The sequence below is a fragment of the Marmota flaviventris genome, chromosome 9, assembly GCF_047511675.1.
Source record: "Marmota flaviventris isolate mMarFla1 chromosome 9, mMarFla1.hap1, whole genome shotgun sequence".
In the NCBI taxonomy this organism is placed as follows: Eukaryota; Metazoa; Chordata; class Mammalia; order Rodentia; family Sciuridae; genus Marmota; species Marmota flaviventris.
This window is the reverse complement of record NC_092506.1, coordinates 64,598,799-64,739,719: the sequence shown is the minus strand read 5'-3', so window position 1 is coordinate 64,739,719 and position 140,921 is coordinate 64,598,799. Positions and strand designations below refer to the sequence as shown.

The following is a 140,921-nucleotide window of genomic DNA, read 5'->3' as shown; positions in this document are numbered from 1 at the left end:
GCTTTGGCTGGACAGCTGATGGGTGGAGTGGGCAGTAGGAGGGAAGATGAAGGTGGGTGGGGTACAGGCTCCAGTGAAAGATCTAGTCCATCTGAGCGACTCTGTCTCTCATATCACCTCACTTCTCAAACTCTGGGAGATTACTGGGCCTTTCAGGGAAAATAAGCCCTCCAGGGCAGAGCCTAACTTGATTCATCCTTGTGGCCCCAGAGCCCAGCCCAGGGATTGTCAGTGGACATTGGCTGCATGATGAAAAGAACTCTTTAGTGTTTATTAAATCATGGACCAGTCAGGTGCTGGGTTGGGCTGGTGGGGGAAGCCAGAGTTCTTGCTGCCCTTGGGCATCTCTGAGACCAGCCCCAAGATGCTCACAGGGCCACTGATGGCTGACTTCCCCACAACCCTGCCAACAGGTGCCCAGGATAAAGTATTACAAAAGTGAACAAACATTCTTCTTCTTTTACAAATGACGTTTCCATCCCCTGCCAGCAGTGGTGTGTATGTGTGGGTGTGGGTGTCTGTGAAAGTGACAGTCCATCAAAAAAGGCAACACTTTTATCAAATGAACACAAAGGGAAGAACCCAGGGCTGGGACACTGAGATGCTGCCCTAGGGGTGGAGTTTAAATGGCATAGGGAGACCCTGCCTCTTCCTGCTCTACTCCTGGGAGGGTGAGAGGAGCTTTTGGGTTCAGGCCCACGGGGACTGAATCCAGGAGCCCTGTTGGAGCTCATGGCCAGATGGGATTCCAGAATTGCATTGACAACTTGGGGAAGCATCTAGAGGCAGGGTCTCAGGAGAATATGGACTTATTTCCAGTCTTTATACTGGGGCCCCCACCCCAGAGTGAGAAACTTGCAGGCCTGGGACTGGCATGCCCCAAGCTTCCAGAGGCTCTGAAGGGGGAACTGACTTTGCTCATGCCACATGAATGATCACTGGACCCAGAGTCCCACTTCTGAGGCCCTTACCTGTCTTGCTACTGCTGCTGCTGGGGATGAAGGGGAAATGGGACAGGCAACAGCAAGGGGAGCCCAGGAAGGAAAGATGAAGGGAAGACCTCACAAAGACAGGTAGGTGCAGAGGGCCTGGACTGGGCTTCAGTCCTGCCTCTGCCTGGACAGGGCTTCTCTAGGCCTCATTTTCTCATGGGTAGACTTGATTTTTCTCTCCAGTCCCTCCTATAATTAGGGTTCTACCCAAGATTCTATGAAAAGAAAAATGATAAGATGGGCCTTGTGAACCCAGACCAAAGAAGGGGTATAATATAACAGAAACTCCTGCCCCTGAGTGACCAGACTGTAGGCCCAAGGGGACACAGCCCAGTGGACCTGAGTCTCCTGCAGCAGTAGCTCCCACACATCCTCCTCCCATCATGGGTCAGGTCAGCCCAGGCAAGAGGGAAGGCACTTGGGGGACGAGTGTGGAGGACAGCAGAAAGGGACCAGAGTCTGGTTTGACATCCAAGTCCCTCTGCTCATGGTTTTGGGGAGAGGGTAAGAGAGTAATAGGGGCATTTTGTTCCCAGGTGCTATTCCCAGGAGCAAAGCCCCTCCTAGGCCACAGCTCTGCAGGGCATGGGCCTGCAGACTCCCCGCTGACACTGGCACATTAAAATATAAGTTACCTAGGACCTGAGCAAGCCCAGGGCAGCAGTCTGTCACATGGCCCCAGGCCATGCCATTTGTCACAAGATGTCTGGGCCCCTGGCAACATATTCCCGGGTGTCTCCACAGTGCAGTGCCACCTTGGGGCTGGAGCCAGGCTGCCGTGGGTAGGCGCCCTCCCGTACCAGGCGCCGACACTTCCTATCCTGGCCCACGCTTACGCTCTGCAGAGCTGGGAGGTGGTGGAGCAGCACTTCTGGCAGAGGCACCAGGCCGGTGCCTGACAGGTCCAGTTCCTGCAGTGAGCCCAGGCCTGAGAACACCTCCGCTCCTGTCCACGTGAGCTTGGGGTTGCCTGACAGGTCCAGGACCTGCAGGCCCGGCAGCTCATGGAAGCTGTGGGGCGCCAGCTGGGGGAGACCCTGCAGGCTGGCTAGTGACAAGTGTGTAAGGCCTCCCAGCCCTGTGAAGGCATCTGGGCCAATGCTGGCTAGAGGGTTCCCATCTAGGCTCAGGTAGCGCAGGGGCAGGTCTCTGAGGCTGGGCACTGTGCGGAGCCGGTTCCAGGCCAGGTTCAGGCTCTGGATCGTGGGCACGGGCAGGCTGGCCCGAGCAGGGTGGGGGTGCAGGCGGTGGATGAGGTTGTGGGAGAGGTCCACGTGCAGTGCACGGCCCTGGCTGTGTGTGGTGAAGGCAGATATGGAGACCTCCCGGAGCCGGTTGTGGCTAAGGTTCACGTCACTCAGGGGGGAGCTGGTGAAGCTCTCAGCTGGCAGGGCTACCAGGCCATTGTGGCTGAGGTCAAGCGATTCCAGGTAGCGGAGGCGGGAGAAGGCAGTGGGTGAGATACTGGTGAGCAGGTTGTGGCTGAGGTCCAGACCGGCCAGTGTAGTGTAGCCTGGCCCGGCCAGCACCGACTCGTTCACCATCTCCAGCCGGTTGGAGGACAGGTCCAGGTGAGCTGTGTCCAGAGGGATGGGCACGGGCATGATGTGGGGGCCCAGGCCACTGCAGTCCACTCGAGTCAGGCTGAAGCTGTCAAACAAGCCGAAGGTCTCCACCTCACACTGGCACCCAGGGAAGCATGGCCGTGTCGTCTGGGCTCCACTCACAGCCAGCAACAGCAGCAGAGGCACCAGCAGCGGCCACGGCATGGTGGGGGCTGGAGAGAGAGCCACAAGTGAGGGCTGGATGCGCCGACAGCTTTTACCCCACCTCAAAAGATATAAGCCAGTGTGTCTGGACACAGCTACACATTGTCACTGGTCCCCATCCTCCTAGAGTACTGTCCCACAATACTCCTCATAATTCCTAGTCCTTGTTCCTCTCTGGCTTCAGTCTCCCATGTGAAGTGTAAGCGGTTAGGCCAGGTTGGTGGACTTTAAACTACAGGTGGCAGAACCCTTTCTTAAATAAGATTAGCAGAAGCAAGTGTGCCTGCTCTTGCTGGAGTTGGAGACCTGGAGCCTTCTAGGTCTGCTTGCCATGCCTGCCACAGAATTTAAGTAACACAGTTTGGAACTCACTGGACTTGATGGTCTCCTAGCTGGCCTCTCCAGCTCTGAGGGGTGAGGGCCCATGGACTGCCTGGACTCCCTAGGGAGTGCTCATAGTGTTTGTACCATGTGATGGGTACTTTACAGCATTACCTCATTGAACCCTCACAATCACCCTGCAAGTGTTGTGGCACTAAATAAAGACACACAAAGCAGGGCCCCTGTGGCTGTTTGGCAGTGGCTGAGCCCTTACTGTGGCCTTCCAGACTAAGGATTTCCCTATAACAACTGCCCCCACCTCACCTACATCTTTGGCCTATTTTCCAGAGGCAATATCCTCCAGTCTAATGGGTGACACTGTTCCTAGACTCCTGCTTTAGGGATACCTGTCCCAAGATTTTTCCTCCTTCCCCTGATCCCTATTCCCAGCTGACATAGCTATTTTACCTCTCTTGCCCTTCTTTTAACCTTGGGCAGGCAGATGAGCTGGTTCCCCCATTATTACAGATGAAGAAACAGAGGTTCAATAAGCATTAAAAAAAACAGGTTCAGAGAGGACAGAGGCCTTACCCCAAACTAGTACAAAGCAGGGCAGGATTAGAACCCAGACCTGCTCAATTCCAATTCTTGCATTCATATCTGCCTGGCAGGGGGATTGGTGGAGAGGCAGGGTGCAGGCGGGGCTTTTCTCATGGACATGCTACAAGTCAATTCCCCTCCCCAGACCTCAGTTTCCCTTGCTGTATAGTTGCAATAGCAGCTGCCACCTATGCCAGGCACTATGTATATCTCATCACATCTAAATGTCACACACACCCATATAGGTCAAACTCAAGGCCTGTATTCCTGCTCACAGGAGACCAGAGGGTGGAGGAGCAAGAGCTTCTAATACATAGTTGGTGCAGTCTGAGTCTACTCCTCCCCTGCACAAGGGCCACTCAGCTGGGGGACAGAAGGCTCTTCGTGTGTGGCCCTGCTGTACCCCTGCTTTCATGCCCTGTCTCCTTCTCACTGGTCACAGGGGAAGAGGGTGGGAGAGGGGCCAGGAGCGGGTGGACCAGAGACCTGCCCACCTTCTTGACTGGGGGCAGTGGAGGGAGCTGCTGGATAACATTACCAGCCCTGCATGAAACTTTAAAGCGGTAGCCACTTGATCTGCACTCTGGCTCTGCGCAGGGCTGGTGAGAAGTGGGGCCCTTCTCCTCTGCCCCCACCCCAAGGGCCCTGCCTCTCCCACCCCTTTCTTTTGTAGAGGCCAATTTGAGAATTAAACCCTGCCCAGGTGCATCCTGGGCTTGGTCCCAGCTGAGGCAGGACAGAGTGTTCCAATGTCTGAACCAAAAGGAAAATATTAAGTTGCTTCAGGCCCCCTTTGTTCCCCAGTGAGCTCCTCACCACAGAGTTCATTACCACCACAGGCCCTACCTCCCCTGCTAAGCCGATCTGCTCATACTCACCCTTCCTGGGGTTTAAACAAACATCACAAAGGGCCCCAAGATTACCCTTTGGTTCCCAGGGGTGATTATATGCTGTGTCCATGAAATGCCAAGTGGCTTCTCATGAGCGCCTGTTTATGTAATGGCAGCTCAAATGCAGCCCGGAAGCTGGCCCTTCAGGCCTCGGCCTTGTCCCTTGCACAATAGGACAGTAATTTCTTCTATGCCCTCCTCATATAAGTTAATTAACCCTCAATGAAGCACACTGCAAACTGTGAAGAGCTCTGCACATGCTCAGAGAGGCTTCCCCCAACCCCTGAACATCTGGACCTGAGCAAAGGTCATAATAGCTGGTGTAAGGGAATGGGAGTATAGATGGAGACCCCTGGATAATGACTGGTAAATGCTCCCAAGGCACTGGGACAGACCTTTGCTTAGCTCTGCCCAGTGAACCTCTCCCAGGGTCCCTGTTTAATGTTAAGGGTAGGCCCAGGACTGAGCATTCCCAGTGGAAGTGCCCACAGTGACAGAGCCAGTCCTCATTGAATGCTAGTACTTGACACACCTCCTCTGGTCGGATCATTATAGACACACAGCAAAGCCAGGAGTGTCATCTCCATTTACAGCAAAGGAAACTGAGGATTCACAGATTCACCTGCTAGCCTGTGTGACTCTGGGAAGTTGTGGGGGAGAAGAAATGGAGAGAACAGTCCCTGCCTCAAGGAGGTTCTATAAGGATTAAAGGTCCCAGGGGTGACAGGCCCAGCACACCAGGACAAAGACAGGTACAGTTATGGGGTGGTCTGTCTCTCACAGGCTACACACAATGGTGTCCCCTAGACAGGTAACCCAAAGACTATCCCAAGCTCCTTTACCATGTTCCAGGATGCTGACAGGGAGGAAACTGGGCAACTGTGCATGGTGGCAAGTCCCGGGGAGTAGTCAGGAGCCGTAGGTCTTCATCCCCCCTCTGCCCTGGACAGCCCCCATCATTGGTCAGGTCCTGCCCCTCTTTGAGCCTCAGTTTCTCCATCTGCACAATAAGGATTTAGTCTAGATGAACCAACTCCAGAGTTTTAGGAGTTTAAAATTTAACAAAAGTGCTTACTAAAGCTTTACTAAGCACAAAGCACTGGGCAGGGTCAGGTTGGGGTAGGGGGTGGAGAGGAAACCAGGGACCTGTTCTCTTGGGGCTTATAGACCAGCAGTGGGGACAGAGACCCACCAATAGCAAGCCTGAGACTCAGAAGACTTGGATCTGTGTGACCTTTGTAGCTCTATTTCTCTGAGCAATTTCTCGTCTGTATAGTAGTATTAACCTGGTCTCCTCCTAGGACCCGTGTTCCACCCTTGCAAGAAAGGAAAAGGCAGACCAGTGGCCACCAAATAAGGACAGGGAGAAGAGGGATCTCTGGGTCAAGATCATCTCCCCCACCAAAACCTGACCTGCCGAGGTAGGCCTGGTAGGGAGTGTGCACCAACACAGAGCTGGATGAACCAAGGACCCATCTACTGATCAACCAGGTTACATAACACACGGGTAGAAAGACAAGTGCTTAGAGATTACACTTGCCCCTGGCTTAGAAGATACCATGAAGTCATCCCTGACTGGGGCCATGAGTTTTTCACTGTTGGGCCATGGTGCCAAATCCACAGTCACTCTAAAGAAGGTTTGCTGAAGTCCTAGGACAATAAGAGTAAATGGTATGGCCTTAAGAGCCCCAGGGAATTCTCCCTGCATGGCACTCCAGGCCTTTTATAAGATGCTTCTCTAAAACAGCTTTAGCCCATCATGGCCCCCTTGGGGTGTTTTTAGCTATAGAGCTTGAATCCTCCCAGGCATGGAGGCCATCTGCAAATTGCGCCACCTTCTTCCTCCCTTGCCCAAGGTAGATTTGGACCTTCCTTGATAGCCAGAGTGGCAACAGCTGTCACCTTTATGGATTCTGAACAACTCTCAGTCTTTGTTCACTTTCCCAAGAATTCCATGGTCCCTTGGAGATCATGGGTGACTGAGGCCCAGTGAGGGGCAGCAACACCGAAGGAATGGCATGGCAGGACCCAGGAGCTGGGACGTGACAGATCATACTGCTGCAGGCATGGCACACATCCACACACCTGGCCCCACCAGCAGAACAAAGCCCACTCTGTCCACGCAGGCTGCAGGCCCCTCCCTCCTGGCCGCACACCACAGGCTACCAGTAGGCCTCCTTCAGAGGCTGCTGAGTGAGTTCTCTGCCATTCAGACTTGAAGTGTAAGCAGTAGGGGCAGATGCCAGCCTTCTTCATCTATGCATCCCTTCCCTCACCTTGGCAGCTCTGGTGGGGTATATGTACCGGCAGAGAGCTGGACGAGCCAAGAGCCCAGCAAGCAACAAGACCCAGACTCAGGTGGGAATCCAGCCTCGGCAAGTTTCAACCCTGCTGTGTCTCCGTGTCCTCGATGGAGATAAGAACAGAGGACTGTCAGAGGATTAAATGACAGCATGTGAAGCTGTTGCTCATTATCTGCCACATGGTGAGTGCTCTATGCGAGTTAGATGGTGATGGAGATGATTTATGAAGCTTCCCACCCAGGATCCAGTGCAGTGCCAGGCACCCAGCAGGCCCATGGCTGCTTGTGCTGACTTCTCCAGTCACCTTGCTGATGTCTGTTGGCAACACCGCAATCTTCCTTCTCCTTGAGGGCATCTCTTGGGTTCGGGGTTTGAGCCAGGCCTTCCTAGCCCTACTTGCCTGCCCTTGGTGCCCCACTAAATCATCTCTGGCTGAAAAAATTTTCCAACTGCCCCCTAACATCTTCCAGGAAGCCCCTGGCACAAGGGGGCAAGAGGCCAAACTGCAGCCTGGCCCAGGTCCTAGCACCCACCAGAGATAGGCCTTGCCTTGACCAGCTGCTCCTCCCCTGGGTGGCCTCCCCACAACTCCCCTTGGTCATGAGCGATCTGACACTAACCAACCAATTCCATAGGTAGAAATTTCATGAGTGTCCCATTCTCTGACCACCGAGTCCGTTCTGGAAATGCAAGCCCAAACCTGGAGCCCTGAGGGCCAGCTCTCCCTGCAGAATTGCTAATGGTGTACGTCTGCACAGGCACGCCTGCTTGCCACACTCCTTGCCTTGCTCTAGTTTCTGCCTCCCCACAATCCTGGAGATTGCTGCCACTATTCTTCAGGCAAGGAATGGGACCTCATTAAGCTGGATATGGAGGAACCAGGACTCAAACCCAGACATCTTATCTCCAAATCCAGGTCTCCTTATGCCACTCTTCTCCACTTGAGTGAACAACAGCTTACAACTTATGGTGCAGGATGGTAATTACATGTTTACCGGTCTGTCCTCCTGTGGGCAGAGAGATTCACTTTTATGTCTCTGGAGCTGAGCACAGAGCAGGTACTATATAAAGACACAGCAGGCATCTAGAATATAATTCGGGCACCAAAGGTCACTGCTCAACCTTTCCTATGCTTCCTTATCTGTTCTGTCATTTTGCAAGGTCAGCAGGTTAGATGGCATTGCACTTATGGCTGTTTAAAGAGGCACAGAAAGGTTCAGTGAGTCATACAGCCAGTGCGGGGGGGATAAGAGCTGGACTCAGGACCCAGGTATTCTGATACCCAGCACCTGGCCTCCTCCATGACATCATCCCTGGTGTAGATGGGGTCTGAAAGCCTGGCATCCTTGCCCAAGGAGGACTGTGTACAGGGAGATGGGCAAGGCTCACAGTGCTGCTTTCTCTTTCCACTGTGTTCTTCCTCAAAGACTTTCATATTCCCATTAATCAGAGAGCATGTGTGGACACTGTGGGAGAGAGTATGGCACAGAGGAAAGGGGCTCTGAAGCCAGGCAGCTGGACTCCAACACTCTAGGGCTTACCTGCAGCAAGGCTTGTGGGTGCCCTCACCCAAATCTGAGTGTTCTCTGTACTGTGTGAGAAGCCTAGTACTGCTCCAGCGAGTCACTGTGATGATCAGTTCTGGGCTGGCACGGACGGGTTCTCACTGCATGTTGATTCCTGCCCCCTAATGGGTGACTGCAGGGACCAGGAAAGAGAAAGGAACTGTAACACCAATAGATGCTGAGGCAGAGGATAGAGAAGAATCTAAAATTCATCCTCTGAGACCTTGGAGTCTCTCTCACTTCATCACCCAGAGCCTAACCAGGCTCTGCCGGAGAACTGATAAGGACTGATGGAAAGGTCTCAGAGGCCAAAGCAGGCTGAAGCAGTTGTGTTGTCTGTGACAGAATGAGGACTTGGTGTCAAACCAGAAGCCACCCCTAAGCAGGTGGGTCTGCTTCTCTTTCCTTCTTCCCCACCTTTCCCTGCCCAGGTAGGGCTCAGGGGCCTGCTGCAACAGGCTGGTGCCTGACCCCTGTTTCTAACTGCCAGTCATGCTGGGAGCCAGAGTGCACCTCCCAACAGAGGACCAGGACACTATCATTACTCCCTGTTTAAACACCGGCTGGTTATGTGCTGAGCATGTGAGAAGCCCTAAATCCAATCCCCAGCACTGCAAAAAATAAAATAAAAATAAAACCCATTGTGTAAAGACAGCTTTCCAGGCTGGAGGTGAATCAGTCCCCAGGAACCCTGCCTCTGCACAGGCTGTTCCTTTTGACAAAGATGACAAAGGGATCCTTCTTTTGTCTACTGCAGATTCTCACTTGTTTGAGTCAAAATCTACTTCCTCTGTGGGGCCTTCCCAGTCTAATCTTCCCCTCATCACCAAAGGGTCACTCTCCCCCTGGGCTTCTGAGTTATCCCTAGTCTGTCTACAAATCTCTGTCCAGCTCCTCCCCTGCACAGGGCTTGGCTATGGGAAGTGGGTAAGCCAAATGAATGAATTGTCAGGGACAGAGAGTTTCTTTCTGCTTGGAGATACTTGCAGGATGCTTAGAGCTTTGTGAATGGTGAAATCAGGTTTAGGACCAGGGAAGATATGGTTTCTGTCTTCTATTGTCAGTGCAACCCAGCAAATGTCTGCACAATGTAATACATACTGCAAACCACTTCTCATCTTATTAGCATGTGTAATACATTGTCCTATTAACATTCACAACTGATCAGTAGAGCAGAAATGAGTATCCTCATCTGAAGGATGAGGAGACTGAGAATTGGATGGATAGGTGAGATTACTTGTCTCAAGTTACAGAGCCAGGAAGCAGGGGAGTAGGATAAAATCCAGGACCTTCTGACTCTAGGAGGCTGGAATACTTTGCCTCCAGATTGATCTTCCAGCCTCTAGTGCCACCCATAAGCCAGAGGAAAGTTTCTTAAAATTACCCATCCCACCCTATTGCACCTATTGAGACCTTCCAGCAGCTCTCCACTATCTACAGGTTCAATTCCCAGCTCATAATGATCCTCTGTGATTTGGCCCCTGCCTTCCCTCTTCCAGTCTCCAGTTCAACTCCAATTCCCCACCCCCTAGATCTTGTGTCAGTCTAAAACGCTGACCACCTTTGTGCTGTTTCTAGAACACATAGAGTTCTGCATATGCTGTTCCTTTTGTGGGAGACCCTTCTTGCCTCCCCTGTCTATTGATGACTTCAAAAACCTGAGCAGAGTCACCAGTTCTATCAGGCCCCTCCCCAAAGTACTCCCATGAAAATGTCTTAGAACTTGCTTTGGCAGGAGACTTCTATGATGGGCTCAGCCCTCTTTAGGAGCACCCTCAGTGTACAGCCCAGCTGTGCCCTGTGAAAGGATGAGTGAACTCGTAAGTGTATCTCCCCTGTTTTGAACCAGAAGTTATGATTAAAAAAATATTGATCATTACTCTGTTCATCCCTAATCTGTCATTTAAAAGCTATGAGAATCCAGGCTCCCTGGCACATGCCTATAATCCCAGTAACTCAGGCGGCTTAGGCAAGGCCCTAAGCTACTTAGAAACCCTGTCTCAAAACAAAAACTCAAAAGGGCCGGGATGTAGCTCAGTGGTGAAGTGTCCCTGGGTTCAATCCTTAGTACTACTACTACTACTACTACTACTAATAATAATAATAATGAATAAATAAAATACAATGGGGAGAGCCGTGTCAATGCCTTCCTTTCCCTCCATTTTTGACTGATCAGCTTTTGCCTTTCAACAGGTGGAGACAGTAAGTGGAAGCCCTACTTTGCATTCCAGTCTGGGAGCAAATCAGTGCCTGGGAATTGAGCAAGCCAGAATGGAGGTGTATTACACATCAAAATGTTTCCAGGTTCTGGGATCTCAAGCAGTCAGCCAGAACAGCAAGGAGGGAAGAGGCTGTCCACACCTCTCCTCTCAGAAAGGAAACTAAAAGCCAGAGACAGAAAATAAAGTGACCACATTGCCTCCTTCTCAGTTTAGTATCTGTGCCCCTCCCTCTTGTTTGCAGCACTTAGGCAAAGTTCTTGGGTTAAAGACTGGGGTGGGGGATGGGGAGGAGGACGTTGGTGTTATCTTTGCCACCAGGGACCAAAAGATCGGCAGGGCTGAGCCTTTCCTCTCCGGTCAGTCACTGGGTTCAGCAAGTCTAGACTTATCCGAAGGGCACAGCGCGCGGCGAGGAAGGATGGAAGTTTGAGTCACCTCCTCGCCGGGCCAAGTGTGGGCGGGCTCTGCTCTCAGCCGGGTTTCTAGCAAGCACTGGTTAGCCCGACCGCACGCTTCGGTGGTGAGGGAGTTCTCACTCCATCCATAACAGGGTGATGGCGACAGCAAGGCTTAGCAACACGTCCGGTGTCCTAAAGTGGGCCACTGACTGTTGCGTTCGAAATCAGTGTGTGCAAGGTTCCCCCTGCCCGCAACCCAACAAGGGGTCCTGGAGCCGGCGCTGCGAGCAGGCCTGTATCCCCACAAGCCGTGGCCTTCTCACCTACCGAATCGGAAGGCTGGTCCCCTCACCCCGGGGGCCGGCTGCAAACTCAGAGCGGATCTCAAAGCGGAACCGGGCTGGAGCCGATCTCTCTGCCAAGCAGACAGGTCTCTATCGGTCACACACTCTCTCCAAGAAGCACGGGGCAGGCAACGCCAGGAGCCTTCTCTCCTCTCTCCAGACTCAGGCCAGAGACCAGGACCAGCCGCTCCCCTCCCTCCTCCCAGCAGGGTCCGGTGCGGGTGTCCGGCACGCTCCGCCCAGTCCTGGCCCCGGCCGGTCCCCAGGCGCTGTCGATCCCCTACCACTCACCAATCCTATCCCATCCTCTCGCGCGGCCCTAAGGACCTCAGGAGGTGAAAGAAGGGCGGGCTGCCAGAGATCTCCCACCCCCGGCTCAGGCCGGGCTGCGGCTGCGGGGTCCGGGGCGGTTTCCCTAGGAACCCGGAGAAAAGTTTGAAGCCAAGTCGGGGTGGGGGTGGGGGGCGGGTGGACAGCTGGGGAACGAGGAGTCAGGGCGGCGTCCGGCTCTCAGCACGCACACACTCCACCGACACCCAACCCAGACACGTCGACAGCACAGACCACGTACGCGGACACACAACGGTGAGCCCACCGGCAGCCACCATCAACGCGAGTCCACAAAACGTGAGCACCCGCGCAAAATAGCTGTGCAGAGTCAGCGACACACAAAGGCACAGGCGGATGCACGTCCCTGAAGCCAAATCCACAAAGTCCCACAACAGTGAGATGCACGTGTCCGCACAAAGACCCCACAGGGGACGGCCCACGCCCACGGCACCCGGGCAGCGCCTTTGTCTCCTGGAAGCCCTCTCCCCCTGGTCCGGGTTCCCCACTGCCGCCGAGTCCCGGGCGCCCGGCAGCGGCTGCTGTCGCCCTGGCTCCAGGTAAAGTTGAGGGGCCTTGGCGGGACCCGGGCGCCGTCCGCCCCGGGATGGCTAGGAGCGGTCGGGGGCTCCGGACCTTCGCCCGCCGCGCCGACTCCGGCTCCACCTGACGACCCGCACCCACCTGGAAAGCTACGCAGCTGCCTCCTCAGCACGCTCACCTAGGCGGCCCTGCGCTGGCCCTCGGGCCGGCGCTTTTCTCCGCGCCGCGCGGCCCGCCCCCAGTCCCCGCCCGCCGCGGGACTCCGGCTGCCCAGCGCCCAGTGGCGACTCCGGCCGGCGGCCCGGCGGCTCAGGGAGTGTCGCCAAATTGCCGGCCTTGCCCGGCGTGCTCCAGCCCCGCCTCTGCCGGAGCCCGGGTTCCATCCTAGGGAGCGTCTCAAAAGTGCGCAGCTCCCACCTACTCCAATCGGCGTTGCTCCCTGCTTCCTGCATCCCGGATCCCTTCCCCCTCCTCCCGCGCGCCAGAGCAATCTCAGCAGATGGCTTCACGGTCGGGAACATCTGGAGGTCGCTGGATTGTGTGTGTGTGTGTGTGTGTGTGTGTGTGCGCGCGCGCGCGGAGAGAAGGAGAGAAAATTATTTGTTGGTAAGAAAGAGATTGGAAGAATGAGAGTTACCTCTCCTGGAATTCTCTGCCCGCTCCCCATTTCATTAAAAGAGTGAAAGGGATCCAGTGATGTTACTGAGAGACCAAGAATCTGAAGCAGAGAAAGACTTGCTGAAAGAAGAACCCACAGAGGGGACAGCCCGGGTTAGGCAGAAAAAGCTGGCAGACAAGGAGTGAGAAAGCCAACAGACTTATTTTTCTCTTCTGGAGGGAACTATAGACTTCTGGCTGGATTTCTAGGAAGGGAAGCTGCTATGTGACTAGGCAGCAGCTTAAGTCTGTCCCTCTGTAGCTCATCTTCTCCACCCCTCTGTATGCTAAAAAAGGGCAGGAAAGTAGCCAAATAACTTTTTAAAATAGGGCTTGCAGAAATTACCTGATGAATGCATTCCCTGGAAGGCTGAGCTGGGGGCAGGAATGAGGCTCCCAAGACTACACACCCAGATAATGCCAGCCCCCTTCCAGGGAAGGGAGGGCAGTTCCCAGGCACTTGACAGATCCAATGAGGGGGTGGAGGCAGGCTTTGGTTTTAGCCCAGGACCTCCCAGGAACTTTTTCCCCTCTTGGAGAGAGCCCCTGGGTGAAGATATTGGGCAATGTTCCCCCTACAGAGGCCCAGACTTGTTACACTCGCCTTTTTGCTCCTTCTTTCCTTATTATGTAAAAATCAAAACTAAAATAAACAACAAAAAAGAAATGTTGCTCGAGCTTGTGAGTTGTGTGTGTGTGTGTGTGTGTGTGTGTGTGTCTGCCTGCCTGGGGAAGAAAGGGAGGTCAAAGTCAAACTTGCTACTCAGAGAAGGAAGTGATCTTGTAGGTCCTCCCCCAGCACGTATAGTCTGAGGGGGTCTAGGGTACTCACCTGAATTGAGTGGGGTGACCCTGCCAATTAGGGAGGAGTAAGGAGAAGGTTGGGATCCTGGTCTCCTCTGTGTGGAGCTGGGAGAGACCCTTTCTCTTATCTGCCCATTGTCTTTCCTGGTTAGAATCTAGCCTCCAGAACTGGGACGCCCTCTTCAGAGTCCTCATCAAACCTTCTGAAATGGTGCCAGAGGCTCCTTTATGGCCAGGGTCCTCCTTAGCAGTCTGGCTTAGTAGATAGTCTGGCTCAATACAAGGGTCTGCTGGAATTTAACTTTGCACCACCTGGGGCCCTTGAGGAGGAGTTGAACTGTCTTTCCCCCACCCCCCACCCAAAGACTCTGCCTGGATGGGAGAGAGACCTGAAATGAAAGTCCAGAAAGGTCCTGGCTTGGACAGACTTCAGGTTCCAGTCCTGCACTTAGCAGCTCTGGGTCACCTTAGGTAAGTCACATAACCACTGAAACAGTTTCTGCAATTGTAAAAGAGGTTGTGGTGAGGAGTAAACAAGTAACATAGGTAAAGCTTTAACCTGGCTCACAGGAAGCTTCATTGTGTGGTTGTAATTACTAAAATGTCTCCCAGAAGGGATTGGGGTGGAGGCTGAAAGTCTTGCAGGCTTGGGAGGGGAGGGACTGGGGGAATGATCCCTTGACTCTGACTTGTCCAGTGTCTGTGACTGCTGCCTCCTCTATCCTCATGGGGAGGTTCTTTTGGGAACCCGCTTGCCCTGGCCTGACTTTCACCCTCCCTTCCCTGGATGTGGAGTTGTGGAGTGAGTAGTACTCAACTTCCAGAAAACTTAGGGACACTAACTACCACTACACTTTCTTGGTAAGGGCTTCTCATTTAACATCAATGTGGTAAACAACTCTTCACTCCTTGCTGGTAGCTTGTCTTCCCTACCTGGAAGGTGGCCTCCAGGGAGAGTCTCCATCAGTTTACTTATCCCTCCCATCCCCGGGCCTCAGGTTAACCATCTCTCTGCCTTGAGGCTCTGCCCTCCTATCTGCTGTCCACACTGCTATAAGAGTGACCTTTCTAAACAGCAAATCTGCAAAATGGACCATGACACTTGTCTTTTAAAACCTTACAATGGCAAAAGCCAAACAATTGTAGGCCTGTGGTCACCCCTATTCTATATCCCAAGCTCTAGTCATGTAGAAATAAAGGGAGGTGAAGGGACAGTAGTATCATGTATTCTTTAAGTCTCTGTCCAATGCTTCCTTCCTCCAGAAAACCCTCTGGCAAAGTTGGTCCCTTCTTCTATTAAGTTTCCAGTCACTTTGTACCTAAGGACTGTCATTGTCACCATTCTTCCGCCTTCCCCTTTTGTGCTCATCTTGGCCACTGAGACATTCCAGTGACTGTGCTGGGTACTTTGGGGTTGAGGATACAACTCAGTGATGGTGATTGCCTGGCATATGTGAGGCCCTGGGTTTGCCCAGCACCTGAAAAAAAGTCATTATGTCATTTTTATGTCAACAATAACCATCCTAGAATAACAGTGGAGAGGCCCTGAAAGGGCAAGTAACCTGACTGAGGTTACTCAGCACATTCTCTGTAAAGTTAGAAGAGAGGACTCCATTGATCTTTCTACTACCTGCAATTTCCAGGAGGAGCAGAGTATGGTGTAGTAGAAAGCAGGTATAAATTGTCACTGTGTTTCTGGCTAACTGTGAACCTTGGGCAAGTCACTTTTCCCCCCCAGAACCTCAGTCTCCTTGGCTATAAAATGGAGATAAACCCTAATTTGAATAAGTTATACTCCATGTATATATAATATGTCAAAATATACTCTACAGTCATGTATATCTAAAAAGAAAAAAAAAATGTTTTTTAATGGAGATATACAAGAAGCCCTGCTTCCTGAGTATATTGGAAAGATCAAATGAGTTCATATAGATGCAAATGTGTTGGAAGCTGTAGGGTGTTGTGAGCTTTGAATAGAGGTACCTGCTCACTGTTGTGAGGCTGGGAAGGATTGTTTGAGGATCTTTTTTCTCTGTGACCAATGGAGGTTAAAAGCACCACTAATCCTTTGGCTGCTTTGCTCATTGTTTAACACTTTGAGAAAGATCCTTTTTCTCTCGCTTGTCAGAGCTATCAAGCCCTGACCAGAACACCCTCCAAACCCAATGCATCTCCCCAAACTTCCAGAATCTCTGTTTTTCTTGCTACGTTTCCTTCTGCTGTCAGAAGCTGGCAGGTCTAAAGTCAACAGAGCATCCGGACTACATGAGGAAAGAACAGAAAGGAGAGCATGGAGAAAAAGAACGTGTCTCCCACCGATCTGGGTTGGCATGTGGCATGTTATGTTTTTTAAAAGCCCCTCTGGTGATCTGACGTCATTATGAGGACTGGGGGACGTAGCAGAATGCCTTAGTGTTGGCAAAGTTCTTCCACAACACATTCTCATTTTTAAAACTCCGCATGAACTTCTTAGGTAGCTGAATATCACCTTCATTTTACAGACGTGGAAACAAATTCTGCAGTGACTCATCCTCGGTCACACAGCTGGGACTTCAAACTGGACCAGTGAGATAACTGCAGCCATTCAGCTGCGGGGCAGGATTCTGTGCGCAGGCCTTTGCTTGTGTCTCAGCAGTCACTAGATGAACGTTCCTCCCCTCCTGCCAAATCTAATGTGTCCCTAAATATTTCTCTCCCACTCTCCCACCCCCGTGCTTTTTCCCCTGCTGGGAATGCTTTTCTCAGCCCAGGCTACCAGCTGCAGTCCTCCTCACTGGCATCCCAACCCTGCCACCTCCTTTCCAAAGGCTTCTCTTCCTTGAGCCTAGGAGCACTTGGTTTGTGCCTCAGGACAGCCCACTTTCCTGCCCTGCGCTGCCTCCACGGGGTGCTCCAGCACACCCAGCTGTTAGGGCTTCCTGTAAAGTGTGGCATTTCCAGGTCTTTGCTCCTCTTTTGCCACCTACAGAAGTGCCCCTTGACCCACCCATCTCTTACTTATTCACACTTCAACGCAGGCATTGCCTCTTCCAGAAAGCCTCCCTTCCCCAGCCCCACTCTACCATGGAGAGCCTTTCCTTGTGCTGCTGTGTGATACACTGAGGGAGGTTCTGTTTGAACAAGTTTGTTGGATCATTCATTTATTTATTACAGAAAGGTGTAGACTTTGGAGCCAGACTCCTCAGGTTTGAATCCCAGCTACTGAGTGGGCAAGTTCTTACACCAATCTCACTCTGTGTTTTACTTTCCTTATCTATAAAATGAAGAAAGATAGAAGTACATTGGATTAGACAAAAGGGAATGAAGGGAAGGGAGGGGGGATGGAAATAGACAGTAGAATGAATTGGACATAACTTTCCTATGTTCGTATATGAATACACCCCCGGTGAAACTCCACATCATGTACAACCACAGACTAGAATCCTAATTAGAATAAGTTATACTCCATGTATGTATAAATACGTCCAAACACACTCTACTGTCATGTATAGCTAAAAAGAACAAATTTTTAGAAAGTAGTAAAAAAATTTTAAATGGAGAAAGTAACTCCAACCTCAAAGGTTATTGTAAGGATTAAATGAAAATTCATGTAGAATGTGTAGAACAGTGCCTGGAATATTGGTAACTGCTCTTATGATTTATTAGTTCATTGTACAACACAGGAAAGATATTTGTAAAATTGGACAGAGAAGAGGATCCTGGAAAGATGGCAGAATAGGAAGCATGAGGAATCTGTCTCCCTGCTTAAGACAATTACACTAGCAGAAGTCTGTCTGCTATGGCAATTTTTGATAACCAGAGTGTACTGAAGGCTTGAAACTCCCAGGGGAAGTCTCAGACTACAAATTATTGTTAATTTCAGCTGGTGACACAGAAGTAGCAGCCCCCACTCCAGCCCTGTGCATGTGTTCCTGGAGCAGCCTGTGCACAGCTTGTAAGAGCCGAGGTACCCAAAAAGGACCTTGTCCTAAATAATGAGGATCTGAGCTCTGATTCTGATTGTTGCTTCTGATCAAAGAGGTGCAGACAGAGAATCAGGTGGCCTTTGTTGTTGCACCTCTCCCTGTGTTTCAAGACCCTTGTCCTCCAGCTCAAGCAACTTCCAGGGATTTAAAGAGCTGGTACCCTTCCTTTTTCTTTTCCTCTTTTTCCCTTTGGGGAGCAGACATCAAAGTGTAGGCCATTCAGAAACAACTGTTTATACAGAGAAAATTACAAAGTCTCTGCATGCCCAGGGAAAGGCACAGGCTCAGAAAAGACCCAAGAAGACCTCAAGTTTATACCTCAGGCTGGTCCTGGCACATGACAGCTTTCAACAAGAACAACAATGAAAGTAGCAAAAAGCAGCAAATCCTGGAGAAAAAGGTGAGTCTTATTTCCAGAGCAACAAAATATTAGCTTAGTTTTTAACAAAATATCACAAGGCACACAAAGAAATGGCAAAGTGTGGCCCATTCAAAGGAAAAGAGAAATGAACTGGAGAAGACCAGGGGACAGATATATTCTAAAAAGACTTTAAAGATGCTGCAACAACAAAGGGAAGATATGGGAAAAGCCAAGAAAATGGTGGATGAAGAAAATGGAAATATCCATGAAGGGAGAGAAAACCTCAAAAGAAACTGAAAAGAAATTGTGGAGCTGAAAAGTACAATAACTGAAATGAAAAGTTCACTCCATGAGTTTAAAGGCAGATTTCAGGAAGCAAAAGAAAGAATCAGCAAATTTGAAGACAAGACAATGGAAACTGTTGAGACTGGGGAATGAAAGAAGATTAAAGAAGTGTGAACAGAGCCTGTGGGTCCTGCGTGACACCATAAAGCTGATGAGCTATGGGAGTCTGAAAGAAGAAAAGAGAAAAATGGACAAAGAGGATATTTAAAGAAATACCAGCTGTACACTTTTCAAATTTGATGAAAAACATAAATATAAAAACCACCCAAGGGGCTGGGGATGTGGCCCAAGTGGTAGCGTGCTGGCCTAGCATGCACAAGGCACTGGGTTCGATCCTCAGCACCACATAAAAAATAAATAAATAAAGATATTGTGTCCACCTAAAACAAAAAAATGAATATTAAAAAAAATTTTAAAAATAAAAATAAATAAATAAAAACCACCCAAGAAGGGGCTGGGGCTGTGGCTCAGCAGTAAAGTAATTGCCTGGCACATGCAAGGTACTGGGTTCAATCCTCAGTAGGACACTGGCAGACATAAATATAAATAAATAAAATAAAGATATTATGTCCAACTACAACTATATGTGTATGTGTGTGTGTGTGTGTGTGTGTGTGTGTACCACCCAAGTAGCTCAAAAAACTCCAATAAGATAAATTTGGGGACTGGGGATTTGGCTCAGAGGTAAAGTCTTTGCCTATCATGTGTGAGGCCCTGAGTTCAATCCCCAGCACTGCAAATATAAAATAAAAAATAAAAAAACCTTAAACTCAAAGATGCCCACACTGAGATGCATTATCAAATTGTTTAAAGCCAGACATTGAATCTAGAAATTTTTGAAAGCAAGAAGAGAGTAGCAACTTGTCACATATAAGGGATTCTCAAGATTATCAGCAGATTACTCATCAGAAGGCAGGGACTGGCTAATATGTTCCAATTGCTAAAACAAAACAAAACAAAAAACCCTGTTAACAAGAGTCCTATAGCTGGCCAAACTGTCCTTCAAATGTGAGGAAGAATTAAGGCATTTCCAGATAAACAAAGGCTGAGGAAGTTTGTTCCCAGTGGGTCTGCCCTGCAAGAAATGCTCAGGGGAATTCTGCTGGGTGAAACCAAAGAAGATAGAGAGTAACTTGAAGCTGCAGGAAGAGAAAAGATTTTAATAAAGATAAATACATAAGCAATTATAAATGCTAGTACTATTTTTGTAACAATGATTTTGTAACTCCACTTTTTGTTTCCTATATAATTTAGGAGACTAATCATTTACTAGGATTATTAGTTTATGCTTTGGGGCACATGTGAATAAAGATGTAATTTTGTGACATCAATGACTGAAAGGAGTGCAGACAGAACTGTTAAAGGAACAGAGTTTGTGTATGTTCTTGAAGTTAAGCTGGTATAAATTCAAATTAGAGTGTTACAACTTTAGAATGTTAAGTGTAATCCCCATGGTTACCACAAAGAAAATAGCTATAGAATATGTACAAAAGTAAGTGAGAGAGAAATTTAAATGTTTCACTACAAAAAAAAAATCAGCTGAACAGAAAAGAAGACAATAATTCAGGAAATGAGGGACAAAAACACTATAAAGCATTCATAAAATGAATAGCAAAATGATAGAAGTGAATCCCTTCTTATTAGTACAATTGTCCCCTCTCAACTGTGGCAGGTATGTTTCAAGACCTCTAAAGAATGCCTAAAACTCCAGACAGTACTGAAACTGCAGATAGTACTATATATATATATATATATGTTTTTTTCATATGTATACTTAGTTATGGTAAAGCTTAGTTTGTAAATTAGGCATTGGAAAAGATTAATAGCAAAATTGATATAAAAAACCAGAACAATTATAACAATATACTACAATAAAAGTAAGGTAAATATGATCTATCTCTCTCAACTGTCACAGGGCAGGTATCATAGAAATCACAGATAAAGGCTGGGGGTGTGGGTCACTGGTAGAGCACTTGCCAAGCATATGTGAAGCCTGGGGTTTGATCCTCAGCACTGGGGGAAAAAAAAGGCACCGATAAACTACACAAAGAGTGATTCATGTGCTGGGTGAGATGGGTTAGGACAGTGTGAGATTGCATCATGCTAGTCAGACCAACAGTTTAAAACTTAAGAATTGTTTATTTCTTAGATTTTCCTTTAATATTCTTAGATTTTGGTTGATGGTAGGTAACTGACACTACGGAAAGCAAAAGGGAAGGGAAAACTATTGTAATTACTTTAAATGTAAATGGTTTAAACTCTGTAATCAAGGCAGAGATTGGCCTAATGGATTTAAAAATACATGATCTAACCACAGATGCTCCTTGAGTTTATAACCCAATAAACCCATTGTAAGTTGGAAATATCATAAATAAAAGATGTATTTAATACACCTAATCTATTAAACATCATAGCTTAGCAGCACAGTACAATATAGGGTGTTGGCTGTTTGCCCTTGTGATCACATGGCTGACTAGGAGCTGTGACTTGCTGCTGCACCCAGCTTTGAAAAGTAGTATCAGACTGCATATTACTCTTTAGTTTGGCAATAGATTAAAACTCAAAATTCAAAGTACATTTTCCTCTGAATGTATATTGCCTTTGCTCCATTGTAAAGCTGAAAAATTAAGCCACACTATTTAAAGTCAGGAACCATTTCACTTTAGAACCAAAGACACGAATAGATTCAATATGAAAGGATGACAAAAGATGCAAATAGGAACCAAAAGAGAGCAGGAGTGGCTATATCTGATGAACAGCCTTTAAATATAAAAAGAGTACAAGAGACCAAAAAAGAACATGAACAAAAGTTTCAATATAGGAAGAACCTAATGAGACCATCAAAACACACGAAGCAAACACTGACAACTGAAAGGAGAAATAGATAGTTCTACAATAACAGTGGGGAATTTCAATACCCCATTCTAAATAATTGGGTAGACCAATCAGGTGGGGAAATAAGTAAGGAAACAAAGTACTTGAACAATGCAGCAGACTGAACAGATCTCAGAGACATGCACTTAGTAGCATGGTATCAGTTTGATCAGACAAAAAGGGTTGTGGAGATGGACAGAGTGATGGCTGTATAACATTATGAATATTTAATACTACTGGACTACACTTAAAATAGTTAAGATGACAAATTTTATTTTATTTTTTTCATATCAGTTAAACAACTTTTAGTAATAGGCAAGTGCTCTCCCACTGAGCCACAACCCCAGCCCTCCTCTCCAATCTTTTTTTTTTAAATTTTAATATTTATTTATTTTTTTTAGTTTTCGGCGGACACAACATCTTTGTTTGTATGTGGTGCTGAGGATCGAACCTGGGCCGCACACATGCCAGGCGAGTGCGCTACCGCTTGAGCCACATCCCCAGCCCCAGTCCTCCTCTACAATCTTTATGTTGACTTTTCTACTCCTTTTCATTTGTTAATTCTCACCCTTAAAAAAAAAAGCAAATCTAGATGCCCTTCAATAGATGAATGGATAAAAAAATGTGTCATATATACACAATGTAATATTACTCAGCAATAAAAGACAATAAAATCATGGCATTTGCAGGTAAATGGATGGAGCTAGAGAAAATAATGCTAAGTGAAGTCAGCCAATCCCCAAAAAAACAAATGCCGAATGTTTTCTCTGATGTAAGGAGGCTGATTCATAGTGAGGTAGGGAGGAATAGACAAACTCTAGATAGGGAAGAGGGGTGGGGGGGAAGGGAGGGGGCATGGGTTATAAATGATGGTGGAATGTGATGATCATTGTTATCTAAAGCACAGGTATGAAGACACAAATTGGTGTGAATATACTTTGTATACAACCAGAGATATAAAAAAATTGTGCTCTATATATGTAATAAGAATTATAATGCATTCTGCTGTCATATTATTTAAAAAATAAAACAAAGAACAGAAAAAGAAATGCTGCAATAAACTCTTGATCATATACAGAAATTATTGCTGCTATAGTTCACTACGAACAAATTTTACATTATTATATTTTACCACAATAAAAAAACTGAATAACAGCAAATGAAAAGGGAAACCAACGCAGGAGCCTGATTGTAGGGCCCAGGAGAACACAGTGTGGAGTGTGGAAGATTTGGAAAACATCAGGAAAAAAAATGTAAGGAGTTTTAGGCCTTACGGGAGGGGAAAAGATAACACTAGAGAGGGAGGTTCCCTCAGCTGCTCCTGGAGCAGGTGACTGTGGCTCAATAAAGGTCCAAGTCAAATCTACTAAGGCCTCAGCTTCTACCCGCACCACCACCCCCCGCCGCCCCATGTGGTGGGGTAGTAGGAGGCAGGAGCTAACTGTCTCCTGAGTAGCTGCCAAAGCTGCAGTAAACTCTTGATCATAGCAGAAATTAGAATCACATCCAATGAATCACAAATCTGTGTCCTGTAAGTTCTTCTAAAATCCCTCCAAGAGGCCAGATTCACACCTGAAGCTCTGTCCTCCATTGTGCCTTCCAGGCTTCCCCTGGCCTTCGAGCCTCCCTCTGTTCCCATCCCTACATCCAGGAGCTAAGCTCACCTGCCTGTTCACAAGGATGCGAAGCTCCTGTCCCTACGGAGTCAGCATGGGAGCTGGAGGGCCTGGGGATCAGGTGTCAGACATTTTATCCCACAGCCTCCCCACTTTGCAGGTGGGAGATGGAGGGCTAGAGATAGGGAGTGACTTGTTCAAGGTCACAGAGCCAAGGAGCAGGAAAGCTTCTAGACTTCCAGCGGAGGGCTCTTTTTACTTCTCCATTGCCACTGTAACTAGGTATTCCCCTAGTCCATTCTGTTCACCTGTCTTACTGCCTTTTTTCTCTATCTAACCAACCAACAGACATTAACCTGATGAGTCTGACACCAAGTCAGATTTTGTGCTGGACTGTGAGAGCTCACAGGTAGGGTGGACACACTGACGCAGAAAGGTCTTAGTTCTTGAAGCATTTTGGACGCTGCTAGAAATCTTTGAGGAGCACATGGAGCAGAGGCAGGCCAGGCTGTAGCCAGAGCACTCAGGAAAGACGTTGTCCCGGTGGGCGTCCTGTTGAGATTAGCCAAGAAGCGAAGGGCATTCCAGACAGGAGGGGGGGGGTGGGGCAGCAAGGGATTCAGGGTGACTGGGGCACAGTGAGGGACGAGTCTGAAAGAAGGGGAGCGAGTTGCAGGATAAGGAGCCCTGTGAGCAGGCTGAGGTGACAGGACTTTGGGCCACATGCATAGGAGGCCACAAATGGTCCCTACATCACCAGGTTCCCACAGGAGAGAGTCCCAGCAAAGGCTCCCAAGGGAGAGAGGGGAGGCTCTGGGGACCTTGTTCCCCCACATTAGCCTGTTGGTCTCCTCAGGGAAGCCTGAGAGCTCTCTGTTGCCATCCCTGCCCTCCCCACCAATACACATCCTCTCATTCCCCTCCTCAGTCTGTCTGTCCTCTGTCCATTTGTCTCTCACCTTTAAGCCTAGCAATTCTTACCAATTAGCCAGACACTCCCCTGTTTTTCCCTTGTTCTGTCTTCCTGACAAGGACCTGAATGGATCCTACCACACACTCTGCAGGCACAGAGCCCTGGACATGGGGTTCCTGGCTTTGCCACTGACCCTGCATGGGCAGCTTATCAGTGACCACATATCTGCAGGGTGACTTCCAGCCCACCAAGTCCTTCTTCCCGTGACTGCATTGGCCCCTCATGAAAGCACCCTCGGTAGTGGAAGATGTCTTGTCTGCACCATGGCCCAGAAGCTTCCCGACAAGATCAAGTGTTCCAGACGGCCAATGAACCCAGGGAACTGCATTATTACAGCCTTGCGTGCAAAGGGCTGTGTTCATTCATTACCTTCAATACCAGGACAAACAGAACTCTGGAACGTTAACCCCACAGAAGTTTACTCTCAGAGCACATTCGAATCATGCCAGCCATAAGCAAACAAGCTAGAAAGAGGTTTTCTGATTTTTTAAAAAAGGAATAGCTCATGGTAAGAAATGCATGTTATCACAACGATAGATAGATAGATAGATAGATAGATAGATAGATAGATAGAAAAAGATAGATGCACACTGTGCACGAACATATCTGAAACAAAAGTTTGACAGACAATGCTTCCTCTTACCACATAAAATACACTCTTTCTATCCTATCTGTTCCATTGGGAGTAGTAATGGTGGTCACAAACTGTAAATTGATTTCACATTCCACCAACAGGTTATAGTGAGAAGTTTGAAAACCTCTGTTTTAGTCTATGTTCGTGTTAAAACAAAAGAATTCCTCCGGCAGCCCACTTGCTCTGCAGTCACTGACTGCTCGCTGCCTCCCTCTCCAAACCTTTCTCTGCTACATTTACTTAGAATTCTTCACCAAGCATTTTCTGGGGCTCATACCTCGCATCAGCTAGACCAGTGAAATGGTTGTCCAGGTTCATTGTTTCTACTTTCTCACCCCCATTCATCCCTCCAAAATGCCACTCACTGGCCTCTGTCACTCTTAATCTGCTGCTGCTGGCTCACCAACCTCACTTGTGACTTCTGTCCCAACAGATCCTCTTTCTCCATGACTTTCCTCCCACCATGATGAGCTGCTCCTCTTGGTCTCCTTGGGCCTCGCCAAGGACTGTTGCTAGGCTCTGCTCTGCAAGCCATACTCCCCTCACTCTGAAGTCACTTGCGGGGATCATTCCATCCTGTCCTCCCCACCCCACCTCACTTCCAGTTGCTCCCTGGGGCTGAAGGACTGGGGATCTGTATCTCCAGCAGTGACCTCTCGCTTGAGGCTGCGCCCAACCTCTCTGCCACCTGCCACCTCATCTCAGGCCTCATGCTCTCTTGAACCCTAGATTTAGCTCTTAACCAAATTGTCCCTCACATCATCTTGGTGGGGAGTGCCCACCACCCACCCAGCTGAATAAACCAGGGACCTGGGACTTACCCAAGATGCTTCCCTCTTCCTCATCTCCAGTGTATGTCCAGCCTTCCTGAATCTACTTCTCTCTGCCCACATTACCTGATGCTGGTCCAGGTGAACAGCATCTCCCACAGGGACCATGACAACCCCTGAATGAGGTCTCCTGTTTGTCTCTCATCCCTTCCACACCCAGCTCTTGGAATGGTAAGAGGGTTTCTTCTAAAATACAATTCTAATCTTGTCACTAGGTGGTTTTAAATCTCTCATGACTCCCTGTCACTTTTAGGCTAAGGTTATAATCCCCCATAGAGAACCCCAGCCCACGTCTCCTGCCTTACCTCCTCCCCCTGGCACTTCTGTTCCACACAAAACCACCTCCAGGTCCTTGGTCCAGGTGCCCTCTTCCCTCCCAGCCTTTGCCCCTCTAACTGGAACACTATCTAAAGTCCTCTCTCCCTCCAGTCACAGCTTGGCTGACAGCACCGGGGAGGCCTCCTCTGGCCCGAGTGTGGGTTCTGTCAGGCTCCTGCAGTACCCTTCCTGTCTTCCACGGGGGTCCTTGCCACACTTTGAAATACTGGCTCATGCTTGTCTTCTCTGCCTCTAGACTCTAGGCTCAGTGAGTCCAGAAACTCCACGGTTCTCACTGCTGTGTCCCCAGCCTGGAGCTCAGGACCTGGCACAGGGTAGGCACTCAATGAGCATTTGTTAAAGAATGGACTTTTAAACTTCAGGAAGTCAAAACCTTAGGCAGAATCATGGTGTCAGGAGGGGACAATACTGGATGTTTGGAACATAGACTGCTATAACCAGAATCATAGGATATTAGAATCATGGAAATATATGGGTTGGATTTGCAGAATTTAGACACATGGGACCAGAGAATATGTTGGTTCCAACACTTCCCAGTTTTGACTTTCAGTTTTATTTTTCTCATTTAATTATTTTTGGTACCGGAGCTTAAACTCAGGGGCACTGGACCACTGAGCCACATCCCAGCCCTATTTTGTATTTTATTTAGAGACAGAGTCTCACTGAGTTGCTTAGCACCTTCACCATTGCTGAGGCTGGCTTTGAACTCACAATCCTGCCTCAGCCTCCCAAGCTGCTGGGATTACAGGTGTGTGCCACCGTGCCTGGGTTCAGTTTTATTTTTTATAAAATATTTCTAATGATAAGAGGCCCTTCCTTGCCCAGTCTGGGGGTCATCATGAGCTGTCAAGGCTCATGGACTCAACTGTGAGTGTACACATCCTGCTCCCTGTGTGCTGGGATGGGGGTTGGGTGATGTTTGAACTGTGTCTCTTTGAAACCAACAACTGTCTGGGGCTCTGAATGAAAGACCTTGGTTAGGCTATTTAACCTGACCTAATTGAGCTGTGGGGCCTATTTTCCTGAGTCCTATTTTCCTCTGCTTTGGCCTGGCATGCATCAGTGATTAGGGTGAGAGCCTGGGACCAGAGAAAGGAATCTTCAGGAGAGCCTCTCCACAATCAAGACAGACTGAACTGCCTTTGAGAGCTGGATTTTACAGATGGGGAAACAGGATCAGAGAGGGTAGGGCTTGTCCAGGGTCACATAGGGTGTTGGGAAGAGAGGCAATCTAGAATCTTACTCCTTGGGCTCCTGGTCAGGCTCCTTCTTAAATCTTCAAAGTCAGTCATCTCACAAATGGAAGGACAGGGACTTGAATCCCAAACTCTGATTTCTGAGATGCCATATTGCCCCCCTTAATCCTTCATCCTCATCACGTGCTGGGAAGTGCATGGAGCAGAGAAGTTGATGGGAAAACAGGTGGACCAAAAACTATGGTGGGGAAGAGGAGGTGGGGCTATGCTTAGCTACCCAGGCCAGGGTGGCAGGCTTGGCTCTACCACTTCCTAAAAAGCTCTTAAAAGTCTCTATTTCCTTTTCTATAAAATGAAGAAAATGCTTACCTTACAACTTATGGAAAGTGATATGCACAATTCTGGACACATGGTAGTTGCTCAGTGTTTATATTATGAATAATAATAATCCTTTTCAATAAAAATTACAGAGGCTGGTGTTCAGTATACCTTGTTGAATAGCAGCGCTGACTTGGTGCATACAGCTGCCCTCCAAGCTGGGACTTGGGGGGAATGAGTGGGGGATGAAGAAAGAGACCTATAATTACTGAGTTCCTACTGTGAGCCAGGAACCATGCAAAATGTCACAACCGACAACATCAAAGCCAATGCAATCAGTAGTCTGATTTTGTAAGTGGGGAAACTGAGGCTCAGAGTGGGGGAAGTGCTTTGACTAAGGTTGTATATAAGTGGCAAATGAAGGATTTCACCTTGGATGACTGGACCTGAGGGCCCCTACCCATTCACACCTGCATGTCCTCTGCCTCTGCTGAGAGATCTTCTGTGCCACTCCCCATATGGGGCCATGCTGGACCCTCTGTGTGGGTCCTGGTCCCAGAGAAAGCTCTGATCATCAGGGCTTTGCCTGGCACTACTACCAGCCTCAACCCCTCCACGTTGTTGAGGGCCAGCACGTGAGGACCTGTCTGCCCATCCAACCTCACTTCCCTTTACATTGCCCATTCCCAGACCCAGCCAGCCGTTCCCTACTGGAGGACAGGACCCCAAACCCTCAGTGCTCTCCATCCTCTTGGCCTTGTTTGGGCTGTTTCCACTGCTTGCAATGGCCTGTCCCTTTAGCCCCAGTGGTTGGTATCCTAGGGTCTCCAGATAAAGACCTGGGTGCTGGGAGGTCAAGTTCTATCCCTAAATCCAGGCCTGAGGGGGGGAAGCAGACTGGCCTAAGTTTGAGGAGGTAGGACGCTGAGAGCTGGGAATGGCATGTGAAGGAGAAGTAGCTGAGGGAGGAGGGAGAGGAGAGGGTGAAAGGGAAGGGCAGGTGCACAGTTGCATAAGGCTGTGTGCCCTAGGCCATTGCGTGACTGAACTCAGGAACTCTGCCAGGTGGGTGAAGAAAGTTCATCAGCCAGGGCTTTGTACTGTCAGCACAGACATTACAGGGATGATTTTGCAAAGGAGGGGGGCTTCAGCCCACAGTGAGTGGCCAGGTCAATAAACTGCCCAGGGCCATGCCAAGGCTCCTTCTCTCACCCCAGCCATTCTATGTCCTGCTCTTGGAGCTGCAGGACAGGTCCTGTCACTCCGAAAAGGAGAAAGGACACTTGTCTACACATGTGCTTTCATCTTCATTTCTAGTGGTTGTCACAGGAATGGAACATCCTTGGAGTCCTTCCCAGTGTGCATCCTATGGCCACCTGGAAGGTGGTGCTCCTGCCCCCATTTTGCAGACTGGAGCTCAGAGAGGGGTAGTGGTTGTCCAAGGCCACATGGTAAGAGAGGCAGAGCTGAGACGCAAAGTTAGTTTCTGGGCTATTGACACCTGTGACAGTGGCCCCAGTAAATAAGACATAATTAATAATTTAACTGAAGATCATAATATACAAGACATAGCTCTGGTCTCAACTCACTCAGACATTGCAATTCCATGTGGAATTTTCTGCTGTTATCACTCCCATTTTACAGAGAGGGAAACTGAGGCATAGAGACATTAAATAACTTTTTCAATTCACAGAGCTAGTATGTGGTGGCAAAAGGACTTGAATCGAGGCATTCTGGCTTCAGAGCTATGCTCTTAACTGCTTCACTTACATGGGGCTCAGGATGGAGGGAGGTCCAATTATGTTGGGTGGTCCCTGCTCTCTCACTCATGGGAAGGGGCCCAGCCAGGCCCTGTGGTTGAGAGCATGGTGAGCTGACCTGGCCTTGGACAACACGTAGACCAAGGGATGGCTTCCAGTTTCACCCAGGTCAGAGCACTCTGGGGGAACTATGGTGACCCGTGCTGAACTGCTTATCTCCAGAGGACATCAGCAGACTAAGAGGAGGTTGAAGTCACATGTAATGCTCATGGGATGAGGCAACAAGTAGGCAATGGTGGTGTGCCTGGGGTACTTGAGCCGAGGAGGGTAGGGAGGCTGGAGCCAGGGAGTCCAGTCCTGGCTCTGGTCTCACTGCACAGACCTGGGAAAATCTCTGGCCCCAGGATGAGTTTCCCTAATGTCCAGTGAAGAGCTTGGACAGTGTGTTTCGCAGGCCCCTTCCAACTTGCCTCCTTTGCTCAGAAAAGAGAACAAGGGTTCACTTTTTAAGGAAGGACACCCCTTCTTGCCAAGTTCCTCCTAGGTCAGAAGTTTCTATCAGTCTTTGTCTTTCCATCTACAAATTCTGGCTTTTGACAAAAGCCTTAAACCCTGAAGGAGTGACTGGTGATAGAGAAGAGGGCGCTGTTCAGACAGTGCACATCACAACTGCCTTACTGGGGAAAAGCCACATCCTTCTGCCTCCCCCAGAGCTCCCCATTTGGTCTGGCCGTTCCAGAAATTAAATGGCTAATGCCTGGCAGCTCTTTGATCCAGCCCAAGGTGCCAACGTCCATTTGGCCATGTCATCATGCTGCTGTGTCTCTGTAGCCTGGTCAGGCAATATGACTGTCACCGCAGGAGGAGACACGAGGCGGTGGAGGGAAAAGGCCAGACACACTCAAGTTCATGTCCTTCCATGGCCGCTGACTCACTGTGTGCACTTGGGCTACTCCCTTCACTGAGATTTAGTTTCTTCTTCAAGGTTCTTCACCTCACTGAGTTGTATTAAGTGAAATAAGGGGTAAAATACCTGGCATGGAGTAGAGGTTCAGACTGTGGTGGCTTCCCCTGTGGCAGGTGAATGACAAATGTTTGGGTTCAGGGGAAGGGGAGAAATGTAATGTGTTATGTCAGAAAAGGGGCAGATTTTTAAGTCAGAAAGATTCAAGTTCAACATCAGACTCTGCCACTTACTCATTGTTATGGCTAATTTGTGGCCCCCCTCCCTCCATTTTATCTGTTGAAATCCTAACCTCCAGGGTCATAGAATGTGACTGAATTTGGTAGAGTCTTTAGAGAGGCATGTAAGTTAAAATGAGGTCATTAGGGTGGACCCTAATCCAAAATGACTGGTGTCCTTATATGAAAAGAAAGTTTGGACACAGACACGTGGAGAGTGCCATGTGAATATGAAGACAGCCGTCTCCAAACCAGCAAGAGAGGCCTCAAGAAACCAACTCTGCTGCCACCTTGACCTTGGATTTCCAGCTTCCAGAACTTCGAGGTAACGAATTTGTGTTAAGTCATCCATGGGTGGAACTTTGTTGTGGTAGCCCTGACAAACAGATGTGCTCACACGACACCAATCTAGTTATTTACACTCCCTGCACTTCCCAGAGCAGATAAATTGAGACAATGCCTGAGAAGGCACAGAGCACACAGTAGGCCCTCAGCAAGTGCTGGCTTTGCCTCCCCTCGGAGCAGGGGAAGAGCAGCTGGCTCTGGGGGAAGGGAATGGGAATGTTACTGAGTCATTCCACATCAGCAGGAATCCAGGGTGCCCTACCTCTCCCTTCCCACATTGGCAACTTTGCCCTCAGCACCACCCCAGACCTCGAGCAAGGTTCATGACTCTCACCTCTGCCCAAGCTCAGTAGCCAAACTGCCATACTTGACTGGCAGCTTGGCATAGGCTTAGGCACCAGGTTGGGGGAAAAACCTGGAGAGCAGTGGCAGAGGTGGTCTTGGGGTGGTCTCAGGGGCTGGCTGTTGGGCTGTGGTATATTCCAGAATATTTGCCCTCTGCATTTCATCTGATGCTCAAAGCAACCATCTCAGCTGGGCTGGGCTCAGGGCTCCTCCTGGTGCTTAGAGAAACTGAGGCCCAGAGGAGCTGAGGGACTCCCCCTCGCAGACCTGTGCTGGGGTCAGGAGACTTCACTCTCCAGACTGCTCTTTCAGCCTGTTCTCCATCCCTGGCTCTTTCTACCACCAGACGACTGACTTCCTCTGACACTGGGAGGCTGTGGGTGTGAGAGGAAGCACAGGACCCAAGAGTCACCAGACCCACGTTCAAATCCCAGCTGGCCCAGGAAATGGCTGTGTGACCCTGGGCCCCCCTTCCATAGGGGCTAATCATGCCCGCCTCCATGGGCCAGGCACTTGAAGGCTCAGTGCTACAGAAGGCCATCCCCCTCACCCCCCTCAAGGCCCTTGATAAATGGCATCTATTGTGACTGTTTGAAAACTAACTGCTTCAGAACTGTCACTGAATCAGATTCCTGGAGAGCCAGGAAGTGTGCCTGTGGGTGGAGAGACGTCTGGCACTTCCAGAGGGCCCAAGACTTCCCTCCCACATGTCTCCCTTCCCAATGCCTGGCAGCCCCTGAGACAGAAGGTAAGAGACTCCCCCAGCCCACTGCGCCCCTTTGAAACTCGCCTCCCCGTCTGCAGTTTCCAGCTCAACAAACGTTCTTTTAGTTTCTTTCTAGTATCTGTCACCATCCAAACTTATTTGGTCTATTTTATTTTTCACCAGCCCCCGCCCCCCTCCATGCACATGCACAGAGAATGACAATCATGTTTCAGGGTTTTGTGTTGTTCATTGCTCCATCTCCTTCACCTGGAATAGTGCCTGACACATGGTAGGTGTTCAGGAGGGAAGGAAAGAGGACAGAAGAATGAGGAGGGAGGGCCAGGCATGGTGGTGCATGCCTGTAATCCCAGTGGTTCTGGAGGCTGAAGTAGGAGGATCACAAGTGCAAAGCCAGCCTCAGCAAAAGCGAGGTGCTAAGCAACTCAGTGAGACCCTGTCTCCAAATAAAATACAAAATAGGGATGGGGGTGTGGCTCAGTGGTCAGGTGCTCCTGAGTTCAATCCCTGTTACCAAAAAAAAAAAAAAAAAAGGAGGCAGGGAGGAGGAAGTTATGGATTCTTTATAGTCAGCCCTCTGCTGCAGTTGGGGATGTTGCCTCTACCTTCTAGAGGCTTCCATCTGGTGCAGGAGGCCAATGTGGACTCAGGCGGTGGCTGCTGGTGGGATCTGCACTGTGACAGAGGGAAGGAGGCAGCCGGCTGGGAGAGTCATTGGCTTCAGGCTGTAGGAGGGCTACATGGGAGGCCTGGGGAGCCTCTCAAAGGAGCCATTGCTGAATTAGAGGTAAGAGTTAGGGGGACAGCAGTCCAGGGAGAGAAGCACTTATAGGAAGGCTCACTCACGAAGGAGTGAGAGATCATGCTGGGGCTTCCTGGGGCCATTGGGCAGTGTCTCCTGGAATTTGATGCTGGAGGGCGTGGCCAATGAGTACAGGGACTGGGAAGGTGGGTGCTGGCTGGGGGTGATGGAACACAGCTCGAGACGTGCAAATCCAGGCTGTGTTGCTCCTAGTCCTCAGACGTTTCCCCTCAGGTGAGGGCTGGGGCTGCCAGGTGCTGCCAGCTATTTACCAAGTAGATGCAGATGTTTTTCCGTGATTGCTCCCACTCTGCCAGGTAAGCACATGCCCTCTGAGTTAGTGTCTCTGTTTCTGCCTTCCTGTCTGTCACTCACCTAGCGTGGGGGCCGGGCTGGGCCCAGCTAGGCTGGCTGTGGGATATTGGAGCAGCCACTGCCCCCTTTCTGAGCCCATTGCCTCCTCAGACTGGTGGTCATCCGGGCCTCACAGACCTCTCCTTCCAGAGCTGGTATTTTGGCAGATGAAGCAGAGGCAGGACAGTAGGTGGTGACATTTTTAGCCAGAAGACACTGCCCAGTTGGCCCAGGAAGGATTCATCCCACCTTGCTAGGGCTGGGTTAGGCTCTGGTCCTATTCCGCTAGCCAGATACACTTCAGCTCAGGAGGCCCTGAGGGAATCCTGAAGTCATGAGTTTCTGGCTCATCATAGACCCACCTGGTGGCCTCACCAAGTTTTTGCCTCTCCTAGGCCTCGATTTTTCTGTTTTTGAAAAATGGTTATAAGTGCACCAGTCCCTTCTCTGCAGAAGCAGGAGGCCTGCTCCTCACCCTAGATTTGGCACTGTCCACCTTGGGCGGTCCGTTCCCTTTTCAGGTCTCAGTCTCCCCTTCTATGTGTGGAGAATGTTGCACTTGAGGGCCTCTAAGTCGCTTCCAATTTAGACATTCTTCTGAGCCTCATTGATTTGACAGATCCAAATAATTCTTGGCAATCACATCACTGCTCAAATTATCCTGGAATGTCTCCAAGGAATTGCCCATTTCCTACAGCTTCCTTCTGCCTCCCGAGAATTCTAGTATAAAGGGCTCCCTCACACTATGCCTTTCTTCTTGCATGATCCAGCCACGGGGCCAGTTCTGCCTGCACAGCCTCCATGCATTTCAATAGACCCTAGGCATGGGCAGCCTGGCCTGGCCTTATGCTGAGCTCCAGGGATGAGGAGGACTCAGCCTTGTCCTGTGAGGACTGGAGAGCCATGGACAAATCCACTAGCTCTATCTGACCCCAGACTCAATAATAATCCCATCTGCCATATGGCCCCTTTTGGGCACCAGACCCTCTTTCCTCATCAGATACCCTCAGTGTCTGTCTCATTGGGTCCTCATGACAATCCTGCCGAAAATAATTAGAATCCCATTTTGTAGATGAGAAGACTAAGGCCCAGAGCAATCATAGATCTCCCCAAACTTCACATGGTTAGTACATTTGAGGCTTGATTAAAACCAGTCTAAGCCAGGTGTGGTGGCATGTGCCTGTAATCACAGTTACTCAGGCCTGGATCCCAGAGTCCAGGCTACCCCTAGCTGCTCCCCTCCCACCCCAACACACAGAGTGACTGTGGCTGGGCCTCTTCCACTTTGGGACTCTGTGTTCTCTATTTGCAGATAAGAGGAGGGAACAAAATCCCCAAGCAATGCACAGCAACCACAGTAGCCATAGATAAATCAAACACCATGTTGTTGAGATCTAGAAGGGTACACAGGGACCTGAATGTCCTCTTTCCCCCCTCCCAAGTGCCCTCCCAGGTCTCATGGTTGCTCCAGCTGGGCCCACCCAACATCTCAGTGGAAAGTCTGTTCACTTAGGAAAGGAGTTCCGCAGACAGTGATGGGGTGGGAGGGACTCAGAAGGGATGAGATCAGTGTGGCCAGCTGCCCACTAATATGGTGAATGAGAGCATCCCTGGATTAGCTAGCCCCATCACTAACCAGATGAGTGACCTTGGGCAGAGCTCTTAGCCTTCCTGAACCTCAATTTCCATATCTATAAAATAGTGATACTTACAGTACCAACTTGGGGGAGTTACTAATATTGAAGATAAAATAAAGATTATAGGGAGGCCTGCCGTCAAACTCATGGCCTTGAGCCTTGCATGTGGTCAGCATCCTGAAAGCAAGACCCTGATGACTGGGTGATGATGATGATGGTAGTGATGAGGGGGAGAAGGGTGACAACCACCGTCAGGATGAGCAATACGAGACGCCGTGCAGCCTCCCCCAGACAGGCTGGGTACTCTCGTGCTTCCAAATCTCACTTGAAGTTTCTTCTCCTTGGCAGCTGCTGCCCAAGACATCCCACTCCAGCACAAAATGAATCCAAGTCACCGAGTAGCCAGGCCCTGTGCATCTGAGCCAAGATGAAGCTGGGGGTCTGTCCCTAAGGGCAGATCAGCACCCAGCAGCTATGCCCAGGGCTCAGGAAGCATCAGCTTTGGAGGAATGAATAGAAGGTTTCCCAGGGGAGGCAGAGCTTAGCAGGAGTAGGAATTGGCTGGGAGAATAGGATTTCTCTTTTCCATTTCGAGGCATTCCAGGCAGATGAAATAACATGTGCAAAAGCAAAGAGGTGTGAAATAGCATGTTGAGCCTGGGAAACTGCAAGAAGCACAATATGGTTAGAACATTGGGAGCAAGTGGAGGGAAGGGAGAAATGAAAGTGGAACGAAGAGGACATTTGGGGCAGATCACAAAGACCCTCTGTACTCACCAGACATTCACGATTTATCTTGGAGGCAATGGGGAAGTTGTTCTTCACATCATGCAATGAACATTCCAGAAGGTCTACTTCCCTGCATCAACCATCATTGATGGATGCCAATGATGGGTGATGGTGATGTTTCATTGGGGGTTCAATGAGAAAGCCCTTGCTTTTGGAAAGTGGTTCTGCCCACAGTATGAGAATAAAATGGAAGGATACATTGGTGCCCAAGGGTCAGCGTGGAGGTGGTTGTTACAACTTAGCAGAGAAATGATGAGGGAATGAGGCAGGTAGGGCCAGGAAGGAGGGATGGGTCTGTGAACTTAGAGGAAAAACAGAACTGCTGAACAGGGGAGAGACTGGGTATGAAAGAGTCTTGGGAGACTGAAGGCTCCTTCCTGGAGCAACTGGGCAGAGGCGGAGCCAATTCCTTTGATGAGTTTAACAGGACAAACAGCTCAATTTGATAGTGGTGAGCAAGACATCCATGTGGAAGGTCCTGGAAACAGGGCGAATATCCATATTCAGGAAGTAGATCTGAGCTGGAGGTGCGAATGTGGAGGTCAGGGCACTTTGCAGTTTACAGAGCATTTTGTTCTTACCCATTTAGTTCAATTTGGGCCCCACCAATCAAAAGGGTCCCCAGGATGCTGGAGTCCCCTACTGGACTAGATGTTAACCTTTTGTGAATCATGCTGGGCTAGGGGCCCTCAGGGGATAGCAGCTACTCACCAAGAAGTAAGTGAAAATCTTTGCATGCCCGCTGACTATTGCCCCAGCTGCTTCCTCTGTAATCCCCACAAGAACCTGCTAGGCAGATATTGTAATCCCTTTTCAAAAGAGGAAATGAGGGCTCAGTGAAGTATCTGACTTACCAGCAGATCTGGAGTTGAACCCAGGACCCAATCCATGCCCATGTTTTCTAGAGTGGGAATCGAAACCCAGAATTCTTGACTCTTTAATCAGAAACCTTTCCTCTTATTCATATAGCCACTTCCTGTAGTGAATTCCAGAACTTCTGATTTTGAGCCAATTTTTCCTTCCAAGAAATTGTGTTGAGAATGACCAGGCCCGTGGTGCCGTAGGGTGGAGTGGGATGAACCTACTGGGAATTTCCAGGCTTGGGGATCCCCCACTCCTGGAAGAATTATGGGAAGCTTCTGAGTAGCAGCGGCCTCTTAGGGGATGACACCTCCAGCATTAGGAGGCCTGGGGACCAGCTGTGCCTGCCTGGGCTTGGGCCCACCACCTCCGGCCTGTTCCCTTCAGGGGAACAGACTCCCTTCAAAGCAGCCAGCATCTTCTCACCAAAAATGTTCCCCCAGAGCCCAGCTATTCATTCACTTAACATTAAACAACTGTAGCAGTCTCCCTTCTCCGTGGTTTTGTGTTCCATGGTCTCAGTTACCTGTGTAGGTTCACAAATATTAAGTAGAAAGTTTCAGAAAGAGACAATTTATACGTTTTTAAATTTTGTGCTGAGAGCATGGTGAAATCTTGCACTATTCTCTGTCCCACCCAGATTGTGAATCATGCTTTGGCTCAGCATAGCCACCCTGTGTAAGCTGCCTGCTTGTCACTTACTAGCCATCTTGGTTATTAGATCAACCGTGGAGGTTTCACAATGCTTGTGTCTAGGTTTGGTACTATCGGCAGTTTCAGACATCCCCTGGGGGTCTCGGCGTGTATCCTCTGTTAGATAAGGGACAGGGGAGCTACTATATTTGGAGTGCTTCCCATGTGCCCTGTGCCGCCTGTGTCCAGACTCACCTGGGTTCAGTTTCTCCTGGGTCCAGGCTGGTGGAAGAGTTAGATGCTAAATAGATAACGAGAGTCCAGTGAGGAAGAAGCGGGCAGGGGCAGGGGCATTGTGTTCTTCCCTGTATGACTCCTGAGTGGGCCCCCTGTGAGAGCAGGAAGATGCTGCGGGGCCATGAGATGGACGGATAAAGGAAGGAAAGGCAGAGGAGGACAAAAGGAAGGGAACCCTACAGGGGGAATTAGGGGTGGGATAACATTTCTATCCTTGGAGAGCTAGGTGTGACAGCTGCCCATCTAGGCAGGAGGCTGGACTCAGAGACGTCAGGGCCTTCCCAGATCTGGAATATTCTGCTCCACTGTGGCTCCAGGTAGCATCCAGCTGCCAAAAGAACATTCTGGCATTTGCTCAGCTGTGACCCAGAACACACAGAATTGATTTTCCTGTTGACTCCTGCTCAGGTTCTGGGACAGTGCTGGCAGGGGAGAGTGGAGAAGGAGCGGCCTATCAGCAGGGCCCTGGCCTCCTGCCCCAGGGCCCAGGGGAAGCCTTGGGCATGACCGACAGTGTTGCTCTGTGCCAGGTTTTTAAAAACATGTGGTTTTGTTTTTTAACTTTTAAAACTTCTCTGAGAAGATGATTTTAAAACCAGCTCCTTATTCTCTCTTCTCTTGGTCACTGTTTTTGTGCCTCCTGGGCTGTGACCATCAGAAAAAGAGAGCCCCACCCCCCACCCCGCCGCAACCCGCAACCCGTGGCAGCCAATAAAGAAATGACTATATGAGGAGGGGATGGAGAGGGGACCTAGGATTATTGAGCATCTGCTTGTGCCAGGTCTTACTCGGGCTGCCTGGCCCATCATTTCTCTTGCTTTGGATGAGGAGACTTAGAGACAAAGTAGTATGTCCAAGAGCACTTAGTTAATGATGGTCATGGTAATGAAAAAGATAATGAGGTGAGACCGTGACTTGAAAACTGGCGATTCCTTATGGGTTAACCTACTGCACGTTCAGGCCTACCATATGCCGGGCACAATGAAGATGTTCTCTCTTCATTCTCACAAGAACCTTGCAAGGAGGGAGTTATTTTAATTTCCAAGTTATTTTAATTGAGGCTAAGAGAGATTGGTGACTTGCCAAAGACTCCCAGCAAGTCAGGAGGGGGCCGCACCTTGAACTCAAGTCAGTTTCCAAAGTGCCCCAGTTCCCTGGCCTCAAGCCACGGTTTGTGCTGACTCAGGAGGTGGAAAGACACTGGCCTGGTGGTTGGGAAAGCCAGGCTGGAACAAGCTGTGCTCTCAAGCTCTGGGTGGCTTTGGGCATGTCACTGTCTTCTCTGGACCCCACTGTCTGTGCTGTGAAGTGAGAACTTGAACTCAACCACCTTCCTGCTGTGACCACCTCTGGATATGTGGTATGAACAAGCAAGACTGGGTCTACTTCTGCCCCGTCCATGCTTCCAGAGCCTGGGATGGCCCTTGGCTCAGAGGCTGCAGTGAACCGCCACTGACCATCGGGGGAGTGGGTATGTGCGGCTGCACGGGGGAATTCGGCAGCATGAGGGCACCCAGCGAGTGGGTAGGACGACCAGGCTGCCCTTGGTGACACCATGAGTCCTCCCTTCCTGGGCTCAGGCCTCTAAAGGGAGGTCTCACTGGGAGCTCCTGACCTGGAATGCCTCCACAGAAAGGCCTGTGACCTCTTGGCCTTTATTTCCTGGCCTTCTGAAAGGTCAGACTTGGAAGCTTACTAGGGGGCTGAGCAGTGTAGTCTGTTAGGGTCACTTTTGTCAGAGAGTGATCAGCCATGTTCCCCACATTTCCACTCTAGGATGAGAAGACCAAATCATGGGGACCCCCAGCAGGAGACAGCTAGAACTCTCTATCTGCCCACCCTGGGTAACCACCCACCGCAGCAATGCTTGTGGGGGGACAAGGCAGAGATATTTTACACCATGACTTGGATTGATCTCCTTGTTCACGCACTTCAGGTGGCTCATGGGGGATACACCATGGGCCTTCCTCTTACCATCTGGTCAGCCAGCCACAGAAGCAACAGCAACCATTTATTGAGCACTTACCGTGTGCCAAGCAAGATGCTCAGCTCTGCATTTATTATCACAACAGCCCTGGAAGTTACTATTTTAATTCCCATTTTAGAGTTGAGAAAACGAAATCTTGGAGACATTACTAAACTTGTCCAAGTTCATACATCTAATTGTGGTGGAGCTAGGATGCAAATCCAGGCTACAAAACTTGGGTTCTTAACCACTACACTAGACCTGCTTCTTCCAACCATTCACCCAGTTATCCGGTTACCCATCTGCAGAAGATAGGATCCACACTTAAATTAGGATAGTTAAAAATGAGCTTTATATGGGATCATTTAAAACAAGATGAGGAGGCAGGTGGTGTGCAAGGAAACCACACAGGATCCTTCCAGTGCCCTAGAATCAGAAACAGCAGAACCAGTGTCTCCCAGAACCTGAAGGGCTGAAGTGGAGGAAGGAGGCAGAGAGGGCTGCCCAGCAGGAGCCGAGCCTATCATCAAGGGAAGTGGCCAGGCTGAGGCACCACAGAGAGAGCACGCCCAGGAATAAGTGCCATGGCTTTCCTCTTCCCTCCTCCCTCCCTGGCTGCCTCTCTCCCAACTCCTGCTTGGCTCCCCTATGGGTTCACCCAACCAGAAGCCAAAGGGCACTGGAGCCTGTCAGTGCTGCCCCTTCTGGTCAACTTCTGGACACAGGGTAGGGTTGAGGGGAAGGAGAGCAGGTCTGAAGGGCACAGAGGAGGTGTCCTATGCACCATCCGTCTACCCGTTGGCATAGTTGCTGTGTCAAGCTCTGCTATGGGTATGGGGATATTATTTCAGGCAAGACACACGTGGTTTGTTCATTCATTCGCCAAATACTCTTGAAGCCCCCTCTATGAGAAGCTCTGCACTGGGTGATGGGGACTGGGAGGAATACAACTTACCATACTTTTGAATTTTACATGAATTATTGGCTATTCTGAGATGTGCCCTGGAGAGCTGCTTTCTTGCTTAGAAAGTGTGTGTATGGTGGGGGGTGGGGGTGTCAGATGAGACAGAAATCTTCCAACCAGCAGAAAATCTATTTGCTGAATTTCCTGATCTGACCAATTAGTCTTAAGATTATATTTGGCTTTTAGGGGATGGAAGCTGTAGTCCTGGGGATGCACGACTACAGTGACTTGGTCTCATTAACATCCTGATGAAGAAACAAGGCCCCATGGAGCAAGTCACAGTCCTGCACTCCAAGAGCTGCTAAGATACAAGAGGGGGTGGCTGGTGAGAGCCCATTTATCAAAGGTCTGGCCCTTGCAGGAGCTATGCCTCCCTCTGGGCCCTGCCTCCCCAACTGCATGGAGGTGCCGGAACCGCCCCCTGCTCTGAGGTTCAGTGAGTCTTGGAGGAGACCTCAGCTGGGTCTCCTGTCCTTTACCCTGTGCCATCCCCAGAGCCAGAGCCATGCCCTGCATGAACGCCTCTGTGCTTCTGATTTCCTTGAGACCTTCAGGCCGCTTCCTCGCTTCCCTGCACTCAATTACAACCCACTCCCCTTGGCCCTGATTTAATTACTGCAGCGGGTGCCCATCTGAGCTCATTACCACCTGGCTGCTCAGACTGCTGTGAGGTTAATGGTGCTGCCAGCGCTGATCTGAGGGGTCCATGCAGGGTGGGGGCAGCTAAGAGCCTACCTGGATATGTGAGGGGTCTGCCTCTACAATCCCCCCATCCCCAGGACACCAGGAGCCCTTGATGCTCACACAGTGATGTGCTCTCAGCCCTCGGGCCTGGCAGGGATGGGTTCGATCTGCCTCCTCCGTCTCCAGCCATTTTTGTTGGCTTAGTTGGTCGGTAGACTTTCAAAGTAATTTCTTGCAAGGCTTTTTCTATCTGTATATTTGTATTTCAGTTTTTGTGATCTGCGTGGGCTTCTAAAGTTCAAAGCCCAGGCCCCTCCTGCCTAGATCTAAGAGTGGGTCTGAGCAGATGGAAATATGTGCCTTCAACAGATGCCATCAAGGAGATGCTGGTGACTGAGCTGCCAGTGGGAATGAGGGCAGCAGGGGCTGCCGTTATGGGTCATGTGCCCTGCACCTCTGTACCTCTGTCTGCTTCCAGAACTTAGACGCCCTCCAGGTAAAAGGGCTGGGAAAGCCCCTAAATTGTCTGCAAAAGCCCTGAGCTGACCAGAGTCTATCCAGCAGCAGCAGAAGGAAGCTAAGCATTAAGGTCACAATTCTGTGCCCAGAGCGTGGCTTTGTGATATCATCCAGCCCTCTCTCCTCCCAGGCTGGGTGGCCATCTCGGTGGTTAGCTCCTGCCATTCTGCTGCAATGGAAGCAAAGCCCCCTCCTGCTGGAAGTGTCACTTCATTTTGGGAGTGGGGCTGAGAACAGAGGATAGAGTGGGTGGCCAACATGAGGACTCCAAAACTCTAAGCAATGGTTAGACGATCACAGGCTTTGGAGCTGGTCTCTGCAGCCTCCAGGCTGAGGTTATCTCAGACTTCTTTGAGTCTCAGTTTTCCTATCTGTAAAATGGGGATCACGACACACCCTACTTTCGTTATCAAGTTGCCATGAGAATGAAGTGAGCTGTGGCATGGGAAGCATTGGCTCAGGGCCTGGCTCTCTACTCATCGCAACTACCTTCTTCTTGGGGTGAGGGCTCCTTGGTATAAGGTTACCATGCCCCAGGAGAGTGAAGGTCAGACTGTCCCTGAAGAGGAGAGGACTTAGATGCTGGGTTTCTGTTCTCGCGAGGTAAACTGGGCTAACTGGGCTGCGCAAAATAACCACACAACAGACACAAGTACTTTTTTCTTTGGGGTCGCTGTGACGGCTCCTCTGACCTTAAGGGTCCGCAGGAAGAGAGAGCAGAGCACATGCTGACCCCTTTTATTGAGGAGAAGCTATTCAAATGAGGCAAGGGGTCAGGTTTCAGGGGGTTGAGTCTATCTTCATGATGTCCACTGTCAGCTGGTTGACTGACACCGGGATAGGCCACACCCAAGGGCACAGTAAGAGAAGGGGACACACACAAGGCGCTTCCATGGAAGATTCTATCCTAAACAGGGCAAGGGGTTATATTACAAAGGAACGGGTGAGTGTAGCCCCACCCATGGGGCTGTAGCAAGACACACCCATGCACGAAACACCAACCCTCGAACCCAAGAAGGGTGGGGAAAGCTCTGCCACATTTCTGCGACTGAGCGCCTCAGCACCCAGCCGGGGAGTGTGACTCAGTCACGTGCAAGGTTGGTCTCCCACACTTGGACACTGACCAAAGCTGTTTTGCATTAGAAACTATGCATGGGGAGTTCTTTGTTCTCATTCTTGTCCACGAAGCAATTCCCATTTCCATGCCCTCTGATACCTTTTAAATCCAGATCGACCATGGACGAGGTGAGAGAGTGGCTGGCCCTTTAACCTTGAATCCACCTTTGGTTGAATCTGCAGATGCAGAATCCGTGGCTATGAGGGGAGTGTGACAGTGTACATATGGCAGCATTTCAGGCGTAGTGGCTCCTTAGAGAGCACTTTTCTTATGAGGGTCGCTACTCAGATGTCTACATGTGCCCTGTCGGTCACCTAGAATTCAGATGGGCAGTGGGCACCCAATCAGGAAGAGTGCCCTGTAAGGAATTAAATTATATTTTCTTTAATGAGAGAAAAAATGGGCAGAAAATGATCTTGGAGTCCCTGAGTGTGACCTTCCTTACAATGTTGCTTAAGAAAGGTCCCCACTGCATAGGAGAGCAATGGTCCCTGAGGAAGGGGACAGTGGGCCAGGGTTCTCTAGAAGGCAGGCAAGCCCTGGAAGCTAGCTGCCTCCTGGGTTGCCTGGGAACGAAGCTAAGAAAGGGGACAGCTAACTGCTCCTGCACCGGGGCTCTGGCTGCTGGGGTGCGAGGGGCTGAAAGGGCGAAGCCCGATGTGGAGGCTTCCTGTTCTTCTCAACTCCTGAGAAACACAACCACCCTTTGAAAGGCCTGGGAGAAAGCATGGCGAAAAGCCATCCCCGGGTGGGGACAGCCGTGTGGTCAGAGAAAAGGGGTATTAATTAGAGTGTAATTAGAGTGTTTTGAGGGTTGAAAAGAAGAGCTGCCTGATCCCTGAGCTAATCGAGAGGAGAAAAAGGGACAGGAATCTTATCGGCGAGATGATGACAGTGCCAATCTTGCCCCATAGGATGACCCAACCCATGGCTACAGGCCAAGCAGGCCGAGCTGCATCCTTATCTGAGTTCAGCTTGCAGTTGGTGGGACAACTCCTAGAGGACCATGGTGGCCTGGCAGAGGGCCCTGCCCTGTGTCAGTTTGTGGGATCAAGTTTCCATTCAGGGCTATCGTGCAACATGGAGGGGTGGTGGTGGCAGGGGCTGCTGGGACATGGGCTGGCTTACGGCTGGGGAAGGTAGACTAAACCCCGCCTCTACTTTGTGAGGGACAATTCAGGGGGTCTCTTTCAAACATTGCAGAAAAAATCTGAGCAAATTTTAACTTAGAAGAAACATCTCCTAAAGGAGATCTCCTAAAGGAGATGTTTGCTGTATTTGACCACATGCCAATTAGGAACTTTTTTTGAATAAGAGACAGAGGAAGGTTAAGACTCAAATGACAAATAAAGAGAAATATTTGCTACATATATAAGAGGGGATCAATGTCTAGAAAATAGAAAGAACTTTAAAAATTAAAAAAAGATAAACCAATAAAAACTGGGCTAAGGGTTTGATTAGGAAATTCACAATAGAAATAAAAAGGATTTAAGGTTGCAAAGATGCCCTCCTTGCTGGTCCTCAGGGAAATAAAAGTCTAAAAAATGAATTGAGGCTGGGTACTCGATAAAAGTTTGTTCAACTCATAGTTCTGGAGGTTTAAGGGTATGGTGCCAGCATGAGCTCCGCTACCTCATGGTCAACTGCACAACAAGGGAGTTTGTGCAGGAGGAAGTAATCACAGTGCCAGACAGGAAGTCAAAGAAAGGGGAGGGGCCCGGGCTTGCTCCTTTTTTAATCAACTCTCTCACAACCCTCTCATGAGAACTAACTCAGGAATCCCAGAAGAACTATTATAATTCCTTCCAAATGCAGAACTCAAAGATCTAAAGAACTCCCACCAGGCCCCACCTCTTAAAGGTCCACACCATCTCCTAATATCATCACACTAGGGACCAAGCCCCCTGGGGGATAAACCACATCCAAACCATTGTAATATTCAAGTTGATAAGAGTTGATGGCCTGGTGAGTTGCTGTAGCCCCCTGACAGATCCTATCAGAATTTAAAATACACTTTGTATATAACCCAGCAATTGACCTCATGGTATCCACCCCAAAGAAACACCTTCAAATGAGCATGAAGAGGAAAGCACAAAGATGTTTATGGCAGCATTGTTTATAATACTGAAACATGGGGGGAGATCTATAAGGATGGGGATGGTTAAAAACCCTGGTATGTCATTCATGTTATGGAATCCTTTGCAGCACAGAGCCACGCAGCCCTATAAACTTGCACTTATACTGTGGCCTGAGAGAGGGAGGCAAGAGCATTTGCTTAGCTGGGATGTCTTGTGTTCCAAGTGACCTACAGGCTGAATTGAGAGGCTGTGGGGAGGCCCCTGGGCAGTGGTTAGATGAAGAAGAGGGTAGAGACTGTGGTTCTGCAGGTTCCCAGAGCCCAGGTGTAATCTGGTCAGGTGGAATCACCACTGGAGGCAAGGCCTGGGATAAAAGAAGACCCCAGTTTGCTAGCTGGAGACCCCATCTGAGGAGCCCAACAATCAGGCAGGTAGAGGATTAACCTAGAGAGTCAGGTGGCCTCCTGATTTTGCCTCTTCAGGGCAATCATCTTCCTGCCTGGTTGCTCACATTAAGCCCCCCACCCCCCGCCAATACCCCCATTCACACTCCTGACATTTTCCAACACCTCCACATGGTGTGTGAAAGATACCTGAGGGATGAAGCATTTTCATACAAGGCAGACTGAATATCACCTGGATTGTTTAAATGATCAGATCAGACTGAACTTCAAGCCAAATAGGATGACATTATGTACTTTTTTTCCTGTTGACCAAGGGAGGGAGGAGTTTAGGAGGAAAGTCAGATTTATAACAAACAAAGTTTATTATAGCCTCCTTGTGCACTGGAGAGCACAGGGAGCTGAGTTTTGTGGCCCCAATGCGAAGCACTTGGTTTTTCAGTTTCCTCTGCCTGGAATGATATCTCCTCCCCTCTCTTCCTGGTTGGTTCCAGCTCATCTTTCAATTTGGCCCTGGTATCCCCTTCAGGCCCTGTCGGTGAGTCCCCTGAGCTTTCCTTTACCACTGTGGCATCTCTTGTGATGCCTCCGCATCAGACTGTGTGTGGAGACCACCTCATGTCTCTCTATGTCCCCCCAGTCTCTAGTACAGTACTAGGTACATGGAGGTGCTGTTAATGATTGAACAGGTGACTGTGTAGGTGAATGAATGAGGGAGGTGTTTTGATGGGATCTTGGGCACACCTTTCCCCTCCCTAGGCCTTTGTTTTTTATCTTTAAAGAGGCGGAGCTGGGGGAGCTGTCCTTCTCTGGGAACTCCACCCAGCCTGGTCCTTGTCCTACTGAGGCTGGCTGCCGCACTTTCCCCCTGTGGAGAAGCTCCCGACCGGAGAAACCAGTCTGCTGCAGCCTCCCTGCTCTGCGCACTCAGCCTCTGTCAAATCCTGCTGCTTCCTCTGGTAGACGTGGCTCCTGTCTGGCTTCCTCCCCACACCCTCATTCTCGAGGGACCCTGACAGCTTCCACATGGGTGCGGTCACTACTCTTTCCCGAGTCCAGCAGGCAGGCAGCCCAGCGCCAGCAGAGAAGCTGCCCAGGGCCTCTCCCTGCCCCTGGTGGAGATCCCTTTCCCCCTCTCAGATCCCCCTGTCGTCCTCCTGCCCTCTACTTTCCTTTCTCTTCTCTCTCGGTCTCTGTGCCTCTGGCTTGGTCCTCTTTTTTCTCTCTCTTCTACTGGCTGTCTGTTTCCTTCTCTGTCCCACTCTCCTCCTCTTTACTTTTCTGTGTCCTTCTCTCCTCTTTCTTCTCTCCAGACTAGTAGTAGCAGCCCCTCCCACTCCACAGGCCTTCCCTCCCCAGCCTGGCTGAGGGCCGCTCTGTTTCTCTGAAGCCCTTTCCTGGCCCTAACTCGAGCCTGAATCCCCTCTCCTGCCCACCCCACCCCACCCCATCCCTGTTGGCGGGTGCTCCAGCCTGGTGGGTGTGCTGGGACCGAAACATCAAGCATTGCCATGCTGAGGGGGAGGAAAAAAATGGCAGTGACCCCTGGTCGAGGCCATCTGGGCCTTTTCTGGCATGGAGACGCCCCACCCCCACCCTGCATGAGTAGCCTGGCCCCTTCCTGTCGCTGATTGCTACAGTTCCTTGGCCAGGGAGCAGCCCCCAGAACAACGTTGCACTCCTGGCTCTCCGAGGGGCCTATCTCCCTCAGCTTCCTTCCTCCTGCGTAGCCTGCTGGGGGCTGAGCTACTAGATCTCCAGGTTGCTCAGCTGGGGAATGAGACCCCAGATGGGCAGGGTGTAATGTCAAGGCAGAGAAAGTGAGAGTGGAAAGTGATACCCAAGGCAGGAATCAAACAAGTGAGATTGAGCCCTAGTGGATCCTGCTTTGCCTTGGGTGGGGGGGAGGGGAATGGCCTTAGGCAAACTACTCAAAGTACTTCCTTCTCTGAGTCTCAGCTTTCTTTCCTATAGATCAGGACCTGGGATTCCCTTTCAGTGCACAATTATGAGAATTAAATGTTAAGACATGGATACCTCCCCCTCCTCCTCCCCTCTCCCCCCTGCACTGAAGCCTCAGGGTAAGTGTTACTTGAGATGAAATTTGAATGCCTGACAAGAAATAAGCCAGGAGCGTTCAAATCTCATCTGTGTCTTCTGTGGATGGCAGGGGAGGATGCTCAGAGATACTGGGCACACAGCAGACTGAGCAAAGGGACCTGGAGATTACTTTTGCAGTAATGGACCTTTATTTTATTTACATGTGATGCTAAGAATCGAACACAGTGCCTCACACATGCTAGGCAATCGCTCTGCCCCTGAGCCACAACCCCAGTGCCGCTTTTGCAGGTTCTTGAGCAAGTGGCCAGGGTGGCTGCTGAGGAGCCAGAGATTTGAGCTCAGGTGTACAATGCACTTGGGCACCTTCTCTCCCTTGGCTGAGCATGGGTTAAAGTGACATGTCAGACAGACCAGCCCTTCCCTGATTCTGACTGCCCTGGAACACATTCCACATGCTACTGCATCTGTGCCTGGGCTCCTGCTGTCCTTGGCACAGATACAGGTGCAGTCACCCTTCTCTGCCTGTTCATATCCTGCCTATGCCCAGCTTGACTGGAATCCTGAGGTCTTGCTGGGTCAAAGACTCATTTATCGACTTGACTTTGGTTAATGAGCCTCAGTTTACTTGCTTGCAAATGATGCTGTTTATATCTACCTCTGGGTCTTAATGAACACTTGGTGGGAAACTCCTATGAAAGCATGATTCTGTACATAAATTCTCTCCTTTTCTTGACACCTTTTCTCTCCAATTTAAAAAAAAAAAAATGTGTCTTGCTTTCCTCGTTATGTTAGTTGGCATTATTCCCCATAGAATGGGCAGTCCTTGAGGACTGGTTATTTCCATCGCTGGTAACTAGCACAAGACCTAGCCCATCACACTCGCAGAGGGAAGTGGGCCTAGCCATGAGCTTCACAAGATAAATAGTCACATTCTCTGGGCCTCACCATGTGCCTGGCAGTGTGGGGAGAATTCTCTGCATCTGTCAATCACTCAACAAATACTTAGTGTGCATCTCTCATGTGTCAGGTTCTGCCTACTGTGCTTAGGTGACATCAGTGAACAAAAGACATAAATCCTGTCCTTGTGGAGCATGACTTCTAATAGAATGAGCAGATGACAAATAGCAAGCAGCGTGAATGTTGGAAAGTGACAAGTGCTATGGATAAAAATAGAGTAGTTCAGGGGGCAGCACTGGGGAGGGGGTGGGTGACAAGTTAAATCGGGTAGCCAGTGTCGACTCTTTAGAAGAGGACATTCGAGCCAGGGCTCAAAGGGTGTAAGGGAATTCTCCAGAGAGAGTTCTTTGGGGAAAATGTTCTCGGCCAAGGAGCAGCCAGGGCAAAGGCCCTGCCATGGAGCCTTGTTGGGTGGAGCAGGGAACAAGAGAGTCAGGGGAAGAGGTCAGGGTGGTTGTTACTGGGCAGATTCACCAGGGCCTCATAGGCCATCAGAACTTTGGCTTTTTCCCTGAATGACTTTGGAGCCACTGGAGATTTTGAGTAAAGAAGCCACATGGTCTGTTTTTAAAGGACACTCCCCATGGCTGTTTTAGGGGCTCCCACCCCAGCTCTACCTCTTCATAGCTGTATCACTGGGCAAGTTATTTCACTACTCAGCTTCACTTCTCTCTTGAAAGAGTAGATTAATAATGTGTCTAACAGATCCTTGGCAGAAATTCCTGTCTGCTCCTGGGCCTAAGAATAGCAGTCCTTCTGAGCAGTTGGTCTGTTTCACTCATGAAAACTGGCTGTGTTTTGCTGCTTCCTGGCTGCTGGGAGCCCGGAGCCGAGCGAGTGCTGCCCACAGGGAACACAGCCGTCCCTGGGCTGCTTCAACTTGGTTCCCGTGCTCGGTTATTTCGCGCCTATTTTAAAAATTTACCTTAAATGTTATCTCCTTAAATAGCAAATTTTCCCTCAGTTACAAAAGTAATACTTATGAATATAAGATATTTTAGGGGATGTATATGAAAAGGATCATAAATAAAAATATATGTGATTCAAATAAAACCACTTTTAATCTTTTTTTTTTTTTTTTTAGTGTTTCTTTTCAATCATGGGTGTGTGCCATATGTGGCTAGAAGATAACTGGGCTATAAACATTTGTTTCGTGTCATGGTGGGACACAGGCAGAAAAGAAGGCACTTATTTGGCTCGAGGCATGAGAGGAAGCAACCCATTTGGAAGATTTAAGAACTGACAAGATTTTAGCCCAGAAGAAGAATATCCTGATGAAGAGAAGAGACAGAATTAGAGGGAAGGTGAGGAACTGTGGGTGCTAATAAGGGGCCCCATCACTCACCTCCCCCAGCTCTGTCCAGGAAGAAGGTGTATGGGGACCAGCCACAAGAGGGCAGAGGGATACTGTGGGGCTCCAAGATCAGGACAGACCCGTTCCTTCCCACTCTGCAGAGCCTGGGTGCAGGGCACTTAAGCTCCTTGTTCCTGCTGAGGTCCTAGCTGGAAGAGCAGGGGTATCTGAGAGAAGCCTAGGCTGATGGGCTGGAGGGAGCCTCCCAGAATGCCTCATAGCCCTGGAGAGGCTTGGGGACAGCACAGGGGTCCTGGGCCCTTGGGAGTGTGGGAAGTAACGGAGAGACTTGAAAAGCTCCCATGCTGGACCCAGGCAGGACCATAGTGTACCTGATGTGCAGCTGTATCAGTTTCTGGAGGCTGCTGTAACAAATCACCACAAACTGGGTGGCTTCAAACAATAGAGTTGTGTTCTCTCACCTTTCTGGAGGCCAGCAGTGGGAAATCTGTCATGGGCTGAAATCAAAGTGTTGGCAGGGCCACAGCACCTCTGGAAGGTCTGCAACAGAATCTTTTCCTTTTCTTTTCCAGCTTCTGGTGGCTTTTGGTCTTCTTAGCACCTTTCTCTGTTCCATCTGTAAATCACCTTCTCGTCTGTCTGAACTTCCTCTGTTTCTTACAAGGGCACATGGAATTGTACTTTGGACTCACCCAGATAATCCATAATAAGCTGCTCCTTGCAAAATCCTTGTCTTAATCACATCTTTTGCCATATAAAGTGATCCCCATCTCTTGCCATAATAGGTAATAGTCTTAGATTCTGGGGATTAGGAAATGAATATGTTTTGGGGGAGGGGTCATCCCCCCCCATGTATACCACAAGAATCTTGCTGTAACCAAGCTCCCTACCTGGAACTGAAGGGCCCATGATTGGGAACAAAGCTTGACCAGACAATGACCAGTGAGGACTGGCAGCCAGGACTCAGACAAAGTAATGGAATGTCTGTCTCAGGGGCTCCACCATGAACAGGTGACACTTGACCTACCTGTAGGAACAGAGAAAAGGAGGTGAGGGTAGGGAATTTAGAAATATGACTGAGATTAAGTTTCTACCTCACAGAATGGGGGTTCATTACAGAAATAAAAATTAGAAAAAAAGAAAGAAAAAAGAAAATTAGAAAAATGAAATTACTGTTTTTTTGCATATCTAAATGATCTGCAATTGGAATCTACTACATATACCTATGTACATACTCAAAATGAATTCTCTTCTATAAATACTATTTTATAGACTATTTTTTCATAATAAGATGCTCTATACATCTTTCCATGTCATTAAATATTCTTCTACATCATTATTTTTATAACTGCCTTTGATATTCCATTAATCAAATATACAATCCTGAATACACATAATCTTGTATTATCACAAAATCTCATGGGTCACCTTAAGTCCTTTTTCCCTCTTTTTTGATGTAATGGGAAATCAATATATTTGTCTTAATCACATCTTTTGCCATATAAAGTGATCCCCATCTTGGGCCATGATAGGTAATAGTCTCAGATTCTGGGGATTAGGAAATGAATATGTTTTGGGGGGAGGGTCATTTTCCCCCCTGTATACCACAAGAGTCTTGCAGTAACCGAGCTCCCTGCCTGGAACTGAAGGTTCTCTTACAAGGTTGTTATGAGGATTAACTATAATTTTGAATATGTAAAATTTGAAATTGAAAATTTATAAATTCAGTTCAAATTGAATTTTAATATTTTGATTTGAAACTTGAAATTCATGAAAATCTGAAGTCATACTTGACCACATTTAGTTCTCTATCGTCTCTCGTTACAGTAAAGATATTGCCAACTTGGGAAACCTGACGCAACCCTGCTTCCTTGAGCACGCCACCTCCCACATCTGCTCATTGTCAGGTCCTGCCCATTCACTTTTGTCTCTGGGACTGACCAGTTCTATCCTCTCAGTCCCTCTCCTGGTTGAGGCCTTCAGCACCTCTCTGGGCTATTGCTTCAGCCTCCTCCATGGTTGTCTTCCTTTGGGTTTCCCCAAAGCAGATCCAGAGACAGGGGCTTGGCTCATGTAGTTCATTTGGGGGGTGGTGATCCTAGAAGAAAATCAGCTGTGGCTCTGCACTTACTGGGGAGAGAAAGCAATAAAGTGCATGCAGAAAGTGAGCCCAGAGTCACTGGGGATGGAGAGGCCCCTGTAGGTGAGCAGGCTCTGGGAAAGACTTTTCTCTTCAGGGGCAGAGAGGCTTGAAACGGGAAGCTGTCAGCAGTAACCAGCTACTCCCTGCAGCCGGGTGGACTTTGGATCTGTAGAGCAGGATGTCATAGCATCTGTGACCCCAGTCTCCTGCCTCAGTCCTCTGCTCTCTAGCCTGTTTCCTAGACACAGTGACTCAGCAATGCTGTTGTGGACATGAGGGAGCAGGCAGAGGGACAGTGGGACAGACTGGCTCCCACAGTGGAGCTCATTGAGGGTCCATGTCTTGGTTAATAGGCTGCCTCATGTCTGAGAGCACCCTCCAGCTTAGTGGGACTGGACTGGACTGGGGTGGAACAGGCCAAAATCACATGAGCATATCTCAGGACATTGAATTTTACTTGATTCAGTCTAAGTTGGAAAGCCAGAGAGATAGAAGGCCCAGGGAGACCACCTGAGAGTGCACATTGGCCTGGGCAGTCTACCCGCAGATCACTGAGGGTTTACCCTGTGCCTCTTGAGGTATGGAAGCTTCAGAGGTGTACTAAAGCCAGCATGGATGCCAATTAATACCTTCACATTTGTCTGCAGATCTTAGCAGGGAAAAAAAGCCCTTATTGGAATAGTGCCATTATTGGAAAATAAGTGAATAAATGGGACTATCGTGGGTATCACAAGATCCACTGAGAGCAGCTGACTGGAGGGTGGTGACTCCCCTCGTCCCCGTGACGGCTCACTCACAGGACTCTCAAAGAAGCCAAGGGACTCCATCCCCAGGGTGGCTGGTAACAGGCTTGTGTGACCTTCAGCCAGAGCAGGCCCTTCTTGTTCCTTCAGAGGAACAGGCTTCATTATGTGCTCAGCAGCCATTTCCTGGTTCTTGCTTTGTGTGAGGCCCCTTGCTGGGACCTGGGACACAAAGATGGCTTTGGCATGATTTCTGCTGTCTGAGGGTCTTGGCAAATGAGCAGGAGGTTTGGGTAGGCACAAGGGTGGCGGGGAGGGCCTTCCTTATGGAGCACCTGTAGCACATATCAGAACCCTGACAGGTGTAAGGTGGTAAAAAAGATCTCCACAGGAACCTGGGGGCTGGGGAGGCTGAGACCTAGAGAGGCACAGTGACACGCCAGACTCACATAGCTCGTCAAAGGCAGAGCAGGGCTCAACTCTCAAGGCCCAACATATTCCCACTCACTGGGCATGTCTGGAGGACAGGACCAGGCAGCTGGTGGGGACAGGACTCCCCACTCTGAGGGTACCCATGTGGGTTTGTTCCAGGCCTCCCCTCCCTCCCTGTCTCCTCAGCATGAGTGGATGTTGGATATGTCTTTCATTTCTGTATTCTAGGCCTCTCCCCACCTCTCAGGTCTGCTCCCAGGTAGGGCCAGAGCAAGGCTCCAGGCCATGTGGACCTGAGGGAGGGACTTAGGAGACAGCTGGAGGAGCCAAACTCAAGCAAACTTTAGCATATCTGATGTGGTAAAGCCAGGGTCTGAGCCGGAGAGCAGCCTTGTGGCATCTGCATGGTACAAGTGGAATGGGGACAGCCCAAGGCCAGAAGCAGGGCATGAGGCTGAAGGGTATGGCATTTTATGACCTAGCTTTGGATGTCACACAGCTTCATACTGTCTGTCCCCTGTTGCTCAAGGTAGCCACAAATACCTGCCTAGGCTCAAGGGCAAAGGATAGAAACTGTCTCCTGATGGGAAGTGGCAAGGCTCTAGCAGGGCCTGTGGGGTAAGAGCTATTGTCACAGCTGTCTATGGAAAATATAACTCATCACACCCACTTTACACTTGTATTTTCACTTTCTGGTGGCATCTTTTAAAATTTTTATGGCACTGGAGATTGAACCCAGGAGCGCTCTAACCACTGAACAACATACCCTTTTTATTTTATTTTGAGATGGGGTCTTGCTAAGTCTCTGAGACTGGCCTTGAACTTGCCATCCGCCTGCCTCAGCCTCTGGAGTAGCTGGGATTACAAGTATTTGCCACCACACCCTGCTTCTCTTAGGACATCTTTTTAAAAAAATTATTATTTTTTTTAATATTTATTTTTTAGTTTTAGGTGGACACAATATCTTTATTTTATTTTTATGTGGTGCTGAGGATCGAACCCAGTGCCTCATGCATGCTAGGCAAGCGCTCCACCACTGAGCTACAACCCCAGCACTTAGGGCATCTTTTGATACACCGAAATTCTAAATGCTATCATAGTCAAATAGATTGCACTTTCCTCTGGTATTTGCATTTTTAAATGTCTTGTTGAAGTTCTTCCATAGCTTAGGTTCATAAAAGAATGTTCCCATATTTTCTCCTAAAATTAACAAAAGCAGTTGGCTATCCCATGTGAAGGCCTTAGTCCATGTGGCACTTATCTATGTGTTTGGTGTCAGGTGCAGATCACATTTCTTTCTTTCTTTCTTTTTTTTTTTCATAAGGAGCAACCAGAAGGGTCAGCACTGTTCAGCAAGCAGTTCTTTGCTCTTCAGTAACGCAGCTGCCTTTTACGACATTCTGATACATGATTTGGGGAGCCTCTATTCGGTTCCTTTGCTCTGATAATACCTTTCTCAACCACCATGCTTTCTTAATTTCTGTGGTTTATAATTCATCTCACTAGCTCATGGGGCAGGCCTCCTCATCTTATTTTTCTTTTTGGGGGACTATCTCAGTTTTTTTGCTCATTGATTAAAAAGAAAAAAGTCTCTGTAGAATTGGCTTGCAAAATTCCCCAAGAGATATTCTGGAATTTGACTGGAAGAATAAGGAATCTATAGATCATTATGTGACACTGGTAAGTAATCATTTTTTATTCATGTATCTAAAATATTTTCCCATTTTAAAGATATTCTTAATGTTTTTTCAATAAAGTTCAAAATTTTTCTCATTTGTAATAAAGCTTGCCCATCTGTTTATTAAATTTGTTTTAAGGTATGTTTAAATTTGTTGCCATTATAAACTTACTGAGACAGGTTCTCAGTAAGTTGCTGAAGCTGGCCTCCAACTTGAAATCCTCCTGTGTCAGCCTCCCAAGTTGCTGACACTACAGGTGTGTGCTGCCACATTTAGCAAGAGTGAGATTTTTTTTTTTTTTAATCTGGAAGAAGACAAGTATTCCTGCTCTAAGGAATTATGGTGAATTCTGTTTTTGGGGAAGGCACTAAGCAATTCATCTTTTTAAAAATTGTGTTTGTGTGAGTGTGTGTGTGTGTGTGTGTGTGTGTGTGTGTTGAGATAGTCTTGCTAACTTTCCCAGTTGGCCTCAAATTTGGATCTTACCACTATCTGAGGTTGCAGTCATGTGTCACTGCACGGCCTTTTTATGTATTTATTTTATATTCATGTATACCTCTATACTTCATTTTAATTACTCCTTTGTAGATGATGCATTTTATGTAGATAATAATGTCATTTGCAGACTATGAAGTTTGTTTTTTCCTTTTTCATCTTTATGCTTTTTCCTTCTCTTATTTTACTGTGCTGATGGAGGGGGGAGTGTGTGTGTGTGTGGTGTGTGTGGTGTGTGTGTGTGTGTGTGTGTGTTCGTGTGCGTGTGGGGTTGGTGTGGGGGTGGGTGTCCAGAACAGAATTCACCAGAATTCCTTAGAGCAGGAATCCTTGTCTTCTTCCAGATTAAAAAAAAAAAAAATCTCACTCTTGCTAAATGTGGCAGCACACACCTATAGTGTCAGCAACTTGGGAGGCTGACGCAGGAGGATTTCAAGTTGGAGGCCAGCTTCAGCAACTTACTGAGAACCTGTCTCAAAATTAAGCCAGGTGCAGTGGTGCACACCTGTAATCCCAGTGTCTCCAGAGCCTGAGTGACGCAGGAGGATCATGAGTTCAAAGCCAGCCTCAGCAACAGTGAGGCACTAAGCAACTCATCGAGACCCTATCTCTAAATAAAATACAAAATTGGGCTGGAGATGTATCTTGGTGGTTAAGTTCACCAGGATTCAATCCCTGGTACCAAAATAAATAAATACATACATAAATAAAATAAAATAAATACAATTTAAAAAGGACTAAAGAATGTAGCTCCATGGTATAGCACTTGCCTAACATGTGAGGCCTGAGTTCAATCCCCAGCACCACAAAAACCAAAAGCAAACCAAAAACATGTCACTATCAAATGTGAGTCTTGCTTGTGGGTTTCTTTTCTTCCTTCCTTCCTTCCTTCCTTCCTTCCTTCCTTCCTTCCTTCCTTCCTTCCTTCCTTTCTGAAGTCAAGGAAGTTTTTGTCTCTTCCAAATTTGTTTAGAGTTTTATTTTATTTTATTTTTAATCACTAATCGACGTGGAACTTTCTTGATTCTTCCCCCCTCCATCTATGAGATGAAATACATCTTTTCTTCTATAGTCTGCTATTGTTGATTATAACAATAAAATTATATAATAAAACTATAGCCTACCTATCGTTAGGATTAGGTTAGGCAGTGAATGACAAAAGACCCAAAATAGTGGCTTTCATACCAGAGGATGTCGGTCTTTCTCACACACGTCTGGAGCAGGCAGTTAGGGGCAGTTTGGCCCTGGTACTCCAGCAAATGTACCATGCCCCAGGGCCCTCCCCTCATAGGCTGCCACTCTCCAGTGAGATGACCTCTTTATCCAAGGTGGCACTCTGGCCATTGCAGCCACATACTGCATAGGGAGCGGCCAGAAGGGTGAGGCAGAGACAAAGGGCTGGCCAACTGAGGGCTCTCAGAAAAGGCTCCTGAAGCTGGTGGCCTGGACACAGCCCATCTTTTACTGCAGCTTTTTATATACATGTTTGTAGGTTCCATCAACTTACAATTTTCCTTTACCACACTGCCCTTGATTTTGATATGGCAGATGTGTGCAAATTGGGGGTTAATCATTCCTTGAAGGTCTGGCATTGCTTATATGAAAAATCTTTATCTTGGGAGTTTTATTGTGGGCAGATCGAAAAACATGTTTTAACAATTTCAAATTTACAGAAAGCTGAAGTAGAATACATACAATTTGTCCTGAACAAATACTCAAATGTTTCCTACAAACAAGGGCATTTTCTTATGTAACCACAATGGGACCATCAACCTCAGGAAATGGACATGGATACAGGACTGCCATCTACTCCTTGGGACCCATGCAGGTATCTAAAATTGTCCCACGCGTGTCCTTTAGAGCCAAAGGATCTGGTTCCAAGTCTCACATTACCAAGTCTCAGTCTCTTTCAGAGCAAGGCGGAGCCAGGGCTTTCCTGATCTTGAAGATTACAGGCCAGTTCTCTGCAGCACACCCTGCAATTTTGGTTTGAGTGATGTCTCCTCATCACTAGATTCAGGTCTTGAGTCTTCAGCAGGAACGTCCCAGGGGCTGCTGTATTATGGTTTCATCTTGTCCCATCACCGGTAATGTATGCTGTGATCCCTTGGAGAGAGTTTGCCAGGCTTCTCCACAGGAAAATCACTGCAGAAATCCCTTTTCCATTTATACTAAATAATTATATTGTGGGAGGAATTCTGAGACTATATAAATATCCTGCTCACCATCAAATTCTCCCTTCCTTCCTTTCCTCCCTAACAGTTTGGACTCGTGGTTTCTTATTTTATTTAAGGAGTTATAATCTGTTACTATCATTACTTATTTTGGTGCAGAGAGTAATGCAGATTTGCCCATGGATGCTCCTGCAAAGTACCTGCTGGGTCTTTCTGACCTGTCCCCATCATTCTTTAGGCACTTATTTACTTTCAGGTACTACAGGCTGTTCCAGATTCATCTTGTGTTTTCCCTGGAGTGGCCTGGAATCAGGCAGCACTGGCTCCTTTTAGAAGCCAAGATTTAAGTGCTCATTGCTTTGGGGTGTTGCTCCCAGGCACTCTCAGCAGAGAAGGCTGCAGAGTGTATCTCTCTGAGTTCACATCACCACCTCTGATTCCAAACCAACATCACGGGTTAGTTCTGTTTCTCTCTCTGGCCATATTTGTAATTCTCCTTGCTAACAGTGGAAACATGGCTCCCGTTACTTTAATATACTTATTTGATTATTTACAACTACTCTCTCATCACAACCACAGCTCCGTGTGTGTAGACACCCTCCTCACACTGCACGGGCTCTGGCAGCCCATGCTGGACCCCACCTTCCTCGTGGCCCAGGGGAAGTAGTAGATAAAGGCTGATGTTGATTGAACTGCCCCACTCAATGCTCAGAAATTCAAGTGTTAACCTATAAAAATGCCTTTTAATTTTGAATTGTTACCGGAAAGGAAAACATTTGCTTGCATAACTGGGAAAAGCTCTTAAGAAATATTGTCAAGTAAATGAAAATGCAATTGAAAATCCTTATTGAACAGGTACATACAGCAGCACACACCTGCGATCCTAGTGATTCAGGAGGCTAAGGCAGGAGGATTGCAAGTTCAAGGCCAGCCTGGGTGACTTAGCAAGACTATGTTTTAAAATAAAATAAAAAGAGCTGGGTTGTTCCTCGGTGGTAGAATGCACCTGGGTTCAATTCCCAATACTGGAAAACAAAACAAAACACACAAGAAATCCTTATTGAGAGGCTGGAGTTGTAGCTCAGTGGTAGAACACTTGCCTAGTACGTGTGAGGCACTGGGTTTGATCCTCAGCACCACAAATAAATAAATAAATAAATAAATAAATAAATAAATAAATAAATAAATAAATAAATGTATTTAAAAGTAAAAAAGAAAAAGAAGAAACCCTCATTGAAATCTTGGAACCTTGTGAACAACACAGCCTGAGACTCCTGGTTTGAGGCCCTTTTCCTGAACCCTGTGGTCTGCTTCTATACCTTTGTAAGTCATGCTTACAAAGGGTGGTTGGATGTGCCTGCTAACTGCATTATTGTCACACACACACTCACTGTCACAATACCATTCTGCTGCATGGTCTCAGGTTGAGAAATTGGGTGGCTTCTCGTGTCTGTGGTTCATGGATGTTGATGTCCATGGCTGACATTTCCTAGGCTGGCCAGGGTGCCCACCTCCAGGGGCCATCCATCTGACATCCTGTGTCTGATCTGAGGTCTGAGGAACTGCATCCTGCTGGACAGGAAGGTGTGGAAGTGGAAAGCTCTGTCAGTCCCACCCCACACCCCAGCCATGTGCCCCTTCTGTCCTTCTGTGTCTCTGCTGATAGCCATCACGCGGATCAGGTAGGGGGCCCTGGAGACGGTTAGCCACCGGCAGAGCCACCATCTGGGGAGAGGCTGGCTGGATGTTGACCTCTCTGGGTGTTCAGGTCTCCTGCCACAGCCAGGGGACCTTGTCTCTCCCTCCTGTCTCTCCTCCTGCTTCTCTCCCTTTGGACCTTTCTATCCATTATCAACCTTTCCTCCAGGTGTCTTTTTCCTTTCACTATCTCTGTCACTTGTTTTCTCAGCCTGATTCTGCTACTGATTCATTGGGCCTTGGTTTTCTCATCTGGAAAATGGGGAGAGGGTTGGATCCTCAGGCCCTCCTGGCTCTTCCCTCTCCAACCGCCTGTCCCTTGTAACATGTCCTCTCATCTGCTCCTTGTCTATCTTGCATTCTTTCCTCTCTGCCTCTGATTGCTCTTGGAATCTCTCTCCTTCCCCTTCTTCTATGACTTTACTTCCCTCCTGCAGCATCCACTTCCTGTCTTAATTTTTCCTTCTCTGAATCTAGTTCTCTTTCTCCCCCTCTCTCCTTCTGTTTCTCTTGCTTGTGACTCTAGAGTCTCTGTCTCGTGTCTCTCTCTGCCTTCCTCCCTTTTCCCCGTCTATGACAACTTGTTCTGAACTGTTTCCCTGTGTCACTGACCCCCCTCCACTCTGCTGTCTCAGTCTTTCCTAATACCAATGTTTCTGGGTTTCCACCCACTTCCCTCTCCCTATTTAGAGTCCTCCTTCCTGGTCATGCCCTGGCAGAGGACTGGGAGCTGGGCTCTGGTGCCACGAGATCCCCACAGAGCCAGCTCCTCCCTGTGATGGGAACACCAGCTGTGAGGCTGGCCCTTGGAAGCATGTGGGGCCCAGCTGGCTGCCTCTGCCTCAAAGAAGGCTCGGAAAGTCACATGTGGCACTCAGAAGGTAGAAATCCTGCCACAGCCCAAACCCAGAGTAGGCTTCGGCTTCACGACCAAGCCCACCCCGTGTGTGTGGGCCCATGTCTCTGCACACACAGCTGGGCACCAGCTCTGGTGGTCAGCTCCCCTCAGGGATTGCTGCTGGCGTTCAGATTCACTGAAAGATGGCTTCCTTTCCTTGGAGCCTACTCCAGCCTTGATCGCAAGCTCCCAGCCCTGGGCTGGCTCTTGGAATGTCTCCATGTGGAGATGATCAACACTCACAGGGAGAGAGTTCTGGCCCATGCACAGGTGAGGAGTTGCTTTAAACCCCATCAAGCCTGCAGATTCTGTGCCTTGCACTCTCCCCCCTCACTCCATCCCATGCTTTCTAGAATTCAGACCTAGCAGACATTCCCTGGCATCCACGGGTTCCAGGTGATCCTGTCACTGTACACAAACCCACAGCCTCCCCAGGAGGTGGGCACAGTTCTCCATTTCATAGGTGATATTTAGGTTCCTGAGGTCACAGGCCAGACAGAGGCACAGCCCAGCACAAGTCCAATCTGCCCATATTGTTCTCTGCCCACTGTGACAACTCAAGGTTGAAGAATTGGCAGTGGGGGCGCCAGGGGGCAGGGAGAAGCTGTGTTGGCCTGCAGAAGCAGACCGTTGGCAGCTGGTCCTGGAAAAGGCACAACAGAAATAAAGTACGTCAGACTGCTGTTCCAGTAGGGACCAGGCGGAGTTCAAGGCCCGGCGTTTTCAGGGTGGGGCAGTGTGGCAGGCCTGACTCTGTAGGGTAAGAGTTGGAGGCACAGGCAAATCACAGGTAGCACAGCCCGGAGGAAGTGAGAAAGTCCCAAAGCATGGTCCAAGAGGAAGCTGTGACAGGCCTCCCTTCTTGGAGGTGGCTGGATGGTGGTTTAATAGCACAGACAAGGATTTGCCTCCTCCCTGGCTCACAGCCCAGGGCCTCTGGAGCACTGCATCAGGAAAGGCTCCTCAGGTCTCCAAACCCTGGTGTCCGCTCTGTGCCATCACTCTTGCTCCAAGTCCATGGTAAATTCTTCAAACACTGTGCCAGGCCTCCCCTCGGGGGTCACTGGGGCCATGGAGAGTACTGGATAGCACTTCAGGCTGCAAACTGCCCCCTGAGCCTCCAGGACATTGGCAAGGGCCCATCTGACAAATGTGGCTCCTTTCTCATCACCGCTGCTCAGGGTTTCTGGATTCCCTCATCTACTCCTCGCAGTTCGCCATTGACTCTGCGCAGTTGTTGCTTCTGTCTGTCTCCAGTTCCGATGTTCATATGGGGATGGAGATGAAGTCGCAGAGGGGGTTTCATCCACTTGCACATGCATGAGGGTGGAGGGGCTGGAATTCACCAGACCAGGGATCCCTTCCAAAGCCTGTGGTTCTCATCTCCTGATGTGCCCCATCCTTTCCCATCTTCCAAATCTCTGCCTTCCCTACCAAATTACAGCAGCACCCTGTCTCACTGGCATGAAAAATGGAGCAGGCACAGAGTAGAAGATCAGAGAATATGGAACCCACAGATGTGCAAAGGTGTGCATGTGACTAGTGAGCAGGATGCCCCCGAGGAACTTCATCAAGGATGGACGGGAAGATTCTATTGAAGCCCAGGACTAGGAGCCTGGATGTGAGCTGCTGGCAGAAGAGGCAGACCCTCCTGGTGGCAGAGGTGTTGGCTGGCTCAGTGGGGCTGTCGCAATACAAACGTCTCAGGCTATAGGCTCAGCAGGAGAGGGTTTAGGCCAGGGCAGGTGTGGTCCTGTTCAACTCTACACTGGCCTGCAGCACCTGGACATGTTCTGGACACTGACTGATGTGAGAAAAAAAGGCTCACTGCAGGTACCTTCCCATGCGGGCCTCGGCCAGGCTGCAGACCTGCGCTCAGCATCATGGGTACCAGCTCACCCCCGAAGCCTGACTGCTATTCTGTGTTCTGGGCTGGACACTCCTCTGGCTCGGCACAGCCAGTTGCTTTGTGGCATCTTAAAGTTTTGTTGTTGTTGTTGTTGATTTTGTTTTTTGAAGTTGTGTCTAATTGGGCTTTGCTTTCCTGCAGGGTGCCCCCTGCCAATGAGGGCCCTTCGAGGTCCCTCTGAAGCAATTGGACCCAAGCCTTGTCCCTGTGAGAAATCCTGGCAGGGGTCAGGAGTGACAGTTATGCATAAAATCACCACCAAAGGGAATACGTGGCCTTTTACTGTCCTGTTAAGTGAGCAAATTCACACCCTGGGGAGGTGCAAGTTAAGTTCACATAAAATCTTCATTTCCCACATTACCAACTTGCACCTGGAGCTCCTCTGGGGCAGGGTGCATTTGGTGTCTGCCCAGGTGGCAGGATGGTCTCCCGTGTCTGCAGCATCTTCCCCAGCCTAAGAACAGCTCCCCAGACTGTCTTCCATCCCCAGGAACTAACTACTTTCACTCAAATAGAATTTTCTTCATTCTCACAGAAACTTCATTTGGATCCTCAGAGACTGATGCCTTTTCTTCTTACCTCGTGCTTTCTGGGGGACATCTCTGAGCCCCAAAGGCCTCACCTGTAAGTGTCATGGACCTCCAGCAGACCAAGCACTGTCCTTGTGAGAACACAGAAGAAGGCATGCTTATCTCCCTGGGCCCTGGGCAGAGAGTGTGCTCTCTGAGACCCCCGGTACAGGCAGCAGGCGTGGCTGTCTCTGAGCCTGCTTTTGATGACTTGCTCCTACACTCAGCAGACTCTGACTTGGCCTTCAGTGCCTTGAGACTTTCACCTGCCAGAGCTGTCAATAAACTACAGGAGAAGCCCAGGTGTTCCCTCTTGTAGGTGGTTCAACGCCAAGAGACGCTAGCTGAGGCCAGTTACTTGAAGATTTGGTGCCCCCTGCTGGATACAGACTAAAATGCTAAGAGGAGACAACACTTTTTCAAAAGGGCATTTATTTCATCCATCAGCATCCTTCCATTAACCTTTCCACCGCCCCATTAAGCTACCATCCACACACCCACCCATCAATCCAACCAACCAACCATTTACCCATCTAGCCATTCACAAGCCTATCCATCCTATTCATCCAAACACACACACACACACACACACACACACACATACACATACACATACACACTCACACACACACGTGCCAGTCTCACTCATGTCCTTTAGGCATCACCCACTTTCATAGGGTCTCCCATTGCAACAGTCCCCAGCTCCTCTTCTGCACCAGGCCCTGCATAGGCTTCAGTGATAGAAAAAGAAGAAGGAAGGCCTTCATCTGTGTCTCTTTCTTATTTGCAGATCATCCTTATATGCATTATATCTTCTGTCCCTGTAGTGTCCTTAAAGAGCCTAAAGATCCCAATTTGACTGATGAAGAAACTGAAACCTGAGAGACCAAGTGGTATGGCAGAAATAGTCTGGGGACAGAGAGATCAGTTTCAAATCAAGGCTCTGTTGCTTACTAATTCTGCCACCCTGGGCAAGTTTCTTAAGTTCTCCAAACCTTGATTCCTTATCTGTGAAGTTAGCTACTTTGACATATATTTATTGTGTATAACTTAGATGCCAGACTTGGCTTTGGGGCACAGCAATGAATAAGGAGGGAGGGGCCCCTGCTCTTGTGAACCTTACTGGGCTATTATGGTAAAATTTATATGAGATGGGAACATCCTGCATTGTCATAGAAATGCCACTTACGTCATGTCTTTGTTACTACCTCTGTAAAGAACACAATCAGGTTAAGAGATGCTTTTGTGGGAAAAGAAAAGTTTAGGTAATGTTTTCAAAAAGCAGTACAGATAGGGGTCGGGAGCACAGACTTTGGAACCAGGCTGCCTGGTCTGAATCCCAGCTCTGCCACCTGAGAAGCCTGTGACCTTCAGCTGGTAATAACCTCCTTGCATTTTGGTTTTCTCATCAGCAGAATGGGGATAACAATTCAGCATGTGCTTTATCACATATCTAGCCAAGCACATATGGGGGCCCAGTCATGAACAAGATGGGGAAGGCCATTCCTATCTCAGGAGGGCAGAGGGGCCACTGTGTGCCAAGCACCCAGTACAGCCTGAGACTCCCATGACTGTGTGCAAAGGCTCTTGTGGTGAAATTCACTAGTACTTTCTGTTGCTGCTCCTTGGCTCCCTGGGGCTGATGAGAGTAGCAACCAGGGTGCAGAAGTCCCAGTCAATTAACAGGTCAGAAGTGTCAATAGCCGAGCAGCCCCACGAGAGGGACTGGTAAGTGGCTAAGCATGGAGGTGTGTGAGCAGGGTGGACATACAAACAGGCAGTGCTGCCCAGTTGGAGAGTTGGCACAGAGGCCACTTAAAGCTCCTTCCTCAATCAAGAGGCTCCATTTTTCTGGGGGGACAGATGGAGTTGCTGTTAATACCCATGGGGAAGCCCCCAAAATGGAGAGAAAATAGCCAGGGTGGTACTGCCTCTTGGGGACACTCACCAGAGCGTCTGCCTGACACCTGAGGCCCTCTGCTATGGCTCAGTTTCTTCCAGGATCTAGGGAGACTGGTGGACAACCTGAGCACCCTTCCCAGGGACTGCCTCCTAGTCCTAGGCACACCCCCCGACGCCAGGTGGATGTATATGACACCGAGACAAACCTTCCCAGCCTCCCCCCAAATTGCAGATTCATGAACAAAGTAAATGATCCTTGTGTTAAGGCTTGAAGTTTGGGATGGATAACTAGACAGCTAGAGCATGCCCTGTACTCTGCTTAGCTCTCCAAGAATTCAAGGAGATAATGTGTTTCTAGAATATATGAATTATGTCACCTTGTGAAGTTACTTACCTGCCCTCAGTCTCTGTTTCTCATCTCTAAAATGGTGACAGGAATCGTAACATCTGGAAAAATGCACACAGAGTCACAGCAGTCTGGGTAAATACCCCTGATACCTGCCCCTTGTCTTCAGGGTGAAATCTAAACTGCCAAGCCTGGTATTTAAGGCCCTTTTCCATTTGGTCCCTGAAAATTCCTCCAGCCTCATCCCCTGCCACGTCCCCAGACTCAGGAATCTTGGCATCGTCCATGCTCCCAGGCCTCCAGACACCTGCTTCTGCTGGTCCCTGTCACCCATGCGCTGTCTGCTCCTATCTGCCTGGTGAACTGCTGTGGACGCTCGAGGTATAGTCATTGACTGCTCCTCTTGAAGTCTTCCTTGACTCCACCTAGGCTCTGGGTACACCTGGTAGTTTCTTCTCTCAGAGCGGCCATTGCCTAGGACTTTCTCTGTGGAGACAGACACCAGACAACAACCCCTCTGGCTTGGGAGCCACATCTGACATGGAGAATGGGACACTCAGGGAGAGCTGAGTAAAGGGCCCATTTGGTCAGTTGAGGCCTGGTGAGATCAGGGCCCAAAGGCCTTGGAGACTTGGTGAACAGCAGGGGGAAATGTTGGGTGGGAGACCCGGCCAGGGTTATCGTCCCTGGGTGGACCACTGTGGCTCTGGAGGTCTCTGAATATCCAATGGAGGCGATGCCAAACCACAGAAATGGACAGACCCAGAAATGGGATGCCTTTCAGATTAGCCCTGCAGATTTGGGCCCAGAGTCTGAGGCCAGGCCTGCCTATCAGCTGTGAGTGTCCACACGGACCTTCTAGGCAAGTAGCTGCCATATCTATGCACCTTGGATGCTCTGGTCTCTTCATGTTTGCTTTATGTCACTCCTTTCTTCTTAGATGTCCTCCTTCCAGCTGCTCCTAGGAAAGACACCCCCCCCCCCTTCTTCAAGGCCTGGATGGACTAAATGCCACCCCTCCCCTGACTGCCACAGGGAAAGGTTATGCTGAGGTCTCCCATCAGCCCATCCATACCCACTCTTCACCTCACCTGCCTTTCCAGGTCCCAGGAGGCTGACCTGTGTGGACAATATCCATGGGGTCTCGAACCCTGAATTTTTGCTGGGTTTGGTCAATAAGAAGCTCTAGCAGCTGACCAGAGGGCTGAAGGACGTGGCCTTGGGTTTCTACTTCCCTGAGTTCTCCTAGCAAGGATGCTGCAGATTGATGTGTCCTTTCATTGAAAGTCCCTGCACCTTTCTTGGCAGCCAACTCTCTTCTTCCTGGATCCTGGATGCCCTCCCTTCCACCCACTGGACCTGGGGAGGTTAACAGGGATGCAACCATTAGCCTTGGGCTGCTGTGATACTGGTACCCTGCTCCATCACAAGCATTTATGCACAAGATCTCCTTGGATGATCCCAATTTGACTGTGCATGGATTCTGACTAGGAGTGACCCTAGAAGGAAGACCCTCCAAACAGGATCGTGGAGTTGGAGTTGGTGCTATAGCTGTGCAACACAGGGATAATCTCTTTACTGGGGGAAGCGGAAAGCTATCACTGGTAATAGCACAATGTCAAGTCTAAGCTGAGAGACCACAGTTTGGGATATCATGCGACTGTGGCACTTGGTCCCTGTGGCAATGATGCTATTATAGAGATAGAGGAAGTATTTTCTGGTTCTTACAGACCCAGAGAGCATATTTATAGTCAGGAGTCACTTAGAAATGGGGACACATTGTGAGAAATGTGCTGTGTGAATCTCCTACATGCATAGGCTAGGCTGTATATACTGTTATGTAGGTAGTTTCTCACTGATCTTTATGCAGTGCATACTTGATAAGAAATATAAAATTATGACCACATAGGTGAGATCACATGGACAACAGAAGGTTTCCACGATGCATGACCTAGTCCCTTGTGTCCGGCAGGTGTCGGGGAAGGTATAATGGGCCCAAACCCACGATCTGCTGGTCAAATTCCAGAGCCCTCTGATCTCCTACAATACAGGAGGGGCCCTGGTGGGGAGAGGGGAACACGGAGACAAGGGGAGGACATGGATGGGACCAAGAATTGTCCCCCTGAACCCCATGTACCAGCAGAGGCAGCCCCTCTCCTTCTTTCTGAGCACCCCTTCTCTTTGGCCTTTCAGTGGCTCCTGAACAGTCATTCAGTACGAACCAGTACCCATGCCCCTGAGGACACAGGCTGTGCCTTCAGGCCACAGCCAGGGTTCCAACCCAGTCTAGCCTGGAGAAGTCTAAGGTCTATACCACATGTCAAGTAGATAGTCTGTAGTGAAAGACTCATAAGACCTCGTCAATCTGTATCACCAGGAGTCCAAGGGAATGGATTAGATAGAGGGGTTTAGACACAGTGGGGAGATTCTAAGTCTCTCTTGGGCCACCTTCGCTGATATGGTGCTCCAGGGGATTTAGGGACCTTTTGACTTGGTCATTTAGGAGTAGTTTTAATCATCTTCTAGGTTGACTAACTGGAGTTCACACCCAATGCGGGAGGGCCTCACTGAGTGAAGAGGAAGTGCCAGAATCTCCTTGGAATGGGGAGTGGAAGGCCCTGGAGGCTTAGGAAAGCTGACTAGTCTCTGCATCCTGCTCTCCCCTGGGGAAGCTGGGGATGCTGCCTCCAGCCGAGCAGTAAGGAGTACACATATGGTGGGGACTTGGTCATGCTGAAGGACCCTCTAGTGGTGGTCCTCTGCAGGCTAGCGGTGGAAGTGTCCTGGTGGGTGACAGGAGTTCAGACTGATGGCAGCACTCGACCATCAAAAACAAACAGCGGGGAGAATTACCAGAGGTGTGGAGTGGTTCTTGAAGGGTCTCAGGGATCCGTGGGGGATCGCTAACTAATTTTTCCCTAAAGGGAAAAATAGCTGGAAGACTTCTAAGGTTATGCTTGAACATAGGAAGAAAAAATTTTAGGCTTGACACACATAAAAAGAACCCCATCTTGAGTCACTATAGTGGGGTGCACTGCCTCTTAGTTCCTAGTGGAGGGTCTCAGGCTCTTGACTGGGGTGGGAGGTTCTAAGTCCCTTTGAGCAAAGTGCATGCCATGAATCTTCCTCCAAGGGGGAACTATGGCCTCCACCAGGGTGACCATCAAGTGTCCACACCATCCAGGAGGTTACTAGACACTGGCTCCATTCCCGGTGCCTGAAGAACCAGAATACCTGGAGGGTCACAGGTAGAAGTAGGAAGTCCAGGTGGGATGTGCTGTCTTGGCCTGAAGACTTCTAAGAGAGAGTCTAGTGGGATCATGCACCATCCTGTGGTTGTTTCTCCAGTTCCAGAGTGAAGGATGGGAGTAGAAATCCACAGAAACTAGTAGCATCCCCATATTTTGCTTCCCTGGCCTGCAGATTGAGGGTTCTATGGGAGAAAATGTCAACTAGAAACCCCCAAAATGCACCCATAGCTTTCCTTTGCCCAGAGTGTAGCAAAAGCAATACCATGTGCCCTAGAGCACTGCAGAAGTGAGCGGCAGCACCAAAGACTTGAGAGGTACAGGGACAGTCAGTCCTGTGAAATCTCCATGTAACTTGCCTTCTGACTGGTACAAAAGCCAGATAAGTCCTAGAGAATAAAGCTGATCATCACAAACGCCATCAGAGGGTGATGTCAAGGGAAGTTATCTGGAATAGCTATCTTTACTAGATCAAGGCAACACAGCCCCTGACACCTGGTAGGTAGCCACTGGCCTAGCAAATATTTTCTTTTCCATCCTATCAGTGAGGAAAATCAAAAGTGGTATGCAGGAGAAGAGTATGCCCTTACTTGTTTTGTCCCCAGAGCTATATCATTTCTCCCAGTTCCTTGTCATAATAGGGCTCAAAGGGACTTTGGATCAGCTTGATATGCCACAGAACATCCTGCTGGTTAATTATATTGATGTCATTTTGCTAATTAGACCTGGTGTTTGGGAGATAGCCAGAATCCTAGATGTTGTACTGATATGTGCTAAAGAGAGGGAGATCCTGTCTGCAGAAATTTAGGAGGCTGTCACATTGGGGTCCAGTTAGCCTAGAGTTGTGTTGGAATATTCTTTATAACATGAGAGGCAAATTGTGGTGCTTTGTGCCACCCATCACATAGAAAGGGTATAGTGCTTGGTGAACCTGTTTAGGTGTTGGGGGTAATGTATATGACATTTAGATGTATCGCCCTCACCCATCGATCAGATAACCCACACAGCTTCTACTCTGGAGTGGAGTCCAGAGCCAAAAAGAGTTATGCAGCAGATTCAGGCAAGCTGCCCTGCCACTCAGCCTGTGACTCAAGAGACCCAGTGGTAATCCATAGCAGGCAGAGATGCCACATGGAGCCTTGTATAAGTTCTGGCAAGAGAATCACCTTGCAGGCCCCTAGGGTTTTGGAGAAGAACCATATTATTTTCTGTGGATCACTTTTGTCCATTGGAAAAGCAGCTTGTGACTTTCTCTGAGTCCTGGTAGAGAATTAATATTTGACATGAACACCAAATGACCAGGTTACCAGAGATGACAGTTGAACTGGGTATAATATGATCCACTGGGTCACAAGATTAGACGTGCAAAGAAGTCTCCCTTAATAAAATGGAAGTGGCAAAATATGAGACCAGGTATATGGTTTGGTGATACCTAGCCCTATCTTCCCCCTTCTTCTACCCACACCCATAGGAAGTTCCTGATCACCAGCTGTCATGGAGGGACATGAGCTGGACATGATGGACACTGCATTCCAACTCAAATCAAGTCTGGTTCTGCAATCTGAGTGGTAAAGGGAGGCTTCCCAGTGGGCAGAATGTCAGGGGATAAGTACATGTGCAGATGGAGAGATGGCCCAGGGTGCTTCTTTACTGTCACTCCCGAGCAGCTGATAATGGGCCATCTGGATGGACAGCATCCTGATGTCTTGGGCACCATCACTGAGATGTATGGATGAGCCTCTCAGAATAGTCACAGAGTGTGAAAAGCTACTCATCTCATATAAATGCCTACAGAGGGTATCTATGACAGAGGAAGCCCCAGTCACTTAGGTAGACAAGACAACCCAGCTATCAGCCACTTCCCCAGACACTCCTGTGCGGAATGGGCTGAAGTAGCCATGGCAGCCGGGTTGGGGGTTATGGGTGAACTCAAAACATGGACACTCACCCAGGCTCATCTGCCTACTGCCACAGTCTAGTGTTCAACCTGTCAACAGCAGAGGTCGCTGCTAAGCCCCTAATCTGGCACCCTTTCCCTGGTTGGGCAGCAGTGGTGTGGGGGTCAGTCAGTCAGCTATCTGGTGACAGGTTGATTATATCATATTTCTCCCCTCATGGAGGAGGCAACACTTAATTTGTTTTCCTGGACCTTATAATGATCATTCTGTGATTGTTATAGTCCCACAAGAATGCCTTATCTTTCACTGTGCTGTCCGACATTGCCTCTGATCAGAGGTAGGATTTTATTGCAATGGAGCTGGGGCAGTCAGCTCACTGGTTTCCCCTCATCTCCCCTCACCCTCTATGTGGGGAGAGATCCGACTGGATAGAACTATGGAGTGCTCTGCTACAGGCTTGGTGAGAATGAGTGGGGAGAAAACATCCTGTCCTGACAGGGTGCAGTGTATGCCTCACACCAGGGCCCACCGGGTCATCCCTTTGTCAGGTGCATAGACCACAAACCAAGGCAAATGACAGGAGGAGCCTCTTTCACCATTACCTGATAGACTCACTGGAAGAATGTTTGCCCCACTGTGGTATGCTGAGTTTAATTCCTTTGTCTGCATGCTGAGAAGTGGGATAATTGAGTCAAATGGTGGTTCCATTCCAAGTTTTCTAAGGAATCTCCATACTTTCCAGAGTGATCGCGCCAATTTGTAGTCCCACCAGCAATGTATGAATGTGCCTTCCCACCCCGCCCCCCATCCTCGCCAACACTTGCTTGTATTCTTGCTAATTGCCATTCTGGCTGGAGTGAGATGAACTCTCAGTGTAGTTTTAATTTGCATTTCCCTAATTGCTAGAGATATTGAACATTTTTTTCATATATTTATTGATCGATTATATTTTTTCTTCTGAGAAGTGCCTGTTCATTTCCTTTGCCTATTTTTTGATTGGGTTATTTGTTTGTTTTGGTGTTAAGTTTTTTGAGTTCTTTATATATCCTAGAGATTTATGCTTGCTCTGAGTTGTAGGTGGCAAGATTTTCTTCCATTCTGTAGGCTCTCTCTTCACACTCTTAATTATTTCCTTTGCTGTGAAAAAGCTTTTTAATTTGATACCATCCCATTTATTGATTCTTGATTTTACTTCTTGTGCCCGAGGAGACTTGTTGAGAAAGTCATTTCCTAAGCTGCTGTGATGGAGTGTTGGGTCTACATTTTCTTCTAGTAGGTGGAGGGTCTCTGGTCTGATGCCTAGGTTCTTGATCCATTTTGAATTGAGTTTCATGCAGGGTGAGAGATAGGGGTTAAATTTCATTCTACTGCATATAGATTTCTAGTTTTGCCAGCACTATTTGTTGAAGAGGCTATATTTTCTCCAATGTATGTTTATGGCACCTTTGTCTAGTATGAGACAACCATATTTATGTGGATTTGTCTCTGTGTCTTCTATCCCGTTCCACTGTTTTGATTGGGCTGAGAATTCTGAGTTCAGTAGAGCTGAGTTCTCTCTAGCAGAATGAGTTTGACCACCCTAAAATAGCTCCACATCCCTGATGATTTTTAATGGCCTCATGTGTCTTCGAGTAAATTTCCCTCTGTTGGAGCAGATCTCTTGGAGATCTTGGAGATCTGGGCCAGGATCCTGGTAAGTTTTGTCCACCATCCATTCTTCAGTGCGAGAATGGCTTCTGCATTGACTTTCCCAAGGGATGGTTTTAGATTAGAGAGAGAGTCCTGCGGCCGAGCGTGGGGAGACGACAGCAATTGGGAGTAGGGGAGGAAAGAAGAAAGCTCTTGTTTTCCCTTTCACAGAACCGTGAAGTGGTAATGAAGTTCTTAGGGAGTCTGACCCTGTTTCCTGCAGAATGTGACTCTCATCTTTGAACTTCTCCAGGCTGTCCATTTGTTCTGTCATACATGTGCAGTGGTCAGACCTTAAGGTGCCTCACAATTGCTACATCTCAGTATTCATGTTCCCCATGAGTAAGAGTGTGACTTGTCACTGGCTTCTAATCATAGAATATGGCAAATGTTGACATTAAGTTAGGTAAGACTGTCTTGCCAGCAGACTCTATTGCTGAGTTTAAAGAAGCAAGCTGCTGTGGAGCCCAGAAACCTGGGGGAGTTTGGAGTGGACCTTCGCCTTTCAGAGCCTAGCCCTGGCTCCTGATTGCAGCCTGTAGGACCTCAAGCAGAAGTCCTGGTAAAGCTGTACCCAGACCTGTGGCCTGCAGAAACTGAGAGATAGTTAGGTGTGTCTGAAGCCACTAAATTTGCAATAATTTATTATGTAGTATAGCAAAGGAATATAATGCAGGATTTTTTTTAGTTGTTGATGGGTCTTTATTTTATTCATTTATTTATATGTGGTGCTGACAATTGAACCCAGTGCCTCACACATGTGAGGCAAGTGCTCTACCACTGAGCCACAACCCCAGCCCATAATATATGATTTTAAAGTTAGAAAAAAATAGACTATTGGATGCTCAGGGAGAAATGGTAAAATTTATACATCTATGTTGTTAATTGGTAACAACATCACTTTCAGTTGTAAAGGTTTTCAAATATACACAAAAAATAAGAAGAAAGTAAAATGAACCCAAGTACACCATGGCTTATATTTTAGAAATTAGTTTTTCTCCATACTTCATTTACTGTTCTCCATTTGTATGATAATTTAAAAATAAACCCTAGATATCATGGGGCCCCTATATACTTCAGTGTGTGAGCTTGAAAAAATTGGCCAGTTTCTTACATAACCACGTTGCCTTTCTCACACCTAACAAACTTAAGAACAACGTTGAATCAGCTAATGCCCAGTCTATATTCAAACATCCCCAAGTATCTAAAGAATATCTTGATATTAATGCATTGGGAGGGCTTCTGATGATATATAACCAGAGCCTTAAAAATGTTCATTATTGTTGACTCAGTATGTCTATTCTTGAGGGTTTATCATAAGGAAAAAAAATCCAAGATGGCAAAAGCATGATGATATTCACTAAGGAACTATATATAATGATGAGAGGCTTCAGCGGACTCGGGTCAGAGTGTGTGAGTCAGGATTTACCTGGAAAACAGAGCCCTTACCTACAATCAGTGGTGGGGAGTTAGTCAGGTGAGTGGTTCAGCATGTTGGGATATGAGACTGTTCAGAGATTGGCAAGAGCAGGAAACCTCTATCCCTCAAGAGCAGAGGGACAAAAGAAAGAAGAAGGTGGCCCAGAAACTGGGGACACATAAGGAGATGTCAAAGAGTCCCAGGCCAGAGAGGAGACAGGGCCATTGCTGTGATACTGTCCACAGCAGAAAGGGTTGGGGGAGCAACGTGGCTTCTCCTTTCTCCTGTTCCTCCATCGCCTGCGAGTGTTTCCTGTTGGCTGGATCCAGCCAGAGGCCTATGGCAAGGGGTGCTGGGAAGCAAAGTTTCAGGATCAGCCCCTGTGGTACAGAGTCCCTCCTGCCTCTTGGGAGCCCAGTCAGTCCAGGGAAGTGGTCTGAGAATAAACAGGCACATGCCTGGTACAATAGCAGGGGCGCTGGTGTCCTTCCAGAAGAAGATTAGGTCTAAATAAAAATATACAGCCAGAAAGTATTTATGTTTTTATGACCTATCCACTCAATATGTGCATGTGTGTGTGTGTGTGTGTGTGTGTGTGTGTGTGCGCACGTGCACATCTAGTAGTGGGGCTGGAACCCAGGGCTTCAGGCCCACTGGGCAAATGTTCTACCACTGAGTTACATCTTCAACACTATGTGTTTCAGGACTGTGGAAAGTATAATACAAAGACTGAGCAGCAATATGAAAACCACTTACACTGAATTATAATACACATAGCATTATTACCTGTTTTAGTCAGGTTTTTCACTGCTGTGACTAAAAGACCGACCAGACAATTGTAGAGGAGGAAAAGTTTATTTGGGGGCTCATGATTTCAGAGGTCTCAATCCATAGGCAGATAGCTCCATTCCCCGGAACTTGAGATGAGGCAGAATATCATGTCGGAAGAGTGTGGTGGAGGGAAGCAGCTCATATGAGCATCAAAAAGCAAAGAGAGAGAGAGAGAGAGAGAGAGAGAGAACTCACCAGATAAAAAATACCCAAATCCACACCCCCAATGCCCACCTCCTCCAGCCACACCCTACCTGCCTTCGGTTACCACTCAGTTTATCCCATCAGGGGATTAATTCACTGATTGGGTTAAGGCTCTCATAACCCAATCATTTGTCCTCTGAACCTTCTTGCATTGTCTCACTTGTGAGCTTTTGAGGGACACCTCACATCCAAACCATGACATCACCCTTCTCTACCTTTTTAAATACACCCCAGTTTATAACATGGAGAACTCATCTGCTGCCTGTCATGCTGACTGTGTGTTGGTCTTCACACCCTCCCCATCCCGACGGTAAAGGGCTCTGTGAGAAGAAAGTGCTCTCTTCCTTTGTTGCTGTAGCTTGAGTATCTGAAGCACAGGGACTAGGCACAGGGCTGAGGGGAGGAAAGTGGCAGCTCTTCCTCTCCCTTGGCAGAACCAGGAAGTGGGTGCTCAGTAGATATTAGCTGAATGAATAAAGTGACATAAAGTAAACAAAACAACACCCGCTTAACGAGGTTGCTGTGCAGGTTAAATGAGGCGGGGTGTGAATGATACTAGCTCACAGTAGTCAGTGAGCTTGGTACAAGTTAATTTCCCCTGGGTGGGAGAGAGGTGGAGGAGGGAGGTCTGTAAGTCCTGTGGACTGAGGTTTCTACCTCCACATAGGTATTTGTCCTAAAGGAAGGTAGAAAAACCTCCTCTCTAGTTCTCCAAGATGTGTGTGACACCGCCAGGCCTCCCCACTTAATGGCTCTGGGTCCTGGTCAAACTACCTAACCTCTCTGGGCCATACTTTTCAAAAAAAAATCTGTGTAGTGAGATAGTAATAACAGCTCTCTCAATAGGTTGAGTGAATAGTGCCCAGCACAGGGATGGGCACTTGGCGAATGCCAGCTGGCCTCTATAGTGCTTGTCCCTCCTTCCTGCCTCCTGGGAGCCCTGGCCTGGAGCTGTCCACAGTGCTGAAGACTGGTCTTCTCTCACTGCTTCGTCTCCTTCTTTCTCTCCTTCCTTTCTGTATGTGGCTCCCCAGAGCCCTGGGATCTGAACAGATCTAATTTTCCAAGTGGCTTCTTCAGATTCTTGAGGGGGACAACCATCTGTGAGGCCATCCCTAGGCAGGAGTCTCAGGAAGCTGACAGGCAGCAGGAGTGTTGAACATCAACTGTGCTGGGGACAGGAGCCCACGGGCCAGAAGCTACTTGGAAAGTTGACCTGGGACAACCTCATCTTGGTGGTGAGTCTGCAGGAATCCCTACTCCCCTTCTGTGGGCGCCCCTTACCTTCCTTGTTTTGGCCATGTGTCTGTTAATGCAGCCAAAGCCTCCTTCACCCCTGGACTATGGTGCTCTGGAGGGAGCCAGCTCCGGGAGCTTGGACCTGTGAGCCAAGAAACCAGTGGCCAACCCTCAGTCCTGTCTCCCTGACTCTAAAAATATAAGTGTGGGCTGGGGATGTGGCTCAAGCGGTAGCGCGCTCGCCTGGCATGTGTGTGGCCTGGGTTCCAACCTCAGCACCACATACAAACAAAGATGTTGTGTCTGCCGAAAACTAAAAAATAAATATTAAAAAAATTCTCTCTCTCTCTCTCTCTCTTTAAAAAAAATAAAAATATAAGTGGTCGCCCCCAGGAGGGTGGCACATTGACCTGTTGTGGCTGGGGGTGGAGGCCCTCGATGCTCCCACACTCAGGGGAGACTGGGAAAGGAAACATGCCACCTGGTCATCTTCAGAGACCTTGATTTTTATTGACACTTAGAGCATCAGAGCTGAAGGATCTTTGGAGACATAAACATCTAAACCAAGCTGTCCCTGTGCACTTGGGGAAACTAGGACATAGAAAGGAGTACGGAGTCTGTGTCATAAATCAGGGACAAAGCTGGAGTAAGAGCTGGCTCCTGCTTTATCCTGAAGCTGACCTTGTAAGGACTTGAGCCCTCTGGGAGCCCTTGTAGGCCGTCAGCTGCAGAATTCTTGGGAAATCATGTGGCCAGCAGGACCTTGGGTCAGGGAAGCTCTTTTATGGGACCAAGAGAAGCCCACCCTCATTTCTGAGCCTCATTTTCCCCATCTGGACACAGAGAAATTAGTTTGGATGTTTAAATCTCTGAGGATCCTTCAGCTCTGGTGTTCTAGATATCAAGTAAAAGAGGGGACTTTTTTTCTTTGACTGGGAGGTTGGAAGCCAAGCTCTGGTCTGATTCAGCCCTAACTTCGGTGAGACTTTGGACAAGTAGTTATCCTGCCCAGAGTTGCAATTTCCACCTTTGAAAATGTCTCCTCGGGGCCAAGGATAGCAGTGGATCACAGGTACTTGGCAAAGTAGAGATGGAGAGGAGAGGCCACTGTCATCATTGGCAGCAGTATATGCTCATACTCCCATCTGGAAATGATCGGCTCTCTGTGAGTCTAGAGCTCATCCAACAGCTCTGGGGGATTCATCTCAAGGGTAGATAGACCTGTCCCTGTCCCTGCTGCTAGGACACTACTTTGAGCATCATAGTAGAAGAGCAAGGAAGAACCAGAGGCACAGAGGCTAATGGAAGAGTCCACCACCTGAAGTCACAGAACCTAGAGCTCAGAGAACGAGAGCATCATAGACCAGCAGGGTGCAGGGTTGACACAGCCCTGCAAACTGGCTCCTTTTATAGATGGGGAGGCTGAGGTCTAGCGGGGAACTGAGGCTCAGGCCTTCCACCTTCCTGTCCAGCTCTCTTTGCACCACAGTACACCTGACTCCTGACTCCCTCGAGGATCTAAAGATGGTGATGGTGATGATGATGGTGACCATTCCATTTAGTTCATGTCTCCTTATTCAAGTCCCACTGTAGATACTGTACACATTTTAGTTTTCACAATTCTGTCAAATAGCTGTTCTCATCTCCTTTTTGTAGGTGAAAGAACTGGTCCTACAAGGACCTCAGATCCCTCAAGGTTAGGGGCTAGTAAGCAAGAAAACAAGGGTTGATTCTTCTTTGTGATTCAGAGGCCCTTCTATTCCTCTGCACTGAACTTGATTTCTAAGGAGCTACTCTACACAGGCCATTGCTGCTGGCATTCAGAGGGCTCCTTGTGCTCTCCTGATCCACACTTTCAAGTATTGAGTTGGTTCGAGCTCTTCCTCCTTGAGGAAGCCCCTCATGCCCCTCTCCTCACCCACAGGACTTCCTCCCTGGTCCTTCTGCCTAGAGTCCAAAATTGTGGTCAGCTCTTCTCTTGCCTGGGACCTGCCTCCCTCCCAGCCTGGTAGTTCCCTAAGCTATGCAGCTCACACACTGGCTGCATGCATAGTGGGAAGAAAGAAGGCAGCGTCCATGGGTAGAGAGTGTGCAATAGCCGGGAAGCAGGTAGAGGCCAAGCAGGGGTTGCAGGGACTTCAGTTGCACATCAAGGCCCAGAAACAGTAGGATGAAGTGGGAAATGTCACCATTCAAGTGTCCTGGTAGAAGATATCATGTGTGGGGTGTTTGATGAGCTGAACTGCCTTGGGTCAAATCCTGTCTTTCTACTAGCACGTCAGATTTCCTTAGTCTTCTGTCTGCACAGTGGGGAGGGAAAGGCCTCTGCGTCCAGGTCTACGGGGGAGGTCAAAGATGGAAGGAGCACGTGTAGGGTTAACTCACTAGCCACAATTCCCATGCACACACTGAAGGGTGAGGTCCCCGTATGGGGACTTGCATAAGTTGCTAGGGCCTGTGGAGTCCACTAGGGTAAAGGGCTGTGGGATGGTGCTGGGCTTGGAGGGAAAGAGGCCGGGACGCTTGAAGGGCCACCAGGAGAACCTGTTCTGCTTTAAAGATCAGTACTGGAAGAAACAGTTGTATGTTGAAAGAGGGAGGATTTATTGAATACCTGAGTACCAGAGACTGTACTAAGGGTTCCACAGGATGTCAATCAATCATTGCAATCATGCTTTATCAAGTAGGTTTTATTGCCCGTATTTCGCAGAGGAGGAAAATAAGGCTCAGAAAGCTTCAGGGTTGGCCCAGGTTTCCAACATTGGAAACAGGAGGTCAGGTCTGGGTAGTTGTTTCTGTGGCCCATACTCGGAGCATTTGAAATGCAGCTCAAAGCTTCATGTGGGCATCATGAGACTGTGAGCCAGTCCTGGGAGGATGTGAGGCCCCCAGCTCTTGTGGGGAGTCCTTGGAGTTCATGGGTCTAAGTCCCTTGATTTACCAACGAGGAGACTGAGGTTCTGGGAGGAGGTGTCTGCCTCTCAATCATGCCAGGAAATGCTGCTAGAAAATACTAGAAAGCAAGCCTTTTCCATATCCCCCTTTCCCCAGGGCCGCAGGGGAGCTTGTACCCTGAAGGTTGGGACCGGATGCTGCCACATGGGAAGATTGTCCTGCCCTGCCAGGGTCCCCAGCAGCCTACTCTTAGTCATCCAGGAACAACTTCTTCTTTGCCACTTCCCTCTGTGGTGTTTTGGGGTGCCCTCCTGTGGGCTGGCTCCCTTGCTCATCTGGCCTGGGGGACGGGTACCTTCACTGTGGGGGTGCTGGGTCCCTGGGACTGTGACCCCATCTTTGCCCAGGCCCTCCCTGGTGTGGCTGCCCAGCTGGCTGTGGACAGAGTCAACCGGGACCCCTCATTGTTGCCGGGCTCACATCTGGCTTCCGTGGTTTTGCCTACAGGCTGCCATACCCCTCAGGCCCTGGCCACATTCCTGACCCACAAGGACACTGTGGCTGCTTTTGTGGGCCCTGTCAACCCTGGCTACTGCCCAGCAGCCGCTCTGCTGGCACAAAGCTGGGGCAAGACCCTCTTCTCCTGGGCATGTGGGGCTCCAGAGGGAGGCCGTGAATCAGTGCCCACCTTGCCTTCTGCTGCCCAGGTGCTGCTGACTGTCATGAGATACTTTGGTTGGGCTCGCTTGGCCATTGTGTCCTCCCACCAGGACATTTGGGTGGCCACAGCCCAGCAGCTGGCCATGAGTTTCAGGACACATGGGCTGCCTGTGGGGCTGGTGACCTCTCTGGGACCTGGGGAACAGGGTGCCACGGAGGTCTTACAACAGCTCTGCAGTATGGACGGCCTGAAAGGTAAGCATGCAGGTACTCTCCTCCTGTGGACAGCCTGCACTTCTTATGGCCACCATGCGGGCTTCCTCCTCATCAGACATGGGGCTGAGCCTTTGATGGTTGCTCTGTATTTAACTCACGGACAACAACCCGGTGAGCTCGTCCTGCTGCAGTCTCTGGCAGCTCAGAGAAAGAACTTGCCCACGTCACACAGCTGGCATGTAGCACACCTGGATCCTGCGCTCTGGTCCAAGTGTCAGTCTTGGGGTGGGAGCTCAAGGCCTCCTAGGTTCTTGGCTGGTGATGGGAAGGTCATGAAAGGGTGGCAGCATCTGAGCCCAGGAGTGAGCACCAGTCTTGGTCTGGTGGTTAGAATCATAACCTCCATGGGTTTATTGCCTAATGATCCTTCCAGCATTCACTAAGGACCAGAGGTGCTGGGTCACAGCAGTGAACAGGACAGACATGGCGATGGATCCCCAGGGATGGGGAGACAGATGTGTGAGCAACCGGTTCTGATAGAAGTGGTAGAACCATCTTGAGAGGCCTGCAGAGCCAGAGGAGAAGGGGCTGAGCCAGGGGCTCTGAGAGGCTCCTTGGAGAAGGTGTCCATCCTTAAGGAGGTCACCAGCCAGGGACAGACATGGTGCCTGGGGCAGTGGAGAGCAGATGGGATCTCAGGTGAATCTAAACTGGGTTTGTGGCCCATGTGGGCTAGGAAATCAATTTAGTGAATCATGACTAGTGAGGTGGAACAGAAAAAGATAGAGAAAAGTAGTATTTTAAAACAGAATAGAACGGACCAGAATGAGACTGTGTCCACCTGAGAGTGTGTTTCAGGCAGCAAGGATTGGTGGGGGCCTGGGAAACTTCCCCTCAGTAGACTCAGTTCCTAGGTGCTCTGCTTTGTGAGTACATCAAGGTGAAGTGTATCCAGACCCTGCTGGGCTCTGGGAACCTGGGAAAGACTGGCTGGGCCCCAGCTGTGAGGAGCTCATGTTTGGTGGGGAGACAGGGGTGCAGAGGGGCACACAAGAACCCAAGGTCAGGGAATCTTGATACCCATCTTATTGGTGATTGGCACCAAGTTCGTGTTCCATGGCATCAAAAAATGAAACCGTGAACAGCTGAGGTAAGCAAGTGTAGCCAGATTTATTTAAGAAAGTGATAGAGAACAGACTCCTCCAGAGAGAAGGGGATTTGGGGAGCTCAAAAGCCCATGGAAGGGTGTGACTTGCCTTTTTGATAGCCTTTGGAACATCTCTCTTTCATTGGTCATTGTTTTTCCTTTCTTCCCTGCACATGTGCCTAGGAGCAGGAACTCGGAAGTTTTTTATTTTTCTTGAAAAATTCCAGTCAGCAACTCTTTGTTCTATCTTTGAAAAACAACTGCCATCTTCTCAACCCTCATTATTTTTACTCCTGTTGACTGCCTGATTCAAACTGTCATTGGCCAATTTTCTCATTTCCTTCTTTTTTTTTTTTTTTGGTACTGGCGATCGAACCCACGAGTGCTTAACCATAGAACCACATCCCCAGCCCTTTTTAATATTTTCTTTAGACACAGGGTCTCACTAAGTTGCTTAGGGCCTCGCTAAGTTGCCAAGGCTGGCTTTGAACTTGGAATCTTCCTGCCTGGGCCTCCTGAGCCACTGGGACTCATCATTCTTACCTACATGGACTGCCTGGCCTTTCCCCCTGTCTCAATCTGAACTGCTTGGGTGTAGGGAGGTGACATTAGGGCAGGGATGGCAATAAATTGCAAAATGGAGATGAGGGGCAGCTGTATTCTGGGTGAGGGACCAGCTTGTGCAAAGGAGTGTAGGTGACTCTCACAGGGCATTCTCTGGACATACTTGTGGGTATCCCACTGCTGGCCCTTCCAGATGTGTGACTTCAGGCAAGTCACTAAACCTCTCTGTGCTGCGGTTCCTTTATCCACAGCACAAGGATAATCAAAGCCCCTAATTCATAGGATTGTGACGAAGAAATGGACCACTGCAAATAAAGAGTTCAGAATAGTGTGGGTTCACAGTGAGCACCGCTTACAAGGATGAGGGCTTTTCCACTTAAGTGGCTTCATCCCCAGTTGTGTGAGTCAGCTCCCCCTAGGGGCCAAACATAGAACAGCGCTTCCAACTTGGGCTAAGGGGCGTTTAGGGGACACTGAGCAGAAATCAAACATAGCTGATAGGACACAAAGACTGGTTCCATTTCTGCCCCATCCTGGTGGGTCTCTCTAAGGACTTTCCACATTATCTGGTATCCAGAGGGGGTGACTTGTGGCCACTGGCTCACACAGCATGGCCACTCCGGGATTCAGCTGAGACCAGGGCTCCAGGCTCTTACTTCCATGTAATGAGGGGCCTCAAGCCCCAGCAAGGGGACTCCCTAGCCTTACTTGGTGGCTCCACTTTCCTGGGTTTTCTGGAAAAAGAAGAATTTCAATAGGAAACTGGGACACATCCAAACAAGCAGTAGCTGTTTTGTGCTATGGTTGGAGCCCTGTTTAGGGACTCAAGTGGGGAAGAGAGAAGCAGCTGAGGAAATCTGATGTGGACCTTTATCTTGGGCAGGGTCCTGGTGCCTGGAGAGGCAATTGGCTTCCTTATTACCAAAGCTGTTTTACTAAGACAAAGATGAATGTATCCATATCTGCTTAGACCTTTAGGATGCTGCCCATGGCCACAGCTGAGTACAAACTGGCCGGGTGTGGTGGCGCATGCCTGTAATCCCAGCAACTCAGGAGGCTGAGGCAGAAGGATGTAGAATTCAAAGCCAGCCCCAGCAATTTAGTGAGACTTAAGCAATTCAGTGAGAACCTTATCTCTAAATAAAGAATAAAAAAAGGACTGGGGTGTGGCTTAGTGGTTAAGTGCCCCTGGATTCAATCCCTAGTACAAAAAAAAAAAAAGTATAAGCTGATGAAGAATGGATAACAAAAACGTGGTCAGCCACATAGCGGAATATGATGCAATCATGAAAGGAATGAAGTCCTGACATGTCACAACAAAGATGAGCCCAGAACACTTCACACTAAGATGCCAGACACAAAGAATGCATGTTGTACAAGTCCACTGAGATGAAAGATACAGAAAAAATCCATACAGAGACAGATTAGGAGGGAGGAATGGGGAGCGACTACTAATGGAGGTGACAAACATGCTCTTGGATTAAATAATGGCAATGGTTGAACAACCCTTTTGAATGTACTGAAGCCATGGTACACTTTCACACTTGTAAAAGAGCGAGTTTTATGATATAGGAATCTTCTTCATTTGAAAAAAATTTAAAGGATTATAAACTGTGAGCCAGCCCTATGTCCAACTCCTGGCTCTAGCATGTTGGTAGTGACGTATTCTGGGGCAATTCCTTAATCATGCTGTACCTCAGTATCCTCATCTGAGGCTGGACTCAATGTCCCTTGCCACCTCTATTTCTTAGTGATAGGAAGACAGTAGTGTCTGGAGCTCAAGACGGGATGCAGGTGCTGATAAATGTACTTCTTAGTGCTGTTGTGGTTGTTTTTTTTTTTTTTTTTTGGTGCCAGGGATTAAACCCAGGGATGCTCGACCACTGAGCCAGCCGCTTGTTTTTTTTATTTTGAGACAGAATCTAAGTTGCTCACAGCCTCGGTAAGTTGCTGAGGCTGGCTTTGAACTTGCAATACTCCTGCCTCAGCCTCCCGAGCAACTGGGATTACAGGCATGCACCACCATGCTTGGCCAGTGCTGTCATATGACCAAAAGCAAGGGTCCTTTAGGACTCACATACATTGAAAGCTGTTAATAAATATTAGTAATTGTCAAGGTCAGAGGGTTGAGATAGGGTGGGAAGTTGAACAAAATTATCAGATGGGCATGCTGGGAGGGGAGGCTGGGAGGGCCAGGTTCATACAAATCCAGATTTGGTGGCCGTGGCCATAACGGTTATGGGGAGAAGATTCAGGGGAAATTCTGCCTTTGCAGCCTGATGTGGGGCAGGGAGTGGAGAAGAGTTCTGAGCAGCTCTTAAGCCAAAGAATTCTGGGCTTCAGGGAAGGCTGCAGTTGGACCAGGCTGCAAAGGTGACCCTGCTGTCTCCCTGCAGTTGTGGTGCTGTGCATGCACTCGGCGCTGCTGGGGGGCTCTGAGCAGACCGCGCTGCTGAGCCGCGCTTGGGCTGAGGGCCTGGCGGGCGGGAGACTGGTCTTCCTGCCCTACGACACGCTGCTCTTCCCCCTGCCCTACCGCAACCGCTCCTACAAGGCCCTGGGTGACACCGGGCCCCTGAAGGAGGTCTACGATGCGCTGCTCACTGTCACCCTGGAGTCTGGCCCCAAAGACAAGGCCTTTGCTGCTGCCAGCATGGATGCACAAGTGACTGCCCACCTGCAGCCAGAGCAGGTAGGTGTGTTAGATTCTCATACACCTGGAGGCTGGGGGTCCCCCCTGCCAAAGGCCTTCCTGACTTTCTGGGAGTGCCAGGTGGGAATGGGGGTAGGATGGGGTGACGTCACGGCACGTCTGAGGACTCGGCAGACAGGATGTGCTGCTGCCTTGGTTGTGGCTTCTAGGACTTGGCTGGACTCAAGTGTCCCTTGGCATCTCTGTTTCTTAGTGATAAGAAGACAGTAATGTCTGGAGCTCCTGACGGGATACAGGTGTTGATGGAGGGTCATTCCATCGGTTATTCATCTGAAAAACGTAGACTTATTTCCTAATATGTGCCACCGTGCAGGGAGCCTGGTGATATAGGAGACAGACCTGATCTTTAAGGGCTTCCTTCTGGAGACAGGCAATAACCAAGGGACAAGATAACCAAATTCAAGTGTGAAATGCCACCAAGAAAACAGAAGAGGATCCAGTGATGGGGGAGCCTGGGGTGGAATGGTGCACAGGCAGAATGGGAGGGGGCAGCCCCTGGGGGGGCCTTGGAGTTGAGCTCTGAATACTCCGAAGCAGCCAGAGGAGGATGGATGGAGAACAATGAGCTAGACCACGAGCTTTGCTTTGGGAAGGTTTGAGATACCTGTGAAGCCTCAGAGTTGGTGACAGAGGGGGTGGCTATGGGGACTGAGGGGATCTGGTGGCCTCAGAGAGGACTGTAGTGAGGTCAAGGTGGAGCAGTTATCTAACAATTGCTATTAGTAGAAAGACCAAGGCCCAGAGATGCCTGGGAGCCTGTATTGTGGGGTTTTGCAGTGGGGGGCTTCTCTTCCACAGGTGTCTCCTCTTTTTGGAACCATCTATGATGCTGTTGTCCTGTTGGCCCATGCCCTGAACCACTCTGGGAGCCATGGGGCAGGGCTCTCAGGAGCTCACTTAGGGGACCATACAGGGGCTCTCAATGTGGCAGGCTTTAGCCAGAGGATACGAACGGACAAGAGGGGCAGAAGGCTGGCCCAGTATGTCATCCTGGACACAGATGCTCAAGGAAACCAGCTGGTACCCACCCACATTCTGGACACAGGCACATGGCAAGTGCAGCCACTGGGCAAGGCCATTCACTTTCCAGGAGGGGCACCTCCAGTCCATGACTCCAGCTGCTGGTTTGACCCCAATACACTGTGTATGAGAGGTAACTCATCATCCTCCCATCCATCCATCTGTTCATCCATCTGTCCACCCATCTATTCACAACCCACCCATCCATTCATCCTCCATCCATCTATCCATCCATCACCCATCCATCTATCCATCCACCCATCCATCCATCCATCCGCCCATCACCACCCATCCATCCTTCATTAAAGTTTTCCACATGGGCCATCTTGGGTGAGTAGCAGGAGCAGGTGCAAAGAAAGGATATGAAACTTCATGAGAACACTGAACCAACAGCTGTAGAGCACCAGGGGAGACCAAGAAAGGCCTCCCTCAGATGAGAAGGGTTAAAGCATTTACAGAGATGTTCCTTCTCTTTGATCTAAAATGTTCCACAGCTCATAACTAGACTATTTTCCTTCTTCCTTCTAATTTCCTTCCACCACTAGACAGCTGAAGTTAAGAAAAATTTGGTCACTTGCTGGAGGTCACACATAGAGTTGTGACTGAGCTCATGCTGAGCATAAATATTCTGACTAAGTGCAAGATTTCTTTTCCTCATGACCACCAGGGGTGTGAGACCAGGAGGTCCACACTGTTCTGAGTCTTGTCACTCATCCATTCTGAATATCACCCTAAAGAGACTGCACTGACACACATGCCTAGGTCTATAGAGATGTGCACACACACGGGTATACACAGGTGCACCCCTGTTCCCTAATGCACATGTACTTATGGTGGTCACCACCACTAGTGGGCAACTCAGGTTTGGCTAAGCTTGTGTGCACCCCTACCCTGCCCCAAACCCCCACACTTCTCTTGACCTGGGCTCTCCCTGCCCTCCTAATCTTCATCCTCAGACATTTCCCTCTCGGGCCACCCTTGACTGTGTACCTTTCTCTCCCTGGAGAGCTCGTGACCCTCCACCCCAGGGTCACGAGCTCTCCTTTATCCTCTTTTTCTTTCAAGACCAGCTCTGCAGTCAACCTGGGGCCTCTCCTCTGTGCTCCCATGGCCCCTGAGCACATGGCACTGTAGTGTGTCCACAAGGTGTGTGTCCTATGCTGGGGACAGCTAGCTCCATCTGTCTCCCAGCTAGATGTGAGGTCCAATGTATCCCCTTGGTGAGGGAGGACCGGGGGAGGTCTTCACCTGATTGTTTATTGGCTTCTCTTTTCTTCCACAAATAATGATTGAGCAGCTGTCCCTGCTGCCCCAGCCACCATGCTCAGCCCCAGGGTCTGGGAGAGAATCACACACCCTTCCTGCCTCATGGGCTGATTCTCTTGAAGACCAGACCCAGGCCCCTCTTTCCAGTATGTTCAGTCTGGTGTCAGAGACAGGGACAGCCAGAAACCACACCACACAGTGTGGTCAGGCCATGACAGGGCAGCCAGGGGCAATGGATCCTCCCCCAGCCTGGCTCACTGAGGGTGCTCTCTAACAGGCTTTAATCCATCCAGTCGGTAACCAATCAGCATGGACTTACTGACATCTGCTCTGTGCTCAGCTCAGACGCTGGCAAAACTCACAGGATAATGGAGGACAGGGGGGCAAAGGCAGGTGGAGCGGCTCTAAGAGGGATCCAGGAGGCAGGATCCTGAGCAGGGACGCCAGCCTTGGAGTTTGAATTCTCTCAGGGATCCCATAATGGCCACTCCAATTCTAACTCAGGATGGCCATGGTTATCATGAGGATACTGTACACAGTTGATACCATAGATTGCAGGACCAGGGAGCAGGGGCTTGGTGTCACATACTTAGGGTTGCAGCTTGACAGTCTGCTGACCAACTGTGTGACCTGACAAGAAAGGAAGGAAGGGATGGTCCCCTCTGCTGGGCAGCAGGGCTCAGTGTCCTCTTTCCCTTAGCTGTCCAGGCAGATGCTTGAGCTGCCCATGCAAGTCGCCCACCCACTCCCTTGGGGGTCTAGCCTCCCCGTGTCTGGCTCCTGGCATAGGCCTAGAGATCTGGGTTTAGACTAAGGCTCTTCCAGTCGCCAGTGTCTTCCCACAGTGAAGCTGGCTGCCAAGGTAGGTAGCAAGTGGCCTGTTGCAGGGGACAAGCAAGAAGTGGTGGCCTAACAACTAATAGAGATGAATTTCTCCGTTTTATCCTGCAGCTGCCTTGTCCAGGCCTGTGTTAAGTGCCAGGGACACTGAAAGGAGGAAGTCACGGGCCCTGCTGTCTGGCAGCTCAGTCTAGTGGGAAGGGGCTTGACACACGGGCAGAGAAAAGACCTCTTTTCTCTGAATGTGACCAAGGCTCTCATGGGGTCCTGAGGCGGGGAGCCCAAGGCAAAACCACAGACAGCAGTGCTGGGACTCGACGCCTGCCATCTGCCAGTGAAGCTTCCTCTGCCAGCAAGAGGACTCTCCCAGCTAGAGGCCATTCTGAGCCTCAGCCCTGAGGGCAGGAATCCACATCCTCACTTCCCAGGGGAGAAACCAAGGAAGAGAGTGAGGGCCAGGGAAGGCAGCTGTCCCCACTGCTGTGACTCTTGTCCATCCCCGCTTCCCCCGCAGGTGTGCAGCCTCTGGGCAGCCTCCTCACTCTGGCCCTGGCCTGTGTCCTGGCGCTGGCGGGTGGGGCCCTCGCATACCTCTTCAGGTAATGGACTGTCTTGGCTGAGCCTGGCTCTGGCCCACAGGGCCTGCCACTAGCAACCTGGGGGAGGGGGCTTTCCTAGGCTCCACCTCCCTAGACCTCAGGGTCCTCAGCACTCCTTTCCATCCACAGTGGGGACTGGTCAAGGCCCTGGATAAGACTCATCCCCTGAAGCTCCCCATCTGTACAAAGCAGGGGCTGGCCAGGACCATCCCCAGGGGCTCTGAACCTCTGAAAACAATTCTCCCTGGAAGACTCCGGTCTGAGCCAGAGGCTGAGGGTTCTGTGAAGTCAGTGCTCAGTGACCTCCCAGTCCCACTGGGCTGTTGGGAGACGAAATGGAGCTAATCAGGGAGGGCTGTGACTCGGGCAGTTCCACCGGCCAAAGGAGGTGGGGGTGATCTTTGCAGTACTCCCACTTTCTCTCCCTTCCAGATTGGGCATCCAGCAGCTGCAATTGGCAAGGGGTCCCCAACAGATCCTGCTGACAGCCCAGGAGCTCACCTTCCTCCATCGGCCTCTGAGTAGATGGGTGTGTGAGGAGGGTGGGACAGGGGGTGGGACAGGCAGTGGACAGAAGACAGGGCTAGATCTTGACCATGCCTGCCCCCTTCCAGAGGCTGCAGGTGGACAGTGCAAGTGAATCGAGGAGTGTGACAGATGGCGGGAGCCTGAGGTCAATGGCCCAGGGGTCAGCAAGGAGCCTGTCAGCCCCCCAGGAGCCCACGAATGTAGCCCTGTATCAGGTGAGGGCCTCTGCTACCCACATACCCACTGGGGAGCTCTAATCAGTTTGGGAAAAGCTAAGGAAGCCCACAGCCCTTTGTGCCTCTGTGTTATGCCTCAGTATTATTATGGAACTGGAAACTGACCCAAGAAGGAGCAGTGGGTTTCCTGGGTTCCTTGGCAAGCAGAGCTAGAACCAGGCAACAGGACTCCCAGCTCCCAGCCCAGCCTGGTTCATGATCTGATCTTTGGAAATAACCAGTTCCTGGCCACTTGTCTCTGGGTACTGCCTAAGTCACTCTCCTCTCTGCTAAATAAGGAAAGTGCCGTCCCTGGTCCCCAAGCCCTGATGTGAAGGGCAGCACCCAGCCCAGGACAGCCTCCAGGGAGGCTGGAAGGTTAGAGGTTAGACCGGTGAGACTCTAAGGACACCTCAGTCTCTCGGTGGCTGTTATTCTCAAGTTCAATAATTCATTGACACTATATGGTCCTCATGTTCTCGCCTCCCACAGTTGAGGAGTCAGACTAATTGTTGATGTGGGAAGCAACATGAGACTCTTGCTGCTTCTTTTCCACCTGGCCTCCTGGGGGATTCCACTTTTCCTTTCTGTTGAGGAGGTTTCAATGATATACCAAACATGTTTTTTCTGTTTTTCTGAGAGAACTAGCTGGCTGTGGGTGAGGCCAAATTGGTGCTGGGCAGAGCCTGGGCAAGTTCAGAGTCCAGCCTGAGGCCTCTCCTATGACCCTGGGTCACAGAGCCCCACCTCTGGCTCACAGGGTTTGGGCATCAAGGGTGCCTGAGGCCTGCAGGGTGAAGCTGACCTGGAGGTGAGAACTAACGTGCTTCATATTCCCATCTCATGGGCACTGGAGACGTGGGTGGCCGTTAGCCCAGCCTGAGGCCACCTCCTCCCCTCACTTGCAAGAACTTCAATGTAGTGGATCTAGGACTGGAACTCACGTCCATCAGCCAAAGCCTGGGCCCTAACTCTAGCTGGTTCCTGGTCATTCTAACACTGTCCCCACTGACTAAGCTCCACCAGGCTCAGAACACACAGAAGCAGCACACTGATGGGGAAGAGGCCAGGGCTGAGGAGTGGAGGGTTTCCCCAGGTTTATGCAGCGGGATTGGCACAAACTCTTGCTCTTCCTTCTACAGGGAGACTGGGTTTGGCTGAAGAAGTTTGAAGCAGGCACAGCCCCTGTCCTGCGCCCGAGCTGCCTCAGCCTCCTGAGAAAGGTAGGGCTGCAGAGGGCATGGGGGTGTTCTGTGAGGAGACCCTTACTGGTTGGATTGGTTCCTGCTCAGTGTGGAAGCTTCTGCCTCAGAGAAGAAGTCCTCTCTGTCCTCACGATAGCTACCCATGGCCAGCACCTCAGCACAGCATACTCTGTCACTGTCACCCCTGCATGCCAGCATCCCTACACCCCATTGCCACCCCAGTAGGGTCCTCATCATGACCCCAGGGGCACAGTCCCCCAGCAGTGCTATCACATAGCATCTCAACACCATCAATTGTCCTCATCCTGCACACACACCCCACCCTTTCACACACTCATCCGTTATTTATTAAGCATCATGTATGTGTCAGTGTGCTGGGCTTTGGAGAAGAGAGGTTCTTTCCCTACAGAGCTTCTAGTCATTTGTCACCACAAACCACATATACACCTTCACCTGAGATTGGCACTATCCTGAGGGCAGTGTGGGATGGTAGGTAGAGCACAGGAAGATCCTGGATAAAGATGGAGCCAGACGCCCAGTCCTAGGACAGTGCTAAGGAGAGCAGGAATATCCAGAATGCCTAGAACTGTCCCTGGCAAGGGGCATGCCTTCGATGTATTGTGAACTTTATTAGTTTATTAATGTTGTTACTTTTATTATTATTTTCAACATTACCACTGTAAGCAAAAAAGAAAAAAGAAAAGAAAGAAAGAAAAGAAATCAAAACAGGAGCAGACTTCAACAGATCAGCAAGCTGTCTTTATTCAGCCGGGGTGGAATGGCACGTTTTCAGGGGATAAAATGGCGACTGGTTACAAAGGGGTCTGTGTTTCATAGGTCTTAATGAGAGTGAATCATAGCAGGATGTTTAGTGTGACTTAATCACTCAAGATTAAGGACATGCTGCTTGGGCAGTCAGGAAATTGTGCAAGTTAAAAATCTAACTCAGGAAAACAGTTGTAAAAGCTTGAAACTCATCTTCACTGGGATGAAGGTGCAGAGCCTGGAGCCCATTATTTGCCTTCTCCGTAGGACCCATCGTCACTGGGAGAGGATGGGAGCCCAGAGCCCAGGACCCATTGTGGGCCTTCCCCTCCTCCCTTCCCGATCACACTGTCCTCCTTTTCTCCCTGGGGTCTGTTGTTCCCCTTTTCTTGGAGGATGTTATTTTCCATATCCTTCAACCACTATTTGAAATAAAGTTTGGAGAGATTAAGTGACTGGAGGTAAACTTAGGCATTTCCCAGTGGGCATCTTCCAACCAAAGTGAATAAATGTTTCCTCAAATAAAGGTCCTGCATGTGGTCACACAAGTTTGGAAATTGCTCGCTTTGGCCATAGCACTTCTCAGAACCTTCACTGTGCCGTTCTGGTTGTCTACCACTGTGTAACAGTGTGCCCCCAAAATGTAGTGGCTTAAAACACTGACCATTTTATATCTTGCAGTTTTGTGGGCAAAACTCTGTTCTGCTTTGCACTGGTTGGGGATCGCTCAGTGGTGTTTAGCTGGAAAATGGGCCAGCAGAGGCCAAACCAGGTGGACAACCTGCTTTATAAATAAAGTTTTATTGGAACACAGCCATGTTCTTTCCTTTAGGCATTGTCTGTGAGTACTTTTGTGCTATAAGAGCAGAGGCAAATAGTTGTGACAGAGACCCACAATGCCTAAAATATTCACTATCTGGACCTTCACAGAAAACACTGCTGATTCTTGGTCAGGAGGGCCTAACATGGCTTCACTCACACGCTCCCTGCCTGGTTAAGCTGGTCACATCTTCCCTCTCCTGATAGTCTCAGGGCTTCTCCATGTGGTCTCGCGTGGGAGGACTCAGGTGGAAGGACTCCAACACAGAGTACTCCAAGAGACAGGAAACGGAAGCAGCCAGTCTCCTGAGTCCTGAACACACATGTGTAGGAAGCCATTTCCACTGTATTCAGTTGTTCCCAGGAGTCACAGGAGAGGGGACAGAGTTTACCTCTGTATGGCAAGACTATCAAAGGATTGGAGGCCACTCTTGACTCTCCACACATGCCAACGTGCTTGGGAACCTCTAAGGGGGAAGAGGATGCCGGGGACCCTGAACTGTTTCTGTGGGGAAGGCCTCGCCAGACAAGGGTCCGTCTGTCCTGCTTTGGCAAATGCTCCCCTGGTGGGGTCTGAAACATCAGGGAGGCTGCTTTCTGCGAATGCAGGATTCCTTCTGCTCCTTTTCCTCCTTCCCCAATCCCTTCATCTGCAGAAGGTAATTGATGACTTTCAGGGGCATGGTGTGATGTAGGTTGAGAACCAGGCCTGTGTTCCTGTCCCGTGGAGTCGGCTAAGGTCTCCACTGTCCCGGCAGATGCGTGACATGCGGCACGAGAACGTGGCAGCCTGCCTGGGCTTTTTCGTGGGCCCTGGGGTCAGTGCTCTGGTGCTGGAGTACTGTTCCCGGGGCAGCCTGGAGGACCTGCTGCGGAACGAGGCCCTGCGGCTCGACTGGACCTTCAAGGCCTCCCTGCTGCTGGATCTGATCCGTGTAAGGACCCTCCCTGGAAGCCACGGGGTGATGGGAAGTCAGGGAGGCACGAGATGCTCACATTGCCCATGCTGGGGCTCCTTCCACCTTGAGAAATTAGAGCAACAGGTGAAAAGAGAGGCATGGCAGGAAAGTCTTCGGGGCCATGGGAACACTCTGGTCCCTCTCATTCATCCCGGAGACCTAATGGATCCCATCCCATCCCCCCCTAGGGCATGCGGTATCTGCATCACCGACATTTCCCTCACGGCCGCCTCAAGTCCCGGAACTGTGTGGTGGATGGACGCTTTGTGCTCAAGGTCACTGACCATGGTTATGCGGAGCTCCTGGATGCCCAGCGGTCTGCCCCACCAGCCCCAGAAGGTCAGCTCAGGGTGGGCAGGGGGCTGACAGGTCCTGAAGCCTGTTTAAACCAGGTGCTTGTGAAGCAGGGGTAGAGAGGGGATCTCTAGTCCTCGGGCACTTTTTGTGTTATGTCCTTGGGGGGATGGATCCGCCCTTCACCTGTGACTCCTGGACAGCAGAAGGCTTTATCCCCCAGGGTATGGTGGGGACAGAGGAGACACAGGCCTGAAGCCCCTGGCCCTGCTCTGCCGGGGTGCAGTGGGTGATGGCGGTGTGGCCCTGTCCCTGATTGTAGAGCTACTGTGGACAGCTCCTGAGTTGCTGCGGGAACCTGGGGGCCCCAGGCAGGGCACCCTCAAAGGGGACATCTTCAGCATGGGCATCATCCTGCAGGAGGTGCTAACGCGGGGCCCACCCTACGGCGGCTTGGGTCTCCCAGCGGAAGGTAAGCACCCCTGCTGCTCCTTGGCCCGTCCCTGGCTGGAGTCTCCAGGTAGCTGGGGAGCTCTGTGACCTTCAAGAAACCGGGGGCCAGAGAACAACCTCACAGGCAAAGTGACTGTGGAAATGGGGTCTTTCCTTGACAGGCGAGGCAGCCCTTGGCAACTCTGCCAAAATGGCAGCTGATCAGCTCTAGGCCAGACGCTGGTTTCAGGGTAAACTCTCACCCCTTCCTTTCCCAATGGCACTGCCTGGCCCACTACACTCATTCCCTCACCAAGGCTTCGTCCACGCCCAGCCCAGACCTGTGTCCTACAGACCTCAGTTTTACCATGTGACCTTACACATGGGCTTGCACAAATCACTTCACCTTTCTGAGCGTCAGTTTTCTCATCTTTAAAATGGAGAGAATATTAAAACATAATCCAGATACCAGGCCCCACGGCTGATGTGGCCAGGCTGCTCAGTGCTGGGGCCGGGTTACTGCCCGGGTGGGACTCCTCCAAGAGCTTCTCTGTGTCCATACTTTTGCGTGTAGATGTTTTCTCGCTTCTGGTCCTGGTGGGAGGGACCAACTTCGGAAATTTCCCCTCTCTTCTGTGTTCTCTGTCAGGCCTCTCTGAACCCCAGGCTACTCTTGAAGTTGTCCCCCTGCCGTCTCTGTCCAGTCTCAGGGCCTGTCCCCACTCCAGCCTGCAGTGCCAGGCAGAGGCAGGGCTGAGCCCACCATCCGGCCACTCCTGATGGATAATCTTTGAACTCATAGGGGCCTAGTCTCCTCCCCTTTCTCTACCAAATCACTGTCTGGTCAATAATGAGCATTATAGGCCCCAAGTTTCTGAGGTGGGGGAGTGGACAGGAGAAGGGGCTCTATCAGGCCATTTGTTCAACACTATTCAGCTGCCCCCGCCCCCACATCTGCCTGCTGAGAGAGGCAAGGACCAGCCAGACCCTGTCTGCAGGACACGCTCCAGTGCAAGACCCTCCAAGCCAGGCTCCACCAACAGACTTTGGCTGCAGGGACCCAGCCTGGAATTCTCTGGCCAACCTAGAATGGGGCTGTTAGTTCAAGGTCTTCCCAGCCTCAGGGACTACAGGGTCAGAGCTTAGACTTGGGGACACCAACCTAAGGCCAGTTACTCCACCCATTTGCTTTACAACTTCAAATAGATCCCTTTCAGCATCAAGCCTCAGTTTCCTCATCTGTAAGATGGGGCCCAGGGTGCCTCGTTTGCAGCATAGCTGTAAGAGTCAGTGAAGTGCCTGCTTTAGACCAAGGCCCTGGCACAGGGCTAGCTCGGTAAATACTGCCTGGGTGGTTTGAGGGATGTGGTCATGGGAGTCCCTCATTCTCACCTGTCTCTAACATCATTTTAAGGTCCCATATGTGTATGGCCCTCTGCAGTTTCCAAGGCACTTGTACCTGCAGTGTCCTCTGGCCAGCCCCAAAAATGGGTTTTCAAAGAGGAGTCAGTGAGATGAGAAGGGGAGGGGCTCCTAGGCGAGGAGTGGAAGTGGGATTTGGGAAGTCCCTTGATTCAATGTTCTTAACCTAAAGTCCCTTGGAGTCATCCCACCAGGCCCCACAGACTTGGGTGATCTTCGCAACAGCTGATGGATCCCAGGGGTGCCTGGGGTGTGGAAGCGTGTCCCCAGCAAGGGCAACACAAGATTAGACTAGCCTGAGGTGGCCTGGCTCGGGGGCAGCCGTTCCCAGCCTGTTTGCCTATGAGAACATTTTAATATCAAAAGGGTCAGGGCCTCCCGTGTGACTACTGGACTCTTTTTAATATTTGCTGACTATGAAAATATCCAAGGACAAAAATCTGTTCTGAAGTCTGTGACTCTTTGAATTACATTTGTATTTTATTCATCACAGTATCATTTGCATACTTTTGAAAAACAGGTGTGTGTGTGTGTGTGTGTGTGTGTGTGTGGTTAGTGGGTTCTATCTACACACACTCCTCCACAAGCACAGACAGCTCTCCCGACTTGGGGTTTTGTGCCTGCACGTTGGGAACCTCTGAGCAGGCTCGGTGGAAATCAGGCCCAGTTACAGTGTTTGCTTTTTACTGACCCTAGATGGGTGCCCTCCTTCGCCCCTAGGAGCCTTGGTTTCCCTGACTGTAAAATGGGACAATGACTCCTGCACTGTCCCCAACATGGGGGCATCAGTGGGAGTAGAAGGGGAATGAATCCAGAAGGAGGTTTCTCCTCACTGGCTCAGGGCCTCCCACCCCCATCGAAGAGGCTCCCGGGCCTCCTCAGAGGAGGGTGACCTGCTAGCCCTGTAACAGTTCTAGGAATATGTGGTATTGCGTGCCCATTTAATAGGTGTAGAAACCAAGGCTCAGAGAGGTGACACAACTTGCACAGAATGTAAATGGTAACTGAAGCCCCATTCTGATCTGCTGACCCTGGAGCCCAAACGTGGTGGCCAGCCCTTCTTCCTCCCAGTCTGCTTCAGAGGCAAGGTTCACATTCGTGGGCCTTGCTGGGAACTAAGCAATGGTGGTGCACCTGGAGCTGAGGAAGAGCCTGCCCTGGGTGAGCACCTGACATCCGTCCCCTCCTCCCTCCCTCAGCACCCCTCTCAAGGAGGCAGTTCACTGAACTCATTTCCCCCAGTTCTGAGATTGGACTCCGGGTGCTCTACCACTGAGCTGCAGCCCAGCCCTTCTGATTTTTCACTTAGAGACAGGGTCTGGCTAAGTTCTTCTGTCTGGCCTCTAACTTTCGATCAACCTGCCTTGGCCTCCCAAGGAGCCAGGATTACAGGTGTGCGCCACAGGGCCTCATTTCCTAAGCTCTTTCACAGAAGGAGAAACAGGCTGAGAGCGGTCACTGTCTTCTCCACCACCTCAGAGTGATGGTGGCAGATCTGGAATCAAACCTAGCTCTCCCAGCCCCTGAGACCTGTTCCCGGCCACACCCTGGGGGCAGACTCAGGAAAGAGCAAAGCTGTGGCCAGCCATGCCCTGGGGCACAGAAGAGGGACGTGAGGAACATCCTTGGGGCTGATCCCACACCAGCCCAGGCCTAGCCTGCCCTCCTCCCATGAGCCCTCAGGACACCTCAGACCCACGGCCCATGGGGTGTTTTTTGCAGAAATCATCAGGAAGGTGGCATCTCCCCCTCCCCTGTGCCGGCCACTGGTGTCCCCTGACCACGGGCCACCCGAGTGCATCCAGCTAATGAAGCAGTGCTGGGAGGAGGCTCCGGATGACAGACCAAGCTTGGACCAGATTTATAGCCAGGTCAGTGCTCCCCAGAGCAATGGTCCACCCATGGGCCGTGCTTGACCAAGTGCAAGCCACAGCCCAGGCCAACGCTGCCTCCCTGAGCTCCACGCTCTGAAGAGAGCTTTCTCAGAACCATGAGTTTCGGGGACATTCATCAGTGCCTTCCTGCAGCCCAGCCCCCACGAGGTGTCACTTCATCCCGTGGCAGTTCCCTAAGAAGCCTGGAAGTGTCTGGGCTTTCCAGGGGAGGAATGAGACACAGAGGGGACAGGCCAGGTCTGTCTGTCTGTGGAGCTGCCCGTGGAGCTCTACCTAGACGGGGCTCCTGGTGACCAAGTGGACAGGCTATTTGTGACTGCAAGATAGCGCTGCTTCCCGAGTCAGGAAGGGGAAGATGAGAGCACCCCTGGGTCCCCCAGGCTGCCTTGAGACTGCAGCAGGCGAGGCCAGGCAAGTCCTGTGGGTGGGGGTGGAGTGTGCGGGCCATGGCTCCCCAAGGACAAGCCATCAAGCCTGGGGCAGCATCTGGGCCTCCCCTTCCCACCCTCCATCCCCAGCCACAGTGGCAAGTTGCCAAGGTGAGGTTCACTGAGTGAGAGGAGCGTCCAGAGGGAGGAGGGGACGGATGTCAGGTGCACGGCCCAGGGCAGGCTCTTCCTCAGCTCCAGGTGTACCACAACCGCCAGTATTTGTTTATGGATTTATTTTGGGAATATGAAGAGGAATAGAGGAGTAGAAATAGTTATCTATATTTCATACCTACATATAAAATAGATTTTGTATAGGTATGTACAAATATGTATACATAAAATCTATATATATTCAATCCATCCATTCATCCATGTATCCATCCATCTACTCATCTATCTCTCCATCTTCTTTTTAATATTCATTTTTCAGTTGTGGTTGGACACAATACCTTTATTTCACTTATTTATTTTTTGTGGTGCTGAGGATCGAATCCAGGGTCCCGCACATGCTAGGCGAGTGCTCTACCACTGAGCCACAACCCCAGCCCCTTTCCATCTTTGAGAAGAGCAAAGAGAGCCCACAGTGTCCCAGGAAGGGTCAGTAGGGTCATGTTTGTTGGTGGCAGTGCTGTGCTCTTCCCGGGCTCCTCTGCAAAATCCTCCCGCTGCCTGTCCCCCTATACCAACTATTTCTCACAGCCCCCCATCTGTGCCTTGCCCCCATCAGGACCCCCTCCCCCTGTCTACTTACACATCCATGTCCCGTAACAGCCCAACTCTTCCGGGCAGGGATTATGTCCAGTTCCTTCCGGTCACCCCAGACTCCCAAGCTGAGGGTCAGGTACACTGACCTTCATGGGAAAATAAAGATTGTTGTTCCATCTTCAGTTCAAAAGCATCAACCAAGGCAAGAAGACCAGTGTCGCTGACTCCATGCTGTGGATGCTGGAGAAGTACTCCCAGAACCTGGAGGGCCTGGTCCAGGAGCGGACCGAGGAGCTGGAGCTGGAGAGGCGGAAGACAGAAAGGCTGCTCTCGCAGATGCTCCCTCCGTGAGTGGCCAGGGACTCCAGTGTGCCTCCACGCATGTACTCTGAGATTTTTTTTTTTTTTTTTGTGGGAGGAGGTAGGTACCAGGGGCACTCAACCACTGAGCCACACCCCCAGCCCTATTTTGTATTTTATTTAGAGACAGGGTCTCTCTCTGAGTTGCTTAGTGCCTCACCATTGTTGAGGTGACTTTGAACTCTCGATCCTCCTGCCTCAGCCTCCCGAGCTGCTGGGATTACAGGTGTGCACCACCATGCCTGGCTCCACACATGTTCTCTGGAACATAGTAGGTGCTCAGAAAAATCAGTGTTCTGTGAACTCATTCAATTCATCCATTCCTGTTTGTTTATCCAACATATTTTGGTAGACACTGGTCGTGTGATGGGCACTGTGCTGAGCACACAGGTGTTGAATTTCTGCTCTCCACACCTCTGGGAACAAGGAGGGGGACACAATGCTCTCACTTCACTTCAGAAGAAGCCAAGTTCAGAGAAGGACAGGGACTTGCTGCCAGAGCAGCCAGCACACCAGCAGACCTGTCCCAGGTCCCCTGACGTTCAACCCAACATTTCCTCCGATATTCCTCTCTAGCCTCCAAACTGTTCAAATTGTTGGAAGTATGACCCTGGTCCCTCCCATCCCTTCAGGTCTGTGGCCGAAGCTCTGAAGATGGGAGCAACTGTGGAACCAGAGTACTTTGACCAAGTCACCATCTACTTCAGTGACATTGTGGGTTTTACCACCATCTCAGCCCTGAGTGAGCCCATCGAGGTGGTGGGCCTGCTCAATGACCTCTACACATTGTTCGATGCTGTTTTGGGCAGTCACGATGTATATAAGGTGAGAATAGCAGGAGGCTGGCATTCTATTCCTCTCTTTACTACTGTGTGTTGTCCATTTCCATTTCCAGTTAGCTATTGCTGTGTAACAAATAACCCCGATGCTGAGTAATGTAAAATGATAAGCATTTGTTGTTGCTCACAAGCTTATGGGCCAGCTAGAAGCTTCTTCTGGACTCACACATGCATCTGTGGTCAGCTGTGGGTGAGGTGAGCAGCTCTGCTGATCTTAGCTGGGTTCTCCACATCTCTGTGGCCTTGATAGGGAAGACTTAGTTCTGGTCACAGAGTCTCACCTTCTGCCCAGCGAGTCTCAGATTGTTTCCATGGTGTGTCCAGGTTCTGGGAGAGGGGCAGAGGCACATGCCCTCACCTGGGATGAGGCAGCTGCCATTTCTAACATATTCTACTGGTCAAAGGAAAAGATTCACAAGAGGAAATAAACTCCACCTCTGGTGGGAGAAACTGCTGAGTCCCACTGGGTGTGGATATAGAGGGGGTGGACAGGGTGGGCCACTTGCATTTATGTGGCCACTGTGTTCCCTTGTCCATCATCCACCCACCCATCCCTTTAGCATCTCCACAGATGGGTCCCTCTGTGCCTGGCCCTGTAGTGGGCAAGGGCACACAGAGGAGTCTGCCCAGTCCCTGCCCTCCAGAAGCCCTCAGGCCTGTAGATAAGTGACAATGTCCACCCAGTGGAACTGGCAATCAAGGGAGGCTGAGAGCACCCTGTGCCAGATAGGGAGGACTTCCTGGAAGAGGTGCTGTCTTCCCAGCATCACCCCGCCTGGCCATGGCGGCTCCAGGCTGGACATGGGTATCACATGTGAAGGCCTGAGGTTTGGGGGTGCATGGGGAGAGTGTGGTGCTGAGTGGGTTGGCATGGTAGGCCACCAAGGGGCCCAGTGGAGGGGTGAGGCTGGGGAGAGAGCAGCAGGGGCCCAGGCAGGGCCATAACACCCTCTGCGACCCAGTCCCCATGTACTCCTTGATCCAGGGTCTGGGTCTCAGCCTGGCCACCAGTTCCTGTGTAGCTTTACGCAAAGAATCTCCACTTCCCCTCTCTGGTTCCTTGTCCAGTGTAATGACCCCAAACCAGCAGGTTCCCAGATGGTGGGAGGACCCTCTCCCCGCTGGGGAAGGGCTTGTAAACAGACTATGAGAACTAGTCAGAGATGCCTCCTGCCCTGTCCTCTCCTGCCCACCCTGCCGTGGGGACCAGTCCCACCCCAGCCCTGCCCCACCCCAGCCCTGCCCCTTACACTGACCCAGGAGCTGGGGACCTAGGTGCAGCTTCAGATGTGGTGGAGAAGGAGGGGAGGGAGGGCCCAGAGACAGCCACACTTGGCCACTGGCCTTAGTCCCCATCCGCCACCCCCAAGCTCCCTTCCAGCCACAGCCGTCCAAGAAGGCAGAGGGGGACACAGGGGCTGAGGGCGGAAGCCAGGCTGAAGGGGATGCTGGGAAGGAGGAGCCAGAGGACAGCTGTCACCCTGAGGTGCCGGGCAGTTGGTGATATCATTATCTATAGTGTCCCATTGACGATAGTCACCCACACTGACTGAGGGCTTCCTGTGTACTGATGCCGCTGCTAACGCTCTGTAGGAGCTAACCCATTAACCAGCACAATTTCTGAGGTACATACTGGCACCCCTAACTTATAGAGGAAGAAAATGAGGAGATAGAGTTTAAATGGCTTGTTTGATATTATATTCTGGGGAATGGGAGGCTCAAATCTGAACTCTAGCATTTGGTCCCCAAGTCCCCTTCTCAGGCAGCCTCAGCATTTGCCTGATTTGGACACCCTTGAAGTAAAGCCAGAGGTTCATAGTGGCCCAGGTGCTTCTGCAGCCTCTCCACCTCCTGCTCAGGACCCTGCGCCCCTGGAGTTCGGAGGGTCTGTCCCTCAGGCTGGCTGTCTCCCTCCTGCCTTCTTGGCTGCCCCAGCCCCACGGGACCCAGGAAAAGATTCCTCATCCATCTGGCTGAGCCCCGCGGCCTTGATGGGCCCTGAGTCACCCCTGGCCTTGACTCTTCCCGGGCTGCTGATCTTTGCACGTGTCCCCTCCTGGCTCTGACTCACGCTTTCTGATCTGCTCTGAACTTGGGCCAAGAGGCCTGCATCTTTCTGGCAGAGGGAGGTGAAATAAAACAAGGCCCTTGCACCCCTCCAGATGTGGGGCTCGGAGGCGAGTGTGTCACGCCTCACTGCCGCCTTGGCCTCGGGTTCCATCCCCAGCAGGATCTGGTTTCTGCTCTCTAATCCCTCTGGGCTGGGAGGCAGCCAGGCAGCCATTTCCTGGTTGTGCAGGGGTCTGGGATTCCCTCGCTGAGCAAGCACTCCTGTGGACCATGCTCAGAGCAGAGCCCCGTGAGCCCCGCATGGCCACCCACCCAGCCGATGGATGAAAGCGCCTGTGGTAACGGATTGCGCTTCAGATTAAGAAAAAGGAGACAGTGCTGTCCTTCCTTCATCCACACCACAATACCACGCCTCTGCGCATGCGGGAGCCACAGGGGCAAGGCCTGGGCAGCTGCGCGGCATCCACAGGGGTCACGGGCCTCGGGATTTTAATCCTTTAAAAAAAATAACTGTATTTTATTTATTTCTTTTTATGTGGTGCTGATGCTCAAACCCAGAGCCTCACACCTGCTAGTCAAGTGCTCTGCGCTGAGCCATGAATGCAGACTCTTATTTAACCCGTTTAATGCCTCTCTGCAGGATGGATTATCATCCCTTCTGTACAAATGAGGACACAGGCTCAGAGGGAGGTGATGGCTCACTCAGGGTCACCCAGCAAGTCAGTATTAGAGTTAAAATTTACATCTATGGCCAGGTGTGGTGGCGCACGCCTGTAATCCCAGCGGCTCAGGAGGCTGAGGCACGGGAATTGTGAGTTCAAAGCCAGCCTCAGCAATAGTGAGACCCTGTCTCTAAATAAAATACAAAGTGAGGTTGGGGATGTGGCTCAGTGGTCGAGTGCCCCTGAGTTCAATCCCTGGTATATATATTTAAAAAAAAAAAAAACACTTCACATCTATGTGTATTAGTATTGAAGCCTTTGCACTCACCTGTCCTCTGGTTGCGTCCTCCCATCGATGAGAGGAGACAGCTGTGTGCAGGAGCCAGGGCCCTGACTCTAGCCGAGAGCTAGAGTCAAGCATCTCCGAGTCATCGCCTTTGTGACGGCGTCGGTCAGTTCGGCCTCTGGTGTGTGGATGGCTGGGCTGTGGGAGAGTGAGCTGGGTAGGTCGGGAGAAGCGAGTCCTGCTTGGGGGAGTGGTTGCTGGGTGTCCTGACCAGCTCAGGCCTCAGATGGTAGAAGGGGAGGCAGAGAGGGCAGAGAGAGCAGCGTGCCACCCTCAGGTCCTTGAGACTGGCCTGGGGACCCAGCAGCCAAGAGTCATACGGTAGAGCCCTGGCCAGGGTAGAGGGTAGAGTGTGGAGCTTGGGGAGTTGAGGCAGGTGACATTAGAGTCCCTGCCACTTAGGAGATGCTGAGGGCTTATCTTCTCCAACACCAGGAGGAGGTGGAGGGAGCACAGCCACCACTCAGCATTAACCTGCCTGGCTCCCTATGCTCTCCCTTCCCCACGAAGGAAGCTCAGGCTCTGGATGGTGGAAAGTGTGCCCAGGCCGAGGGCAGAGCCAGGGCTGGACCCGCATGGCTCCAGAGCCCACTTTCTGTCCATTGCGCCTTGGAAAGCCTGAGGGGTTTGGAACGCAGCTGTGTCCTCCAGCTAAGGCCTGGCCTGCCACAGTGGCCTTGTGCAGATGGCACCCCCGGTCTGTCCCCACGTTTATCCCTCGCAGCCCGGGTCTGAGACAAAAAAGCCATGGTCACCTGGGATGCAGACAGAGGTCACTCAGAATGTACAGATCTGGTCATTACTAAAGTGCCAGGCGGGAGGCCCAGCAGAGGTGGCACTGTGGGCAGGGGACCCACAGTGCTGGGCGGGGCTCCTGAGCGGTGGCTTCATGTGGGCAGGTGTGGGGCAGCCCAGGGAGGGCACGTCCCCGAACTGGAGCATGAAGACTGTGGTTCCTAGGTGGAGACCATCGGGGACGCCTACATGGTGGCATCGGGGCTGCCCCAGCGCAATGGGGACCGGCACACAGCCGAGATCGCCAACCTGGCCCTGGACCTCCTGAGCTCTGTGGGGGACTTCCGGATGAGGCACGCGCCCGATGTGCCTATACACATCAGGGCCGGCCTGCACTCAGGTATGGGAGGGGACCTGGGGACCTGGGTGACACTACGTGCGGGTGGGGTCAGTGTCCTGGCCTCCCTGGGGTGTTGGCCTGGGACAGCCCCAGTGACTACTTCGAGAGTTCTGAGATTCTAAAATTCTATGCTAAAATAATTTGGTTTCTTTTTCCCTTTTATCATCTTCAAGTTCTAATATATCAGAATCAAAGAGTCTGTGATAATTTGGGTCTTTTGTTTGGGCTTGTGGGTCTCAGCATCTGGCCAAGGGTGTCTGATTCCGTATAGAGGAGCTGACAGTCTGTGGCAGGAGGCCGAACAAGAGTCTGGTGTGCACACGACAACCCGGGAGAGACCTCAGAGCAGCTGCTCTGCCTTCCCCACGTCCCCAGTCCTCCCTCCCTTGGTGGCCGCCCTGCAGGATCAAGTCCACACTTACTGCACCCCGTGGCCCCCAGCCCCTGCTCACCTCCATGACCCCACTGCCCACCACTCCCTGCCTGGGTCCTCGTTCCTGCTACTTGTGTTTCCCACAGACCCCTGGGCTCTGCCTCTGAGCCTTCGCACTTGCTGTTCCCTGCCTGCTTATTCTCAACCTTAGAGACGCAGCTCAGCATCACCTACTCCAGAAAGCCCCTGGGTGGGGCTGGAGGTCCTTTTCCGGGCTGGCACAGTGATCCCTTGCCCCAGCATTGATGGCAGTCATGCAGCTCGCCCAGGGGCTGGGACTGGCCCTCCCATGCCCAGCCCAGGGCCTCACACAGGTGTCCTCTCTTCTCTGGAGGGTACTGTTGGAGACTGCAGATAGCATTGTCCTCACCCCCAACCGCAGCCCAGGACATCCAGAGGGAATGACAGTGGGGGTAGGGACGGGTGCGGCTGTCACGGGGACGCTCTCTTGTCCGGGACCTGCTGGAGCTCACCAGGCACATTCGGGTTCCAGGGCCCTGCGTGGCAGGGGTCGTGGGTCTCACCATGCCTCGGTACTGCCTGTTTGGGGACACTGTCAACACCGCATCCCGGATGGAGTCCACGGGGTTGCGTGAGTATGGCATGCTCCTGTCCTGCGTGGGAGGGGCTCTCCTGCTCTACAGGCTCAGTGCTTAGTCACCATGTCACCATCTGGTGGCAGTGTGCGCTAGTTGTCAAAGCAGTGGGGAGGACATGTCATTGGTCCTTTTAACCTGTGATGATCTCATGAGGGAATTAACAGAGAAAACAGTGACTCCAGATGCAGGAAGCCCGGGTCCTAGTCCTGGCCCTGCCACTGGCTTGCTTAGTGTCCTTGAGCAAAATACTCTTCCTAGGGACCTCAGTCTCCCCACTTTCAGTGAGGAGATCCCTTCCAGTTTTGCTTTGTCTTTCTTTCTTTCTTCTTCTTCTTTTTTTTTTTTTTTGGTTCAAATTTTTTATTTGCTTTTTTAGATATACATACCACAGACTGTATTTTGACATATATCATACATACATGGAGTGTAACTTCCCATTTTTGTGATTGCACGTGATGTGGAGTTACACTGGTCATGCATTCATCTGTGTGCAAAGGAAAGGTATATCCAATTAATCCCACTGTCTTTCCCATTCCCCTCCCCCTCCCTTGCCCCCACTCCACCCTGTCCAATCCGGTGAACCTCCACTCTCCTCTCCCCTCAGCCTATTATGAGTCAGCATCCACATATCAGAGAGAACATTCAGCCTTTGGTTCTTTGGGATTGGCTTATTTCACTTGGCATGATAGCTTCCAGTTCCATCCATTTTCCAGCAAGTGCCATAATTTCATTCTTCTTTATGGCTGAGTAATATTCCATTTTCAAGACTGAACCCGACACCAGTTTTGTTTTTTCCTGACTGCCTGCCAGCTCCCATTATGTTGGGATAGCCCTCACACTGCCACAAGGGCATCCCTAACTATGCAGGCCCTTGCTGGCAGCAGGAGCTACTCTGATAGCATGGTTAGAACAGCTGAAATATTGAAATCCTCAGGGCCTCTGCTTCTGGCTGTATAGGTTGTGTAATCCCTAATGTTCAGTGCACGTGCTGTGTAACTGAACATGATAGCCCCACGGGGTATTCCTGCTTTCAGAAAAACAACTGCCTACCTTCTCCGACTCAGCCTTCATAGACTTTCCCACAAGTAAAATCATGTTTCTGAGGGTTCTGACTTCATCCTGAGTTCCCCTAATAGTCAATCAATTTGCTTCACTTGGGATTTCTCTTGGTAACCAACCATCTGGAGAGACACAGAACCTGCAGGAGGGTATTGCAGAAATCATAATTGTGACTGGTTGGGCTGGAGCTGTTGGGGCTTTTTGATGATTGTACCAAATACGGGGCATGCTGCCGCCCGCTGGTGACCTGACCACTGCCCTTCTCCTCAGCGTACAGAATTCACGCCAGCCAGAGCGCCGTGGAAGCGCTGCTCGGCCTCGATGAGGGCTACGAAGTCGCCGTCCGGGGTCAGACTGAGCTGAAGGTGAGAGGACGTCCTAGTCCCTAAGGACGCAGCTTCCGTGGGCCGCGGGCAAGCGTGTCACCTGACCTGGCCTCTGGGAGCTGGGCTGTCTGATGACCGCACATGTGCTCTCTGCTCCCCAAATTCCAGTGAAGCCTCTCTCCCCTGGAAACCGTTTGGCCAGAGCAGAGCAGTCCCCTGTGGGGACAACCTGCAGGGGTAGCGCACTGCTGTGTGACGCACACGACCCATCTGTCACTCACAGCAATAGTGACAGGAGTAACGAGGCCCCGTTTTATAGTTGAAGTAATCCAACTAGAGAGGACAAGTGACTTGTCAGAGTGACATGGCTCAACACCCAGATCCGATGTCCCCAAAGCCTGTGCTTCTCCAGAGCACTGTCAGGCTCCTGGTCACCCCTGGAACCCGGGCTTGGACGTTGCCACTCACTGAACCTGCCCCGTGCAGAGACGCCTCCACTTCACCTCCTTCCCCCAGGGACTGTGACGCCGTCTCTGAGATCCGCCAGCCCCCTGCCTGGCTCTGCTGTTATGGCACAAAACTGGGCTGCCCGTGCTCAGGAACACCTCAACGGCCAAGGAAGTTCTGTGGCTGATCTCACCTTCTTGTTTTATGTTAACATTCCGAAAGAGGCCATAATACAGTATTCTTTTTCCTTAACTTTGGTAGTCTAGGGATTAAACCCAGGGCCTCGCCCATGCTAGGCAAATGCTATATCCCCAGTCCTTTTCATTTTAAGATATTTTCATTTTTAATTTTAAGTGTCTGCTTAAGGTGTCAAGGTTGGCCTTGAACTTGTGAGTAGCTGGAATGATGCACTGTTTTCACGAATGACTTTTCTTCCTACCCCACCTCCTCTTGTTTCTCCTAATTCCTCCTCCAGGCCTGACAGGGAGCTAGGTTCGAAGGCCCAAAGCTATGCATAGGCCTCAGAAATTGGGTGCTCCATGGGGCTCTCTTCATTACACTACAGAAAGTCAGAGCAGGAGAATGCAGCTCAGAGAGGGGCAATGACTTGTGCATGGTCACACAGCCTGGAAGGGCTGGCATGGATGGAATCCCTGTATGGCTCCCTATGGCTGGGGATATGGCAGAATAGCCTGGATAAGTCAGAGCAGGCATTTCTTGCTTGAGGGAGTGGGCACTGGGTGTCCTGAGAAACAGGACTGTGGTGGTAGAAAAGGATGCAGAGAGAGGCGGGGAGGATAGCATGCTGACCTTGGGTTCCTGAAGCTGGCCTGGGACTCCATAGTGCAATACCCACCCCGTGACACCTCGGCCAGGGTGGGGTTTAGAACCTCCAGACCAGCCAACCCTGACCTGAGCACCCTTCAGACTCCCTCCCTCCTCACCTCCAGGGGCTGCCACTCCTCTCCCAGGGAGGCCATCAGAAGCTTTGGTGGTAGGGGCTGGAGAGAATCACAGATCACAGGAGCCTCAGGTCCCAGCATCCCAGACCTGCTGGCCACCAAGTTCAAGTCCCTTCTTTATTGTTTCACAGATACATATGAACTTTTTAAAAAAGTTCTTCACAAAAGCTGTGTGAGGTACAGAGGAGACTAGGCATAGAGAGGCCAAGTAAGTTGACCAACATCACACAGCCAGCGAGCGGCAGAGCAAGTGGATCTGACCCAGGAGGGGCCTCCAGGCTCTAGCTGCTCTCGACAGGCTGGAGGAATCGCCCAGCTGTGCCGTCGTTTGAGAAGGTTTGGGGGCACAGGAGGCCTTTCAGAACCCTTCCTCTCTCTTCCAGGGGAAGGGCGTACAGGAGACCTACTGGCTGGTGGGGAAGGCAGGATTCCCCAGACCCCTCCCCACACCTCTGCCCATCAAACCCGGGTGAGTAAGAGGGATTCCCAAAGGGCCTGGCTCTTCTAAGGTTGATGTTTGTTGTTTTTCTGATTATAAAAGTAAGACGTGCCTCGTGCAGAAAACTTGGAAAATATAGAATTTTTCAACTACGTACAAGCACGTCTTTCCGCATCAGCACTAGCGTGACGCCTAGTGGGGGTCCTGGCGGGTGGGGGTCCGACAGCCTGGGGAGCTCCTCATCCCGCCCTGAGCTCCCAGCTCTGCCCTGAGCAGCCCCTGTATGGTGCAGAGCACTTCAGACATGCGGTGGTGACGCATCAGGACCACAGCTCGGGGCAGTTGGCTCGGCCCTTCCCTATTGCTGAGCATGCAGCTCCTTTCTGGGTGACAATTTGGTAAATATTGCACCTTTGCCACTGTTCACAGTTTCCAGACATGGAGTTTGGGGATCCAAAGGACACCTGCCTTTTAGGGGCCACGTGAAGCAGATTCTCTGAGAGCGTGAGCCTGCTGTGGCTTGGCTCTTCCCTCTGTCCCATCTTTTAGGACTCATGTCCCTCCCGGGGTCCACCTGGGAGCAGGGTGTTTTGCTCTGAGGTGCTGATTCCCCTCACTTCCTCCCAGTCAGCGAGCAGTCCACAGAGGGCAGAGGGCAAGGGACACAGCTGTCACCCGTGACTGGGAAGGTTCTGGGGCCCCTCAGCATGACAGCAGAACTTGGGCCAGAACCAGGCTTGTCCTCTTTCTGCCCAGAATTTCCCCTTCATTCCAAATCCCTCCCAGCTCTTAAAGGACGGACCCCTGACCAAGGCCACCCCTTCCCCTCTCTCAACGAAAAGAAATGTGTGGGGCACAGGTGGGCTTCCTGGGACAGACTCGGGCTGACGCAGGTCAGGCCACGCTTCCAAGCAGACAGGACTGGTGTGGACAGGGGCCACTGTAGGCAGCTGGTCAAGCAGCCATCTCTCTCCATTCCTGTTGTCAGGGAGCCAAGACCTCAGGACCCAGGGAGCCTGGGGCATAGCCCTGCCTGAGGGCAGTCACCTGAGTGCTCGGCCACCTTGTCACCACACATAGCAGGGTCCTGAGAGGCTCCCAGTGGGGAAGGGAGCACTGACAGGCAGCACCAGCAAAGGGAGACGCCTCGGGGTACGGAACACAGGGCACCCTTTTCACTTGGGCACACCAGCCTCCTGGGTGCAGAAGCAGCCCCCGCTCATGGAGAGGCCATGCAGCCCAGAGCCCTTCCTTTGGGCACAGTCTGGGTGTGGATGGCTGCTGGGGCCAGCTCGGTGTGAGGAAGACTCAGGTTTGGGCCAGAGGGGGCCCCAGCCTGGGTTCTGTGTGGCCTCTGGCAGGTCCCTCTCCCCCAGCCTGGCTCCCAGGGCCCCGAGGAGATTCCGCTAGTCTGGCTGCATTGCCACAGCAGCCCAGCCCACTGGCCCCCCGTGGCAGGGGCCAGGGCCCTCCCTGCTCTTCCTGTACCCTGAAGTCTCCCCCACTGCGCCCCAGGAGCAGGCCCTCCGGCCCACTTCCCGTAGGCCCACCCACCGCTCCTGCCTCTGGCTTCTCGGAGGGCCGAGTCTGCTGACGGCCTACTTCCTCCCACCCTTTCCCTGGTGCCCCCGCAGTCTGACTTCCACCCTGTCCCGCCCACAAGGTTCTCAAGAAGGTCACCCGTGACCTCCATCCATGTCATTAGAACCGTGGGCAGTTGCAGTTCGTCACTGACAGTCCCACAGCGTCTCCGCGGCCTCCCTCTTCCTAGAAGCCCAGCCTCCACTCCCTTCTCCCCGCCCCCCCCCACTGGTCTCTCTCTGCTCCCTGCCAGCTCCTTCCCTCTCCTCTCCCAGCCTGAGTGCTGGGGTTCCATGGAGCCCTTTGGGCTTCCGTTCCTGTGCAGGCCCTGAGGGTGCCCGGCACCAGTGCTCTCCTCAGCCTGCCTTGGCTCCCCAGGCTGGTGATCTCCCCACCCCAGGCCTTCCTTCTGCGGCTCTCAAGGAACCTCAGACCCCAAAGGCCCAACCGCCCTGGAAACCCAGTCTCCTCCAGAATCCCCTTCTCACCCAAGGCCTCGCCCTCCTCAGTCGGAAAGTGGCATACTGTCTCGGGCTCCTCCAGGTCCCAACATGCACCTTCATCTAATCTGTCAGAAGCAAGTCTGCAGCCTCTGGGACCTCCAGGCAGGAGGGCTCCCGCCTAGGCCAGGGACTCAGCTCCCGTGGACCCCCCCACACGTATAGGCACATGCAGCCCGCCGCCTGGCCTCCATCTTGCCCCTACCTCTGGCTGGCTTCCCCATCCACCTGGGTCCTCTGCAGGGCTCCCAGTCAGCTTCCTCTCGTCCACTGGGTCCCTCCACCCATCTCCACCAAAGTCAAAAGCACAGACATGATGGATATGGAAGTTCCCTCCAGGGCCATCCTCTTGCTTTGGGGCTCAAGCCCAACTCCCACAAAGCCTCCCAGACTTCACCAGCCGAGCCCCCACCTGCCCCATGGCCACCTCTGTCCACTGGCCACCTGCTGTCACTTTCCAGTCCATTACCCAGTGTGGTGGTCTCCATAGCACTCGTAACTACCTGGTATTTCTTGATGACGTGTTTATGGGGCTTTTACCTGCCCTGCAAGTCTCATGAGACCCTAGATGGCCAAGGCGCCTGTACCTCCGCCCATTAGTGCCCACCGCCGAGGGAGTGTGGGCTTCTGACCAGCTACCCTCTGGCCCTGTTCCAGCCTGGCTCTGTCCCTGCAGGCACTATGGGAAGCCCAGCTCCCAGCCTTCCTCTGGCCACCCTGGGAACCTGCAGGTCTGGCAGCCATTTGTCATCTCCCACACCCGAGCTCTCCCAGCTGATGACTTTTCCACTCCTAGACAGAAACTTTAGAAAGTGCCAGAAACATTTTCATCGTCTTGGCTCAGGAAAGGAGGGGGGAGAGGAGAGATGAGTTGCAGTGAGCATCTCCCCAGCTTAGGAACCTTTCAGGAGAATCTGCACTCTGATCCTGCACAAAGCTCACAGGGGCCTTGTGCACGCACATGAGCGCACGCATGCACACACACACACACACACACAATCCATCTTAGGCACTAGGTGTGCACATACATGGAAACAGTACCACAAGCCCTTCTGCTTGTCTGGGGATGAGATAACAGACAGACACAGATCTCTGCTGGAGGGCCCTGGGTGCCAGCTGGATGGGAACTGGTCTTGGAGCTGGATTTACAAGGTTGTTACCACATTTTAGTTGAATTCAATGTTACATCTGATTTTTTTTAAAGCCAAATTTCCCAGATGCTTTTATCTTCACCTTACATATTTCCCCTATCTGCAGAAGTTATTTAGCCTCTCTCTGGGGGTGTTGGAAAGCCTGGCAGAGATCAAGGCAAAGCATAAAAACTTCTCAACCATGTCTGGAGGTAGCCACCAACCCAAGCAGCAGAGCCCAGAGGAGTGCCTCTGTCACACGACAGGAGGATACTACACAAAGCGGCTCCTTCTCTCCATGCATGAGGCCTTGGGTTCTATCTCAAGCACTAGGGAAAAAAAAAAAAGTGTCCCTTGTCATGCTGCTGTGAGGTGCTGGCTGTCACTCAGAGCCTCGCTTCCTTCACTGTGCCAAGGCAGTAACCTGGGTCCGCCTGCCCCATGTATCCAAGGACAGCAAATGAGAAAGCAAAAGTAGGTTCTGGTGGGAGACCAGGAACTACTGAGAATTTCATATCACCCAAGAGTCACAGAGCCCCTGCCCCAGGGCCACAGGCCTCCCAGATCAGGTCCAGAGAAGGGGACAGAGCTGGGGCTAGCTCCTCATCTCCTGGAGGCCACTGGACTGGAAGACACACATGCAGACGAGGGAGCCTCTGTGTGGCCTTGGAGAAGTCACATCACCTGTCTGAACATTGGGTCCCTACAGTTCAAGGGTGGGGGTCGGGGCAGGCCCACGGCAGGGCTGCTGTGGGGTCAGGAGATGGGGACCCGAAAGGAGTGGCCCCTCAGCTCTCAGCGGGGCTCCACTGCCCGTGACTGTTGTTCTGGGTGGTCGTTTATGATTCTTGTTTCTCCTTTTTCCTCAGAGACCCCTGGCGGGACCTCATCAACCAAGAAATCAAGGCAGCCTTTGCCAGAGCCCGCCAGGGTGCAGCGGGGCCCTCGAGCTCAGAGGAGGCCCCAGCCCAGCCCTGAGCGGAGGAACAGGCCAGGCCAGGCCAGGCCCCACCAGCCAAGCCTCTGGTGCTTACTCCCCACCTCACCCCCACCGTCCCACCTCCTGAGAGGCCTGGCTTGCTGGGCTCTCTGGTGGCCAACCAGGTGCTCATTAACAAGTGCCCAGGAGCGATATTAAGTGATGCGTTCCTGTATGAATCCTAGGGGCAAATTTGCCTCTTGACATGAAAACAATAAAAATAGAATTATTCCCTTCTGGTCACACAGTGTTTGGTGCTGGACAAATCATTTTGACACAGAGCTTGTTAACACAGGAGCTCATTATTCCTACATGGAGGAACACTGTCCTCACTGACCCGTGGAAGGACCGGAGGCCCAGAGGGAGGAGGTCACTCACTCCAGGTGGCAAAGCTGCCAGGAACTGGGTCAGGACTGGGGTAAGGAAGGAGCCAGGCGGATGAGGACTTGGGCCACACACTCTGGCCACGCGTCACTTCTTGGAGCCCTTGTGTGGTCCTCTCTGGGAGAGGATTTTAAAGTTGCTAACATAGAGCGTGGCCCACAGGACCTGCTCAAGGTGCACTGGCGCCTTCCCTGTCTCTCCGGAGCCAGTCTTGACCTTGGGCATCTGTGAGTACGTGCTGGGAGTCCAAGCTTTGGGCCTCCAGAATCTGAGGATGGGAGATGGAGGCTCTCAGGAAAATGAGTTTTCTCTCTTACAGAAACAGCAACCACCAAACACCCACAACCGGTGCAGTACACCGGCTTCCACGTCAAAGAGCCCTCGCCAGATCCCGCGGCCATCTCAGAGCAGGCAGATTAGGTGCACGTGGGATTCATTTCTCCACCGAGGGGCGGGGGCCAGGGGCCTGGGAGGCAGGGTAAGCCCTAAACAAACTCGTCAGTCTTCAGAAGACCCCTTGGGAAGGAGGTGCTGACACTAAAACTTTGAACTTTGGGTTGCCGGGAAAATGTTCCATCTGGGGGCTGCTGTGTCTAGAGTTCAGGAAGCTGTGTGTGTGTGTGTGTGTGTGTGAGAGAGAGAGAGAGAGAGAGAGAGAACACGCCTGGGGATGTGGATGACATGTAGACTTGCCTTTGGAACATGCCACGCCTGTCCCTTCCTGCACAACTTTGGGCCTTATCTTCATGCCTCAGTTTCCTCAAATGCAAAATGGGGTCAGTCACTCTTACCTCCCTTGTCACTGTGAGGACTTAACACAGGACCATGTCTGGCCCTGCAAGGGCTGTTGAGACAGGAGAAACTATGCACATGTGTCCGCAGCCCATGCCCACAGCTCCTGTGAGATCCCGTCTGTGTGTGTGTGTGTCACAGGCTCGGGGTTGTGTGTGTGAACAAATGTGTGACCCTGGCTCCTCCATGGGCTCTCACTGTGGCCACCTAAGGCCTGCAGAGTTTCTCTCAGGCCTGTTTCTTCATCTGGGACATGAGTGTTTAGACTGGGTGACAGCGAGGCCCCACCGGGCCCATGGCTGTGTGTTCCCTGTATCCATGAGCCCGTGCCTGGGTAAGTGGAGGAGCAGCCTGGTGGGCATACACAAGAGACCCAAACTCAAACCAGGCTTCAGCTTCCCCTCCGTGAGCTGTGTGGCCTGGGCCATCAGCTGGCATCTCTAGACCTCAGTTCCTCACTGCAGACCCCTGCCCTGCCTCCCCTTCCAGCTGCTGTGAGATCAAAGGAGGCAGAGAGCTGAGAGCACACTGAGCGATGAGGGACAGACCTGGCTTACATGGGGGGCGGTGTGAATGGTTCTCAGTAGCTGCTGAGCCTCTGACCACCCTCTGCATTGCCCACTCAGAGCTGCAGATGGGCTGAGGCAGTTCTGTTCTCAGAGGCACCTGCTCAGATCCCCTGGGAGCTCTGGGAGGGAACCCCAGCTCCAAAGCCACACGCTGTGTGGAGACTCCCCACTCAGGGATCTTCTGCCCGACCTCTGCCATCAGCCCGGGGTGAGGGAGGCACAATGCCCACCAGGACCTGCAGCATGCCCCTGCTGGCTGCTTCTGAGCCTCACTCGTTCCCTGTGTACCTGCTGCCTGCAGTGGGCAGGGGCTTCCATGCTCTGTATTCCGACCACACCCACCTGCTTTGCCCACCTTACAGATGAGGAACCACAGGGGGTAGGGATGAAGCTCCTTATCCCCGCCAGCCTGTCTGCCTCCTGATCTCAGGAAGAACTCAGAGCTTCAGAAGCAGAGAATTAGCCTTGGTCCCTGAAAGGCTCCCAGCAGAGGTGGTCAGGGGCACACAGCTTGCTCCTCTGCAGAATGGGGTGAGGATAATACCTTCCAGGTGAGCTGAGGAGGCCCTTGGAGCTGGGCTGCCACCCCTGGAGAGGAGCCAGCCTGGCGTTTGCATGGGCTCCTGAGCACATGCCCAGGTGGGACCTGGAAATGGGCCCCAAGTCATGGCTTTCAGGATGAGCTGGGGCAACTGGTGCCAGGAGGTGTCCCATCAGCCTAGAGCCACCTTTCTGTCTCTTGGGGTGGGTTCCTAACAATGGGACACTATTGGTATCTCTAGGAAAGGGGCCTCACTATGATAGATGGGGCCACAGGCTTCCAGAGGGTCCTCACAGGGCTAGGCAACCCAGAATCGCTTGGTTCCTGGTTCTTCATGTGGGCCCAATTTGGGATGGACTCCTTGGAAAAGCCCCAACACATTAGCCATATTCAAGGCCTGCGATGCTGGCCCCCTGACTGCCCCCTGTCCCCAACTCTCTGGCCATGGCTGGCTCCTTACTCTTCCCCAGATCCTTGTCTTGCTGTTCTCCACCTAGAGCACTGTGACCCCCTTCAACAGTCAGCAAGTGCCACGCCCTCCAAAGTCCACCTAAGGAAACTCCTCCTCCTGAGGTCCTTTCCAACTCTCCCCTGAATGATTGAGCTGTCACCAGGCCTGACCCTCACTTGACAGCAGAAAACTCATCCAGTCCGTTCCTTTGGCCCAGTGTGCGGGAGGAGGCAGGCCCATGCTTCCTACTTTCTGGCCATCCTCCCCCATGTTTCCTCTCCTCTGACTCTTCCTCCAGGAAGCCTTCCCTGATGCCCTCCTTCCCATGTGCTGTCAGAGGGGCACCTCTTCTGGCCCTGGAGCCTCAGCCACTCTTTCTGGTACTGACCACACTCTGGTATGGTCCTGGTTTGGACTTTGCTGTAGGACCTTCTTACAGGCAAGGCTGGGTCCTCTTTCTCTGACCCCAGTGTCTGGCCAGAAAAGTCACAGAGAAGAAGAAACATAATGGAGCCGAGGAGATGGTGGCAGGTGAGTCTCAATTTAAGGAATCCATATGAATGAAAGTCTGGATTTGCTCAAAAGGGGATCAGAAAGCCAACATTCTAGAGGAGGAGGTGAAAGGTCAGGGCAGGGCAGGACCACAGGCCAAGCACCCGTCCTGTGCCGTCACTGGGAGCCACCCTCGCAGCCCTGGGGGATGGTGCCTACCTCCCCGCTGAGGGTGAGGACCAAGGCCTCCGCGGGAAGGATGCAGTGACTGCATGTGTCGCTGGGTTCCCTTGGGGCTGGGCGCCCAAGCCCCTGCTCCTTCTCAAGGCCGAGGTCCCTCACCCTCTCAAGGGCCCGCCCCACCCATCTTCCTGACCTCCCTCAGGAGTCTCTCCTGCTCAGGGCTCCAGGCTTCACCTCAGAGGGGGACAGGGTTGGACTGAGTGGCATGGTCTCTCTCCAAAGGGTTTCCTCGAGTCTGAGACTCTTCTGAGATCCACTAGAGGGCAGGCAAGTTGTGCCAGAGAGATCAGGAGCTGGGCCGTCCGGTTCTCAACCTGGAGATGCCAGGGCTGGGCTATTCCAGCGCGAGGAGGGAGAATGGGGTCCACGGAGGGATGGGGGCCACTCCAGGGAGGCGTCTTGCTTGGGGAATCTCCCTGATGACTGAAGGACAGTGAGAGGACAGCACATGTGTGTCCTGTTCCCACCCAAAAGGTGTGGCTCAAGTCAACATGTGTCCAAGGGTTTGTCCAACTGCCAGCCATTCACGTTTTTAGGCGATGTTCAGTGTGCTGTCCTGGGCACTGGATACCCCTGGCCTACCACACCCTCTCCTGGGAGGCAGGTGAGACCGTCCCCATCTACAGACGGGAGAGCTGTCCTCTTCCACGATGCCTGGGACCTTCCTTCAAGCTCCAGGCCCAGCAGCATCTCTGATCTCTGGGTACTTCCCAGTGAGCCCCGGATCTCCCTATGCTCTGCCTGGTCACCTGGGGCAGACGGGGTGATGACCAATCCTCCACCCGACCTTCGCATGACCCCTCTCCTCACCCCACAGCCACCCTGAGTTACAGCCAGCCCTGGACTCAGGCCTCATCAGCCGGGTCCTTCACAAGGGCACCCGTGCAGGCAGGTGTCCTGCAGCACAGGCCTCACGACACTCTGCTGCTCCACTCGGGCTCACTGCAGGGGCCGAGGTCCCTCACAGGAGCTCTGCCTCTGGCCCTCCCAGCCCTTCCCCTCCCTGCTCCACCTTGGCTCATCCTGTCCTCTAGTACTGCTCAGACCCCCAACCCCAACCCCGAGGCTATTTATCATACAAAGTAATTCTGTTAAGAGCTACGACCACCCCTCAAGACCTGGAAGCAGTGGCCAGGAGACTGCAACCTTCTCTGTCACCATGTGTCAGGCGCACGGTTCGAGGACCATCGTGAGATCCACTTTGCTCTTTCCCAGGGTTGTTACTATAAACAGGGCCTGGGGCAAGCTGTCTCTGTTCCCCCCATGTCCACCTTCAGCCCACACTCCCGGCTTTGATACAGCCCTTAAACCAGCGCACCAGAGAGAAATGGAGAGCTGTCTAAGACAGCGGCTGCTCACCCTGCAGTCAGCCTCTCGGTTGGGAGCCCAGAGCTCCCTCCCTTGTGGCCCCTTCCCCTTTCCCTGTCTTCTTCCCATCATCCTCTTTGTTTCCTACCTGGTGCTAGGGATTGAACCCAGGGCCACCCACATGCTAGGTGAGCTCTCCACCACGGAACTACACCCCAACCCGCACGCCCCAGGCACTCTTCTCTCCAAACTCCCCTGGGTCCCACCAACACGTAGCCTCAGCTTCCTGATTCACTGGTGGTTACCCCAAGAGCAGCTGTAGTATCATCAAAGGCTCAGGAAACCTTTAACGGGCTGATCCAGGTCTCCCAGGCCCTGGACAAGCTACCTTCAAGGCTCCCCTTGGGCAGCCCATGGAGGAGCTAAATTTCACTAAAAAAAAAAAGGAAACTAACAAGAATAATATCTCTGCAATTGGGTCCTCACTACGATCACACCAGGTAAGTATTGGTCTCCTCATTTTTTAGATGAAGCTCTTAAGACTCAGCCCAAGGTCATTCAGCAAGCCAGTGGCAGAAATGGACCTCGACTCCAAGCCCCACCAACTGCTCTACTCTGGCATCCTTAGGGGCCACGTGGGAAGAGGTGACACAGACAGTCACCCACTGCAGGGGGGGGGACCCAGTCACAGAAATGGGTGAGTTATGGGGTGAGGTTCAGAGGAGTTAGGCCGGTGAGGAGAGGGTCCCAGGTGGAGCCAGGGCCAACAGCCAGGTGTCTGGGTCGCAGATGGAGGAGTTGAGAGGGCAGATGCCAGAGTGTTCTGGGGACAGAGGTCAAGGTCAGAGCCACAGTGTCAGGGGGACTATGGGTAAATGAAGAGCAGGGAAGCCCATGACCTGTGGTCATCCAGGGTCAGCCAGGGGAGGGGGCTTTCTCGCCTCTGCTGCCACAGTTCCTGCTCTGGATCCCGGACCCGTGGTCCACCAGCATGAGGAGCCCCTTCCAGCAGCGGGCTTGACTTTCTTGCTGTTGGCAAAGAACCCCACAAAAGAGATCCCACAGCCCCCGCCTCAGGCAGCCCTCGATGGAGGGAGAGGGGCAGGCAGAGGGGCACGGATTGGAAGAAAGAGGGAGAGTGGGAAGAAGGAGAAGGTTTGAGGGGAGAGGGAGTTTGGCAGAGGCGCGAACAGACTGGGAGAGGGCAGGACGGAGAGGGGGTGACGGAGGATGCCTGTGGGTGACACATAGGAGCAGGAAATGGGAACCATGGCCCGTGCTTTGACTCCTGGTGCCATCAAAGGCTTTTAGGCAGGGGAGTCACCTGGTCAACGCTGTGTTTCAGAGAAAGTCCACGTGGCTGCCCGTGGAGGATGACTGGGTGGACACGTAAACAGGAAAGGGGGACTCTGGCCCGGGTGCTGTCCTGGGGAGAGGGCGAGGAGGGAGAAATGTCGGGGCCAAGAGGAGCACCAGGAGCAGGCAGTACAGGTGCTAGGGAGGAGGGCGATTAGAGAAGGAGGGAGGGGCGGCTGCGGAAAATGTGGCCATGGCCAGGGGAGGTTGACCACCCACAGCAGTGCTGCCCATGGAGGCCAGCCTCGAGACTGGTGGAATGAGGGGTCTGGATACCAGTGAAGTCAGAAGTGAGGAGAAGGCGATGCTTCACAGGTTAGGAAGGGACAGGCGGGTCAGGCAGTGGCTGGAGGGGACCAGGGAAGCCTGGAAGGGGGTTATGAACCGGAGCCTGTAGGTGACAGTGGGAGAACCTGCAGGAGTGGGGCTCAGGAGCTCCCAGGGGGCCCAGCAGGCAGCACAGCCCGGCCCCCAGAAGGCGGGCAGGTCCTGACAAGAGCAGGAGTAAGTTTGTCTTGGGGAATTGCGTTCTGGCCTCCAACCCAGGTCCCCTGCCCCAGTGCACAGGGGAGCAAGGTGACTGGGCAAGTCCATGGTCTGGAAGAGGCCGATAACCATTTCCAAGCTTCCAGAGCTGGAGAGGGTGCCTGGCAGAGCAGCTGGCTTTGTGGACACCCCTCAGGGGACGGGATCCAGAGACCTGGGCCAGCCCCCGGCATCCCATCTGCATTCATCTTGGATTCCCAGAGGGGCCACGGCAGTCTCTGACTTATTTAGACCAAACGATGGCCTTTCCCCTCTCCCTTTTTACATCCCAGGATGTCAGCTGGAGTGAAAGCCACTGGACTCCTGTGTGGTCTGCTTCTGAGAAAATCCGAGTCACGTGCAATCCGAGCTGATAGCCGGGTTCCCAGGAGCACAAGCACCAGTGCGTGCAGATGCACCCTCGTGTCCAGACCACGGCTTTTCCCTGCTGTCTTGGGGTGTGGGCACTGGATTTGGGGAACCTGCTCATCTTAAGGCCTTGCTATGTTGTGGGGTGTGCGCTGCACGGGGTTCGTGTGTGGTGCATGTGGCCTGGTGTTCTTGCAGGCTTCGCAGATCCGCGGCACGCACCTTACATACATTTTGGTGCTTCCTGTGCGTATTTGTGAGCTGGACTCGTGCGGGGTGTGTGTCTCAGCATGTGTGACTATATGACTTTTGAGGGTGTCTCTAAAAGGCTTGGTGTCTGTGACGGTATGCGCCTGTGTGACATTTTTATGTGAGGTGATGCATGCCTGTGGTTCCCATGAGCTGTGGTCCCGCATCCTGTGTTATTTTGCAGGTACACATGGAGGCGGATAAGTGTGGGTTCCAGGCATGCTGTCTGTGGGGCGCGTGGGGCTCCCAGTAGCATATGGAGCGGTGTCATGGGGAGGGAGCAGAGTGTCCAGCAGCAGAGGGTCCACCCCACATTGTCTCCTCCTGGCTGGGTGACCTCGAGCTAGCTACTGCACATCTCAAGCCTCAGCTTCCCCTTGAAGGCAGCACTGCAGCGCCCAGGAAGGCCTCAGGGTCCCGAGGAGGAGGGCACCGTGAATAGGACAAGGTCGTCAGTCTGCAGCTGAGAGCTGGGAGAGACTGGGTTCCACCCTCCCACCCATTTTGGGGGGCCTCCACTTCCCCCTGCAGAATGGGATGGCCACCCCCTTGCACTGCCCAGGAGAAGCTTCACAGACCATTCTAGGAGCTCCCCAAAGGAAATCAGACAGATAACTGAGGCTCTATGGGTGCCATCAGTAACCCACTAGGAACCCAAGCAGCTGTGCCATTGACACCCGAGTGCCATGGGGGGGCAGGCACTGGTCACAAACAAGCTCACTCTTCAGAGTCATGCATCCTTGTCCCCACTGCACAGAGATGGGATGAGCTCAGAGAGGTGGGGAGACCAGCCCAAGAGCACACAGCAGAGTGGCACAGCAAGAACAGAGTCCCAGGTGGATCTCTTTCCAAAACTTAGGCTTCTCCCTTTCTCCACTCTGCCCTCCTCAGGCCCTCCTCAGGCCCTCCTCACCCCACCTATGGTGGGAGGGGGAATACAGATCAACACCCAGAAATTTTAGATTATCTGCTCTTTTGGCTAATGGCTAATTAATGCTCTATCAAGTGACAATGAGTGGGTAGGCACCAGAGCCCCACTGCCTGGACCCATCTGCACTGGCTGTACAAGCTTAAGTTAATTACTGAACCTCTCTGGGTTTCTTCATGTGTCATCTGCAAAATGGAGAATATAGTGTAATTGAGTGGAATTGAGTTCTGGCCTCCAACCCAGGTCCCCTGCCCCAGTGCACAGGGGAGCAAGGTGACTGGACATTCATAATAATATGAATGATAATAAAATCCGCCTCATTGGGTACAATAAGGATCGAATGAGCTGGAACGTGAAAGTTGCCGGGCCCAGCTGGTGAAATCACTCATGATAAGCAAATGCATAATCTGCTCACCTTTATCTTGTACTTCATTCCCTCATTTCTGCACCTCAGTGAGGGAGGGGCTACTATTACCCCCATTTCATTAGCAAAGGTTGCCCCACTGTGAGTCCCCGGCCAGGGTTTGCACCAGCCTCCCCGCGGAGCCCCCCTGTTCCCTGGATATTGTGGTGATAGCATTCCTGGCCCAGCGCCTCTCGAAGGGTGGTCTGTGGACCGGCAGCCCTGGCACCACTGGAGTTTGCTAGAGATGCAGATTCTGGGCTCCACCTCCAACCTACAGAACCAGCCGGGGGTGGAGCCCAGCAGTCTATTTTAACAAGCCCTAGGGGATTCTGATACTTTCTCAAGTTTGAGAAGAACTGGACTTGGCCTCTGAAGAGGTTACCGTGTGAACTGGCAGTGCCCCATGCGAGGCATGCAGAAGGATCCAGTCTGGGGCAAGAGAATCAGACCTTCAGTTTACTGTGTGACCTTGGGCGACATCCTTACCCTTTCTGAGCCTAGAATCTGTCATCCTCCTTGGAGTGCAAGTAGCATTCTCTGAAACTTTGGAAGGTGACCATTATCTGTGAGGATCACCCAGGGGCATGAGAGCCACTCTCTGGACACTCTGCTAGGCCCTGGGGATTTGACCACTCTGAGGAAGACAGGAGCTCAGCCCAGTGAGGAACCCGAAACCCTGGTCTGCACCAAGGGAGAGGAGCTGCGGGAGTGGCTGGAGGCAGGATGTGCCCACCAGGGGACCTCTGCCAGGGCACAGCCCTCCCAGGCTTCACTGGAGTGGAGCTGACTTGGGTGCACTGAGCCTAAAGGGCCAGGGACCTGACATAGCTCCCCCCACAGCCCAGACCAGGCCTCTCAGGACTTCCGGTCATGGTTTCCCACTTTGGGGGGGCTTCCTTTGCCATCAGTTCCCTTCAGTCAACCATGGACTGTGGACTTTCCCATGAGGAAGATGGTACCAAGCGTCAGATTTACCCAGCCCTTGTGCCCTCCTCCTTCCCACGGCACCATGCCCGCCACCCCCTGAACTTGGCAGGATGACCACCTTCCTTTTACAGCTGAGGAAACACCCCAGGGAGAATGGCTTGGGCAGCAGCTCCCTGGGGCAGGGCTGTCCTCAGGGCTGCCCGCCTCCCCTTGGCCTGTACCCTGTTCCCAGCGGTGCCCTCTTCAGGGACTCATGTGCAGGCAGCTGCCTGGCCCTGGGCGTGGCTCAGTGGCTGTTGGTAGCTTGGAGTTGGTGCTTTCTGGCCTCATGGACCACAACCCAAGCCCAGGCTGCAGAATCTGGCACCCTCAAAAACAGGATCCACCGGGGTGAACCTGCAGACGAGTAAAACCGGGGGGGGGGGGGGGGGGGGAGTGGTGAGGCTCAGAGAGACGAGCCCCCGGTTCCCAGCAGCCCCGGGGCAGAAGAAAGCTGTGGTTTCACGGTCCACGGCTCAGCACAGAGTCAGGCCGCGGAGACGCTTCTAATCCTGCCCTGCCTGGCTCACCCAGTCTCGAATTTTCTCACTGAACATCTCCCCGTCCCGTCCCGGGGGGCCTCGGGGAGCCTCCAGAGCCCCCAGCCACAGTTACTCACCGATGGGACTCTGAGCCACAAGTCTCCTGCGTGGAGGCCAAGGGGGGCTCTGGGCCTCACCGGCACCTGCTCCCCTGCCTGGTGCACAGTGGCACGGTGAGGGGTGATCTGTGCCCCACGGAGAACAGCCACACAAATTCTGGCCACGCACCAGGGCTGAGGCCGGTGGAGCCTGAGGACCCAGATGGGAGCACCTGCCGTGCCCTTCCCTGTCCACTGTGGGGGGTGGTCCCTCCTCTGTAAAAGGGGCCATGATGTCCTCGCCTGGTGGATGGCTGGCAGCAGGCTTGGTTCTGCAAGCCTTCGTTGCTTTCACTGAAACATACCAGCCGTTCCTCAGAGTCACAGCCCCCCCAGTCCCTACGGCATCTGTTTCCCACGCACCCCGTGTTGGCCTTTGGCTCACAAAATCCTTGTAGCTGACACCCAGACACATTCGCTGCCTTCTCCCATTGTCCCTTCAGGAGGGGTTCACAAGGGATATGGCTTGAGCCCAGCTGCCTGTGGGCACAAAGGAGGGTGGGCAGGGGAAGAACTGGGGAACCCAGGGTTCTGCTCCAGAAGGCAGGGCTCAAATAAGGGCTGATGGGGAACTCCCTGACTCCCACGGGCCCACATGGGTGCTGGGCAGGGGCCCGGAGTGAGGACAAGTCACGTTTTTGCATTGAGATGTGGCCTAGGAAGTAAGAGACCCACCCAGGTTCAATTCCTGACTCCAAAACCGTGTGACTTGGGTGAGTTACTTAAATTCTGTGAACTTCAGTTTCCAGCCAATAATTGAGAATAAAGGCACCTAATTGGAAGACTACGGCTGTCTTTATTCTGATTTGCCACGTGAGAGGAAGGACTGGTCTGTAGTGAGTGACTGGCAAAAAGCAGAGAAAACTGAGTTGGGGTCCAGAGTGCCATAGTCTTTCCCACTCTAGTTCTATAAGGATAGCAAGGCTCAGAGAGGTTTAGCAACTTCTCTAAGGCCACACAGGATGTGTACATTGTTGTCTTTCTGGGCCACTAACTCCTACATAAGATCTTGAGGTTTCAACCTGATCTGCACAAAACGCTCCCAGTGAGCCTTGAACCTGACTTGGTGCTTGAGAGGCACTGTCTCAGAATGATGGTCATGAGGATCCAGAAAAAGAAATGTCTCCTGTCTTCACTGACCAATACATGAGAGACTGCAAGAATTTCCGCAGAAACATCAACACTGTGGAGTCTGAGCTGTGCATCCACACAGGCTGTCTAGGAGAACTCCCCAGAAGTTCTCCTAGAACCTGCGTGTGAGCAGGAGCTAAGAGTATTGTGTGGAAAGTTGGCCTCTGTGGCCTTTAACAGATCACTACGCTCCGCATGGTTGCCTGGCAAATCCCACCCCCTACCTCTTGCAGACTCAAGCTCAGCTTCCTGGATGTGGCCTTCAAGGCCTCTGGACTCAGTCATCCTCTGTGTTCGTGGCCGCTCCCATCTGGCCTGGGAGGTCCACAGAGTAGGCACAGACATCAGCAGCTCTCCCAGGCCCACCAGGGAAGGGGGATGATGTTTTCTGAGCAAATACAAGGCGAGGCCCCACCAGGCACTCAACGCATTCCACATGCCCTCCCATCAGGGCACGACCTCAGTGATAGAATTAGCCTTGCTCTGCAGATCAACACGCTGAGGTCAAAAGATCAAGCAATCTGCCAAAAGTCACACATAAAGTGACAGCTGAAGAAGGGAGGGGGTGAAGGAAGGGTGCCGAGGAGTTCCTAGTCTTTAGCCCCTGGTCCCAAGAGGCATCTGTAGTGGGTGGGCACACGTGGATGCCCACACATCTCCAACTCTTGGGGAGCCCCATCCGGACAGAGTAAGGTGGAACCCGGTGAACCATCTAACCACAACCACAGCTTCTAGGGGTGCAAGGGGGCTGCTATCCCACCCTGCCCCCACCACCATGGCCCCAGCCCCACCCTGCTGCAGCTCTCCCCAAGCTTCGTAAGCACAGTGGTTTCTGCTCTGCAGCAACCCAGGAAGGGCAAGGCAGGGCTCAGCTAGCCTGGGCCTGAGCGAAAGCTGCAGGTCGCAGAGAACTCAGGACTCCTGGATCTGCTCAAAGCACAGGGCAGCTGCAAAGCATTTTCCTGGCCTTTCGCCCCCTTGAATAGAACCTGGAAAAGGAAGCCCTCAGGGTATAACAGAAGTATCAACCAAACACTGTAATAGATATCAGAGTAGTTACCGAACACCCCCTGGGCACAGGCCCTGACCTGGATTCCTTGTCCTTACATATGGCATCAACTCCAAGAAGTAGCTAATACCTTTCCTACTTTATATATAGAGAAACTGAGGTTCTGTTTGACCAGATAGGGGTTAGCACCAGAGAAAGACCAGGATGGACCAGCTGGACTCCTGTGGGCACAGATTAGCCCATGTGGGCTGGAGGTGGGTGGGGTGGGGCTGGAAGTGGGTGGGGTTGGATGCCCTTCTCCAGACTTGCTGGGTCCCTTCCTGCAACCTCCTAGGCATCTCCTCATGGCAGCTCTGGTTCCCTTCTCTGGGAAGCCTTCCCTGACCTCCGCAAGCCCTGGGGCCATTCCTGTCACAGCATGTCTCTGTGGGTTCCCTCCATCTGCTCAGGTCTGTTTCCACAGTGGAGTGGATGGGCGAAGGAGAAGGCAGAAGCTCTGCATGCTTCAGAGAACCCAGCTTCTGAGTCCAATTTCAGCCGGTTTGCCACAAGCCCTTGGGTGGTGGGTCATTTTCAGGTCTGTAAAACCAGGCATCTGGCCCCACTTTCAGCCCTGGTGAGCATCAGGAAATAGAACCACTGAGAAAGAGGAATCTACCCTTGGAACCAGATCCTGGAGGGCAGGATCTCCCCCAAGGACCACCCACCTACGTACCTTCTCTTCCCGCCTCTTCCCAGCAGGGATTCCTGGTAGGGCTGGAGCACCTAGAAGAGGGAGAGATTTTGGGAAGATTTGCTCCAACCACAGAAGTAAAAGAATACTGTCACCTCGCTTCGGGACAGCACTTATAGAAACCCTGACAACATGCAAACTATCCTGGACATAGCTTTGTGGGCAGATTGGGCTCACACCCCTGCCTCTTATAAACAGTGTGACTTGGGATATGCCATATAACCTTCCCGAGCCTCAAGTTCCCCAACCATAAATGGGGACCTAACTAGTCTCAGCCAATTTCGGGGGCTGATTTTTACTTATATTAATTGCCCCCGACGCCAATATCAGTTTCTCATCTGAAAACCAGGGACTGACAGTCCGGGAGATGATGCAGGATGGCCGTGGTGTGGGGGAACCCCCTCTGCCGCCGCCCCAGGGCCAATGAAGGGTCATTTCCTTCCGCGTTCAGCTGCCGTCAGTCACCTCTCCCGTCCGCCCCAGCTTAAGTGCGGCGGCGCCGGATTTCCTCGGTGGACCCGCGGCTCCTGGCGCCCCCGCCGGTCCGAACCCCGCGCGCCTCGGGCGGCGATCGGCACGTGCAGCTGCCCCTGCGCGCAGCTCCCACCGCGCTTCCTTCCAGACCCTCCTCTCTCCGGACTCAGCCGGACCCTTCTCTTCCCGCCCCTTCCCAGCCGGGATTCCTGCGTAAAGAAGATGCTTCACCCCACCCCCGCACCACCGGTTCCCCGTAACCCGCGTCCCAGGGGCCGCCTCTTCGAGCGCTAGGACCCCGCGCGGCCGAGGGGCCGAGGGGGCGTGGCGGGCGGGAGAGGTATTTAAATGGCCAGCGCCGCCCCCTCGCGGCCGGCTCCCGTGGGGCGCAGGAGCGGCCGTGCCTCCTCGGGCCGAGACCCCGGGGTCTGGCGCGGGTGGGACCTGGGGCAGAGTTACGCAAAATGTGCCGAGGCTGCCCGGGAGAGGAGCGGCGGCCGCGCTGAGCCAGGTAGGAGCGCCCCGCGGGCGAGGCCGGGTCCCGGGGAGCCGTGGTCCCACGCCCCTCGAGGGCACGGGCGCCGACCCGGCTGCGGCCGGCCCATGGGGTGCCCCACGCCCCTCCCGCCGCCCGCACTGCGCGCGTGGGGCTGGGGTTGATCCTTCCTCGGTCCCCGAGAAATCTCCAAGGCGCCTGCCTGTCTCAGCGGATCTTACCTGCAGAGGGGTGAGGCCGGCATTCCCATTTGACAGCTGGGAAAACTGTGGCGGACAGCCCGGAACTTGTCCAGGAAACCCAGCTAGTGGAGGGACCATCAGGATTTGAATTCAGGTCTCCCGCCCTCCGCTCCAGGCCGGGTGTGGGCTTCCCATCCCACCGCGCTGGAGAGCCTGCTCATCTCTCTGAAAGGGGCGCCCACCGTCCTCCCAGGGGCTTGAGCCAGCCTTCTTTATGGGGGTGAGATGTGAAGACCCCCCACCCCCACCCCTGGCTGCCTGAGATTCCGCCATCACAGCCGCATTCCTTTGGGTTAAGGTCTAATTCCCCCGTGGGATGCACATGTCTCCAGAACAGGGCTTGCCCTCGGTGATTCACTGCTCGCTGTGAACCTCCGCAGCAGCTCTCCCAGGACCCTCTCTGCCTGTCAGAGGGAGGCCGAGAGCTGTTGAGAGAACACCTGAGGCGCCTGGACTGTGAGCCGGCTGCTTCCGTGCCTGAGCCTGGGTTCCTTGGCTGGGTTATGGAGGGAGATCTTGCTTGATGTAATGGAAACAGTTGTTTGGGGATTCTAATCCTGATTCTGCTATTTGCTGCCTGTGTGACTTTGAGTAAGTGACCTCTCTGAGCCTCATTTTCCTTGTGGGCAAAAAATGGGGACGGTTCTCTAGGCGGCAGTGGGCCCAGCACTGTTGGAGAAGAAAGCACTCACGCCGTTCTGTGCCTCAGTTTTCTGGTCTGTAAAATGGGAATTATAATAATTGCCTCTTCGGGTGGTTTTTAGAATTAAATAAGTGATATTAGGTCAAGTGCTTAGAAGAGTATCTAACATCTTTGCTTAGTGGGGGTGGACTTTTGATTGTAGGCGTTGTTCCTTACCCCCATTTCTCTCTCTCTCTCTCTCTCTCTCTCTCTCTCTCTCTCTCTCTCTCTCTCCTTTAGCACTTCTCTTAGAGTCCTGCCGTGTCTGCTGCCTTCTCCTGCCTGGCCACTTGTTTGCAGGCCTGGGGCCTCTTTCTTCAATACCCTTGATCTGGGATGCTTGGCCTTTACACCTCCTGGGAAGGACACTTAAGTGTCCCAGGCAGCTCTATAGCCGTCTCCACCACATCGTCACAATGGCTGTAGGGGTAGCGGCAGAATGGAAACTAGACTACTTGCCCTGTAGATGGGACCCTGAAGCCTGGAGAGGTTAAGGGACCTGCTGTTGGGAGTGAGGCTGGTGAGCAGTGGAGTTTGGATGTGAGACTGGGTCTAAGTGACATCCATCCTTTCTTGTGTGAGGGAGAGGAGGCCTTGAATGCTACTACGCATTGTGTCTTGGCCACTGCTGAGGGGGGCCCAGGGCTGAGCGCCCTCTTCCCTTCAGAGTTCCCATGTGCTGCAGTGACCTTGCCTTCTGAATGCGCAGATGCCCACACTGGTGTGGGTGGGGTGGGATTTGATAGAGGAGAGGGAAATAAGGGCCCCTTTGGCATCTCTACCTTCAAGCTCAGAACTAAACCTCACCTGGCACTCCCCACCCCCTTGTGATTCCCCCATTCTTCCATTTTGTTCATGGGATATTTAGTGAGCACCTACTTAGTAGGTTTCAGTTCCCCCAGAATAAGAAATTCTCAGAAAATAAGAGATGTAAGGAAAATAGTAAAACGCATGAGGAGCTGGGGGAAGCGCATTCCAGGCAGAGAGAGCAGCAAGGGCAAAGGCCCCTGGAGGCGCTGGGAGAAAGCTGGCACTGAGAGGGGAGGGAGGAATAGCTGGAGATCAGGAGACTCGCATAGCCTGGGTATAATGGAAATTTTCAAAGCAGACAATCACGACTTGATCTAGGGTTTACCTCTGCACTCTGGCTGCTCGAGCAGGACCGATCCCAAGAGGTGCGGGTAGAAGCATGGAAACAAATACCCGGGTTGGCTGTTGCCGTGGTCAAGGCCCAGGGTCACAGTGGCACCTGTCTGTGGCAGTGATGGAGGAAGGAGGTGGCCCATGTGGGCTCTGTTTTCAGGGAGGACAGCAGAATGCAGTGGTGGGGGAGGGAGTGCGGCAGGGAGGTGAAGGAGAGCCAAGGGGGACTGGGGTCACCAGCATCCCTCTGTTGCCCAGATGCCCCTCTGCCTTGGGGCACTTCCTAGAGGGGTGGGGAGCAGACCCTGGGGTGCTCGCTGCTGGCTCCCTGCAGCTCCCGGCCTGGAGCACAGGAGAGAGGAGGACCGTAGCCCAGACTTGGGGACCCAAAGAAGGCTTCTCTAGGAGGCCATGGGAGGAGGAGGAGGAGGAAGAACCAGAAGTGAAGAGCACATTGGAGGGTGGGGGGTGAAGTCTGGAGCCCTGGGAAAGTGCTCAGGGAAGGAAGGATACGGGGCGTCCAGGACCCGGAGTGGGAGAGGAGAGCTGGCCGGGAGTGACGGTCCCCAGAGCCCCGAAGGCCTCCCAGGGGCTTTCTGAGCCCGCTGTGTGGCAGACTCGGTGGTGGACACTTTTTAACAACAGAACAAAATTTCCAGGGCAACCTGCAGTGCAGGTGAGAGCGCACTGTGGGTGGGGTCTGTGGCCTGAGGAAACCAAGGAAGGGGTTGAAAGATGTCACCCTGGCCCCTAGTGATCCAGCAGGAAAGAACCTCAGCGCAGCCATCTTTGTTTAAAACTCATCACCAGTGGGTTCTGACAGAGATAAGCCCTCGAAGGCCCTTTCCCTGCAAAGCCTCCTCAGAGTCCCAGTGCAGCACTCATTGATCAAGCACCCCCGGTGGGAGACTTTTGGTGCAGAGGTTTAGGGCATAGACCCAGGAGCCAGATTTTGCCTGAATCTGCCATTTAGCAGGTTTGGTGACCCTGGATTTGTGAGTTAACCTGAGCTTTAGTTTATCCTTACGTAAAATGAGAATGGTAATAATGGAACCAAATCATTGAATTTTGGGGGGGACTAAATGAATTACCAATTGTAAAGTATTGAGAAGAGTGCATAAGTGGCATAAAGGCTAAGTGGCACTTTCTTGGAATATATCTCATTTGATCCTCAACAAAACTTGGCAAGGCTGTCATTAGCCTCAGAAAAGAAAACAAACTCAAGAGAGGTAAAGTGACTTATGGAAAGTCACACAGCAGTTAGTAGAGGCATGAGAGAGCAGTGGGTGCCTCTGAGCCCAGGGTTCTAGGAGGGCTCTAGACGTCCTTCTGTGTTAACACTCTCTGTTCCCATTATGTTCCCTTGTATGCTCGGTTTTGTCCCAACACAGAGCCAGCTATGAGGAAGCAGTCAGTAAAGGTGTGACTCAATGAACAAGCTCGTCAGGTCAGCCGGTCGATCTGTGTCTCCCCAACACTTGGCTCAGGTCCTCGGGAGGGAGCTGTGGGATTCCACCCTGCTGGGGGCCTTTGGGTGCCCTCAGTCCCATCCCAGGTTGATGGAGGGGAGGGCAGTCCCAGCAGGCCTGTCGCCCTGCACAGCCAGTGGTGGCCTCAGTGAAAGTGGGGCCTGGCTCCTGGGGAAGTGTGCAGGGATAGTGCTGGGCAGGGCAGGCCCCCGGCGGGGCTTCCTGTTGAGGCCTGAGCCCAGTCCAGGAACAATGGCAGGGGCTCCAGAACCAGAGAATCAAAGAGCAAGAGCAAAATAAAGCAGGGGGGTGGCGGGGAGTGGGGTAGGGGGCGGGGGGGGGGGGGGAGGAATTCTGCTGGGGGGGCCTGAGGCTGGAATGGGGGTGCCTGCTTATGGCCTGGGTAGAAACCAAGTCAGAGGCCTCTACCCCCCAGCCCTAGCCCAGGGCAGCCTCTGAGGTCCCTCTGTGTCCTGTGCATCCCCTCCAGGTTGTCTCCCACCAGGTAGGGACCTTTGAAAATCCAAATCAGACCTGGTCACCCCCTGCTTTAAAATTCTTGCCTCCCCCGGGTCGTGGCCCACCTGGCCTGTCCCCCCCGGGCCTTTGCGCAACTGTGTCTTATCTGCTGCCGGCCCTGTCCACGGCACCTTTTTGTAGGCGAGGACAGGTAGGAGGTGGGGCTTGCAGGGGAAGAGCCCGTGGTCTCACAGTGTGGCCCTTTCCTCCCCGCCCTCCACAGAGTCATGAGCCACCAGATCCTGCTGCTCCTGGCTGTGCTGACCCAAGGCCTGGCTACCTCCCAGCACCGAGACAAGCTGCCCTGTAAGATGGTAAGATGCTCTGCCAGGCAGGGCGAGGGCCACCACACCCCACCCTTGCCCTAGGGTGACCTGCTGCCCCAGCCCCAGCAGCTGGATATAAGGGAAGTCAGGAGAGGAAAGGGGCTTACCTTGCATTCAATGAGCACTCACTAGAATGTTTTAATACTGGCTTACTCAGCTATCCTGCCAGGTAAGCCCCCTTATTTCCATTTAACAGAGGTGGAAACCCAGCTTGGAGAAGTTAGGTGACTTGTCCAAGATCATTCAGGAAGGAACAGTGGGGCCAGTATCAGACTCTAGTCCTTACTGTCCCTGCAGGCCAGTAGCCCAGCTGGGGAATCCAGAATATGAATATGTGTAGGGAAGGTGGGATGGGCCAGCTGGAAGGGGCTTCTCAGTACTGGTCCCTTCTGGGACCAATCCCTCCCCCTATCTGGCCTCCTTGACTGACTGCTGAAATGCCACTCAGAGCTCAGAACTGCTGGGTCAAGTGCTGCCTCCTCCAGGAAGCCTCCCCGGCTAACCTAGCCTGGTTGCTCTCTCTTTTGGCTTCCTGCCAGCCCCAAGCTTTCCTCCATCTCAATATTGAGCATCTTGAGCATGTGGGGTGGTCCAGGGAGGGTCTGAGCCTGTCTTATCTGCCAGACTAATAACTTCTCTAGGGCAGGGACCAGGTTTGATTCCTTTCTCCTGCTCTAAGCCAGGGAGACTAGCCCTGTGACCCTGCAGGGTGCAGGGAAAAGAGACTACCTAGGTCCTCCTGTAAGGCAGGGCAGTTGCTGAAGTCAGTGGCAGAGCCTGGGTTGGAGAAGGGACAGCCTTCCAGTAGCTCCACCTGGACACAGAATGGGCCACTGCTTCAGGGACCAGAAGGGCTGGTGGCAGCACCTGCCAGTCTTCTGTGAAGCCACCATTCTTCTTGCCCCTGGGTCATTCTGAGATTTTTTTTTTTTTTTTTGGTACCAGGGTTTGAACTCAGGGGCATCAGGGCACTTAATCACTGAGCCACATCCTTAGTGCTTTAATTTTTTTTTTTTTAATGTTAGAGATAGGGTCTTGCAAAGTTGCTTAGGAGGGTGGGCTGTCCTCTTTCTGCTCTGCTGGTCTCCACCTCTAACCTGAGAATACAGATCATCCCTTTTCTTTCCCAGCTGAGAGGTGACCGACTTGGTGTCAGTCACAGTTATCTGTGACTCTTGTTCATTACAGAAATATCCTAAGTTCTTTCTGTGGGTAAGGTTCTGGCATCCATATCAATTACACCAGGCCCTCTTTGCTCTGAGTTCACTGACAGCAAATCCTCACACAAAAGGTCGCGGTTCAGTGGGGCAAAGCCACTATATGGTGCAGTCATGGAAGGCTCCCTAGCGGAGGAGAGGCTGGAGCCCAGTGTGAAGAATTCACCATGGATCTGGTCAAGGATGGCACGACCAGCTCAGGGGAGGCCCAGAAGTGGGCAGGGGAGGGTGTGACCAGGCATGTGGGCTGGACTGGGCTGAGGGAGGAGGTGAGGGGACAGGTTAGTAGTGGCCACAGACAGCCTTGAATGCCTTGCTGAGGATCCTGGACTCCCCCTGGAGGACAAGAGTTTCTGAGTGGAGTCTTGGAGCAGTGTTTTGGCAGGAAGTAGGTCCCAAGGGGTCAGTGGAGACAGAGACGCTGGGGCAGAAGCAGGCCTGAGCCGGGTGGTGGTGGAAGGCAGACCGTTTGCTGGCAAAGGCTGGGTTTCCTGGGGGTCTGCAAGACACCAAAAAGGAAAAAGACCCGTGTTTGCACAGGATTCTGGGCCCAGAAGGTACAGGAGTGGGGCCTTTGGTTGTAAAACGGCCTGGGTTAAATGGCAGCTCCCTCCTCACCACCTGGGGGATCCTGATGTCTCCTTGGCCCTCTCTGGGCCTGGATTTCTATCAGTAAGGGTGATGGTAACAGATCACCCCGTGCTATTCTGAGGATCTATGAGACCTCAGGCCCAAAAGTGCAATGTCAAATGCTGAGAGGTGGCTGGGGAGGGATGAGGAACTTTGGATAAGAAACCAGAGTGGCACTGTGACGTGATGGAGGTCACAGAGCAACACTGCAGTCCTGTCACCAAAGACTGTTGTTTGGTACCCCGGCCACCATTTGCCCCGTTCCCTCTCCCTACCTTACCTCAGAGCCTGCCGCTGCACCAGGCCATGGGAAGCAAGGCACTTAATGGGGTGGGGGCAGGTGACAGCTGCAGAAAGGAGGTCACATCTGGGAGCTCCATGGAACCTGAGCCTGAATGAGATCTGAGGGTGGAAAGCAAAATAAAAACCGAGGAGAGGAGGACACACTGCAGGTTGGAAGCCTCTTTTCCAACATAGCTTCCGGTCTAGCACTGGGAATTTAACCCTCTGGGCCGTAGAGGGGACCCAGGATATGGAACCAGGAAGCCTGGTCCCCCATTGGCCCTGCTGCTCATTGGCTCTAGGTCGCACTGAGTGATGACCTGGCTTAGCTTCCTGTGAAATGGAGTAATAATAATCAGTACCTTGCTGCCCTTAGCTCACTTGTCCTCACGTCTTTCATCTCTCTATCCATCTGCCCGTCCGACTTCTCTAGTCCCTCCCTTCTGCTCAACACTGTACAGGTGTCAGAGACAGGGCAGGGAGCACAGGGGGGTCATTGGACATTAGGCTGGGTGAGGACAGTCTAGCATCTTGGGAGTCCCTGGGAGAGCTGACCCAAGCCTGGGTGGGGGACATGTGTGTCTTGTAGCTTGTCTGCTTCCACCTGCTACTGCACCCGTTAATGCCAGCTGCTCTCCTCGCCATCACCCTCCTCAGGTGGAGAAGGAGGCCTTGTGCCAGGGCCTTGGCCTGCTCCAGGTCCCCTCATTGCTCCCATTGGACATCGAGGCCCTTGACCTCTCTGGAAACCAGCTGCAGGACATCGTGGCCTTGCCCCTGGGCTTCTACACAGCACTCCGTCACCTGGACCTGAGTGTCAACGAGATCAGTTTCCTCCCTCCGGGAGTCTTCCAGGCCCTGCCCCACCTGGAGCACCTCAATCTGGCCCACAACCGCCTGGCGGTGGGCACTGCGCTGAACGCCAGTGGTCTGGGCACCCTGCTGCACGTGACCTCCCTGGACCTGTCTGGAAACAGCCTGTACAGTGGCCTGGTGGAGCGGCTCCTGGGCGAGGCACCCAGCCTGCGCTCGCTCTCCCTGGCCGAGAACAGCCTGACGCGCCTGGGTCGCCGCACCTTCTGGGGCCTGCCTGCGCTGGAGCGCCTTGACCTGCACAGTAACGTGCTGATGGACATCGAGGACGGGGCTTTTGAGGCCCTGCCCCGCCTGGCCCACCTCAATCTCTCCAGGAATTCCCTCACCTGCATCTCTGACTTTAGCCTCCGGCAGCTGCGGGTGCTTGACCTGAGCTGCAACAGCATTGAGGCCTTCCAGACAGCCCCCGAGCCCCCGGCTGAGTACCAGCTGGCCTGGCTCGACCTGCGGGAGAACAAGCTGCTGCACTTCCCCGACCTGGCCGCGCTCCCGCATCTCATCTACCTGAACGTGTCCAACAACCTTATCCGGCTCCCCTCTGGGCTGCCCCAGGGCAGCGAGGGCCTCCACGCGCCTTCGGAGGGCTGGTCAGCCCTGCCCCTCTCCAACCCTAGCTGGAACACCAGCACTTACCCACTCTCCCAGCTCTTGAACCTGGACTTGAGCTACAATGAGATTGAGCTCATCCCGGACAGCTTCCTGGGGCGCCTGACCTCTCTGCGTTTTCTGAACCTCAGCCGGAACTGCCTGCAGGCCTTTAAGGCCCCGCATGCGGGCTCCCTGCCCTGCCTGGTGCTCCTGGACTTAAGCCACAATGCGCTCCAGGTGCTGGAGCTGGGTGCCAGAGCTCTGGGGTCCCTACGGACGCTGCTCCTCCAGGACAATGCCCTGCAGGACCTGCCACCACACACCTTTGCCAGCTTGGCCAGCCTGCAGAGGCTCAACCTGCAGGGGAACCGGGTGAATCCCTGCGGGGGTGCAGCTGAGCCCAATCCCCCAGGCTGCGTGGCCTTCTCTGGCATCCCCACCCTCCGCGTTCTGAACATGGTAGATAACGAGATGGAGATGCTCAGGGCAGGGGCCTTCCTCCACACCCCGCTTACTGAGCTGGACCTTTCTGCCAACCCTGGGCTGGATGTGGCCACAGGAGCCTTGGCTGGCCTGGAGGCCTCCTTGGAGGTCCTAGAGCTGCAGGGCAACGGGCTGACTGTCCTGCAGGTGGACCTGCCCTGCTTCAGCTGCCTCAAGAGGCTCAATCTTGCTGAGAACCACCTCAGCCACCTGCCTGCCTGGACGCAGGCGGTGTCCTTGGAGGTGCTGGACCTACGGAACAACAGCTTCAGCCTCCTGCCAGGGAGCGCCATGGGGGGCCTGGAGACCAGCCTCCGGCGCCTCTACCTGCAGGGGAATCCGCTCAGCTGCTGTGGCAATGGCTGGCTGGCAGCCCAGCTGCACCAGGGCCGAGTGGATGTGGACGCCACACAGGACCTGATCTGCCGCTTTGGCTCCCAGGCAGAGGTGTCCCTGAGCCACGTGCGTCCTGAGGACTGTGAAAAGGGCGGGCTCAAGAATGTCAACCTCATCATCATCCTCACCTTCGCACTGGTCTCCACCATCATTCTCACCACGCTGGCCACCTGCTGTTGTGTCCGCCGGCAGAAATTCAACCAACAGTACAAAGCCTAAGGGAGCCAGGGGACCCTTCCAGGTCAGTGCAGGAGCTGGAGGCACAGAGCAGAGTGGGGACTGATACACCGTGAGCCGGTGTCCCAGGACCCTGGTCTCGAGCTCCCAGCCTAGGGCTCCTTTCTGTGCGTCCTTCTGCGTGGGAAGGTGACCCACTTCCCAGGCTGCTCAAGTGGTCCAGCTGTGGAAACTGCAGCTGGGCAGTTTCAGGGACAGCAGAGAATAATGTTGACCCAGGATCAGCAAGTCCTCCCCGAGCATCTGTTTTGGGCCACACCCTGCTCTTGGGGACTGGGGATGCAGTAAGTTGAATGAAACACATGCGGCACTCTGAGGAGGAGAGGTCGTCACAGAGCTGGGCAGAGGATGGGGTTCAAGGTGGGGAAGCCCAGGGCTTCGAGGCTCTGCAACCCCAGCCAATCCCAGGTGGAGAGTCCTGCCCCTGCCATACCAGGGCAAGGGGGCCACAAGCTCAGGAGGATTGGTCTGAAATGTTTCCAAGTGGACTGTTTTGTCACATATTCTGATAATGACTTCCAGCCTCTCTGGAAAATGAGGAACTTGTGACCAGAAGAGAACTGGAGCCTCATGAGGGTGTCTGGGACCTAGTTAGGCAAGCTGCAGCAGCCCCAGAGTCTTGTTAAGAGGTGGTCTTCTGGGCTGAGGCCAGGATGTCCCATAGGTCCTTCCCACCCTGGCACTCTCCTGCTGCACACATTGACCCCGATCTTGCCTGAATCCCCCACCCCCTGCCCAGGCCCCTTCTCCATCCCAGCCCCATCCTGGCTGCCGAGCCGAGTTCAAGCCTTAGCTCTCTGGTTCTGTTTTGCACACAGCTTGCCACCTGTAGATGCAGACCCCAGCCTCACCGTCTCCCTCTGTGTGACAACTCCCAGAGTCTGGTATTTTATCCTCATTTTACAAAAGGGGAGACAACTCTCCCAAAGTCTCCCTCCCGGGTCCCGCAACTAAGAAATGCTGTAGTTGAAATTCAAACCCACATCCTCTGTTTCCAGGCCTGAGTGGCTCCGTGTTGCCTGAACAGAGCCTGAGTATCCTGTGCTGTGTGGGCCCTTTCCTCCTCTCTCCCACCAGGCAGGAGAAAGGCAGGCAGCTACAGGCCCTGTGCTTCTCCTCTGCCTCAGTTTCCCTCATTCTCTCCTTTGCAGACTGATGTGGCTTCTCCTTTTCCTGTTTTTGCTCCTATGTTTTCTTATTCCCTCTCCCTCTGTTGAGCACAGCCTGGATTTTGAGATCATGGAGTCTAACCTCCTCATAGCTGCACAAGTCAATGACACAGCCTGCAAAAAAGAAAATGTGGCTCAGTGGTAGAAGGCTTGCCTAGCGTGCACAAGGCTTTGAGTTCAACCTCGAGCACTGCCAAAATTCGGGGTTGGACCTGTGTGGTGTCCTTCTCTCTCATCTGTCACATCACAAGATAATGCCAGTTCCAAACTTACTTTCTGTTCCTCATCATGCAAAGATTCCCACCCCTTGCCAGGAAAATAGGTAGAAAGGCTCAACTTAGATAAATACCTGTTGCTCATACCATGGAGTCATGAGCTGTCTGGGAAGGAGGAGAGCGCTGGGACCAGCCAGAGTCATCTTTCCTGTGCTTGGTCCGTGGTCTGACCCATGATGGACACGTATGAATGTATGAGAAGATCAGAATGCTGTTCTCTGCACTCTTTTACAGATGAGGAAACCAAGGCCAATGGGCAGATCCAGGGCTGGACCCTTGCTTGAAGCCCTGGTGGTATGAGGGGCAGCCAGGTGCACAAAGTCCTGGCTGGGACCATGACCACAGGTGCTACTGCACATGACACTCTTCTCAGGCCTAGAGGCCACGGCATTGGCCCCTGGGCCTGACCTTTGAAAACACTACACCATGCTGCTGTCACCTCCCAGAAGCCAGGCCACGGCCCAGGCCCTGGGACCAGCTCTTTGTATAACCACATGAATGTATTAAAATATGACTTTGGGGAAACGTGTGGCCTGCAGCCTCCTTTTTGCCGTGGGCAATTCACATCAGTGTGTGCACTTGAACCCTGACCTCCCGACTTCCCTTCTAGTCTTTCAATCTTCATGGAATGTCTCTTGGGGTACATGGAGGCTCAGGGCCATCACCACCCTGGACTTTGGGGCCTCAGCTCCCTTTATGATCCCGTTACACCTCTGTCCTCTCACACCCAACACAACCCTGCTCTCTACCCCAACACTGAGAAACCGGTGACAGATTTGTTCTCTTCCTTCTGCAGCCATGTGTCCCCTCCCTACCCCATCTCAGGAGGTCTCAAGTCTTGCTCATCAGACAAAGACCATCACATCCCCACCTCGGCCACCGCCACTCCCATTCCCAGCCCACCCCCCTTGCCCTGGCTCAGGCCTCTGGGGTCTTCTTTGCCAACACGGTGTACCTTTCGGACCCTATCTATCTCCTGGACCCCTTCCCCATCCTGACCCCACCCTTGACATCTGAGACCCAACACTCAAAAGTTGTCCCCTCCCTCTTAGGCCACTGCTTTCATCCCCTCTATGTGTTCATCTTCCATGAGCCATCTCTAAATGATGACACCAGGACACCGTCCCCGCTGTAGCCACCCCATTGCTTCAATGCCCACGTCTCTGCCTCCAGCCTCACCTGTCCTGGACATTCGACCCTTTGTCCCCAGCCAGAGGTCTCCCAGGGTCTGGAGAATTCAGTTAGTGAGCAACTGGGCTGCAGATCCAGCTTGAACTTGGAAGAGCATCCCTGGGTCCTGACCAGGATTGGAGCTGAGGAGGGGCAGAAGCCACTGGGGAGGCCAAGTCTGTGGGGCAGGGGATGATCCCCCTCCCCCAGCCCTTCAATCTCCCATTCCACAGCCCTTGGAGCTGTCCTCTGGGACCACCTGCCACTCAGCAGCCTGACACCCAGGCACCCCTCCTCTGCAGGAGCCACGCTTCTTCCCCTACCTGCCCCCACCCCATCAAGCCCACCTCAGTGATGCTTCTCTGTCCCCACCCAAGCACCCTGGTCTCCCCCTGGGGCCTGCTGCCACCTGGGCCCTGGTTCTGGAGCTCTTCCTCCTGATTTCTCCAACCAGCTTCTCTGGCCTGTGACCTCTCACCTCCCAGTTCCTGCTTCCCCTACTCTCCAAAGAACAATTATAAATGCCTATTTCATGGGGTGGTGCTGCGGGGTGAAGGGGGTGGTGCAACCTGTGGGCTCTCAGTGAAGGCCTGGGGACGGGCAGCAGCACAGGCTAAGCTCAGCCCCAGGGCTGCAGGCCTTGCATGCAGCCAAGGGGCACCAGGCCCCTGACCCCTTTTCCTGGCAAACAGGGCAGTTTGCTCACCTGGTCAAGACCCCCTAGTGAGGCAGAAATTCCTGTTTTCAGCCAAACATGGTCACAGCTGCCAACTAGGTCATCAGAGCATCCGGCTTCCCAAGCTTTCAGCAAGTTCCAGGGAGGCCCTCGGGTGCCCAGTGTCACTGGTTCGTTCAATTCAGTGAGCTGTCATGGCACCCCCCAGCAAGGCTGGGCACACGCCAGCTACCTATCTTCTCATCCCCAGGTGCTAAGTCCCCCAGGCCTGGGCTCCGGTGTCTGCTTCCTGTGCCCCTGTCCTTCTGGCAGCTCACAAGGGCCTAGGAGACCAGGTGCCTGCTGCCCCCAGCCCCCATCACTGCCTCCCACAGTGTGGCCCCCATCTCTGCCTCCCACAATGTGCTCAGAGCCTACAATTATTGAGCATGGCTGGGCAGACCCGGTGCTGAGCAGACCCGGTGCTGAGCACTTGATGTTCACTGTCGTGTTCGATTCTAACTTTGGAGAGACTTCCATTGTTATCATTCTCTTTTTACAGAAGCCGACACTCCAGAACTGAGGCTTGAACCCAGGTTTGTCCCGTAGGGAGCCAGCAATCTTAACCATTAAGTGGCCCTGCACCCTGACCTCCCCAACGCCAGACTCTCCCCCTCCCTCCCTGGAACGTCTCACCCACTGATCTGCCCGCAAACTCCTTTCCCTACCCCTGCCCTACCACCCCCTCCAGGAGGACTGCCCAGATTTACCTCCTGGCCCTCAGCCCTGGCCACCTTAGTCATAGCACACTGGTGCAGCTCTGGGAGGGAGGCCCTATTCAGGAGTTCTCTCTCTGTGTCCCCAGGGCCTGTGAATAAACACAGGCAGAGAGCTCAGAAAAGATTTCTTGAATGAATGGCTCCTGCCCTCCAGGACTTATAAACTCATGGGATTAAGACCAGCCCTCAGACAGACCCAGGGACCTGGAGAGAACCCAGAGCAGGACGCAGGGCGTGGGCCGTCTAGGGGCAGCAGCAGGCAGTGGGGAAGCAAAGTAAGAATGTGTGCTGGCCACCCTCCCTTCTTTGGTCCTATCTCATTCCTTTTTTCCTTCCTCCCTTGGTCACCCCCCCTACACACACACCCGCTATCTCACTGGAAACAGTTGTGGCTGAGAATGGGGAGGGGTGGCGGGTGGCAGGGAGGGAGGCCCCAACTGTTTATAGGAACTGGAGCGGCTCCATCCATCAGCTCTGTTTGGAGCTGGAGACCAAGCATAATAAATACCTTGGCTCCTCCCCAGCTGTGCTTTCCCTGAACTTGGCCATCTGAACTCCAAATCTCTCTGGCCTGCTGGTTCTCAGGATCCAGCTTCCAATCCACCCCACCCTGCCCCCACGTCCTTCCAGGCTGTCCTGGAACAAGCCCTGCCTCTGGGACTGGAAACTTGGCCGAGCCTAGGCTCTGCTACTCCTTTGCCCTGGGAGCAAGGGCCATGTCACTCGTCAGTGCCCCCATTTCCCCATCTGTAAAATGGGCTCGTAACCATCACCCTTGCCCTAACTCACAGAGGTGTTCACTTGTCAGGCCAACATGGCAAGAGTGACCACACAGTGCTAGATCCTGGGCCTGCGGGACACATGGGAACAGGTAAAACCACAGCCCAAGCTAGGAAGTGGTCACTCTTGAGGCAGGTCCAGAGTTTGCGCTTAGGGAATGTGCAGATGGGAACAGCCCTTGCAGCTGGAGGAGTGAGGGAGACTTGGAGGATATCTGACTGCCCACAGGAAGGGCGGGATTTCACACATACACACGGGGAGAGGACCAGGCAGTCAAGCTGGGCAGTGGGAGATCCTGGGCACAGAAGGGAGCCTGCCTCTGTCCAGCCTCCACCCCATCACTGACAGCGTGTGTCATCTGATCCTCTAGCATCTTCCTCTCAGATCTTCCAGCCTTCTGGAATTTTCCCTCCTTGCGTGGAGAGCTTCCAGCTCACCCAGCTCTGCTCTCCCAAGTTGTGGATGCATTCCCAGAATTCTGCCGTCATGTCCCCACTCCTACCCTCGCCCCAAGAAAAGCCACCTATAAAGTAGAAGACTCAGAGTGGGAAAAGCCATTGGCCAATAGCACATGTTTCTGGTATGAATAAGGGAATAAATGAAGAAAGGAGTGAATGAAAAAGTGAGTCAAGGAAAAAGAGAATGAGTGAGTAAGTTAATGAAAGCAACCAATATTTCTTGAGCCCTGCCACAGTCCACACTGGGTGCTGGGTGCTAGACGCACAAGGTCCCTCTCTTTGAGGCACTTACAGCTTATTAAAGAAATAGACATTAAACACACACGCACACGCACACACACAACAACAAAAAAAAAAAAACAATGGCAAATTGTGACATGTGCTATGAAAGGAAGTAACAGGGAGACAATTTGGATGGGGAGGGACTCAGAGGAGTCCTCTGAGGATGTGCTCTGAAGGCTGAGACTTGGGAGGATGTGAATTGAGAGAGCAAGGGAACCAGTGTTCCCATAGCCTCTTCCCCTCATTCCCATGAGTTTGTCAAAGTGCTTGGGAAGAGCAGGGACTGAACTCTGAGGTTTGCTGCTCTGCACGGAAGGCATTCCCCAGCCGGGCGCCTCGGTACCTCGAGTCCCATTCTGGAGTCATAGCAAACACCATGGAAGGCCACATACGGGACAGAGGGGGTGATGGTCAAGGGCCCCAGGAGTCACGCATTGTGGGGCAGAGGGCTAACTAGGTTGCAAGGGGAAAGAGACTAGCTCCAAAGGCCCTGGCTTTTAAATGATTATTGTTATTGTTATTTTGGTTGATGATTGTCTGGCCTCCCTCCTTTCCCCACCACCCTGTCAGCCTGCAAGTTCGGCCCCTTTCACTCCAGGGAACCCATATTAAGATTCTCACACATAACCCTTCCTGTTTTCTCCACGATCAAGTAATTGTGGACAGTTGCAATACACTGTGTACCCGGTATTAAGGATTTGGGATCATTGTTTTATAAAAGTGAAATTGTTTTCTATACACTCTCTGGCATTTTGCTTTCTTTTAAAAATCCACAGTACTTCAAAGGCATTCTACCCAAGAAACTGATAGAGCTCTGATTCATCTTGGACTGCACATAATAATATTCCAATAGTGTTAATATTCCTTTATTTATTCACTCTTGAAAGATACTTCCTTTGTTATCTTTTCTTACAACTATAAACATGCTGTAAAAAAAATGCTTTTGCATGTGCCTGTTTTCTCTGGGGTTGTGTTCCAGTGAGATAAATACCTAGAAGGACACATACACACACACACACACCCCCACACACATATGTTCATATACATATATTCATTGATCTAGAATTATATATTAAATATGTAGGTTAAATTTACTTTACACACACACACATAATTCTAATAAAACATCTTTTTTTTAAAAGTAATGTTTCACATTTCCACAATATGTGCTAGTTTCTTCTCCTCTGCTTATCTGCCAGAAATTCAAGTTTTAGCTTTGAGTGTAAAGTGGTCCCTCATTGTTCTTTCTCGTTGGACTTCCCTACTCTGTATCTGAGATTTTTGTCTCTTCGCCATCTGTATTAACTCTTCCATGAACTGCTCAATCTGTCCTTTGCCTAGTTTTCTATTGAGTTCCTTTTTCCTTGTCCATTCGTAAAACATCACTGTACTGTGCAAATATTAAAGTTGGACTAACGTTTCATAGCGCTGGTCTCCACCTCTGTCATTTGTCTGCTGACTCTGCTTAGTTCTTTTCTGTTCTGCCGTGTTTTCTAGAGCCTCACTTTTCTTTTAAAGTGTCTCAGTTTGATTAAGTTTTATGAAGATTGCTCCTACAGTTGTCTAAATTTTCTCATAAGATCTTTTTCTTGTTTTCGTTTTTACATTCAAGTCTTTAAATAATCTGAAATGTACTTTTGGTTATGAAGTTGGGTAGTTATCAAATTTCACTTGCAAATGAACAGCAGCTGTGTGTCAGTGCCATTTATTAAATGGTCGCAAGGCCAGCCTAGCAAATATTAAATTCTGATACAGATGTTTGTTTATCTACTTCTGAATTTCCTATTCTGCTGTTTTACTGCTTTATTTCTCTATTCCTATACCAATATCCCAATGATTGGTTTTAGAGTTTGTTCTGATACCTGCAAGGCAAGGCAAATCCTCTTGCACTGTTATTTATTATTTTACATAGTGTGTGTGTGTGATGCTGGGGATTGAACCCAGGGCCTTGTGCATACAAGGCAAGCACTCTACCAACTGAGCTATATCCCCAGCCCACTTTTTTTTTTTTTAAGGCATCTATTCTTCCATATAAACATTGAAATCATTGCCCTTTATTTGGAATTAATTTGAGGAGGTTTGACATTTTTATGACAGTATGTCTTCCCATCTAAGAGCATGGTCCTGTTTTTCCATTTGTTCAGATCTTGTGTTGCATCCTTTCACAAGATTGTATAGCTTTCTTCATATGGACTTTGTCTTTCTTGTTAAATTTATTCCTGTGTTAAAATTCTTGCCAATATCATTATT

At 51.6% G+C, this 140,921-nt stretch overlaps 3 protein-coding genes, 1 long non-coding RNA gene and 1 other non-coding gene across 7 annotated transcripts in view; 3 read left to right on the top strand and 2 right to left on the bottom strand.

Moving 5' to 3' along the window:
• Tsku (tsukushi, small leucine rich proteoglycan) overlaps positions 1–12,500 on the bottom strand; it is a 13,217-nt gene extending 717 nt beyond the window's left edge. Inside the window, exons 1-2 of one of the 2 annotated variants that reach the window (XM_027942695.2) lie at positions 12,416–12,500; positions 1–2,769 (exon numbers count right to left, since the gene is read on the bottom strand). The exon at positions 1–2,769 is cut by the window's left edge and continues 717 nt beyond it. In XM_027942695.2, coding sequence (XP_027798496.1) covers positions 1,688–2,761 — 1,074 coding nt within the window. In that variant the 5' untranslated portion in view covers positions 2,762–2,769; positions 12,416–12,500 and the 3' untranslated portion in view covers positions 1–1,687. Of the gene's footprint in view, positions 2,770–11,387; positions 11,473–12,415 lie in introns of those variants that run through there. The other variant, XM_071616514.1, reaches the window with a different exon arrangement.
• Positions 12,501–48,756: 36,256 nt separating this feature from the next.
• On the top strand, positions 48,757–56,517 carry LOC139707127 (uncharacterized). The gene is made up of 3 exons (XR_011708672.1): positions 48,757–48,966; positions 56,143–56,297; positions 56,373–56,517. It is a non-coding gene; the product is annotated as an uncharacterized lncRNA (long non-coding RNA).
• Positions 56,518–77,583: 21,066 nt separating this feature from the next.
• On the top strand, positions 77,584–123,777 carry LOC114098618 (guanylate cyclase D-like). The gene is made up of 21 exons (XM_027942867.2): positions 77,584–78,304; positions 82,373–82,668; positions 83,488–83,842; positions 86,330–86,414; positions 86,847–86,943; positions 87,029–87,157; positions 88,300–88,380; positions 90,705–90,881; positions 91,094–91,244; positions 91,522–91,671; positions 94,776–94,924; positions 96,268–96,431; positions 97,077–97,269; positions 101,322–101,496; positions 102,423–102,521; positions 103,858–103,952; positions 105,706–105,791; positions 109,842–109,903; positions 110,655–110,746; positions 113,159–113,219; positions 123,533–123,777. Exons 1-21 carry the CDS (start codon positions 77,584–77,586, stop codon positions 123,775–123,777), a joined length of 3,663 nt encoding a protein of 1,220 aa, XP_027798668.2.
• A 160-nt stretch (positions 123,778–123,937) lies between these two features.
• Positions 123,938–134,514, top strand: Lrrc32 (leucine rich repeat containing 32). 2 transcript variants are annotated; one of them, XM_027942488.3, is made up of 3 exons: positions 123,938–124,028; positions 128,292–128,382; positions 131,181–134,514. In XM_027942488.3, exons 2-3 carry the CDS (start codon positions 128,296–128,298, stop codon positions 133,083–133,085), a joined length of 1,992 nt encoding a protein of 663 aa, XP_027798289.2. In that variant the 5' UTR covers positions 123,938–124,028; positions 128,292–128,295; the 3' UTR covers positions 133,086–134,514. The 2 variants fall into 2 exon arrangements, with proteins under 2 accessions (XP_027798289.2, XP_071472614.1); XM_071616513.1 differs by lacking the exon at positions 123,938–124,028 and adding an exon at positions 124,676–124,846.
• A 6,075-nt stretch (positions 134,515–140,589) lies between these two features.
• Trnat-ugu (transfer RNA threonine (anticodon UGU)) lies at positions 140,590–140,663 on the bottom strand. Its single transcript has one exon. It is a non-coding gene; the product is annotated as a tRNA-Thr (tRNA).
• Positions 140,664–140,921: the final 258 nt, after the last annotated feature.

What these genes read in the sequence shown, in the direction of transcription:
- LOC114098618 (XM_027942867.2), top strand. Translation starts at nt 77,584, where the DNA reads ATGCTGCCACATGGGAAGATTGTCCTGCCCTGCCAGGGTCCCCAGCAG. An exon ending in ATCGGCCTCTGAGTAGATGG is followed by an intron (nt 86,944 to 87,028) that starts GTGTGTGAGGAG and finishes GCCCCCTTCCAG; the next exon opens with AGGCTGCAGGTGGACAGTGC. An exon ending in TGCTGCTGGATCTGATCCGT is followed by an intron (nt 90,882 to 91,093) that starts GTAAGGACCCTC and finishes ATCCCCCCCTAG; the next exon opens with GGCATGCGGTATCTGCATCA.
- Lrrc32 (XM_027942488.3), top strand. Translation starts at nt 128,296, where the DNA reads ATGAGCCACCAGATCCTGCTGCTCCTGGCTGTGCTGACCCAAGGCCTG. An exon ending in ACAAGCTGCCCTGTAAGATG is followed by an intron (nt 128,383 to 131,180) that starts GTAAGATGCTCT and finishes CACCCTCCTCAG; the next exon opens with GTGGAGAAGGAGGCCTTGTG.